At 39.7% G+C, this 144,179-nt stretch overlaps 2 protein-coding genes and 1 long non-coding RNA gene across 6 annotated transcripts in view; all 3 read right to left on the bottom strand.

The window, feature by feature from the left end:
- Positions 1-57,797, bottom strand: part of MTMR12 (myotubularin related protein 12) — a 70,155-nt gene extending 12,358 nt beyond the window's left edge. The window contains exons 1-11 of the mRNA XM_070587085.1: positions 57,487-57,797; positions 27,788-27,848; positions 25,235-25,377; positions 23,798-23,870; positions 22,803-22,933; positions 21,440-21,533; positions 17,585-17,714; positions 10,435-10,510; positions 3,918-4,024; positions 2,765-2,889; positions 1,221-1,299 (exon numbers count right to left, since the gene is read on the bottom strand). Of these exons, the coding sequence (XP_070443186.1) occupies positions 1,221-1,299; positions 2,765-2,889; positions 3,918-4,024; positions 10,435-10,510; positions 17,585-17,714; positions 21,440-21,533; positions 22,803-22,933; positions 23,798-23,870; positions 25,235-25,377; positions 27,788-27,848; positions 57,487-57,774 (1,307 nt within the window). The 5' untranslated portion in view covers positions 57,775-57,797. The remainder of the gene's footprint in view (positions 1-1,220; positions 1,300-2,764; positions 2,890-3,917; positions 4,025-10,434; positions 10,511-17,584; positions 17,715-21,439; positions 21,534-22,802; positions 22,934-23,797; positions 23,871-25,234; positions 25,378-27,787; positions 27,849-57,486) is intronic.
- A 9,548-nt stretch (positions 57,798-67,345) lies between these two features.
- LOC139077850 (uncharacterized) lies at positions 67,346-69,715 on the bottom strand. The gene is made up of 2 exons (XR_011530428.1): positions 69,031-69,715; positions 67,346-67,949 (listed from the first exon to the last, which is right to left on the bottom strand). It is a non-coding gene; the product is annotated as an uncharacterized lncRNA (long non-coding RNA).
- A 5,116-nt stretch (positions 69,716-74,831) lies between these two features.
- On the bottom strand, positions 74,832-142,283 carry ZFR (zinc finger RNA binding protein). Of its 4 annotated transcripts, XM_070587083.1 has the most exons (21): positions 141,907-142,283; positions 141,516-141,615; positions 125,931-125,954; positions 124,162-124,444; positions 122,590-122,734; positions 119,915-120,133; positions 113,771-114,018; positions 110,451-110,642; positions 109,624-109,915; positions 107,523-107,716; positions 105,245-105,364; positions 104,206-104,351; positions 100,299-100,461; positions 99,040-99,245; positions 98,198-98,348; positions 95,798-95,939; positions 91,036-91,133; positions 90,077-90,172; positions 80,305-80,416; positions 80,097-80,194; positions 74,832-76,343 (listed from the first exon to the last, which is right to left on the bottom strand). In XM_070587083.1, exons 1-21 carry the CDS (start codon positions 141,941-141,943, stop codon positions 76,164-76,166), a joined length of 3,246 nt encoding a protein of 1,081 aa, XP_070443184.1. In that variant the 5' UTR covers positions 141,944-142,283; the 3' UTR covers positions 74,832-76,163. The 4 variants fall into 4 exon arrangements, 2 of the variants coding, with proteins under 2 accessions (XP_070443184.1, XP_070443185.1); XR_011530426.1 differs by lacking the exon at positions 91,036-91,133; XM_070587084.1 differs by lacking the exon at positions 125,931-125,954 and having other exon boundaries at positions 141,907-142,081.
- Between the last annotated feature and the right edge of the window lie 1,896 nt (positions 142,284-144,179).

The raw sequence follows: 144,179 nt of genomic DNA, 5'->3' as shown, positions 1-144,179 counted from the left end.
TCATCTGCCTATTGGAAACTTAAAATTTTCAGAAGGGAATCCCAAAACTGATGTAAAAGTGCTCCTAGGTGATTTCTAAACCAGAAATTCTTATTGACAACTCATACCTGAGTCTGCTGGTGAGTCCTAGTAAGACCCTTAAACGCCCATGTCTGGAGACCGTGCTGCATGTCCATACTGTTTAATTCAAGGTCACCTGCCAAACGTGTTGGTGTGGCTGAAAAGGTCCAATATACCTAGAAATCGTTTTTGTCTCTCCCTCAATACAGTATTCCCTTCGAGAATGTTGCCACTATTTGCAGCTTCAACTTTTATTTGTGTGTAACTATGGGCTTCACACCTGCTGTTTCCTGCCTCTAGTGGTGCCCTTCATCTGCTTAGGGACGCTCAACCTTCTCTGCCTGCCCCATATGAAGAAAGGTCCTTTTCTCTTATAACGTGTACCACTGTTCGCAATTATATATTCAAATCACGGGACATGTAGCAGGCTCTTCAAAACAGATTTGTTAATGAGTGTTTGGAGGTCTGAGGCTCCTTTCCACAAAACTCACTGGTGGACCTGAGAGAGAACGCCGTGCTGGCTAAAAGGAAGAATTCTTCTTTTTCTCCAGGTGTTCCCTAGGGCTGGAGCTATTTCTCACCCCTGACCATTTCTGTCTTGTGCCTTCCCTTTGTCCTCTCCTCTGTTTAATGGCAACAGACAGGAGCTAGTCAAACTATGAAGTAGGAAAGGAATAGAATTCTGTTCTCTGGGAATCTCAATCTAATTCCAAAAGCAAAAATGACTAATTGACATTAATCATGATTTTAAAAATCTTTAAATAGGTAATAAACATGTAAGATACAGAATTCTTCTAAAAAGGTATTCAGTAAAAAGCAAGCATCCCTCCCCTTCCCCATCCCCAGGATCCTCCCTGGAGGCCAGCGCTGCGGCCTCAGTTAGAATTTTGGGTTGCCACGCCCCCTTTTTGTGGTCCTTCAATGCCTATAGTCTAGAGATCTCTGTGACCAGAGAGCATGTCTGCAAATTCTGATCAAATGTGCACAGAAACAATAAATAACAAATGCAAAATCCAGCTGAGGCCTGAATAGAACATGTGATCTAAGAATATGTAACTATGAAATATAAAACAGTTAAATCATTTGTCACTTTGCTTTACTACTCTGAATTAGAGAACTATAAAATTCATGAGCAAAACAAAAACAATGGCTTGAAATACCTGATTATGTCAAGCCAGCTGCTACTTTCCAACAGGGAAAACCATTTTATATCTGTGTCCCAAAACTCGGTACTATTATCTGAAAAATGAAAAAAGAGTGAAGAAGTCAGATCATCATTTGCTGATTTGTCTGCCATAAAAAACCTGTGCTACTCAACCGTGCTGTTCAGATGAGCGGTCCTAGGCCGAAACTGCGGATCCAGGAGCAAGTCTCCATTTTAAGTCAGGACATTTCAAAACCTCAGTTGAAATGGCTTTTGAACTGTAAGCCCTTGGAACAGTGGGGTAGTCAAAACTAGACTTTTATTGCTCAAATAAAAAGTGCCCTGTGACATCTATACACAGCCACAGTCTACCCTGTAACTCAAACGGGGAGAATAACATGCTTTAGGCAGAAATAGTCAACAGGCAGGTTGCTGTTCCACAACTGGAAAACCCAACAGGACACACCCCAGTGCCACAGAGGCCTAAGGGGGAGATATGGCTTCCTCTGGAATCCTAAACACACAAACACCTTCACCTTGCACACTGCTACACAATCCCCCAACCCACCTTGCTACAAAGAGCCCTGCATTTTACAGAAATCTAATAAGTTTCAAAGTTGCAAACTCAAGTCAATGAAAAGGCAGCATACTCCTTTAAGTCCTGGATGGTGAAAACAAAAGTGGAGAATCACAGTCCTGTATCAACTAGTACAATTTAGCACTCTCTCTGCCAAGTCCCTGCTGTTCATAAATCTGTTTTATACATGCATCACGTATTCTAGTCAGAGGAGTACGCTTCTGTTTCCCATTGTGTCACATTCATCTTTATCTCCGACGCCTAGTATAGTTAGTGCATATAATGGAAATTCAATAAATACTGGCTGAATGAATGAATGGATCCTAAATTAGTTAGAATTTGCTAGGCTAAAAAGCCCAAGTTAGGAAAAGTTACCTGTAAGTGTGACAAATCTCAGAGGGTAAAGACTCATTCAAAAATGAAGAGAATTAATAGGTGACTGAGCTTGATTAAATATGATTCAAGTTCTAAATTATCCATAGTGGGCAGCCTGGGCAGGCAAGAGGGGGTGGCTGGGATGGGAATATTTCATTTTCTACTTGGTATATTTCTGATTAATTGAAATTTTTTACATTGCTAAAAAATGTATATACTCAATCAGAAAAGTAAAATATTTCCACTTGGGGGAAAAAGTCCATTCAGTAAGCTGCTAAGGAAAACAAACTGATCATTCATTTTATAAATCACTGCAAGCAAGGGAATGATTCTAGGTATTGCATGGCTTCACAATTTTCAAAGGGAGAAGCCCAATGCTCACCACTGGGGAAAGGAGAGGAGAGGCGAGTGGCTTTGTGTTCACGGCTAGAGAAGGGGCAGTGGGGCAAAAGCCTGGAGAAAAAGAGAGGAGGACGGTGGCAATGGCAGCCGGACTCCTGGCTAGCATCCTCCACTCCACGACATGGCCATGAGCCTCTGTGCACCACCCTAAGGAGCCCAGGGAAAAGGCAGCAAATTTCACCCGTGTGGCCCAGCGTTCTCCTCACCTATCAGAAAGAGCTGCTTGAATTTAGAGTGTGCGGTCTGGATGTCCTGCAGGGACAGGAAGCTGCTTGATAGGTCTTCAGTTTTAACAATTTCATAGGGTGGCCTGTGGATGGTCTTGTAAACTCTAGGTATCAAAAAGTAACAAGAGATTAGAAGAGCAGATGTGAATTAAAAACAGCTTCTTTTTCCCCTGAGCACTTACGATGTGCCGAGCTCTGTGTGAAGAGCTCCAGAGGTATCCTCCCATATAATCCTCACCAACAGGGTAACCAGCACAGGACTGACACTCCCAGTTAACGGAAGTGGGCACAGAGGCGTGTGGAGCAGAACTTCCTGGCCCGAGATTATGAAGTTTATAAAGTGATCAAGTCACATGTGAACCAAGGCAATTTAACTCCAAAGTCTACTCCTTTTCTGTTTTTAATGCATCCACTTTGAGTTTCTTTCACTTTTTATTTTGAAAATTTCAAACACGCAGAAAAGTAGAAAAGGACAGTGATATATTCCATGACCTACATTTGACAACTGTTAACATTACAGACCTCATGCCACTTCCCCCTAAATGTTTCTGCGTGCATCTCTTAAAACAATGCAGTTGACATTCTTGATGATTACGTTATACTGACTCCTTTCAAAGTAATTAAAAATGACCACTCTGGGGGCCGGCCCCATGGCGTAGTGGTTAAGTTCGCCAACTCCACTTCAGCAGCCCAGGGTTCGCTGGTTCCGATCCTGGGTGCGGATCTAGCACGGCTCATCAAGCCATGCCGAGGCAGTGTCCCACACAGAAGAACTAGAAGGACCTACAACTAGGATGTACAACTAGGCACTGGCGGGTTTTGAGGAGAAAAAAAGAAAATGGGAAAACAAGGAGGGAGACTGGCAACAGATGTTAGCTCAGGGCCAATCTTCCCCACAGAAAAAAAAAAGCATACCCTTAAAAAAAAAAATGTGAGCAATATGTTCCAGCAGTTGTGTGCATTAAAAAGTAATCAAACACTGAAAATTAAAAAGAAAATGACCACTCTAAGTTGTGTTCCCAACACTAAGCTATCAGCGGGTAAACAGAATCAGATATACTACTAAGAACTGTTTCCTGCTTCTTAGAAAACAACTGATCTAAACAAAAACAAGATGTGGAAGAGTACTGACCCATCCAAGAAGCTCTTCTGGACTTGTAAAACGGCGTCATCCTGTTCTTTGGGCAGAGCTGACATTTTCAAAAGGGCACATCCATTGTGGCAGGACCAACACCACATCTGCAGAGGGAACAGAGGTTTCCAGACACAATATACACAACTCAACAGGGGACACGGAAGCTTTGCATTTAAATTCATACTGGGAAACTTCTAACTCCAGTAAGAAATGGCTGGATATATTCAACTTTGTCAAGCCAAGAAATAGTCACTCACAATGAAACGACTGAGTTAGTCTTAAAAAAACCAAACCAGGTCTAGGCGGTCACACTCAGACTCGCTTACAGTCTAACATACACCTTTTAACTTGGCTTTAGCGCTGGGAACCTGGATGACGGGAACAACAACATTGTTATTATTAGGGTAGTAACTGTCGTGGAGTGCAGCTTATGATGTCAGGCAAGTGACATGAATTAACTCAATTCTCACAGTCACACTCTGAGACAGTAAGATTATTAACCGTATTAAGAGCAAGAGCCTGGGGCTGGCCCCAGGGCTGAGTGGTTGAGTTCGCGCACTACACTGCGGCAGCCCAGGTTTTTCACTGGTTCAGATCTTGGACGCGGACATGGCACCGCTTGTCAGGCCACGTTGAGGCGGCATCCCACATGACACAACTAGAAGGACCCACAACAAAGAATATACAACTATGTACTCGGAGGATTTGGGGATAAAAATCAAGAGCCTGAGGCTTGGAGAGAGAGACTAACTTCCCCATGTTACACAGAAAGCTGCAGCAGCCTGACTTGACTCTGGAGGCCGTGCTCTACCTGGACAGAGCGCAGGGGGAGCTCCCGTTATTAAAGAAAGTTCACACTAGAAAGGATGGGAAGTCGGCTATTCAGTGTACACTGATACCAGACTTGCACACGCAAGCCACTACATTAGGGTGTGAGAGGAGGTAGAGTGTGCTAAGATACAGTGTCTACCTTCTAGGAGCTTCTACTCTCAAAAGGGAAAAACGTTTACAAAGAGAATAGAAGGGAGAATGTGATAAATGACAGAAGAGAATTTCAAGGAACAACAAAGGAGGGCAGAGGAGGAAGAAATCATATGAACAGCTGTTAAGTCAGAGTTTCAGGTGGTCAAGGCGGTTTTCCTGGCTTCAGTGGGAGTTTCCATTTGTTTGCTTGCTTTGCAGAGAGAAAAGGAGATGAGAACTGATCTTGGGGCCAAGTCACCCGCCAGTGGAGCCTGGGATGGAGGAAAGGGAAAGGGTGGTTGGGGCAGGTGAGTAATGTAGTGGACTTTGTGCCCCATAAAGCCCTGGCTAAGGGCTTCACTGGCTCAAGCCCCACCAGTGCCCTGGCTCAAAGGTAAATCGACAGAAGAAAACACCTTTTGTAATTCTGCCGCCCAGAGGGGCACCTTTTTGCCATCCACCTGCAATGTATAAACACGTGCTGGAAATGCCAGCAGCAGCCTGGGCCGGGACATTAGAGATCAACACACAAGCCAGGTGACACTCTCTGCACTACACTTAGAAAGTGTGAAAGGTGGAAAGAGGAAGACGATGAAATCAGTGCAGGAAATGTGGGGCAGCTAATGCCAGTAGGACATCTGTGTGGAGATCTTCATCCATGATGAGGAATATGAGCTTAGGAGAGGCAAGCCTGGAGCCTGGGACATGGGAGCTGACTGTGAGCTGACATGGCAGAGATGATGAGCTTGCCCAGAGAGCGAGGACAGAGGAAAGAGAACTGCTTCAGGAACTGCCAAAATGAGCACTGATTCCCCTCTTGGGACTTGGGGCCACGTCGTACTTTGACTCTTTAAGATTTGTAACGAGGTGGAAGTGTTAGAACACTGAGACAAATCAAAGGGCCCTTTGCTGTCCTCTTACTCGCTTTTCCAATGTCATGCTAAGCAATGTGCAGGAACCACCACACAGTTTTCACTCTGCCACATTTCGCCCAAGCAGTCCTGCCCTCTAGTTGGTGCAGCTCATTTGAATAAAGGGGGAGGCACCTTTGGCCATGACTGGGTAACAGGGTCTAAGAAATTAGGGTTCTTAATCCTTTTTATCTCCTCTCCTGGGGCAGAAAGGGTTGGTTCTTGGTGATATTCAACCCTAACTCATTTTCTATTTGGGGCACAACCGTAACTGTCTCACCTCAACTGAGGCACTCAGGGGTAATTCCCTTACTATTCTCTATTTGAAACAGTCAATAGAAAACAAGCAAAATTCTTGGTCACAGAGAGACTTCTTACAGGAATTTACCAAAAAGTACATCTTCCCCTACTGTAATATGTACAATTTCTATCTGGGTTCTTTTTTTTTTTAGGAAGATTAGCCCTGAGCTAACTACTGCCAGTCCTCCTCTTTTTGCTGAGGAAGACTGGCCCTGAGCTAACATCTGTGCCCATCTTCCTCTACTTTATATGTGGGACACCTGCCACAGCATGGCGTGCCAAGTGGTGCCACGTCCACACCTGGGATCTGAACCAGTGATCCCTGGGCTGCTGAGAAGCGGAATGTGTGAACTTAACTGCTGTGCCATCGGGCCAGCCCAATCTGGGTTCTTAATATGCATGGCTGACAATACACAAAAATAGTGTGTTAATCCCATTTATTTAGAAAAAGGAAGAGGGAACATGTACAACTGGAGACTAGAAAGCAGAGTAAGAAAGAAGGAAAGGAACTATTACAGAGGTGAAAGGACCAAGACAGCACAGTGTTTCCAAAGCAAGAGAGAAATTTAAAAGACAAACAGGGAGGACATAATCACTGTGAAAAACTAGCAATGGTGTGGAGAACTGGGGCCACGCAAGGCTCAATCAGCAGAGTGGGGGGAGCAGAACTCATGTTGCAAGAAGAAAGCAGTAGAGAGGTAAGTAGAGACAAGTAGTACAGACTCTTTCACTATGTTCAGGTGTCCAGGGAAGAGAACATAGCTTGACTCTTAAGGAAGGGATTCTTCAGGTTAAGGGAGAGGTGAGCAGAACTCATGGAAAGATACATGTGGATGAGGAAAGACTGACAGGAGCAAGTTCCAGACAAAGCAAGGGGAGACAAGATGAAGAGCCCAGGCAGAGGTTTAGATTCAGGATGAAGGAAACAGGAGCACAGAGAGAAACAACAGGAGGTAGAAAAGAAGGAAGCTGGGGTAGAAGGAAGCTGAGGAGTTGTCCAAGGTTCCACTGATGCAGGGGAAAGGTCATCTCTCAGTAAGAGGGTTAAGCGTGGAATCACAAACTTAAAAGAGAAGGAGAAAATGTTTACAGCAGCCCCAGAACGATACAGGAACCAAAGGAGTTAAACAACAGACTGCTGAGCAGAACAAGGGCCCAGCGAGGCAAAGTAACACAGAGCTTTCATGTATCCCATTAAGTACACTCTGCTGTTCGGTTTGAATATCTATAGCAATGTTCATTAGCCCTACAGCAAAAAAAGATACATGCTCAGGGCTGGAGAACAGCAGAGGACCCAGGAGGTCAAAGTCCCTAGGACGGCAGCAAGGTAGGACTGAAATGACAAATGATGCAGGTCTTCCCTGAAGAGGAGTAAGTGAAGGCAAGGACGAATGGACTAGGTGAAAAGTCAAGGGTGGCTGCACAACACCGCAAATACACTAAATGTCACTACTGGTCAACTTCACGTGACTCGAGAGCTCTGTGTTCCCTGGGTAAACGTGCAGATTCTATCTGTGCAGTATCTTTCTGCTGTCCATTCATGTAAACTCCACTGACGACTTTCAGGACACACAATTAAGGCTGATCTAATAAAGTGAGAACACCTTCCTACAGTTTCGATCAGTTATGTTGCTGGCTCCTCATCAGAACATTTTCTAACTTCCCAGCCCAAGGCCTGGCTAGAACACAGAGTATGGAAATTTCATACAATGCCGGGTGGAGAAGCAGCCTATTCCCACGTGTGTAAACAATTCATCTTTGTTTCTTCCCACAGAGCACATCCTCTTTTCCTAGATTCATCTATGAAAGGCTGAAGGACGAAGACTCTCATTTTCATTCTTCTGGAACAGAGATTATCAAAATGCAGCCTACAGGTCCAAGGGGTCCCAAGACCCTTTCAGGTGGTCTGAGAATAATACTAAGATATCATTTGTCTTTTTCACTGTGTTGACATTTGTGCTGCTGATGCAAAAGCTCTGGTGGGTAAAAGTGCTGGTGCCTTAGCACCACTCAAGGCCTTGCTGGCAAACAGCACTGGTCCACTGTATTCTTCACTGCCACACACTCACAGAAAAGCAAACTGTTTCACTTGAGAAGGTCCTTAAGGAAGGACTAAAAGTTATTAATTTTATTAATCTTGACCATTACATATTAATATTTAATATTAGTTTTTATATTCTGTGTGATGGCGTGGGAAGTAAGCACTGAAGTAAGTGTTTGTCTCAAGGTAAAGCACTTACAAGACTAAGCTGAGAGCTAAACTAGGGGCTTTTCCCATGGAACTGAAAGAATGAGTGACAGACAAACTACAGGTGTTTGGACTTTGGTATTTGGGAGAAATTTATTCTTAAAAAAATAAAAATGAATGAAGTGAGCCTATCACTTCAAGGAAAACAAGTGACAATTTGTTGCTAAGGATAAAAAGTGAACTTTCAAGCAAAAATTAGAAGTTTGGAAAACTAGCCTCTTTAGCTAGACAGCTTCCCAATATTTACAGACTTCTCTGATGACACAGAGGTGATATTAATGAATGTGATTTTTATATTATACAAGGAAATATGTTAATATTTGAACAATCTATATAACCTAGTGAACCAATATTTCCCAATGACCAATGTACAGTCATGTGCTGCATAACGACGTTTTGGTCACCGATGGGCTACATATACAACGGCGGTCCCATAGCATTAGCACCATACAGCCTAGGTGTGGAATAGGCTATACCACTAGGTTTGTGTAAGTACTCTCTATGATGTTCAGACAACGATGAAATCGCCTAACAATGCATTTCTCAGAACCTATCCCCTTCGTTAAGTGACGCATGACTGTATTATGTTGTAAAATTTTTATACCATGTTTTAAGATCCTTTCAAAGTACAAGACAGACCAACGGATTTTAATTTAGCAGTGAATGAAAAGTTCACTGATTGTTTTCAGATTCCTTATTGCAACTAACCCTTATGAAACCACCTCATCAATTTTTTGGTGTACCATCAAAAAACAATATTCTCAATTACCTGAAAAGGCTATTAAATATTCTTCCCTTTCCCAAATATGTATCTGTGTGAGGCTGGATTTCCTTCAAATACTTTCAACCAAACCCAGACATACCACAACAGACTGAATGAAAGAAGCCACTGTAAGAACATAGCTGTCTTCTATTTTCAAAAATGTAAAACAGTGCTATTCTATTTTTTTGTTTTGGATAATAGTTATTTTTCAAAGAAATATGTTATTTATGTTAACAGGTCATGAGTTTATTACCACAATAAACATTAAAAAACTTCTCAGTTTTAATTTTTAATATGGCAAATCTCAATAGATAAAACCACATAAACAAAAACTCTTTGAGATCCTCAATAATTTTTAAGAGCATAAAGAGTCCTGAGACCGGAAAGTTTGAGAATCATTGCTCTAAATCAAAGGTTGCAAACTTGTGGGACATGAGCCAACTCTGGCCCAAAGACATATTTTTGAAACATTTGAATCAGTTGCATACATTTAGAAATCGGAAAAACTCACATAAAAATCTTCAAAGAAATCAGGACATCTGGCAAGATCAGGCCCATATTTCCATATGGCATGAACCAACTGGTACAGAAGAGCAGCCACCCCCTGGACCAGGCAGAAGGTCTCTGGTTCAGTGCAAGGGCCATGCTCATTACCTGCCTGGCCTGCTCTCATTTCTGGGCATGTGATCCCTGCTTAGACATTTTGCCTCCGACACAAGAGAGATCTTTTTGTTGAACCATTCATGTGCACAGCACAGCATTTATTTGTAATTCTCATTCCTTACTAAATTCCCTGCAGGCTTGGCAACTCCCAACCACCAATTGGAAACTGGGGTAATTGCCAGAGTCTTGCTTTCCTTGATCAGTGACACATTAAATATGGCTCCCATCCCAGTCTATTCTGTGAAAACTAAGTAAGCTCTCCATGTTGTCTCTGGGAGAAAACACTGCCACACCCACACAAAGATGAATGGTGCAGGACAAAAAGAATCTTAAACTCTACTACCATCAGAGTAGTTGGCTCAGCCTCAAAATGACTTAGGTGTTAAATCAGGCTGGCTTTCAACACTAGTCAGATCTGTAATCCTCTTAAAGCTGTTCAAAGATGTCTCTGCTAAGAACTCCAGTGCATCTGTGAAAACTTTAGAAGTCTGTCCCAGGAAGCCTCACGTCCAAGAGACTCCTCTGGGGAGTCCCTAAGATATTTTTGGATCACTCTTGGACTGAGGACAAACTCTTTAGTACCAAAGCCGAGGGCTGTAAGTAGGATAATTTGCCAGCATGGGCTGATGAGTGACCCATGGCAGTTGGGTTTCTAGATGCACTTACTGGTATGCCGTGACCCTGAAAGCGTGGCACATCCTCTTCAGGAAGAGGGGTGGGGACAACAAAGTATTCTGGCAACCTAGAAGAAAGAGATGTCATCAGTTTCAGAACTAGAGGTAACTCACTAAATATGAAAGCTTGACTTCAATGAACACAGGACGCCAAGCAGGGTGGTATGACACGGACCACATTTCCCTGTTAAGAAAAGCCAGTGCAGATGAACTGTTGCTGGTCAAATCAGTTGGGGATCAGAGTTCAAATCCTAGCTCTGCCTCTGGCTATGCGTAACCCTAGGGAAGTTATTCCACCTCTCTGGGTCTGTTTCCTCATGCATAAAATGAGAGGATTGGAATACGTGATATTCCTCATCATATAGTGACAATATAAACACCTGTGTTGCTTTCAGTCAGTCTAACACGAAAATCAGTAATTATGACAACTGCTGCCACGACACTTTATCAAGTGCTCTGACAACAACATATAAGTGCTTACTATATGCCAGACTCTCTCTCGTTCTAATTACTTAACACAAATTATTCATTTAATCCTCCCAACAACCCTGTGAGATATGCATTATTATCATTTCCGTTTTACAGATAAAGAAAGGAGACATAGCACTAAGGCGCTTCCCAGGTTACACAACTAGTCAGCATTAGTGGAGCTGGGACCTGAGTCCAAGCAGTATGACTTTAGTTCTACAGGAGAAAATTTAGGTTCTCACAAGAACAAACCTCCTAAGTAGCAGGACGTGGAAAAGTCAGGTTTTCAGAGTTGCAGTGATCAGAGATATATGGGGACACCATCTCTTCCTCTAATTAGCAGAAGCAGGTTTTATTAATAAGGCCACCTTAGTTCTACCACTGTGGAGCTGTAAACATCTTTCTCTCCAAAAGCTCGAAATAAAGGCTCATGAGAAATAAGAAGGTGCCTATGGTGTAAGAACTATGATGGAAAATAAGCAGATGGTGTTTGTATGCATGCTGCATGTTTGAAGTAAATCTCTTAAGTATTAGCTCATGCATGGGAAAGATGGATTTCCTGAATGGAAGAGATCAGAATTTGACTGTGATCAAGCTGTTAGATCTAATCAATTCAAGGGGGATGAAGCAACATTTTAAACCTCATCATGGAGATGTGATCATCAAAACCCAGACTATGGGAAACTATCAAAAAATGGCCTGGTTTCTTCAAATAAATTGCAAGAAAAAGATGATTCTATGAGAATCTATACATTAAGAGACTTCAGAAACCTATCAACCAATTGCAAGATACCAATCTCACTGAATCTTTATTAATGATAAAACAGATAAAAAGATGAAAGATAAATTAATTAAAAAATTTATAAAACAATGGGGAAAATTTGAACACTCACTGGGGACTGAATGATGTTGTTAATATCATTGATTATGACTCCTAGCAACACTGTGACGGCAGAGCACCTACTCAGTCTTTTTGTGCCACCCTCTCACCTTCCAGTACTGTCTCAGACAATGCTCCGCTGCTATTCACAGGGTTTTCATGGCCATTTTCTATAGCAGTAGGTGGCCAGGTCCTTCCTTCTAGTCTGCCTTAGTCCAGAAGCTCCACTGAAACCTGTCCACCATGGGTGATGCTGCTGGTATTTGAAATACTGGTGGCATAGCTCTCAGCATCACAGCAACACGCAGCCACCACAGTATGACAACCAACAGGTGGTATGGTTTCCTGACCAGGAAATGAATCCGGGCCACAGTGGTGACAGCACCAAATCTTAACCACTAGACCACCATGGTGAGTGATATTAAGGGGTTAATGTTAAATTTGAAAGGCATGATAATGGTTTTATGGCTATATTTACAAAAAGAGTCCTTGGGGCTGGCCCCATGGCTCAGCAGTTAAGTTCACACGCTCTGCTTCAGCAGCCCAGGATTTCACCATTTCAGATCCTGAGTGCAGACCTAGCACTGCTCAGCGAGCCATGCTGAGGCAGCATCCCACATCGCACAACCAGAAAGACCTACAACTAGAATATACAACTACGTACTGGGGCACTATGGGGAGAAGAGGAGGAGGAAGAAAAAAAGATTGGCAAGAGATGTTAGCTCAGGTGCCAATCTTTAAAAAAAGGAGTCCTTAATTCTTAGAGATGGGCACTGAAATATTTATGAATGAAATTTGATGAGCTCTGGGGTTTATTTCAAAATAATCCAGAGGAGTGGGGGAGCAGGTGGAGGCATAGAGAAAACAGGAGTAGCTATGAGTTAATAACTGTTGAAACTGGGTGATAGGTAAAAGGAAATTCATATTCTCTTCTTTTACATTGCTTGAAATTTTCCATTAAAACAACCTAAAAAGTAATTAAGAAAAAAGCCCCCATGATATTGTGATGTAAAACCAGGTTTGGGAACCACTGGTCAAGGCTAAGATACCTCAAACTATCAAACCCTGGAAGAATTACTTGGCTTCTGAGGTTGTGAAGCACTTGGAATATTTTCTTCTACGTCTACTTAAGTGGGTGGGCAGAAAGGCATCCCTTCTTCAGGTGTTGTTGCTGAAGTAAAAACCTCTTCACAGACCCATGGCTCTCAAACTCAGGTGGTCCATTAAAATCATACGGGAAGATTAAAAAACTCCCAATGTCCAGGCTCCAACCCAGAACGATTTAATATCAGAAGCTTAAAAGCTTTCCAGGTGTGCAATCAGGATGAAAGCTGTGGTTCTAAAAGACCCTGCTGGGGGCCAGCCCTGTGGCCGAGTGGTTAAGCGGTTAAGTTCGTGTGCTCCACTTGGGCAGCCCAGGGTCTTGCTGGTTCAGATCCCGGGCATGGACATGGCACTGCTCGTCAGGCCATGTTGAGGCAGTGTCCCACATGCCACAACTGGAAGGACCCACAACTAAAATATACAGGTGCGTACTGGGGGGATTTGGGGAGAAAGAGCAGAAAAAAAAAGAAAGATTGGCAACAGTTGTTAGCTCAGGTGCCAATCTTTAAAAAAAAAATAAAAAAATAAGGGACCCTCCTACTCAAAGTATGCAGCAGTATCACCTGGATGCTTTAAGGAACACAGATTCTCCAGACAGACCCCAGACCTACAGAATCAGAATCTGCATTTTAACAAACCTCCCAGACGACCTAGCTGCACATAGACTGTGAGCAGCACTGTTCCAGATGGCAATTTACAAATAGACCACTGTTTCTCAGACAGTACAGCCGAGTCCCCATGGGGTTGTTTAAACCAGATTCTCAGCTCCTTCCCCAGAGGCTCATTCTACAAGGCTGGGATGGAGCCACATTGGTTTAAAAAATTTGCATGTCTTCCCCTACTGGTGAGATTGAATATTTTACGTTGGTTAACCAATTAATTTTCTCTTATAGTCTTTTACTGAAGGGGAAAAAAAAAATGTCAGAACCAAGTACATTAGCATACGTATCATGCAGTCACTCAGGAAAGGAGGTTGCGCAGAGATGGACAGCTGCACACCAGTGAGGGGAGTCTGAGCTGTCCCTCCCATCTCAATGAACTTGAGGTGGTTCTATGGAGCCTCTGCCATGAGACTCTGGTGTCTACAAGCAACGAACCCTCCCCGCTCCTTGGAAAGCACTCATTTTACTCTTTAGGATGAGTTTCGAATCCAAAGTAAACAGCCTCTCCAAATATGGGACAACTTTACTCAAGAGAAGTTGTATGATCCACTCAGGCACAGCCCTACTTAGGGCGCAGGAACCCCCAGAGTGACAACATTAGAGTAGCAGCGTCTTCCTGTGGCAGCGTCAGCCAGGTCATAGGTTCCCTCTGTGTTACAGACACCCCACAGGGTTCTGGACCTTCTGATACCTTCACAGGGAGGTGGGATGAGAGAAAGGCTTTTCTGAAAGCACAGGCTCTGGGACTGCAAGAGCCAGCTCTGACCTTGGGAGAAGGTGGAGAGGACACTCAGTTTCTTATTCTTATCCAAACTGACTGAAGCCCCGCATAGCTACAGGGGCTTTCATTCATTCAGTCAGTCAGTCTCCTATTTACTGAACACCTCTTACAAACCAGGCACTGTACTTGGCTCTGAGGATATAATGATGAGCAAAACAGTATCCCTGATTCCCCAGAGTTGACAGGTTGCAGAAACAAGCATTAACCAAATGGTGACAGATAAAAATAAACTCACAACCACAGGACGTACTGTCAGGACAGGCCTGCGGTGTGCAATGAAAGCTCTCACAAGGAGACCTGACCTAGTCCTGGGAAGGCTCCCTAAGAAAGTGACACCTGAGTTACGATCTGACAGATGAAGTGGAGGTAACTACACTTGTGTAGCTAGAAGTAAAAGGAGCATTCCAGACAGGAGACAGTACAGGCAAGGTCTATGGTAGGGTGCGGTATGGTGAGAGAGGTATACACAGTCAGAGAATGAGGCAGGAGTCAAACCACAGAGGGCCCTATAGCACTCGTTAAGAGCGTTGCCTATATATAGACCAAGAACAGCGGCGAGCCACTGAAGCAGGGGATAAGATGATCAGATGCACACTGGAGATGCTCGCCCGGCTGGCTACACAGAGTGCAAGCTGGGAGACAGAGAGATAGGAGAGTCCACGCAGGCAGCCACCACAGTGGTCCAGGTGAGAAACAAAGCACGGCTTTTCCCGTATCAGCTCCACGGGACAGAAAGGCAGGAATGGGGAGTGCATGGCTGGGGCAGTCCAAGGGGAGTGCATCTGCACTGAGCACGCTGAGAACCAAAATCTTGCTACAGCTCCATTCTCTCCACTGACCACTAATTAAAAGCTTCCCTCCTGCCTTCTCTACTGGGTTCATTGTTGATGTGCTGACATCTACGCAAATACCAATGAATTCAACTGGTATGTGGCAGGATTTTTTTAAAAGCAATTCTGGGAATGGGAATGCCTTCTATCAGTATCAATATCACATTACAAAATTTTCCCTCCTAGGAGCGGGGGTTTCTAACCTCTTTCTGAGCAAGAGCTAGCTTTTCCTTTTCAAGCTTTGTGGCTCTAAAGAGGGGAGGGGGCGGGGGGGAGTGTCATACAGACACTTGCCCGCAGGCCGCTCCCCAGTCACCCCAGTTTACGCTGTGACAGGAAGGCTAACCTTATAAATGTTTGAGAGTGATCAAAACCAAAATTGATCTGAAGAGGTCCATCAGAATCATGAAAACAAAGTGCTCCATGAAAATACAAGTTTATGAAACTGTTGGTAGGTATTGTGGAGTATGTTCCAAAATGATACGATTCAAGTTTCTAAACGAGGATTATGCAGAGTCATCCTTTAAAAATGTAGGTCAGAGAACATCACGCCTCTGCTCAGACTTCTCCTCACTGCAGTAGAGGTTCTTGGGAAAGCCTCCTGACCTGGCACCCCCAGCGCCCCTCTCTGCCCTGACCTCACTCCTATGGCTCCGTCCCTTGCTGGTTCCTCTCCAGCACCTGGGCTCCTTGCTGTTCCTCATGCAAGCCAGACAAGATTCCACCTCAGGGCCTTTGTTCCTACTGTTCCCTCTGCCCGACCAACCCTCCCACCAACACCTCCAGCACTTCCTAACCCCTTGCCTGATCTGTTTTTCTCCATAGCACTAATTACCTTTTATTTATTTTTCACTTTAAAATTTTTTTTTAAGATTGGCACCTGAGCTAATAACTGTTGCCAAACTTCTTTTTTTTCCTCCTGCTTTTTCTTCCCAAATCCCTCCAGTACATAGTTGTATATTTCAGCTGTGGGTCCTTCCAGTTGTAGCATGTGGGATGCAGCCACAGCATGGCCTGATGAGTGGTGCCATGTACACACCCAGGGTCCGAACCGGTGAAACACTGGGTCACAAGAGCAGAGCACAGGAACTTAACCACTCGGCCATGGGGCAGCCCCGGGGCAGCCCCAGATTACTTTTTAATACACACAATGAGTCATTAGCCTATGTCGTTTTCCTCCCTTGAGAAAGCAGCTCCAGGAGGGCAGGCATTTCCGGGCTCTCTGTTTCTGCTGCATCTCTAGCAGCTGGGATGCTGCCTAGCACACGTGGGCACTCAAAAAATTTTATTGAATGAATAAATGAAGTGCTTGATAAAAGGAAAGCAAATACATAATATAAATTCAGAAATGCCTCTAAGAGTTTTACACTTAGATTACAGATACAATAATGGGGTGAAAAAGACACAAATTCACTTTTGAATGTTTTAAGGAACGCTTCAAGGGTTTCTTTAAAAAGCAGAGTATCGATGTGGAGAAAGTGGAACACTCATACTGCTGATGGGAAAGGAAAATGGTGCAGTTGCTGTGGAAAACAGTCTGGCAGTTCCTTAAAAGGTTAAATGCAGACTTACTATATGACCTATGACCTAGCAATTCCACTCCGAGGTAGAGACCCAAGAGAAACGAAAACATGCATCAGCACAAAACCCTGTACACAGATCTTCATAGTAGCGTCATTCATAACAGCTGAAAAGTGAAAACAACCCAAATGTCCATCAACTGATGAATAAATAAAATCTGGTATATCCATATCATGGAATATTATTCAGTAATAATTAAAAAATGAAATTCTGGGGGCTGGCCTGGTGGCGTAGTGGTTAAGTTCATGTGCTCTGTTTCGGTGGCCCAGGTTTGCCAGTTTGGATCCCAGGCATGGACCTACATCATTCATCAAGCCATGCTTTGGCAGCGACCCACATACAAAAAATAGAGGAAAATGGGCACAGGTATTAGCTCAGGGCTACTCTTCCTCAAGCAAAAAGAGGAAGATTGGTAACAGGTGTTAGCTGAGGGCCAATCTTCCTCACCAAAAGAAAACAAGGAAATTCTGATATATCCTAGAAAATAGATGAGCTTTGATACATTATGCTATGTGAAAGAAGGCTGGCATAAAGACCCCATGTTATATGATTCCATTTATATGAAATGCCTAGAATTAGGCAAATCTATAGAGATAGAAGTAGATTAGAGCTTGCCTAGGGCTGGAGGAGTAGGGGGCACCTGGGGAGTGACTACTAAGGGGGGGTATGGGGTTTCTTCTTGGGATGATGAAAATGTTCTAAAATTGACTGTGGTGATGGGTGCACAACCCTGTGACTATACTAAAAACACTATATTCTTCAAATAGGTGAACTGTATGGCATGTGAATGAAATCTCAATAAAGCTGTTAAGAAAAGCCCAGCCCTGAAGGCTTACCTTTCACTGACTCGATAGCCTTCATTGACCCTCACTGCCTTGTACTTCATGTTGCCCTTGGTCCGCTCCAGTTCCCAGCACCAGTCCTGAAGTGTTTCAAACATCACGGTGTGGTTCTTGGGATCGGTGGCTAACAAAACAAAATTTAAAAAGACAATAAAATCTTGTCCTGAAGCACCGGTATTTTAATGATGTGAGAGTGGATCCTCAGGCCCAAATTTCCTCCACTAAGCCCTTTTTTTTAAAAAAAGATTTTATTTTCCCCTTTTTCTCCCCAAAGCCCCCCGGTACATAGCTGTGTATTTTTAGTTGTGGGTCCTTCTAGTTGTGGCATATGGGATGCCACCTCAGCATGGCTTGATGAGAAGTGCCATGTCCGAGCCCAGGATCTGAACCAGCGAAACCCTGGGCCGCCAAAGCGGAGTGCGTGAACTTAACCACTTGGCCACGGGGCCAGCCCCATACTAAGCCCATTTTTATCCAAGCAGAATGAATTCACTGCTTAGTCCTAACCTTTTTCTTTCTTTATTTTTTGGTCATTAATCCAAAATTACAACCAAAGCTCTGTCTTTTTATACTGGAGAAAAGAAGTTGTTCTTGTTCCATTCCTTGCAAAAGTAATTTATAGCTTCACTTTCAGTCATCTGACCATGAGATAATTTATATAACATAAAAAGATCCTGTGAAGTACTAAAAGACAGGGCTGGTACAAACGCTAAAATAATAAAATATTTTTAGCCTTACCAGTGTGTGCATAGGATGGCAAACGTATTTGAATAGCATGTCAGACTCCTGAATGTAAATCCTCCTTCAATTGGAAGATGCACTGCCAGCAGGAGGACTCTCCAGTGTGACACCTGGTTACTAAAGGCCATGAACAAATCAGACAGCCACAGCGAAGGCCAGGGCCTGCCAACTGATGGCCATGTCACGCTGACAGGTACTATGACCCTAGCCATGCCCTGCTACTACCTGCCAGGAGATGCCCAGGCACACTGCTCTCCAGCCTGGCAGATGTGTCCTTGCTCCTCTCCTGAGCCACAGCATTGCTTGCTGGGGGTGACACGCACCACAATAGTCTTGGAAATTCACACAAATCAGTTAGCTCAAGCCCTTGCATATCTTAAAAACACAAGCCTTCTGGGAAAAATAAAATCTGATAAAACTCCCACCTGCTCCTTTTAATAAAATCAGATCATTGTTAAAAGGATGATAATGAGAATAATGATAAAAACAGTAGTTAAGCTTATGTGTGCCAGGCACTGTTCTGAACATACTACCTTTATTAACTCAATTCTCACTACCGTATCGGGTAGGTAATACTATTTCCTCCATTTTACAGATGTGGCACAGAAAGGTCAAGTAACTTGCCCAAGGTCACAGAGCTAGGCAATGGCAGAGCTTGAATTCAAGGAAATTTCCATAAGGTAATAAATGCAAAAAAAAAAATTCCCCATGGACATAAATAATAATACTCCAATTCAAGCATAGGTCATCTTCCTAGCAATATAGATAGGTCCTTCCCTAAAATCCCATGTTATAAGCATTTAAGACCTTTCATCTAAAGCACATCTGTAAATATTAAGCCTGAGAATAATTAAAGATGTTCAGATTGCAAAGCACCCACCTCTACAAATCCTTACTCAGTGAATAAGCTAATCAGTCAATTCACATCTACCAGTTGTAACGTTTACTTCTAAAAAAAAATGGAGGTTGGAAGGAGGAGAAAAGAAGGATGGACTCATACTAGAATAAAAGAGATGGAACATATCCTGAGCCTTCTGGCACAAAAAGCCACCATAAGGTAATGAAACTGCCAGTGTCGATCAAGGTAAGAGTTTCCGCACAGAGATCAACATATGTTGGCGAGCCGAGAGACTGTCCTACGCTGGGTCCAGACCAAGAATCAGGATATGAGGAAGAGGCAGAACTCCTAAAATTGAGTATGATTTTTCAAACGTAAACCAGTAAAAGTTTATATAAACTATAGTAATCAACAAAGAAGTCATATTTTGTGTATCTTTCATTGCAACAAGCTGTTGTAAGGTAGGACCCAGTTAATTAGCAGTTGGACACACATCGACAGTGAAAAGATCTGTCATTCACAAAGATGAACTTACTGAATTAAGTAACACATTTTACGTTCAGCCTAATAGTCATACTAAGTATATTTACGTCAATCTAATTCTCTGAACATAATCTGTCCTGAATAATACGTAGTTATACTCCCAACCCTCACTTAACAACTGTACCCAACGTGCCATGCATTTAACAATCTACAATCTTTACAACACTTCAAGGGAAGTATGAACACTGCTGTTTTTAAAATGAGACACAGAGGCCCAAGGGTTAAGTGCCATCCCTAGGATCACACAGCTACTAAGCAGCTGAGCAAGGATTTGAACTCAGGTGGGACAGACCTCGAAACTCATACCTTTTCTACTAAACCACCATAGTTCCCAAAACGTAACCTGCTCTCCCAGATATCTACTCTGCACATGCCAATCCTCTACCTAAAATACTCCTCTGGGCATAAGAGACACTCCCACACCCTCCACTACCAGCTCAGGCATAGCCTCGGCCCTCTGACTGCCCTCCCTCCCTCAGTGGGGTTGGAGACTTCCTGCTTCTGTCCTCATGGCCCCTTCCACCAGAGGATACACCGCTCAGCCGCCTGTTGACTTGATGCTCTTAGAGCGCAAGGATTCAGTACTGTTCAGCTCCATATCCCCACACTGCTTGACCCATAGCAACCATTAGATAAACGTTTCCCAAATGAGCAGTTAGTGCACTACAGAAAGTCTGATCTATGACGTTAAAATTAACACGCCGCTTCCCTGACGAAAAGCACATGGCACACAGGATCACAAAACATCAACTTCCTGTGAACAGTAATGGGCAGAGCAAGTGAACAGACGGAGGGGAGCGGTCTAGAGAAGGAAGACGGACATCTGTGGAAACACTGCACAGCGCTACGCATTTTTAACGGCTAATTCAGATGACTGAAGTTTCTTACTTAAAGACTGCTCTCCTTCAGTGAACTAAAGAGAAAACATTTAGAATCTCAAGTTTTCTAACCAAACTGGGTTTTTGATGTGCTCTCTTATGTACAACTGTTTCATTTCCCCCAAAATATCTGTTGTAAAGTACATTCTGGTTTCTTAAAAACTTTCTAGAATGCAAGAGTCTTATTTTCTAGAGTCTTATGAAACGAAATCAAGTATATTAAAGTAGAAAAAGAACCCAGGACAATCAGGTTATTTTATAAAATAACCTGTATATAAAATATATATACAAAAAAGTGTGTGTGTGTGTGTGTGTATATATATATAGATATATATTTTTTTTTTGGTGAGGAAGATTAACCCTGAGCTAACATCCATGCCAATCTTCCTCTATTTTGTATGTGGGATGCTGCTACAGCATGGCTTGAAGAGCAGTGTGTAGGTCCACACCTGGGATCCAAACCTGTGAACCCAGGCTGCCAAAGCCAAGCACACGAACTTAACCACTATGCTACTGGGCCAGCCCCAGTAGGGTTGTTGTAAACTTGTCTCAATTTCGTTTCTTTATAGACTCACATTCCCAGTTACAATATATTGATTTTCTCTTTCATAAAAAACAAATAATCCCTCACAAAAAGTGAACAACCTAAAAGATAAGTTAAAGCAACAAAGATCACAGGAAAAAAAATAGAAACTTTTTTTAAAGGAAACTTGAGTCACCCAAGCAAGAGGTCACCAATTGTTTGAGAAGAGGAAAAACAAAACTCATGGCTGGGTTTTCTTCCACTAGTTTCAGGTAGGAATTGAAAGGGTCCTGCCTCCCCACAAATTAAAACCCAGCGACACTTACCCGTGCTGTTCCGTGCTGCGGCTGCATAGGAAAACAGGAACAGTCGTTTCAGCAGTTTAGGGGCCTGGGTGTGATGAATGATGCCGCTCACAATCTGGAAAAGAACCAAGCAATGTATATAGTCAGGCTTTTGGCAGATAACACTGAGAGAGACAAGAACCAAGGTGTCTAGGTTTTCAGTCATGCTAACTCTCACCAAGGTCTGTATCCATGACTTCATCTCTTGGAATAATGCTAAACAAACAGAATGCTAACTATTTTGTCAGGTTTTCTAAAAGCTTTGAACTTCTAGGGAAATTTTTAAAACACAGTCTAACTTCCTAAAAACGAAGTGCTAAGAAAACTTAGCGCCATATTCAGATACTCTAAAAATCTGACATGTCAAAGACATACAGCTGATGTGAGATAATAACCAAGACTCATTGCTATTCTGATCTACTTGTTGCAGCCTTTAGGATCTTCTAGAAGATAAGGAAAAGAAATCAATCCACCACGCTTTTTGTGCGATGTTTCAAACAAAAGTATGTTTGCAGAGATGACTAAAATCATCATTCAAAATGAAAGTTTCTGGCTTCTCAGGGAATTTTCCATATCTACACTGCTCCTTTTCTGCTCAGAATAGATACTGGAATCGTGTTTATTATTCTAACTGAACGGCCACACCACCTGGAAGAAAATGAAGGGGTTACCTATAAAGTATGCATAACTCACTGCAGCCAAGGACAACAGAGGAACTGGCCTCTCCCTGGCTTTCCCCTGATGTATTCATCACCATGACAGTGGCAACTTTGAGACCTTCAATATCTTCATTAGAGAAACCACTATAACCAGCTCACCCAGTGATATACCTCAATTTGCTGTGGCAACCAGACTAAGTTTACTAAATGTCCAAAAGCACAGGCTCATTTGGTGATTCGGCTTTGCCCACATGACCCACGTACCTCCTCCTCCTTCCACACGCAGCCACTACCTCCCAGAGGGAAACCCATTCATTCCACCAGGGGGTCCCTGCTACTGCCCTTCGAGAAGGCTGTTGCAGGCTGGGGAAGAGGGTGCTTCCAGCTGCTCCGTCCTTCCCTTTCCCGACCACGTCCTGATGCTGGTTTACCACCTCCCACCCTGTAGAGGCTTCAGGAATAAAAATGCTATGAAGTAAAGGGCTGAAGGTAGTATGTGCCAAGATAATGCAGTCATGTTTACCAAATTATCTCTCAATTCTAATCAAAGCATATGAGATTATAGTCAGATTCAACTTTACAGAGTAAAAAGTGCCCCTCAACCTTCATGCAATGTAAGCAAAAACTAGAGTTAGAAGGGAAAATCTGACGGGAAATAAAACCTGAAAACACATGCAACTAGTTACCCTTTTGACTTCCTCTTCTTTTGTGTACCTCAGACAAAAGTGGAATACCCGGAGGTCCTTGCAGTGGATGATGAGTTTCTCAGGGTATTTCTTCAGTTGTCCAAATAGAGTTTTTTTTTTCTCATCAAACACTAGACATCAATGATGAAATCAAGAAGGGAAATCATGTTATAAGGCAACAAGCTAACATTAAAGAAACAAGGTAGACATTAACTTCTTAGACGCCTCTCAGAAGTGAGAGGAAAGGTGCTACCTTCTAGATACTGTCAGCACCAAGTGGTTGAGTCCCACTCAGCAGGGGCCTTGGCTCTCTGAAAACAGTCAGGGTTCTTCATTCCTCCGGGGTAAGCACAAGACCAAAATGGACAGGCCACTGATGGCACAACGGACTCCACTGATGTGCAGAAAACCCAGCTCCGAAAGCTGGGGTTAGAAAGGTGGAAGGGAGATCACCAGTGACGTGCTTTGGGGACAGTCAACTCCTGGGTTTATGGCTAGGGCCCATCCTGACACCTTCCTCCCTGTCCCAGAGTTTGGACCACGCAGCACCTACTGGTGTTGGGAACATCGTAAATGGCTACTGAATGATTTCTGAAAAAGCCCTGACCTCAAAAATGGAGAAGTGGAGCAGAGAGAGGCTTGTTTAGGAAGCAGAAAAGACATCCAAGTGCAGTACAACAGACCCTTTTCAGACTCGCCTTTAAAGTAAAACCCACACAGCTAACACTGACAGCAAAAAGTATGACCAACATCTAGCACATAAAGGCATCGTGGAGCATTAGAAAAAACAGGTTCCAAGTTCAAGTCCAAGCTCCTCCAGCTGAGTGACCTCAAATAAGCCACTTCACATCTCAACTTTATCATCCATAAAACTGATTTAAACAGGATAAATATGTGAAGAAATTTCAGTAAAGTATAAAGGACCAAAAAAACATTATCATTATCAGCTATACTTTCAAAGGCTGGCAACACCCCAGGGAAAAACAGACACTTACCTCCATAAATCTGATCAACACAGTGGAGTGTAATGTCATTTTCTCCTATAACCTTATTCTTAAACTGGGTTTCCTAAAAGATTCAAAAGGAAACAACTGTGACTCATTTCTATGCACTAGACATTTATAGGCAGAGCAAATCATCATTCTCCACTTGCACATTAAGGGAAATGGTGGGGGGATGGAGGGGATGGGTGAAGGGAGTCAGTCAAAGGTACAAACTTCTGGTTATAAGATTAAGTCCTGGGGATGTAATGTACAGCAGGGCGACTACAGTTAACAACATTGTACTGTATATTTGAAAGCTGCTAAGAGAGTAGATCTCAAAAGTTCTCATCAAAGAATAACTTTTCTAACTATGTGGGGTGATGGATGTTAACTAAACTTATTGTGGTAATCATTTCAAAATATGCACACATATCAAATCATTATGTTGTATACCTTAAACTAATGCAATATGTCAATTATATCTCAATAAAACCGGAAAAAAAATAAAGAGTGTACACCTTAAAAACAAAAAAAAAACAAAAAAACCCCAGGGAAATATAGCCACCTCCCTAGGAAAGGGACGATGGAGCGTGTGAGAAATGCTGGTGAGCACTTGTTTTTCAAACATGCCACTCCTGGGCTGCTCCCAGGCAAGCCTGCCATGCCACACACGATCACTTTGAGAGGTGCTGGGAAGTGGCATGCAGGCTAAGATTTCTCCACACACATGCAAACAGGTGAGTGACAGTGAAGCCAGCTTTAGGAGAAAACACCGGGAGGTTCGAGTTTCTGTAAACACTGTCTTTATACAGAACCAAGCCGTTCCAGAGGACAGCGGCACAGGAGACCACCCTGTAAGACAGCAGTGGGGCTGCTGTTTAAGAAGTGAGGGCGGCCAGGACGGCCGGGTTTCCACGAAGGCACAGTGCTCTCCGAGTGGGGTGGGCCGTTCTCTCCTCGCTCCACTGCTCGTTCATCAGAAGCAGGGACAAGTCTCACAGGGACACTGCTACTCCACGCAGAGTCCATAAACATAAAGTAAACCCAAATTCAAGTGCTGCATTCAGCATCGGTTTCATAACTAAATTCACTTCCTGAATTTGAGAAAGAGTTTAGTATAGAGACAACAGGGGGAACTAGTCTATTTGGGGAGATGTAATTCCAAGGAGCGATATACTGTGCTGAAATACAGAAGAAATTAAGAAAAAGTTGGTGTCAACCTATAAAGTCAAACACAAGCCAACCTGACATGAGGCACAGGTGGGAAACTTTAGAACAGTCCTCCCAATGGAGAAACCCCATAGGATAGAGAGAGGCCTAGTGGTGAGGACTTCTGTCCTTTGTGTTTCTGTGTATTGAGGGGGAAGTCATTGAGAAGCTGGGAAAAAGATAAAGGGTCTGCATTTGCACTGCTTCCCCAAAACTCAGCCAAATGCAGCTCATACATACATCATTATCCAAAGCAGATTCGTCATCACCCAAGAAAGCAATCTTGAAGTCTGTGCAGACAAGTTTCCCATAGATGCCACGCTGACAGGAATCTTCCTGGACATACTTTAGTACTGTGCTGGCTTCACAAAGCAGCTGTTCACCTGATCGAAAGCAAAACAAGTCCTCAGGGAACATACAGTGTAAACAGTAAAAGCTTCCCCAGCCCTAATTACGCAAAGACAAACGGACCATACAGTGCAGCACTCCAGAACTTCCCACTATGGCGGGCGTTGAAAAACGTAGAAGATGAAGCAGAGTGGGGACCACTGATAACTGAAATCGAAATGGCTCAGGTACACCTTCACACAGGCATTTCTCTATCTTCTTACTGTGAGTGATGGAAGTTTCCATGTAGGTGGAAATGATCTCAGCTATACTTGCAAGCGAAGATCACAGTGTTTTCATTACTCGGATGCAAACAGATGTTCCACAGAAGCAATACCCTAAATGAGAGAGCCAGAAAGCCTCACTAGTGTGCTTTAGAATGTAGATCTCAAGCACTTTCCTGTGAGAGTGGGCCATTTCTCACTGTGGAATTGCTAGAAGAGAGCGGGGAGTCTCCCTGGCCACAGGGCTTCCAGGCAGCTTCCTCAGATGCAGAGTTGCAGCATGACCACACTCATTCTGGCTCCACAGACATGGATGGGAGGAAAAGGGAGGTCAGAGGTTTGTGGGAAAAGAACTGTTTCCTGTCTTTCTTAGTTGAGAGAATTTCCTCTCAGTGTGCCACCTTTCCTGCTCTATCTGCAGGCCCCCAGCTCACAGGAGAAGCCATATTTCCTGGAGATAGAGTACTTCCCTTTACAGTCAAGAAGATTAGGATGGAGGGGTAGGTAAGCATTCTCTGCTCCCCGGAATCAGAGGGGCTCATGAGGGCTGGAGGTCTGTCGGGGGAGGGCAGGAAAAGAGAAGGATATGGGAGAAATGAAAAACTAAGTGTAAATACTTCACAACGAAAAAGAAAAGGAATTTTCTTCTCCTCCAAAAGACAATCATCTCCCCCTCAGAATTTCCCTCTGGATGTCTCCTTCAATGTCTTTAAATTTACTTTGTGGCTAAAAATTCAATATGAAAACAAAGAAGAGCTTCAGACACTAAGACTATCAAGGAACACATATTATGGTATCTTTTTTCATCTTCCAAGGGGTTAATTACTAAGAAAATATTGGAAGATGGCTCAGTCACTAAGTCAGCCTCTAGAGAGAGCACAGAGCTTGAAGAAAACAATGAAGTCAAGGCCTCATTAGGGTTTAAAATAGTCCCAGAAAAAGTGCCTCAGCTAAGTCCAAGGTGGATGACACATGAGCAAGGCTTCTGTGCTTTCAACTCCCAGCGTGAAAGAACTTCAATAGTGAGTCTCTCCCCACGACCAGGCAAGCTGTCTCAGTCCTTGGCCATGAACTGGAGACTGAAAATTGGCATGCAGTGGCTAATCCAGCACCCAGGTGAGGCTGTGCAAGCATGGCGTGCTGCTCCAGTTATCAACTCATGTGTACAGACAGAATCTTGATCTCAATCCAGTCTAGCAAACTGGGGCTCAGAGAAGTTAACTACGAGCTCACAGCTGCACACCTAGAAGGGACCATCAGGTAATCCAGAGGATGGGAGAATGTACCAAACACTAAGCTAAAAATAAAAGTTGATTTCAGGAACTATAACCCAAGAAAAGGAAAGACAATAGGATGTATGGACTAAGGTTTAGGCCATTATTATAGGAAAAAGCCTTTGAAACTGAAAAACATTTAAAAAAAAGTAAAGGGTTCTGATATATTTACCAAATAATGTGGATCAGTCAGAAACTTGCACATATTCATATCCCCTCAATAAACTAGAATAAAACAAAAAGTACCAGAAGCAGACCATTGTTTTGGGAAAACGTCCCTTAAAAACTTATGAAGAAAAAGCTGTTTGAGATTGGAAATAAGAAAGTGGAAGAAGAATTGAATGCGCAGCTCCCAGGATATCCCATATATGGAGAGGCTACGCCACCAAGTAGTTTCTGTTTCTGAATTCAGACATGATCAAAACTTGACTGAAGTTACAGAGTCCCTGTCCTCCAACTCAAAAATATCCAGCCAATCCAGGCTCTTTGGTGATGACTGCAGAGCAGAGCCTGGCAGCCCCGGGGCTGGTAAACCCCAGCATGTATTGAGTGTAGCGTTCTGAGAGGGACCAGGATTTTTCTGACTGGGGACCAGAATACTGGATGGGGCCAAGAAAGGCAACCTGAAAAAGGCCTCGTTTCTTTGTGAAAGAAGTGAGAATTTCCCAGGTTTATTTTTGTCAGCTTGGGGGAGGGGAAAATAAGAAAAATTCTTTGCAGATGTTGTCATACTCAGACCCAGGTGTGTGGTTACTGAACTAAAGACCTTGCTATTTCTGTCCAACTCATTACTGTCACATGCTGTCTGGAGGAAAACAAAGGAGTTTATATATAGTGATACTAGGGATGACATAATTTATCATTGGCTTTGAGCTGCACATGAGGTAGGATGCTAGCATGACTGTTACCTGGCAACAAGTGAAGAGTTACTTCCTTCTCTGTTACTTCCTTTTCATTTGTGTGAATTTCCTAAAAGAGAAGAGCAAATGGTAAGATTTTTCTTTGTTTAAGGGCTCAAAATGAGTAACATAAAGCCATGCTTTCAGAATATACACTAAGAAAACATTTACCCTCAGGAGTTTTTTGTTTATTTGACAAGCTAGTTACTTTCTTAAAAAGTATTTTTAACTAAAGGAAGACAGAAAATTCCAACAAATTAGTTCAATGTATTAAACTAATTACTTAGGACTGACAACTATTAGTAGTCCCAAGCAAAGGGGCAGGGATGGGCACTCCCTATCTAAAGGAACAAATGTCACATGGCAGCTCAAAGTAAGGCAGCTCAAACACAGAGTCAGAAAGAGAACAGAAGACATTCCACAAAATGATTCCCCTCTTCTTCCAGGGAGAATCAAGAATTGAAAGCAAAAGAAGGGTTTTGAGAGAAAAATGGGCATACGTAAAGGGCTTAAAGGTAAGAATAGGAAAATATGAATGTATCAAGTCAATACTGATCCATCTCGGCTGTGGCATACCATGACTCACTAAAGACAGCTGGGAACACTGCGCATCCTAAACTATCCAAACCCACGAGACAGCGCCACGAGATACAATCACTTCTAACGAGGAATCAAGGCCAGCTTGTGTGTCACTGTCTGTCAGTGAAAATATCTTCAAGTGCCTCCATGTTGGGTCCAGTGTTTATTGGATATTCAGAGATAATCAGCATAATCCTTAATGAATTAATGAACCAAAGCAACAGTCAGAAATGACTGTTAACACAAAAAGAGAGGCATGATGGGCCTCCCAATCTACCACATCATCAATGAGGTTTTCTTGCCAAAATATCTAACCTCAACCTGCTGGAACTTCTATATTAATCTACCAATTTATAACAAACACTGGACAGAGAAACATGTTAAATGACACCACAGGGACGCAAACAGTCAAATCCTGACTGGAAAATTCTACAAGACACAACCAGTTTTGTCAACAAATAAAATAGGAAGGTTCTTGTTTTGTTTTGTTTTTTTTGGCAGAAGGCTCTGGGTGGTATGAGTTTTCTGAAGTTGTTAATCCAGACTAAAATACAGGATGAAAAGAAAGGTGGGAAGAGCTGAGGCAGGGAGAGATTAGACAGCCCATTTTGAGGCTGAAGAAGAAAGTCCAGGCTGTTTCAGAGAACCCATTTTGAGCATGGTCTATTTTAGAGATGGCTACAATTTCCATCCCAGGAGATGCCAATAAACCAAGTCCCTCTGAGGCAGTGCTTCCCAATCTTGGGAGTGTCAGGTCATTTGGGGAGCTTGTTCCCTCTACAGACACTGAGGCCCCACCACATGCCTGAGGAATCAGTGTAGGGGAGGCAGCTGGGCCTCTGGTTTTGCAAAAAGCTCCCCAGATGAATCTCATGCATTGCTCTAGGTGATGCAAGAGGGACTATTCTTGCATACATAAACGATATGAGTATTTGGTAATTTAGAAATTCTCACTGAGAATTTTCATCATCTGTCATTGGCAAAGAACTAAATTGAAGTATAATTATTTTTGACAGGTCTATCATCTTTCTCTGAGGAGAGAGCAAAGCTCTTCATTAAATTCTATTAGCTGTTAGAAAACTCTAGTGATCATCTTGACTAGTGCTTGGAATTCAGTTCAAACATGAAGCCAGAGTGGAGAAGACTACCCTACTGTTACGTCCACAGAAGGATCATCTGATGATGATGAAGAATTCATACTATCCAAAACTTCCTACATCAATTCTTGCAATGGTTAGTGGATTCTTTTTTCACATTCCAAAAACAAAACAATTAGGAGATACCTTTTAGGATTCTGTCCTACTCCAAACTGCCTTTCCCCAGACAACTGGTCCCGGCTGCTCCAGCGTCCTGGAGTGAACCACCTCCTCCCCATCAACCGCACAGGGAAAAGGACAGCAATTCCGCAAAGGGCTAGTCATTTTCTCTCTCCTAATAATTTAGCTGAAGAGCTAAGAGAAGCTAATCAAGCTGGCTGCTTAAACTACAGACTTGTAGATTTGGCCACAAATATGCGGAAGCAGAGAAAGCTGTTCTGCAGAGAGTAAGACACATGAAGAGGATATGTGGAGATGCAAGCCCAACCCTGGACACACACAAACAACCATGGCCCAGACTCCCACGGCTTTCCAGGCTTTAGTGAGGCCCAATCGCACGCCGCACCTTTGAGCCACAGTTCCATGAATCACACCTGTATGTTTATAATAAAGCTCTTTGTTAACACAAATAGCTACAGTGGGTTTCTGCTGATTGCCACCAAGGGTAGTTTTGACTTAGGTCAATGCATTAACAATAAAGAAACCACAAATGACCAGAATCATGTCACGCAACATGTCAAGGTACAGTATATCCAGAGCCATAGGATTAGGAACCAATGTCATAGCCACTACCTCATGAGTAAGATGGGCAAGAAAGAGTAAAATGCCAGAACTAGCATCCACTGCCTCAAGTGTGTGGGTTTTAGACGGAGTGAGGATGTATGAGGCCCCCAAACCATAAAGCCTCATAGGATTTTGCCATTATTCAGCTGATAAAGCCCTCTGAATGGCTTTCCATTGCTGCTACCCACCACAATCCCTGCATGACCTCTCTGCGTGCAGAGGCACATACCCTGCCCCCCACCCCAACTGCCATACACACATCAAAGCAGAAGCTAACTTAAAAAACCAGTATCACTCTTAGCCTTGTCATTTCCAAACTAAGGCATATATATATATTTTAAAGCAGAGGATGATGAAGATAGTTGAGGTTTGCACATGGAAAGGGACAAAGAGATTTATAAGAGACAAAGATAATTTAAATGAATCCATACCAAGCACTAGTAAAGAGGAACTTATGGTCCCGTGGGGAGAAGAGACAATACCAACACGCCTGTCCAACCATAATACAATATGATGGATGCCATAATGAAGGTACTGACATGGGGCAACAGGAGCACAAAAGAGGGGACCTAACTGTGTAGGGGGCCAAGAGAGGGAGGAGAGGGAGACTGGTCAAAGCACGTGCTTCTAGGGAAGCGGCTTGTAAGGAATGTGCAGGAGTTCAACAGATGGACAAGCAGACAAAGAGGAAAGAAAAGAGAAGGTGCAAAGACATGGAAGCAAGCAATTCTGCAAGAGAGGTGAGAAACACGGCTGGGCGAGTGGTGGCTTGTAGGCCGTTTTAAGGAGTGTGGGCTTTACGCTGTGGGCAGTGGGGAGCAAATGAAGGCTTTTAAGCAGGGGAGTGAATAAAGCACATAGTATTCACTTTCTCCAATAAATGTCTTTCAGGAAAAAGCACAGGACTAAATCAGGAACCTGGGTGGGTTCTAGCCTACAAAGATATCAGGAGGATTTTGGCCGAGTGTCCTGACCTCAATGCCCCCATCTAAAAGAATGGAATTAAAAGCTGTATTGCCTGCCTTGTGAGATAATGCGTAAGACACCTATCCAAGATCAAAATTATGATGGTGAAGTGAGCTTGAATATTTGTGTCCAAAAGGAGGCAGGGTGCTAGGCGGCTTTCCCTCACTAGAAACAAAAAAGGAAGACTTCTGTAGACCCGCTGTCTCCATTCCAAAACACTCCATCACACCACGGAACTGCGTTCTCAGAGGAATGAGCATCAATCTACTAGAGCGGTTCCTGGAAGCAAAAAGGACAAGGCTGGAGACCTTTTCCAATTCACCTTCATCTTTGTCAAATGCCCCAAAAGCTTAGTACGCATTTTTTATTTTAAAAGTACTGACTCCTCTTCTTCCCCAGAATAATGTTAAATATATTTTGATGTTGACAACAAGCTGCTGACCAAAAACTGATCTGATAGAGAAACGGGAAAACACACACAAACCAGCTGGCTAAGTCACTGAGGGGCCACATATTTTATGAAGCATGTGGGAATTTCAACATTGGAGGGGGATGACAGAAAAACCACCAAGATTCCTAACAGTGCTCAACTTCCTCCTGAAATTGTGGCTATTCATCAGACTTCCTTCAGCACTGCAGACGGGGAAGGAGAGGTCTGAATAACACAATAAAACATACACTGCCGCTGAGAAGCCAGCATCCAAGAAAAGGCAATCTAATCACCAAATGCATGAGCCACTGCCTCAAATGCCACTAAACAGATTATAACAAGACTTTATTCCAAAACATAGATGATACAGCAACACCAGCCATTTGGAACACTGTCGAAAATCATAAACTCACGACTTCTGAGCAGTAAAAACAGATGCGTCCAAGTTTGTGCAGAGCGATTAAAGCCCTCCACAATCTGTTAGGCTCAGCCGCCACTTCACCTGCATGCTTGTAACTATAATGATAAGAGCCAATATTTATTAAGCTTCTATTATGTGCCAGATAAATACATTTCATGAGTATCTCATTAATCCTCACAAGAACTCTAGAACTGGTATTATCTCCATTTTACAGATGACAAAACTGAGGCTTCAAGAGGTTAAGGAAGTTTCCTTTTATAGGAAATAAGTCACTAACCAAGGGTTCAGCCCAAGCCCTAACTCCAGATCCCATATTCTTTGCCGTGTACCAGTTCTAGAAACACAGTCTCCAGGTTCCTACTACAAAAGAGAAAACAGCTGTAACATCCACTGCCTATAGTAGGGAACCAGTTTCCTATTACAAAAGGGATGAGAACAAATTAGAAAAATTCCCTTAAGAGAACTGTACTTCACTGAACAAGGACCTGCCACAAACAGGACAAAACCACAAGAAAGCTAAAGTCAGCTAACACGCCTGAGAATCTGCTGAGAGGCTGAAAAGCAGCCTGGGTGTTTTCATTCCATTGGTTCTCAGAAAGTAAATTCTCTAGTTTCTTACCAAGTTCACAATCAGGTTGCAGATCTTCTCAAAAGTGTGATAGACCAAGGATATCTCAGGAAAGGCAGAAAAGGGAACGGCCCCATCAGAAGATCACTGATCTTGAAAAGAATGAGTTGGGGTTTCCCGACAACGAAGCTCGCACAGGCCACAGTGCTTACAATGTTCACATCAGCCCTTCACTGCTTATGAGGGCTTTGAGTTGAAACCTGAAGCTGTTAGTCTCAGTTTAATTTCATCCAGCCAGAAGGGCAAATTCCAAGAGGCAACAGCCCTAATGGTTCCAAAACACAATTTCTTTCCATTACATTTGGCACCAAAGTGCTAAAAAGACATAACACAGATATTTCATTTCCTCAAAGTCTCCCTACTGCTCTAAAATGGACAATTAATACTCTTTTTTTTCTCCACTAAAATAGAAAATCTGAGGGGGGGAAGTATTTGCATCCACGTTAGATGGGACTCCATATGTATCTTAGAACAAAATTTACCTTTTTTTAAGGCAGAAAGTTGTATTTTTAAGACAGCATAGTAGTAATAATTTAATTTTTATCTTTCCCCTTGTTTCTACAAACTTGTCTCTGTGCATGTACTAAAAACAGAAATAACACAGACTTGGAGCCATGGTCCAAATCCAGCTCTGGTACCTGCAGATATGACCTTGGGCAAGTCATTTAACCTGAGTGAGCTTCTGTTTCCTCCTGCGTAAATGGAAACAATACTACCCAATATGAAGATGTGAAGAGTGTGTGTACATGCCTGGCACACACATTCAGTAAACAGGATGGCTTATAACTGTTGGACACAGCAGTCTCTGTGCTTCCTCTTGATTTCCTTTCATTTTCTCCTCTTTCCTTTGATGAGTAGACAAAGAATTCAAATATACTACTTCAGAGTTGCAATTATTCAAGATTCTGTCACGAGTAGAATAATTTCTACTTCTCTCTCCCTCCTGTTTCCCACATTAAAGTAAACTGACTCTTCTCAGGAGGCGTCTCAATTTTTTTTCCTGTGGATCAGAAACTCCTGTAATTAGCAACACCCAAGTTGGCCCTAACTCCATAAGACTGTGACTACATAGGACTATCTGAAGCCATGGAGAAAGAAATGTCATTCTTCTATTAATAGGATTTGTTTTCTACGAGCCCACAATAACCTAGGTCTGGTCATTCTGTGCCTTATCCTCTGCAATAGAAAGTACTTCGAACCCACTACAAGACCAAAAAAGTAGACTAATGGCTCTCTTAAGAGAACACCACATTCGAGTAAGGGACTGCTCACGCATGCCCTACAAAACGAAAGCTTTCTCAAAGGCTGAATTTATTGAAAGTAGATTAAGTTGCTGAAAGCTGCTAACAAATTGAGAATAAAAACCTACATAAGCACTTGAGCACTGGAATTTAAGGAGCCACACTGTAGGCAATCATCACTAATAGCTAACCTTTCTCTGGTCAACACTTCAAAAAAATTTCAAACATACACTATCCAATTTTTACAAATAATCAACTCAGGAAAAAAATAAATACCACTACCACTATCATCATTCTCCCCATCCTAAACCAAAGTATATACCAGTCCGGGGGCCAGCCCGGTGTTCGCCGGTTCAGATTCTGGGTGTGGACATGGCATCGCCTGACAAGCCATGCTGTGGCAGGCGTCCCACATATAAAGTAGAGGAAGATGGGCACCGATGTTAGCTAAGGACCAGTCTTTCTCAGCAAAAAGAGGGGGATTGGCAGCAGATGAGAGCTCAGGGCTGAGCTTCCTCAAAAAAAAAAAAAAATATATATATATGTGTATATATATACACACACACACACACACACACACCAGTCTGGAGAAGAGAAATAACCTAGAGGACTTGAATAAATCAGGGTATATAAAGAGGAAGCATAAAGAAACCCTCCCCTCAAAAAACTGAATTTTTCCTCTTAATTTGGGATGCTATCTATTGGGGGTGGGGAGGATGTAGGGAAGACAGAATGGAGAGTACTCAATGGCTATGTCCTATAGTTCCTTCACCTCTGTATTTTTACAATAGTTTTTCAAACTCCATAAGAAAAACAAAGAAAGAACTAATAAATACAGGGATAATGCCTCAATGTTTGTGAGAAAGAGAAAAGAGTTGTAACTTTCGTTGCTTGCTGATCCAGGAGAATGAACACGGTTGAATGGAGGAGGGGCAGCAGTTACCAACAAGGGTACAGGAGTGCCCACGTCTGGATGTGCTGGGTCTGGATATGGATCTTAAAGTGGGTTACAGGACATGATGAAATTCCTACGTGTGCATCCTACTCCTCATTATGCTTCATTCGGAATATGTATAAGGTGGGCAAATTTATTGGATGAGTGATTAAAGGCTGTCCAACTTGACCTTTACAATTGGGCAAGCAACACAATCTCTTCCTTACTGACATGATGAATTACTACATCACGACTACAGAAATCACAAATGTCCAATTTGTGAATGCCAAAGTGGGTACATCAAGGGCCAGCCCTCACTGAGGTTGAGAGGTGAATAATGATAACAAATGTTTCTTGAGCCTATGTGCCAGGCATTATTTAAAGGGCTTTATAGGCTGGCCTGGTGGCGCAGCGGTTAAGTGCGCATGTTCCGCTTCAGCGGCCCAGGGTTCACTGGTTCGGATCCCGGGTGCGGACATGGCACTGCTTGGCAAGCCGTGCTGTGGTAGGCGTCCCATGTATAAAGTAGAGGAAGATAGGCACCAATGTTAGCTCAGGGCCAGGCTTCCTCAGAAAAAGAGGAGGAGCGGCAGATGTTAGCTCAGGACTAACCTTCCTCAAAAAAAATAAATAAATAAAAAATAAAGGGCTTTATACTTATTTACTCATTTAATCTTCACAGCAAGCCTCTGAAGCAGAGTTATTATACTCACTATTATTTCCATTTTGCAGATGAAGACACCCAGCTAGTACATGGTGGAGGTGAAAGTCAAATCCAGTAGCTGGCTCAGCCTGTGTTCTTACATGATGCCATACTACTTTTTATGTGGAATGAAGGAAAAACAGGAGTGAAAGATCAGTGAATGTATCTGCAGACCCACCTGCAACTAGGTAAAAGTAAGCATCACTGGAAGTGCCCAGGGAAAGGCTGAAAGTGTTGTGGAGAGGCAAAAGGAGGCCGAAAGGAAAAGCAAAACACAGAACACCTACCCGCCAGGAGTAATGGCCGGCTGCATGCAGAAGAACTTTGGGGCTTCTTCAACACCAGCTGAAAGAGTTACCTCTTATGACTCACTGTACTGAGTCCTCTAAGGCATAAGTCTCTGATTGTCACCCCAACCAACCCTTGAGAGTTCAATGGGAATCTGTGGATTTACCACACTCCAGGAAAGGCTCTAACCACAAATAACACCCCTATGCGTTGCCTGGACACCTGTGCTTCCTTTAAGAGCATGGAGTCTGTAGATCACTCTAAGAGTCCCCCTTTACACCTCCTTCTCTTTCACCCTCAATATCCAATCTATCACCAAATTCCATCACTATTACCTATTAAATATTTCTAGAATCCATGTTCCTCTCTTATCTCCACCAGCACTACCCTAGTCCAAGCCATAATCATCTCCCACCTGGACCATGGGAGCAGCTTTCCATCTGTCCTTTTTCTAACCCATTCTCCACCCTAAAGCAGCAATGATCCTTTCAGAACACAGTCTGCTTTGGATTATTGGTGGGATGAAGGCAATGCCCTGACATGGCCTATAAGGCCCTGCACAGCCTGGCCCCATACCTACTCGTCCAATCTGGTCTCTTACCATCCTCTTCCTCAGTCTGCATGTTGGCCACCCCAGCCTTCTTTCACCCTCCCATACCTGCCATGCTCCTTCCCATCCTAAGCTGTTACCATCCTCTTCCTCAGTCTGCGTGTTGGCCACCCCAGCCTTCTTTCACCCTCCCATACCTGCCATGCTCCTTCCCATCCTAAGCTGTTACCATCCTCTTCCTCAGTCTGCATGTTGGCCACCCCAGCCTTCTCTCACCCTCCCATACCTGCCATGCTCCTTCCCATCCTAAGCTGCTTCCACAGGAAGTTCATTCTGCTTGGAACACTTCCCCTTTCCCTCTTCGCCCCGTGAATTTTGTGTATCCATCAGATCTGTTACTAGGTTCTTACAGCCCCATGTATTTCTCCCTCCTAGCACTTGTCACAATTGCAATTTCCTATTTGTTTATGTAATTATTTAAGTCTATCTCCCTACCAAACTATAAACTCTTTGACGGCAGGTCCTTTGTCTGGTTTTTGCTCACCATATAACCCTAGACTCCAATACAGGCCTTGCACACACAGCAAGTGCTCAAAAGATTTCACTGAATAATTTAACTAAGAATGACTTTAAATGGTTTAAAGGCTTTAAAAACACTCCAGCAGGAGCCAGAGAAACAAGGGAGATTAAGATCTAGGTTTGGCATTAATAAGGATGGCACCACCAAATGCTCTAGTCATACTGTAAAGACTGGAGAAAGAGTGCATGCCATTGAAGACTGTCATGAATGTGGTATTAATCCAGAAAGACCAGAAGTTGTGAAGCCTGTCCAGTAAAAACCAGGAGTGCAAGAGCCGTGGATGGGCCTGGCATCATCCCAGGATCTTGCAACCCATTTAACCAGCATCCAGCGACTGCTGTCTCTGTCCTATCCCTGTCCTCTGGGCAGTGGGAGCTTCTTAAATTGTGACCTGGGTTCAGTGAGGGGCCCAGAGTCCCCCTTAACCCTTTGCTCCTTCTATCTCACAATTCAATTCTGACACTCCCTGCCCAGCTGCCTACTCAGCAAATGGTGACAAACTTACTTCCAGAGCTATGAAACACGGGATGAAATTCCTTACTGATCCCAATTAACTATCACGTTCCACGTGCAGGAATAAAAGGTAGAAAAGCATGGTTCTTTAATAAACAGCAGAACTGGTTCTACTAGTTACACTGACAGACTTTTCTCTGCAAAACGCCTGAAAACTAACTCAGTTGAAAGTAACGCAAATTTTCAACAAACGCGGCAGCCCATGTGCTGCGTGTGGCACCTCTTGCTACTCCATCTGAGTTGGACAAAGCTTGCTATTATGACACAAAAGAACAGCAAAGACTGCTGGCACTGGTCACAGCATGTCCAGGTTTTCAAAACTAGGGCATCTCAGTGGCCTCAATTAAGTCAGAACAGCGGCACGAACACAAATGGAGAGTAGTTTTGCCAGAGTGGGAGGATCGGGGATGGGGTTTTTGTGTTAACTCTTATTTCAACATTTACCCCAATGTTATGGCCGCTCATTTTGTTTGTTTTAATTTAAAAAGAGGATAAGGGCATGAGTAACAAGTCTTCCGGTTTCTGCATGTTTTACCCCACAGATTGAAAGGAACCTCATCTGTTCCTGCTCCCAGCGTATCAACACTTCCCAGGACCCACAGCTGCCACTGCCCTCACATCATCTCAGAGCCTTGCCAGTGCTGCTCCAGAAGCACTCCCATCCTGGCAATGTCTCTGCCAGAAAAGCTTACGGCTCAAAGTAGACACACTTACTGGAACCCACATCATACAGCTGGCTCAGCATTCCAAAGTTGTTAATCTGATCTCTTCTTAGAACTATGTTTCTGAGGCGTGGCCCAAGGCATGGGCTCCAATGAGCCTGAGGAGCGAAATCTCAGTGAGTGAGTGAGTCAACAGTGAAGTTGCATGTCTGGTTACTCAAAGCTGCAAGACGACCAATCTCTAATATATACCAATTCATTTCAACAAACAGCTCCTGAATATCCTAAATACCAAAAGCTGAGGATAAATGATGAATAAGAATTGACTTCTGCCCTCATGAAGTTCAGACCAACAAATAAAAAATAATAATTGGAACACTGGGTAATCACTGCAATAAATACTAGAAGTATTTATTGCCTGCAAAAGATTCTCTAGCATCATCTCATTTAGTAATCCTCACAACTCAACTGCCATGGCTGTTCTCATTTTAAAGATGAGGAAAATGAGGCTAGACACGGTTAAGCGAAGTGGGACTTGAGCCTCAGTTTACCTGACCAGAGCCATGCTCTTCACTACAATACAACTACCTCTCCCTGCTGTCATGTCCTCGCCCAGGACACTGCCTCCTCCCCCTTGCCTTTCACACACTCTTTCACTGACTGAACTGTCATTTCTTCCACACCTGCTCTATTCCAGCACAGCAAACCAGAAGTGAACACAGAGCTCCACCTTTCCAGAGTGCCCAGGAGTCCAACCACAGCACGAGCAACAACCAAGACATGTGCGACGTGCCACGCTAGGGGAAGGACAGGCTGCGATGGGAACCCAGCAGAAACACCTGACCACATTCAGAGAGGGTCAGAGAAGACTACTACTCTCAGCAAGTGTCATTTATACTGAGACCTGAAAATCAGCGGAAATGAGTTCCAGGCTAAATGACCAACACTCTCTCCAGCTGCTCTTCTCAAGTCTCCTTTCTGGGCAGGGTCCTCTTCTCTCCTCACAAGACCTGTGTTCCCTGCATGAGCTCTCCCACTCACGTCATTGCCAACAATATAGCAATGACCGCCAAATGGCTCTTCCCTCCAGAAATCTCTTCAGAACTCCAGACCTGGACACCCAAACAGCCTACTGGCCACCTGTACTGGAATGCCCCTTGGAGCCTCCAAATTCACACTTCAAAATTAGCTGATCAAATATCATTCTCAATGGAGAAAAACTGAAAGCTATCCCTCTAAGAACAAGAACCAGACAAGGATGACCACTGTCACCACTCTTATTTAACATAGTATTGGAAGTCCTAGCCAGAGCAATCAGGCAAGAAAAAGAAATAAAAGGGATCCACACTGGAAAAGAAGAAGTGAAACTGTCACTCTTTGCAGACGACATGATTTTATATCTAGAAAACTCTAAAGAGTCCACTAAAAAACTTTTAGAAACAATAAAGGAATACAGTCAAGTCTCGGGATACAAAATCAACCTACAAAAATCAGTTGCTTTTCTATACACTAACAACGAAGTAGCAGAAAGATAAATTAAGAATACAATCCCATTTACAATTTCAACAAAAAGAATAAAATACCTAGGAATAAACTTAACCAAAGAGGTGAAAGATCTGTACACCAAAAACTATAAAACACTGTTGATAGAAATCGAAGAAGACACAAAGAAATGGAAAGATACTCTGTGCTCTTGGATTGGAAGAATTAACATCGTTAAAATGTCCATACTTCCTAAAGCAATCTATAGATTCAACTCAATCTCTATCAAAGTTCCAACAACATTTTTCACAGAAATAGAACAAAGAATCCTAAAATTTATATGGAACAACAAAAGACCCTGAATAGCCAAAGGATTCCTGAGAAAAAAGAACGAAGCTGGAGGTATCACACTCCCTGATTTCAAAATACACTACAAAGCCATAGTAACCAAAACAGCATGGTACTGGCACAAAGACAGACACACAGATCAATGGAACAGAATCGAGAGCCCAGAAGTAAACCCACACATTTATGGACAGCTAATATTCGACAAGGGAGCCAAGAGCATATAATGGAGAAAGGAGAGTCTCTTCAATAAATGGTGTTAGGAAAACTGGACAGCCACATGCAAAAGAATGAAAGTAAACCATTACCTTACACCATGCACAAAAATCAACTCAAAATGGATTAAAGACTTGATGTAAGAACTGAAACCATGAAAATTCTAGAAGAAAACATAGGCAGTATGCTCTTTGACATCAGTCTTAGCAGCATATTTTCAAGTACCTTGTCTGACTGGGCAAGGGAAACAAAAGAAAAAATGAACACATGGGACTACATCAAACTAAAAAGCTTCTGCACAGCAAAGGAAACCATCAACAAAACGAAAAGACAACCTAACAATTGGGAGAAGATATTTGCAAACCATATATCAGATAAGGGGTTAATATCCAAAACATACAAAGAACTCATACAGCACAACAACAAAGAAAATCAGTAATCCAATTAAAAAACGGGCAAAGGATCTGAACAGAGATTTCTCCAAAGAAGATATACAGATGGCCAACAGGCATATGAAAAGATGCTCAACATCATTAGTTATCAGGGAAATGCAAATCAAAACTACAATGAGGTATCACCTCACTCTAGTCAGAATGGCTGTAATCAACAAGACAGGAAACAACAAATGTTGGAGAGGATGTGGAGAGAAGGGAATCCTTGTTCACTGCTGGTGGCAGTGCAAACTGGTGCACCCACTATGGAAAGCAGTACGGAGTATCCTCAGAAAATTAAGAATAGATCTACCATATGATCCAGCTATCCCACTGCTGGGTATTTATCCAAAGAACTTGAAAACACAAAGGCATAAAGATACTTGCACCCCTATGTTCATTGCAGCATTAGACACGATAGCCAAGACTTGGAAGCCACCTAGGTGCCCATGAAGGGATGAATGGATAAAGAAGATGTGGTATTTATACACGATGGAATACTACTCAGCCATAAGAAATATGAAATCCGGCCATTTGTGACAACATGGATGGACCTTGCGGGTATTATGCTGAGTGAAATAAGTCAGAGGGAGAAAGTCAAATACCGTATGATCTTACTCATAAGTAGAAGATAAAAACAACGACAAACAAACACATAGCATTGGAGATTGGATTGGTGGTTACCATAGGGGAAGAGGGGAGGGCAAAAGGGGTGATGAGGCTCACACGTGAGGGGATGGACTATAATTAGTTTTTGGGTGGTGAACATGATGTAACCTACACAGAATTCGAAATATATTATGATGTACATCCAAAAGCTATATGATGCTATAATCCAATGTTAGTGCAATTAAAAAAACAAACAAACAAAATTAGTTGATCACTTCCCCTCTGCCCCTCACCAAACCTGCTTGTCCTCCCCCAGGCTTTGGCTCAATGATGGCTCTGCCACGCACCGAGCTAGGCATGCCAAACACCCAGGAGTCATTCTTAACTTCTCCCTGCCCCTCACGTGCTGTCTGCTCTGCTTTCTTAACTAAGGCTCCAGAATCTGTCCATGTCTGTTCATGCCCGTTGCTGCTCTCTTACTTCAGGCCACCATCAGCTCTCACCTTGCCTGCTCGGTGACTGCAGGTGCACTGCTTCCACCCAGCCCCCACTACACCCACTGGGCCCACCCAATCTACTGTCCCCAAGTCCTGTTCATCCAATTCATTGTCCAATCCACTGTCCACACAGTTCAAGTACTCGGCAGTTCTTTCTTTGATCCAGTCTCCCTCCTGTATTGCAATAACCTCTTACCTTGTCTGTTTCCCCAACCAATGATGCCAACTGGGGGCTGAAGCTGTAACTTTATGTATTTTTAGCCTCAACTCCTAGCGTCTAATTCCTGACAAATAATTGTCAAGAAAAGTCTGCTGAAAGGACGCATAGATGAAAACATACAAAGAAACAAATAATTCTTGATCTTGGTAATATTCTTTAATCCTAAGCATTGTTCTTGAGAGATTAAAGAAACAGCTATTAAAAATTACTACATAAGTATATGCTTAGTGCCAGGTATTACTCAACTTTTGTCACACTCTCCCTTAGCTGGCTTTCTGAAATACATTCTAGTCTCACTAATAGGGCAGAGGCATAGCCAGGGCCAGACTTTACATCTGAAGCCTTATCACTGAGGATACAGACTAGAGACTACACGAATCCACTGTCCAGTTATAGGGAGCTAGAAATCAAAATGTGTTTCTTGGAGCTGATTCCCAGGGCTGTTGGTTCCCTGCTCCTGGGCAGAGGGCTTCCCTCCCTCTGAGCCAGCCTGCCTAACAGGCTCATTGCCCTCTGAAAGCATGACCAGGTAACGGCTTTGCTGCTGACCACAGTTCAACTCCACTAACTAGACACTGTCTCTGGCAACTACAAGCAACAATTACTCTGACAAACTAAGAAAACAGTATCTGCAGCCAGGGAAGCAGACATGCAGTAAGAGGCAAAGTGACATCTCTGTCTGGACTCAAGGTAACAGACCACAGATAGAGCCATTCGGGACGTGGTCTTTAAGGACTCTGCTATTTACTCATCATGCAAATCAGTTGTCAGCCATAAGTGTTCATTTCACAGGGCTAGTTGGGAAATCTCAAGAACATTTCAGACTAAGTATTTATTATCCACAAAAATATTACGTCTAACTTAAACACATAAATATATAATTTGCTGGAGGTTTTACTATGTCTACTTTCACATGTCCTATGTCATTTATCTTGACAACAACCCCCTAAGGGATTTTCATCTCCACTTTACAGATAAGGCCATTGAAGCTCCAAGAGATTGAATAATGTGCTGTGTTCACATGGATAAGTAGGTGGTAAAGCCACAACTCAATCTCAGGAGTACTGACACCAAGTTTAGTACTTCTGATTCTTTTTTTTTTTTTTTAAAGATTTTATTTTTCCTTTTTCTCCCCAAAGCCCCCCAGTACATAGTTGTATATTCTTCGTTGTGGGTCCTTCTAGTTGTGGCATGTGGGACGCTGCCTCAGCGTGGTTTGATGAGCAGTGCCATGTCCACGCCCAGGATTTGAACCAACGAAACACTGGGCCGCCTGCAGCAGAGTGCGCGAACTTAACCACTCGGCCACGGGGCCAGCCCCCCCTTTTTTTTTTTTTTAAGATTTTATTTTTTTTTCCTTTTTCTCTCCAAAGCCCCCCGGTACATGGTTGTTTTAGTTGTGGGTCCTTCTAGTTGTGCTATGTGGGATGCCGCCTCAGTGTGGCTTGACGAGCACTGCCAGGTCTGCACCCAGGATCCGAACCGGTGAAACCCTGGGCTGCCGAAGTGGAGTGCACAAACTTAACCACTTGGCCACAGGGCTGGCCCCAGTACTTCTACTTCTTAAACTTCATTTTTGTAAAAGCTTCTTTTTTTTTTTAAGTTGACCCTGAGCTAACAACTGTTGCCAGTCTATTTTTTTCTTCTCCCCAAAGCCCCCCAGTACATAGTTGTATATTCTAGTTGTAGGTCCCTGTAGTTCTGCTATGTGGGACATCGCCTCAGCACAGCTTGATGAGCGGTACTAGGTCCGCATCTAGCATCCAAACTGGCGAAACCTTGGGCTGCTGAAGCGGAGTGCGCGAACTTAACCACTTGGCTGTGTGGCCGGCCCTATAAAAGCTTTAAGACATAATTTACATACCATACAATTCACCCATTTAAAGTGCACGATTCAGGGGTTTTAGTATATGCACAAAGTTTCTACAACCATTACAACAATCAATTTTAGATCACTTTCGTCACCCCCAAAAGAAACCCTGTACCCATCAGTAGTCACCCCCCCATCCTCCCTATCCCCGCCCCCAGGCCTAGATAACCACCAATTTTAATTTTTTTCCTATTACAGAACAATACCATCAAGTTTCTTTCAACTGTAACAAGTCTCCAGGACAGAGAAATAGGCACAGCCTTTTACAGTGCCCCACCCTAACGGCTAAGCAAAACTTTCTCACGTGTCCATTCTAAACTCTTTCACATTTAGACTGCTTTTTTCCCTTAGCTCAGATTTTTTTTTGAAGGAAGGAAGTAATTGCTCACTAAGACACAAAGTAAGTCCCTTGCTGTTTTGACGGCTCATCATTTATTGATCAGCAGTGAAAGTATTATTCACGCTTCTTAGCAAGAATCACTCTTACCAGGCATTCGCTGGGCCTTTAAACAATCCAAACACTTTATGAAACTCTCCCCAGTAAGAAACTCAAGCTAGAGAAGGAATAGTAAGACCCAAACACCAGTGTAAACCTCAACCCAAAGATCTGACCTCACCAAATAGCAGGCTCAATTCCAACCAAGAGGGTCTGCCACTTGATGGAATAAGAAGCTGCCTGAGGAAGCAAAGGGCAGCCAAGACACATCACAAGGAACAACTAGGCTTCAGGCATCCATGCAGGTTACTGGTCTAACAACCTCCGTGCCACAGTGACAGCTAAGAGGAACATTTTAAGGCAAAGCATCTCATGCCAAAGCTGACTCTTGGGGCATAAAGACCAAGAGGAGAGTCAGTGATCATACTAAAGGCCTAACTAGTTTTCAACCTCAACTCTCCAAATCACTCTGCAGGAGAAATTTAAAAAAGACTTCTGAATGATGCTCCCACCAGCCCTCTGAGGCCCTCTCTTGGATGGCTCAGGGCCACAGTCTATTCAGCCCTCTTGGAAGCCACCTTGAGGTCCGCAGGCCACACTGACTGGCAGGCACTACAGCCCTGCCCTCAAGGAGCTTACAGTTCTGGTGGAGAAAAGAGATCCACAGACATAAAGCAATTATACACAAAGGAGTGGAGAATAAATGCTCAACTGCATCACCAAGAATCCAGAGCTACAGCCAGCATGTATCATGGATAAAAAGAAAGGAGAATGCCGGTTATGAGGAAATCCTTGAGAATGCAAAGCGGCTGAAGTGGCAAGGGCCTCTGATACTGCCTGGTCTGGGGCTGTTCAAACTGTGTTCCTAGCACCCTTTCTCTTCTTTTCGTTCTCTATTTTTGGGGTTCCTCTATGATTTCATTTGAAACAGCAGTTCTCAACACGGGATGAGGGAAGAGATCATAGTCACCTGAAAAAAATGTAGCTTCCTACTGCAGGTGTCCCTCCCCCCACACACCCTTCCCTGCACCTGGGGCATATCTGAATCTCTAAAGCAGGACTTGGGAAAGCGTATTTTGAAAAAGTTCCCCAAAGAATCATACTGTTTAAAAAAAGAAGTTCCCTGAGCGGAACATGTTTAAAAACTCTCACCTAATCCAACTCTAACAATCAGGAAATGAGACCCAAAGAGGTAAACGGGCTCTCTCAAAGTCACACAGAAAAGAAATGGCCAGCGCCCAGGGCCTCCCAAATCCAAGCTAATGGTCTTTCAACCAACCAGCAGGGGGCAGAATCTGTGGTGAGCCTGGAAAGCATATTAAGATTTGGACCAGTGGAGACAAAATGCAGTATCCATTTATGATAAAAACTCTCCACAAAGTGGGCACGGAAAGAATGTAGCTCAACATAATAAAGGCCATATATGACAAATCCACAGCTAACATACTCAACAGTAAAAAGCCGAAAGCTTTTCCTCTAAGACTGAGAACAAGACAGGGATGCCCACTCTCTCCACTTTTATTCAACAAAATATTGAAAGTCCTAACCACAGCAATTGGGCAAGAAAAAGAAATAAAAGGCATCCAAACTGGGACAGAAGAACTAAAACTGTCGGTATTTGCAGATAATGATAGTATACATAGAAAACCCTAAAGACTCCACCAAAAAACTATTAAAACTAATAAATGAATTCAGTATTTGCAGGATACAAAATTAATTATACAGAAATCAGTTGTGTTTCTATACACTAATAAGCTATCAGAAAGAGAAATTAAGAAAACAATCCCATTTCCAATTACATCAGAAAGAATACCTAGGAATAAATTTAACCAAGGAGGTGAAAGACATGTACTCTGAAAACTATAAGGCACTGGTGAAAGAAACTGAAAATGATACAATAAATAGAAAGATACACCATGCTCATGGATTGGAAGAATTAACATTGTTAAAATGTCCATACTACCCAAAGCAATCTACAGATTGAATTCAATCCCCATCAAAATACCAATGACATTTCTCAATGAACTAGAACAAAGAATCCTAAAATTTGAATGGAACCACAGAAGAGCTCGAATAGACAACCTTGAGAAAGAAGACAAAGCTCAAAGTATCATGCTCCCTGATTCCAAACTGTACAACAAAGCTACAGTTATCAAAACGGTATGGTACTGGCATGAAAACAGACACATAGAACAATGGAATAGAGAGCCCAGAAAGAAACTCATGCACATATGGTCAATTAATCTACAACAAAGGAAGCAAGCATATTCAATGGAGAAAGACAGTCTTTTCAATAAATGGTGCTGGGAAAACTGGACAGCTACACGCAAAAGAATGAAACTGGACCACTATCTTACATCACATACAAAAATAAACTGAAAATGGATTAAACACTTGAACATAAGACCTGAAACCACAAAATTCCTAGAAGAAATCATAGGCAGTCAGCTTTGACATCAGTCTTAGCAATATTTTTTTAGACCAGTCTCCTCAGACAAGGCAGCAAAAGCAAAAATAAACAAATGGGATTACATCAAACTAAAAAGCTTCTGCACAATGAAGGAAACCATCAACAAAACAAAAAGGGAGAAGATATCTGCAAATTATACATCCAATAAGGAGTTAATATCCAAAATATATAAAGAACTTACACAACTTAATATCAAAAAACCCAAACAACCCAAGTAGAAAATGGGCAGAGGACCAGAATAGATATTTTTCCAAAGATGACACACAGATGGCCAACAGACACATGAAAAGATCCTCCAAATCACTAATCATCAGGGAAATGCAAATCAAAACCACAATGAGATACCACCTCACATCCATCAGAATGGCTATTACCAAAAAGACAAAAGTAACAAGTGTTGGTGAGGATGTGGAGAAAAGGGAACCCTCGTACATTGTTGGTGGGAATCTAAATTGGCGCAGCCACTATGGAAAACAGTGTGAAAGTTCCTCAAAAAATTAACAATAGAACTACCAGAGCCAGCCCTGATGGCCTAGTGGTTAAAGTTTGGCATTCTTACTGCTTTGGCGGCCCAAGTTTGGTTCCTGGTCATGGAACCACACTACTTGTCTGTCAGTAGCCATGCTGTGGCGACGGCTCACACAGAAGAACTAGGAGGACTTAAGGACTTACAACTAGAATATACAACTATGTCCCGGGCTTTGAGGAGAAGAAAAAAAAGAGGAAGAGTGGCAAGAGATGTTAGCTCAGGGTGAATCCTTCCCAGCAAAGGAAAAAAAAAAATAGAACTACCATAGGATCGAGCAATTCCACTTTTGGGTATTTATCTGAATAAAACAGAAACTCTAATCCTCAGAGATATATGCACCCCTATGTTCAAGGCAGCATTATTTACAATAGCCAAGATATGGAAGCAACCCAAATGCTCATCAATAGATGAATGGATAAGGAAGATGTGGTATTTATAAACATACATACATACACACACACCGGAATATTACTCAGCCATAAAAAGAATGAAATTTAGCCATTTGCAACAACATGAATGGACCTAGAGGGTACTATGTTAAGTGAAATAAGTCAGACAGAGAAAGAAACCATACAATTTCACTTACATGTAGAATCTAAAAAACAAAACGAACAAACAAAACAGAAATAAACTCACAGACGAGGAAACAAACTGGTGGTTACCAGAGTGGGGAGAGGTTGGGGGTGGGCAAAATAGGTGAAGGGGATTAAGAGGTAAAAACTCCCAGTTACAAAATAAATAAGTCATGGGGATGTAATGCACAGCATAGGAAATATAGTCAATAATATTATAATAACTTCGGATGGTGAGAGATGGTAACTAAACTTATCATGGTGATCATTTTATAACGTACATAAATATAGAATCACTGTGATGTACACCTGAAACTAATAGGATATGGTATGTCAGTTATACTTCAATTTAAAAAAATAATTAAAAAAAAGATTTGGACCAGTGGAAGTGGCAGAAGGAGCGGAGGACTCTTAAATAGGAAAACGACACTTGAAGGCTGCATCCAGAAGGAGCCTGGCTGTGGTGTGCGGGGTGTCTTGGGGTGGTGCTTCTGAAGGGACAGTGGTAGGTGGAGAGACCAGTTAAGCAGTGGTCAGTGGTCCCAGGCATGAAAGGAGATGCTAGAAAGGGAGAGTGGCAATGGAAATGAAGATAGACCAGCACGGAGGCCCCCTCAAAGGGCACCCTTGGGACACTGACTGGTTTGGAGTACAGGTGACTGGGGAAAGAAGGGCTGTTGGCAGCAGCTGGGAGGCTGACTTACAAAGAGGAAGGCCAAGCTGAACTGGAGGTATAGGCCCCGGGTATAACACGGTCCCCAAACCCCTAGAGACCAGGGAAGATACTGTTAGAGGACAGAAACTGAATCCATGACACAGCTTACTGAAAAAGAAATCTATGCCAGGGTGAGGCCCTCCTGGTAGACGGAAACGGTACCCATTGTGGGTATGGCACAGTCCTACAAAAGGGACCGCCCCCTGGCTTCAGACACAAGCCTGTGGAGAGTGCAAAATGAAGAACAATGATGGAAGGGAATGTAGGACAAGCCCTGCAGGCACATGTGAGCGCGCACGCGCGCACACACACACCCCACCATTCTGGAGTGGTATGGAGTGATAGTGACTTACAGCAATTAACATTTAATAAGCGTTTACTACATGTCACGTATTGTGTTAACAGCTTTCCATGGATTGCCCTACTTAAGACTAACAACAACTTTATGGGCTAGATACTATAACTTTTATTCCCATCTCACAGATCAGGAAACTGAGGCTCAGAGAAGTTAAAAACTCAGCTCAAATCCATGCAGCAAGCAGCAGAGCTCTAATTCCAAAGCCATGCTCTTAACCACCACATTACATTGAAAGCAAAGAGGGTAGCGTTGGAATGCGTACAAGTGCTAGAAGAAAGGTGTCAGGTGGCAGTTATGGGCTGTCAGAGACTTATAATTTAAGCTAACTGATGTGACTAACAGCAGCTGCAGAAACACATGGCATTGCCTTCTGTGCCTCCCCCGGCCCCTCCTCCTCCAGAACTGCTATATAAATACTAGGTCAGCTGACTACCTGGCGAGGAGCTAAAAGCCTTAGAGAAGAAGCTTTTCCATGGTCTTGGAGGGAGAGGGAGCAGGGGCCAATGAGAAGGTGCCTTAGGCTCATGAAGGGCCAGACTGACCTAATGGTAAAGCAGCATGTCACAGAAAGGAGGAAACAATTCTGCACGTCCTAGTGGGGCTCCTTGATTCTATCCTTCAGGATTTCTCTCTCACTTGCACACCCCCGCGCACACGCCTTATGTAAGGGATGAGGACAGATGCTCCAACCACCCAGTCCCAACATGCCGACGAGCCTTTCAAGCTGCCCCTCCTGCCTGTCCGCTACATCACCCCTCTTCCCACACCAGAGCCCACTTTAACGCTGCCCTTTCCAAGTCCTACACAGCCTTCAAATGAGGCCACATGCTGCAGCAGGTTCTGCGGCGAGTCCTCCTCTGCGCTCCGGGAGCATTCTGTGCACTCCTCCCACACAAACAGGCAGCACCTACCTCTGTGTGTCAGAGCCATCTGTTGACCTGCCAACTCCCCAACAGAATGTGACCCTCCTGAGTGCACAGACTATTTCTTTGTACTCCTAATTCTAACACAGCACTTAGCAAATGGCATTACACAATACTTCTCCCAGTCCCAGTGAATTTGAATGATAGCAGCATCTAGCAGTTGTTGAGGATCTGCCATGTGTCAGACCCTGGGCTGGCTGTGCGTGGTATTTCTTCTCACGCTCAAAAAAGCCTGCGGGGAAGGTGGTTATCCAGTGTTACAGGTGAGCAAAGGAAGTCTCAGAGAGCTGAAGCTGCACTGGGAAGTGGACCTCAGGGATTGAAGCAAAACAGGAATTTCATGTCTGGAGAAACGGTGGGAACAGTAAGGCTTTTTTTTTTCTTTCAACAAGTTTTTATTGAGCACCTCACAGTGAGATTTCTGATTCAAAAACCTGGGCTCATTCCCTTCAGGGTATTCTCAGGAATTTTAAAACTCTTTTAGCAGAAACAAAAAACTTAGCAGCTCAGGACCATTGTCTAAAACAGGAGGTGGCAAGCTGTCACAAGGGAAAGGCAGACTTCAAAGTATCTCCCCATTGTGACCAGGACTTCCATACACCAGCCTCGCTGCTTCTTAGAGCTGAAACCGCCCCCCCCAACCCCCTCCACCCCGTGCCCAAAAGCAAACAACTGAAGGCTTAAATGCCAACTCTGAAAGGCCCACTAGTCAGGTCAATAAGGAATGATGAAGGACAGGGGCACAGGAGGAAAACGTATTTACAGATGAAATCAAAGCAGCATGGTCTTGCCAACGCCTTTGAAACAGATACAGTTATTACTCCCAGAGGTAATCTGATTCTACTTACTCATATCTTAAGTAAATCATTGAACAGATGTGATAAACGCACAAAATTTGACCTTTGATATAGAAAATTGTTAGAAATGAGGGAAGAGGAAAGATAAGTTCACAGAATGAAACTAGCAAAATGTCAAAGGCGAGATGTTAGCAAGGGAAAAGTCAACTACTAAGTGTTCTCATTAGGTTGGAATTTTACATATAATCAAATCATTCTCAAAAGTATAAAGGAACAAAGAAAAGAGGAAAAGAAAGTTTTAGATATGGTGAAAAATACTGTAAGAGAGTTACCACACAGTGAACTTTCCTAGTATGATACCACGGCAACAAAGACAACAGCTAAATATTCTGCTTTCATGAATACCTTAGCTGGCAAAGATTTCTGTATCCCAAGATTAAGGATCAAGCATTTTCTGAAAGCATCCAAGTGGCTCTGACCAACAACTTCTGAATAATAATAACAACGACAGCCCACAACTACTGAGAGCCAAGTATGTGCCAAGTGTTCTGCTAAGGACATCACGTGCATAATCACAGTTAATACTCATAAATACTCACATATACCTACGAGATAAGATTGGCATTATTATTATTCCCATTTTTCGGGTAGAAACACAACCAAGCCTTAAAGGACTGGCCTTCCTCACAGCTAGCAAGGGAGAGCAACTGGCAAGGGTTTGCCATCCCTCGAGCTGAGCTGTGACACTTGATGTACATAGAGGGGACAGGGGACTAAAGGAAAAGCGAGGCCCTGGGGTCGTTCCGCTCTCACCCTCCCTCCTAGAGTCCCTCTCCATTTTTCCTCCCCTCTTCTTCCTCCCCAAAGCAACAGAAGATTAGAGGTTATAAGAATTATTCCATTTCAATGCTGCCTCCCAATCTATCTCAAGAGGTTTCTTTTCTTTTTTTTAAAGATTTTATTTCTCCTTTTTCTCCCCAAAGTCCCCTGGTATATAGCTGTATATTCTTAGTTGTGGGTCCTTCTAGTTGTGGCATGTGGGACGCTGCCTCAGCATGGCTTGCCGAGGGGTGCCACGTCCGCACCCAGGATGTGAACTGGCAAAACCCTGGGCCACCGAAGCAGAGCATGCGAACTTAACCACTCGGCCACTGGGCCGGGCCCTCTAGAGGTTTATTTTAAATGATTCATTAAACTGCAAACCTACTGTTCTCCTTGTTGTCTCAAAAAAGCACATCAGAAGGCATAAGCGTAACTTGAGGAGAAACTGAGGGTGGTTCCCTACTGGGAAAACAACTCAAAGTATATGCTCTACTGACACGTATCAGTAGCACCATCTTCAAACATGACAGCTACACGCAGGTTATAAATTTTTACACGTACAATTATTGCAACCATTTAAGATACACATACATGGACAAAGCCTGGAAATAACTGCTTTGGTTAGGGTAGCATAATTAAGGGTGACTTTATTTTTCTAACTTTCAAACTCTGCAACTTTATTACATTGTCTTTATCATAAAAATAAGATATGTATCTTTTATAGTGATAAAAAAAAAATCTGGCCCTTAAAAATCTAGTTCTTTCTAAAGCACACTGTCACACAGGATGGTTGTAATGTGGAAGTATCCAAGAATATCATACATTCTGGTGAGGATGTTCAGAGAAGGATTTAGAACTTTAAATTTCTAAGCACAGGTTCCCCAGAGCCTACGATTTTGACAGAAGCCCTAGTTTTGACATTAGAGACGGAAGTGGAGTGCAGAAGAGCGTCCGGCTCTGAGATGGTGGCTGTCCATGTGGCAGCTGTTTGACCAGGCTACAGGAAGTGTTGCTTGACACAGCCTCATGACATCTTCTGATGCTCCATCTGCAGAAGTGGTGTGGTGTTGGATATGACCCAGGGACACGCTACAGGAAGCACATGCAGGAGAGAAAAAGCAGAAGCTTCGGACAGATCATCGGGCTAAAGCCACAGCTAAGAAAGTGATCATTTTGGGAAGAACTTTTATGCCTTTCAATGGCCTGTTAAATCACTAACAATGACCTCTAAGCTCAAAGAGCCAATTCTGCCATTAAAAAATTAATTTGGAATGGAGAAAAAGTTATAGAGTATTTAAAAAAAGATAATGGATCTAAATTTTGCTTTCAAAGGAATTTTTATTGACAGAACTGAGGCAAGAGGTCTGTTTTAGGATAAGGCAATCTTTTTTTGTCATCGATCCGTCAGTCATCAAAGTTAGTAATCCAATACAGCAGTGTTCCACCAAAAAACAATCTCAATCATTCCATCTGTTTTGTATCCCCAACATTTCGAACAGTGCTTGGTACTGGCAAGTGTTGAGCAAATATCTGCTGAATGAATTAACGCTTTCCAAAGGGTCCAGTATCCATTCACCGTCACCTGGTAGATAACCTAAAAGTCAAGAAAGAAACTACTAGAGAACACGAATGAGAAAGCACTCTAGTGTGCAAAAGCCAATCACGACTATCAGCAGGTTTCACTAGTAATATTCCCTGCACCCACAAATATAAGGATATGAGGATGGCCCTGGAGTCAGACTGCCCTAGTTTAAATCCTGGCACCACTTCTGCAGTTGTGACCCTGAGCGGGGCACTCAGCTTCATTGGGTTTCGCTTTCCACATCTAAACACAAAAAATGGAGGTAACAGTACTACCCACTGCATAAGATAGTTGAAAGGATGAAATGAGATAAGCGCAGTTCCTGGGACACAGAAATGCCTACTAAATATCAGTAATTAATCATCTTTAAATTTTCATATATACCCACAGTCACTTCTCTGGGAAGAATACAGGCTCACAGGTTCACTTCTCCCCACCGAAAGAAACAGTCTTAAATGAAGACTAGGCAATTGAATGCATTCTTTTCCCTGAGGGAAAAGTGAAAAGGAAAAAAATCAGCTCTTAAGTCTGGATTTTTTTTGACCCTTCTCAATCTTCATCTCTCACGCCTTTTCTTTCCACGTCTACATCAAACTTTTCCTGAGCTCCTGTGGGCCTGGCTAGCCACTGGCACTGCTAATCTTAGGAGAGACTTAACTCTGTTCTGCGATGCTGCTGTGCCCCTGGGCAGGACATTTAACCTCGGGGTGGGGGTGGGGGGACACCTCATTTCCACATCTGTATAACAGAGGGTACCGTGGTGGAGGAGATTATCTTTAAACTCTCTTCCAAATCTAGAAATCCATAAATAAGTAATTGATAGCCATTATCAGTACATTCAAGTCAAGCACTGACCTAATTAAATTCTACTAGAAAGTACATTTTAACCATATTTGGAATACCACACAAATATGGGCACAAGTACAGCAGACTCTAAAAACAGATTTTTCCTGGTCTCAGTGTTAGAGAACAACATATGAGCACTCTGCAGCTTTTATTCAACTTCCTTATCACACTGGAATGAGCTCTTATTAAATCAGAACCACTCTCTCTTTCTCTTAGAGCCACCTAATGGTCCTTTCAAGCTTCTGGGTACAGACACTAAGCATTTCTACCAAACCAGTGCTTACAATTTCAAGGTAACCGAGCAGAGAACTAACAGCCTTGAAGCATCAGAATTGTCATTCAGCATCAGAGAAGGTGACTAATTAGAAAACCATTTAAAAATCACAATACTTTGTTTGGATCTTTGCGCTACCAAGCATCTCCCCATCACATTGTGTGTTTGTTGAAGAAAATATGTCTTAGGTAAAATGACGTTATAGGTTAACAACTGACATGGAAAGACATTTACAATATACATCACTAGTGAAAAAGGCAGATTACAAAATAATATGATCAGCAATATTAATCTCATTTTGGTAAAAACATACACTGACACACATATCTAACAGGGTGCACTTCAAGCTGTTAATAAGTTTATAATTTTTCTTTAAAAAATTTGTTAGCATATCTGTGTTTTCTTATTTTTCTACAATGAACACTTACAGCTTCTGAAATAATGATAATTCAAACAAGTGCTTTAACAAGAAAAATGGATCTGGCAACCAAACCATAACCAAACGCCTCCCTAAAGTGGATCTGATCAGGGTTCCCCTACACGGAGGTGCGACATCTTTTGCACCTTGTGCCAAGGGCTAAACTAGGGTAGAGGTGCTGAGATGTTTCTAGGTACCAGCCATGAGGAGGTACCAAGACAGGCCCAGATCTCTCCCTCCTGTTTACCTCAACTTCTAGAGCCAAGCTTCCCACTTACTAGCATTACCAATTAGTAACCCTCTGAGCAGAGTTTACAAAATATAACGAAAAGTCCTAAATTACAGTTCAGGATTTTAACTTTCACATTCACTGATTTAGGAGAATCACTGACAGAAGGGCCTTCAGTTACTCTGGCAGAGACCCACTTTTAAAAGTGGAGTTAACTACTACTACTCCTTTTAGGCTGTCCAGTGCCAGTTGCTTATGATCACAAGAAAAAAAAATAAGCCATCATGTTTAAAAGCATCATCTTCAAATACTTTATCCAGTTAAGCCCTCCTGTTTTTAACACAAAGTGCTAACTTTTGATAGACTCTTTGGCATAGTGAAGGCAGCCGCTGTTGAACCTTCCAGGATCTGATCAGCCAAGAGCAAGCTCATCACCAGGCACAGGGACCGTAAGGAACATGACATCGTAAAGCGTGAAGGTTGTTCTTGCAGCTCAGTGATCTACCAGCAAAAAGGTGGACATCTTCTATTTCCCGGTTAACAAAAGAAAAGTACATCCAAAGAAGTAAGTGATAGGAAGACATACATGAAAGGCAGTAAAGATGAAGGCAATATGAGGGAAAGGAGTAGAACGACAGTCTTCAGAAAAGTGTTCTGAGGGACTCCTCCTGAGTGAGCCAAGGGAAAGTCACCAGACCCAGTGCTCTCAGAGACATAGAAGCTACGCCTCACAGCTGCTCACACGCATGTTCAATAATGGGATAACCAGCAGAAGCTACATATTTAAAAACAGATTTTCTTACCCCCTCAGTCCCTTACCTTTTAAAAACCATTCACAATTAAGGTCAGAGCCTTATCCTCTGTTAGAAAATATTTGTAGAGACAGATTATAACAAAGAAGTATAGTGTCTACACAGCATTATTTTACTGCAAGAAAACAAAACTGCCAACTACAAGGATCTGAAAAATGTGACCATTTTGAGCTTATTTTGGGGCTGAACCACTCCCCTTCCCTAATTATCCCTCAAAGGAAATACATCAGGCACTGTGGGCAAAGAGAGAAAACATGTTTAATTATAACACGAGCATTTGGTGGATGAAAAATATGAACATTCTTGAACTCTGGCCACGTTTCAAGAGGACTTTCCACTTGTAGCTTAATCTCACCGAAGAGGAAAGTTTAAAGTTCAGTTATACCTCAACCAGGGCTCAATTAAAAAAAAAAATATGAAGAGAAACTGACCACATTACTTACCAGTGATACTACAAGGGAAGTCTGCTAAAAATTCAAGATGACCCTGACTCCTTATCAAGCATTTACAGAGGAAGTGTTTTTTTTATTTTAAAATTAAGACCCATTTCAAGAGTACTCTGCACTGGAGAAAACACACACATCTTGAATTTGGAAATACATGTGCGAAGGCTCAGGCTCCAGGTGGTCTTACAGAAACAGGTCCTCACCAGGACCTCTCATCTACGGCCCACCTGCCTTTGCTTTACAGAGATGGGAAGACACCCTAAGTGCAGTTTGGTAGCACTTCTGCACATTGCTGATTAAAGTGCTGGAGAGAGGACCAGAAAAAAACCTTCAGGAACCGAAAATGAGAACGCTCTAATTAGGCATCTGGATTGGGAGCAGCTGCTCAAGAAGCCCTCAGCACGACCTACAGGTTGTAATCTCTCCGACCTCTTCTCCTGTGACTCTCCCCCTCACCCACAGGGCTTCTGCAGGGCTGGCTTCCTTGATGCTCCTCCGGCACTCCAGATTCTTCCCTCTACCTGCCCTGCTCTTCCCTCAGGTCCCAAGCATCCTTCAAGTCTTTGCTTAAATGCCACCGTTGCAAGGAGGAAAAAGGTGCCTTTTCTTTTCCCATGATACTCATCACCTAATACACCATATAATTTACTTATATCTGTTACTTTCCCCTCTCTCCCTCAAACAAGCTCCAGGAGAGCGGGGATCTTTGCTCACTGATGTATACCCTAAGCGTTTAGAACAGTGCCTGGCACAGAGTAGAAGCTCAAAAGATTTCCTGAATGAATGAATGAACTTGACAGTAAAACTCCAGGAGGAAAGCAAGAGGGGGTGGAAAGGGTGATGTGAGGGGGTGAAATGAAAGGGGGAAGAAGCGACACAGGCGAATCACCAGGGAGAGGTAGACACTGGGGCCGAGCCACAGTTTCTCCCTGCAGTGCTGAAGGGAGGCGGGAGGCGGTATCCCGCCGGCGGCATCGAGTAGCACTGAGAAGCAGGCAGCAGAGACCGCCGAGCTCTGAAGACTCCCCAAGAAATTCCAGGGGCAGGACAGACCCAGCCGGGCGGTGGGCTCTGAGCAGGCACCCACGGGGGTCCGGACCCCCAGCCCTCCCCTCCCGCGGCGCCCAGAACCCCAGCTCCATTCAAATGTGGTCAGGGGCGTCCCTGGCCGCAGTACCCTCCCGGTTCGGGCCCCCTCACCTGGTCGCCAGCGAGCCGGGCCCTGCACTCCGGCACCTGCCTGCCCGCGCCGGGGGCCCCCACCCCGGCCCGCGGGGAGGCCCAGAGCGCCCCTGCGGGCCCCACCCCGCCGGCCCCCCTCCCGCACACGGGCAGGAAGCACCCGCGGCCCTCCCTGCGGCGGGGAAGGGGCAACCGGTGCCCCTAGCCCGGGCCGCCCCAGCCCGACGCCCCGCCCGCGCGGCGCCCCCTCACCTCGGGGCGCACGTACGACACGAAGGAGGGCTTGGGCGCCTTGGTGCCGCCGCCACCGCCGACTACCCCTTTCCCCAGCATACCGCCGCCCTGGGAAGCAGCGACGCGCGGGAGGAGAGGCGGCCGCTCGGGCTCCGGCAGCGGCGGCGGCCACCAGCACTGGCGGCTGGGGCTCCGCCCATCCCCAGGGCAGCGGCGGCCGCGGCACCGCCCGCATCCGGCTCCGCCGCTGACACCGCTCGCCCCGCCCAGGCCCGCGGGCCCCACCCACTCCGCGCGCTGGCCCATGGAGTCGGACGCCGGAGACTGGAGGCCACGCCCCCTCCGTTCGCGACCGGCCGGTTTGTAGGGTGGAGACTCGCCTTCCGAGATAGGCTCCGCGCCACCCTCTTGCGGCAAAGCCCGCCCCTATGCGTTCTCTGATTGGCCAGAATGCGCTGCCGGCCGAGCCCCGCGCCAAACCCCTTCTTGAACGAACGTGGAGAGATGGTTCTTCTGACCAATCCAGAGAGCGTTCTTTCCGGACTCCCCGGCGATTGGATAGCAAGAATGTCACCGTCGTCCAATGATCCTGCGGTCACTAAGTTGTGAGCAGTGTTCCTTGTCGTTTTGTAATAAAACTTCCAAAAGTGTGGTGTAGCGAATCTCGCTATAGGAGTTACAAAAACACATCAATGACGTTCACGTTTATTGTATCATGTGGCGAGAAAAATGAGACAAACCAAGTGTTAACAGGCACTTAGGAATAGGTTTGAATGTTTGATCATAAAAGGTCTTGTGCACTTCATTTTCCCAAACTGTTTTTTCTTTGTTTCTAACAGAATATCAAAACCCCTTAAGAGATTTTTTATCCACCCTCCCAAGTTATTGATAAAATCCTCACTTTTAGTGAAGATTGCAAAGAAAATAAAGAATTTAAGTTATTTAAACATTTGGCGCCAAGCACTGTATTAGACACAGATGAATAAGACAGGACCCCGCCCTGAAGAAATGCAGTCTAGTGGAAAAAAACTAAGTATTTGCAGTTAATTTTTTCGGTGTCAGACACTGTGCTAAGCATTAGAATCATTAGTGACAAACGCTCTTTACTGTCTTCATCTCCATGAACCCCGCCCCCAAGCCACTCCAGATAAACATCAAATCTAGGAGAAAACGAATGTGCTTACTTTTGCAAACATAGCTCCAGGACAAGTCCTGTGGCTTCATTTCCAACTAGACTGCCATCGTTAAGCCTATCTAGTATAGCAGCGCTTGGGCCACCACTGAGTGCATTATCCCTTTTTTCAGATGAGAACAGAGACACAAGTAATTTGCCCAGGTCTCACAACTAGTTGCTGACAGACCTGGTATTCAAAGTCAGGTTTGTCTGATTCCAAAGCCAAAGTTTTAACATTACAAATATACAAATTAGGAAGGAGCACAATGAAAGAGTGGTCAGTTTTACTTGGGAAGGCCAAGTCAGGCTTTGTAAAGAAAGACACTCCTTACAGAGGTGTTGAAGAATGAAGTTATTTGTCCTGACTAATATCACCTTATCCTTCACAGTAGCTTTTACTTTGCAAAGTGAAACAGCAGGGCAGATTTTTACAGTCTGAGCAAATTTTTGCTTTCTTAGTTTTCAAAGGACTTTGAATTTCCATGATCTTTCACATAGTCAGTATGTTAGAGTGGGTACTATGGCCAGGGCTGGCTTCTTGGACGTGCAGCTAGTGCAGCCACACAGGGTCCGCACTGAGAACGGCTTGGGTTTAATGCTCTGCTCTTGTACCCTTCAAAATCTTAATCTCATTGTCTTTGAATTTGTGTGTGTGTGTGTGTTTTTTCTTCTCCTCAAAGCCCCCCAGTGCATAGTTGTATGTTCTAGTTGTAGGTCCTTCTGGTTGTGCTACGTGGGATGCTGCCTCAGCATGGCTTGATGAGCAGTGCTAGGTCTGTGCCCAGGATCCAAATTGGCCAAACCTGGCCACCGAAGTGGAGTGTGCAAACTTAACCACTCGGCCACGGGGCCTGAATTTGTGTTTTTTAAGTGAAATTTGATAGAATGATGGAGCAAGCCCAGGGGTTTTGGAGCCTCAGCTTCTGAGCAGTCTCAACTCCCATCCTCTCCCTACCTCCTCTCAGGTGCCCACTCTGCTGGCACCCATCCTTTCCCCAGCCAATCCTACCACTGCTGCTCACCTCTGTTGGAGCAGCAACTGCACCACATTGCCGGGAGGGGTGAGGGGGAAATCTCATGTTCTGCCATTGCCCTCCACCCCTAGCCCCCATGGGTGCCTGGGCACTGACCAGGAGATGATCAGGGTCAGGCACTGCTTCCCAACCCCTTCCTGTGTCTCTGAGTTGGGTAAGCTGCCATCCCTGCCCTAGGCTGGCAGCACCACGGCAACTGGCCGGGGCCTCTCATCCACCCCTGTGCAAATACCGAATGTGGCCAGGTGCAGAGGCACCAATCCCTTAGGGCTTGCCCATACCCTGTGGGAAGGGGTCTTGACATCCCTGCCTCCAGCCAGGACCCCACATTTTCACTTTTCACTGGGCCCTGCAAATTAAGTAGCTGGCCCTGCCTATGCCCTTTATTATCTCTGTGTCCTTGAGCAAATTACTTCATCACTCTGTGCCTCCGCTTCTATCTAGGATGATAGTAACAGCAATAATAATTATCTCAAGGTGGTTGGAGATTGTTGTGAAGATTAAAGGTGATCCAGATGATGCCCTGGAAGCAGCAAGAACTAAAGAGGTGATGGCTGTCCTTAGTACAATCCCACAAAGCAGGACATAATTTACTCCTTTCCAGGGACTGTAGAAAGAGAAGCAAAGTGACTTCTCCCCGTAACCAGCTGAGGGACTTTGTTTGACAAAGAGATTTTGTTTGTTTGCTTATTTGTTTTTAACTTTTGGCCCAGTCCTTGGACTAAAGCTAATGGCTTTTATTTCTAATCCACCACAACCAACTGTCCCTCTCTTCAAGCCATGCTGCATTATAATAATTACTTTATTCTGCTCTTCAGCGTCCATTTGTGGTCAGGTTGGTTTGCAATGTGATGATTCTGGAAACTTGACACAACCACTGCATCCATACACTCTCAGAAAGCTATAGCCAGGAAGTGAGGAAAGTTTTTAAAGACTGGAAAGGTTGGCTGCTTCCAGGGGCAGTTTTGACTCAGTGATGAAACCCCACATTTTCCTTAAGAAGCATTTAGGAATGAGGACAGAGGATAAGCTAACATCTGTTTCCATCTTGCTCTTAAGATTCTCCAGCTATCATCATATTTTCACTTGATCTTCAGGGTGTGGGTCAAATCTCTGTGGGAGAGACTCTCTCAACTGATTGAAAAATTCCTGTCATGCTGAGGGCAAATAATTCTCCATCTATTAATAAACACAGATGGTAGCCCTTAGACTTTGAAATATTTTAATTTACACATAATAGTTTTAAGGTCACTCCTTTCTCCTAATGTTGCCCTAGGCTTTCTTGGAGAATTATAAATAGGAACAAATCTTAGCTCACATAGAAACGAGTGCCAGACCAAAGCCAGTGCTCTTTCCTCCCACAGACGCTGAAACCCACAGCACACTCCCAGATGGGGGAAGTATTGTCCTCTGGCAGATAGTCAAGCCTAGCTATTTGCATTTCCTCCTTTTTGGAGTCACTTGAAGCAGCCTACTTGTCTGTGTTGCTCATCTTTATCTAACAGGTGCCAGGCACCTAATAGGAATTCAATAAATATTTGCCCCTGAGTGAGTGAATGAATGGGGATTAAATGAAAAGCAGCCTGGGCATCAATTGATTAGTAAGGAGGGAAACAAGGGTTCAAATTCCAGCATCCAAGTTAGACCCTGCACTTCACTCGGATCACTCGGATACAAACCAGGACCTGATTTGAAAATAAATAAATAATATGTACAATATATTATGTTGTTATAATAAACAAATTACTAAACAAACAATATTCAAGGACTAAAATGCGAGTGTTATTTAATGGCCACCTGCCAAACTTCAATTTTAGCAAATGGTCCAGATCTGAAGACTTGCCCTCTTCTTTCACTAGAAACAGAAAATTCCTTAGCCTCTTGCTGCTACCATGGGTCTTTCAACTCTCCTCTCAAGATGGTGAGGACTAGACCTGGATTAAGAAGCATTTGGATTGTTCTCAATCTGGCGGTGCCACAATATGAGGGCCTGCTGGGAAGACTCAGCCATTGTAAACAAGGACTTACCAGTGGGTTTTGTTTTTTTTTAAAGATTGCCACCTGAGCTAACAACTGTTGCCAATCTTTTCTTTTTTTCTTTTGTTGTCTCCCCAAAGCCCCCCGGTACATAGTTGTGTATTTTCAGTTGTGGGTCCTTCTAGTTGTGGCATGTGGGACGCTGCCTCAGTGTGGCTTGATGAGTGGCGCCACGTCCGCGCCCAGGATCCGAACCAGCGAAACCCTGGGCTGCCAAAGCAGAGCTCACGAACTTAACCACTCGGCCACAGGGCCGGGCCTTTGTTTTCGTTTTTACAAAACGCATAACCTAAGCTGGTCACATGGTGGGGGGCTTGAAGAGCCTACTCTGTGATCTGTAGTCTGTCTTCAAAACACAGGTTAATGGCTTGATTGATTTATTCATTAAATAAAGGTTTACCGATGTTCTGCGGCGACTCCTCTCTTAGCTTCTCCCAGTGAGACTAGAAGTTCTCGAGAGGAGGGATGGTCTCCTTTATAACTAGCACCGAAATACCCAATTGGCTCACTTAATTAGCTCACTTAATATTGTAGCATTGGGCACTACAACATTAAGTGAGCCCTTAGAACAGGAGAAACAGAGATTCTCATCCATTATGGGGGGTTGGGAGGGGTAAATTAATGGGGCCAGAGGGAGGGCAACTTTGCAATATGCGTCAAAAACTGTATCCGGAATTTCACTTCTCAAACTTCTCCTACAGATATATTCTTACTGGTATAAAATGCCTTATGTCCAAGCTTACTCACTGTAGCAATTTTTGCAACAGCAGGAGATTGGAAAAGACCTAAATGTTCATCAATAGGAATGGGTTGAATAAATTATGGTACAGCCCTAGAATGGGATACTATGCATCTGTAAAAAAAGAATAAGAAAGTTCTTTAGGTAGAGGCTGTAAATTTAGTGGTTAAAAGCAAATATTCTGGGCTGGCCCTGTGGCCAAGTGGTTAAGTTTGTGCGCTCTGCTTTGGCGGCCCGGATCCTGGGGTGGACCTAGAACTGCTCATCAGGCCATGCTGAGGCGGGGGTCCCACATGATAGAGCCAGAAGTACTTACAACTGGAATATACAACTATGTACTGGGGTCGGGGGGGCTTTGGGGAGAAGAAGAAGAAGAAGCCAAAAAAAAAAAAAGGAAGATTGGCAACAGTTGTTAGCTCAGGTGCCAATCTTTAAAAAAACTTAAAAAAAGCAAATGTTCTGGAGTCAGACTGCCTCGGTTCGAGTCCTGGCTCCACCACTAATTAGATGTGTTACGTTTAAGTAGGCATTCATCTTCCTGGACCTCAATTTTCTCACCTATAAAAATGACGGTTATGAGGATTCTCTTTTTTTCGTTTGTGAGGAAGATTGTCCTTGAGCTAACACCTGTGCCAGTCTTCCTCTATTTTGTGTGGGGGACAGTATGGCTTGATGAGCGGTATGCAAGTCTGCACCTGGGATCAGAACCTGTGAACCCTGGGCCAGCAAAGTGGAACTCACAAACTTAACCCCTGCACCACCAGGCTGGCCCTGGGCTATGGGGATTCTAATGGCATCTACTTCATAGGATTGTGGTGAGGATTAAATAAGTTAATAAATAAGTGTTTAGAGTGTTGGCACATAAAATGTGTGAGCCAAGATACATTCAGTGATTAGCGCAAGGCACAGAACAGTATGCGGAGTAGGCTACCATTTGTGTAAAAAAGGATGGAAATAAAGACTAAATATACCTATCTCTTTATATATGCATAGGACATCTTTGGACACATACAAAGGGAACTATGGCATTAGTTGCTTTTAGAAGAGGAAGCTGGGTGGAAGAAAGATTGAAAGAAGAGTTTTTACTATGCACTCTTTTTTCCCTTTGGATTGTGAACCATGAGACTTATTACCTATTCCAACAATAAATAAATTGAAAATTTAATATATATACACACACACATATATAGCTATCTCATGTAGTTTTTAATTGAGGCAAAAGTCACATAATAAAAATTAGCCATTTAAAAGTAAACAATTCAAATATGTTGAATTTTAATTTTAATTTAAAAACAAGAGGCTTTAACAAGACCTTGCCATCTTCTGCATCTGCTTGTCTTGGCGTTAGTCCCCAAATCATCTCATCCATTAAGGTCTGCTCCCAATGCCATCACCTCTTTGACACCTTCCTTAGAGACTGTTGGGACCAGTCCAGACCCCTTCTGAATTCCTAAGCATCCAGAATCTGCAGGCTGCCTTGGCCGTGAACTTGAATATGTCTTGGAACCACTGCAACAGGTCCATGTCTTTGTCTTCTTCCCTAGAACTATGCCCGGAGTTTCTCACAGTCCGAGGAGGCCCTCCTGTGCTTCTTGATACTCCCCACGGTGCTTCCTCAGTGCTTCGAAGAGATTATCAGACGGATGGAAAAGCCTTCAGAGCCCGCCTGAACCCTGGAAGCCTCTGGGACGAGGAAACCGCGCCCTCTACAGGGCTGTTTGAAAAGTGGTCCTCGAGGAACGTATTCTCGGCACAGGCTGGGGAGTTCCTCAGCTGGGGCACAGGATCAAGGAAAATGATAAAGGTGCAGGCTGGCCCGTTCCTTCCCCGTCCTCCTTCTCCAGGCCCCACCTGGGCACACTGACTGGGTCTGCAATCACATGAAGCATGCAGTAGAAACTCGGCTTGACTCAGCTGCGGGCTACCCCTGGAGACTAAACAACTACTCCCAGAGCTGGAAAAAGAATTCATTTTGAACAGCCAGGAGATCATAAGGACCAGAGAAACCAGTAAAACAACTTGCCCAAGATCACACTGCTGGTCAGTGCCACCCTGAGACTTATTTCTTTAATGCAATCTGATTTCTGAACATGAATTTTAAGCCACCCTGGCCTGACGCAGGCCACTTAATCTGGTTCTCTCTGAGCTTTACCTTTGTCACTTCAGGTCTAAGCCAGTCACAGTCCATTTCAGAGCTCCGTTGCATGTTTCTGCCCCTAGTCTCTGGGCTGAATTGAAGGCCCTAGGATGCACAAAGCCCCAGTCAGGCCTGAGGCAGGCTGGGGCAGGTTGCCCATCTCTCTGACCTGGTCCCATTGCTTATCCTGTGTGTTCCTGGGCAGGGAAGATGCCTCTTTCAGAGGGTGCTAACTTGGGCCTGCAGTCACTCTGTCTTGCCCCTGTGCAGCTGGCTGGCATGGCAATTCCTCCGATATGCGGCTAAATCCTGATCCCTGGCGTGGTTTGTGCCCTATCCTTGAATGGGTGTGCCCATTTCCTCTGCCAGGCAACCTCCCAGTAGCACCTTGGCCCTCTCTCCTAATTACTGTCTGGGTCTCACTTGGGGGCCATGGAAAACTGTGGATCATTTCTCGACCTCATGAGAGACGGAAGAATCAAGGGTTTTTGCAAGCTCTTTAGCATCTAGAAAGGCCATGTGCTATTTCGACTACTCTATGCCTGGGGGAAGGAGAGCTTTCACATGGCTGCCACACTCCAAAAGTCTCATACTGGGGTGCCAGCCTCAAGCCCACTCTTCTCTCAGTTCCCTAAAACGATGAGGTAACTGTGGGGCACAGGATAAGTTCAGGGACACTCCCTGCTTTGCACTCTGCTCTCTCTCCCCCAAGCTAGCTCTCTCCCCAGCTCACAGCCTGGGGTGTGTGTATGTGTGTGTGTGTGTGTGTGTAACTCTCTCTCCAGCTCACAGCCTGGGGTTTGTGTGTGTGTGTGTGTAACTCTCTCCCCAGCTCACAGCTTGGGGGGTATGTGTGTGTGTGTGTGTGTGTAACTCTCTCCCCAGCTCAGAGTCCTGGGGGTGTGTGTGTGTGTGTGTGTGTGTGTGTGTGTGTGTTTGTGGTGGGAGGGAGGAAGCAGCAGACAGAAAAACCTGTTATTTTGGTCTCCTCTCCATTTCAAATTTCTTTTGACTCACTCCAGGATAACAGAAGTCAAGATCTAGCATCTGATCCAGAGATAATCTCCAGGAGAGAGGCATGAAAAATCTTGCTGATGTCTCAAATTATTACAATTGACACAACTTAATGCTTTACATGTCATCCAATCATATGAAAGCTGTGTATCACAAAATAAAAAGAATATGTTATTCCTTCTTGATTTTTAACTGAGATCAAAGCTTTAAGTTTAGGGGCTGGCCTGGTGGTGCAGTGGTTAAGTTCGCACGTTCCACTTCATGGCAGCCCGGGGTTCACAGGTTCGGATCCTGGGTGCGGACATGGCCCCACTTGGCAAAAAGCCATGCTGTAGTAGGAATCCCATGTATAAAATAGAGGAAGATGGGCATGGATGTTAGCTCAGGGCCAGTCTTCCTCAACAAAAAGAGAAGGATTGGCAGATGTTAGCTCAGGGCTGATCTTCCTCAAAAAAAAAAAAAGCATTAAGTTTAGATCTTAGAATTTCTGGTACTACAGAGCTGGTTGGGGAAAAATGAGGGACCTGGTATCCAGGCTGTTTATTCTCTAATTTGAAGGAAGATGGCACTGAGAGGATCTTTTCTTCTTTTCGAGTTTTGCTCAGGGCTGAATGTTTTGAAAATCTAGCAGAACAGTAGGAGGACACAGTTATCCTCAGAGGAGGGCCACTCGTGTCAGGAGCCTATGATCTTAGCGAAGAAGGAATCTGTTGCTGTCATGAGGGCCGAGAGAACCTTCTCAAATAAAAACATGCCTCCCCACTGGGATATTTGATCTTTGCTCAAAGTGCAGTCAGGCCTGTTTTGAGCTTGGCTAACCCATTCCCACCCACTGAAAACCTGAAAGGCTTATTGTTCAGGTGGCTGTAAAAGAACACAGAGGCTGTGAAAGGCCCACTGTTTTATGTTTGAAATAGTCGTCTGTCCCAGGGTTTAAATGTAATCAAAATTGTTTTTTAAAAATCTTTTTTGTCCAAAGGCAAAAAGAGATTGTAAGGAAAGAAATGGCTGAGCTGCAAAGAAACATAGCACTATTTCTTACAGCATAACTTTTCTGCTTGAGCACCGTTAATGCTCAGCCATTTCCCTGCTTCCCTATTTCCCTCCAGAACACTGGAGTCCATTCACCATTCATTCACCTGGTCTCTGGAACGGATTCTGAGGGCAGCCAAATACTAAGCAAGGCAGTCTCAGACTTTGCAAACATCTTTCATGGGTTCAAGAAATCTGAGACGAAGTTTTACGGCTCAGCTGAACTGGAGGCCCAGAAAGAGAAGGGAAAAAATTCATTCATTCTCTCGCCTCATGTGAGACAACATCAACTGAAGAGAAAACACTAAGAGAAACTTAATTTGGAACCCAGTAAGGTCAGAGAAGTAATCAATTCACTTTTAGGAGGAAGTCTCTCTGCTCTACTTTTTTCCTGGTCTCCGCATGGGCCAGGGTGACTGACACCTTCCCCAACCCCAAAGGCTCGGCTCTTTCTCTCTGTCAGAAAAGGAGCGCCCTGCATGGGCTGATGATACCAGCTGACCTCTGAGGCAGCAGGATGTGCACCGTGTGGAGAGAGAGGGTGAGGGCTTTGCTCTGGGGGTTATACTGCATGTTCTAGAACAGGCAGTGGCAGGAGATGAGGCTGGAAGGACAGGTTGGAGCTACAGTGTTTGGGGTCCTGAATGTCCTGCTAAGGATTTTGGAATTTATCCTTAGGCAAGTGGAGCTATTGGAGGCTTTTTATACCATTTTCTTCTTTTTGGAGAATTATTATGTAGTAATTACTTAAGAATTATTAAGTACTCATTTATTATTATGTAGTAAAATTTATTATAGAAGCCTAATCAAATAGAAATAAAAGTCCCAAACTGAACAAGCCATAATCATACTACAAAGGGGTAACCAGTGGAAACATTTTGGGGAAGAATGGTTATCTATTAAAACAAAAAGGGATAATATTTTACAAATGGTTTTATAATCTGATGTTTTTCATTAAACATTATAAAGTAAATTTCTCGTCTTATTCTCTTACATAGTTACTTTCAACTTTTTTCCTGACCTAACATCCCTGCGAAAGCTGACACCCTCTCAGGAGTACCAGGCGTTGAACAAGAGTGGTTTTTAAGGAGGGGGCACTCTCCTTAGAATCACTGCTCTCTAACATCATTTAGACGGCTGAGCTGTATTTCATTAAAATGCTTATTGAACATTTCAGTTATTTCTAATCTTACACACTTGCCAATAATGCTTTAGTAAATATATTTAAATTTGTAGTTTTGTATACTTATCTGATTAGATTTAATTCTTTAAAATAAATTCTTTGAAGTTCAGTTGCTGGGTCAAAGGTACTATCTGTATATTTGCAGTAAAAAAAAAGAAAGAAAGAAAGAAAGAAAAATAAATCAGATGTCGACTGAGCTAGCATCTCTTGCTTTTGCGTTTGAGATCCTGGTATTACTAGCTCAGACCTTAATATTTTCAATCTTTATAATCTTTGTCAATCTGGTTGACAAAAAGGCTATTATCTTTTTTTAAATTTGTATTTATTAGATTACTAGTAAGGTTGAAAATTTGTTTTCATATGGCTATTAGCCATTTATATGTCTTTTGAGAATTGTCCACCCATGTACATTACCCACTTACCTTTTAAAGAAAGAAGCCTGTATCTTCCTATTACTTATTACCAAAATATTCTGTGTTCATTGTCAAATCATCTGAATCAGATAAAAAAGTCATCCAGGATCTTATAATCCAGAGATAGCCAAAGTTAATAGGTTTGAATTAGGACTTTTTCTATGTGTGTGTGCATATGTGGATCTATGTACTGCAAAAGTGGACCCTTACACAGATACTGGTTTTACATACATTATTTGTGAACATTTCAGCATGCCAATAAATACATAGCTACATCATTATTTGTAATGATCCACTACATGGATGTCCCATTTTTCCAATTCTTGACCATTTAGGTGGTAAATCTATACCTGTGTCCAATTCTTTTCTTAGTGGAATTAGATTCAAAGGATTTGAACATCTCTATTACTATCAACTCTTTGATATATTATGTTGTAATGGTTTCCCCCAGTTGTCTTTAAATTTTATTTATTCCAGGATACAGTAGTTTTATATTCTCAGTAATAAAATTCATGTCGATTGATTTTCACATATTGAGCCAGCCTTGCATCCCCAAGATAAACTCCACTTTGTTGTGGTATATTATTCTTTATATACATTGCTGGATATGATTTGATAAATCTTCTATTAAGCATTCTTCAATCTAATTTCATCGGGTATATTGGTTTGAGCTTTCTTTGAACTTTTTTACTTTGTTTTGGTATCAGGGTAATGTTGGCCTCATAAAATAAATTGGGGTAGAGCCCTGGAAAAAAGTTATTATAAAATTACTCATAACTAACTTTATAGGGTCACTTACCCTGGCTCCTCCTTCTCCCCAATCCGCTCAGTATGTTCCTTGGGACTCCCCTTTTCAATCCTCTATTTCTGGGCCTTTAGTTACTGCAGCTTGCCACACACTTCTGTGGCTATACTCCTGTCCAAGGCTAAGCAGTGTTTACCTCTGGAGGGTGAAACATAGCAAACTGTCAGACTGATGATATTTCAGTTCTGGTCATCTCCAATCTGCTTGCCACCAATTACATTTCCGAGTCATCAAATTGCTGTTCTATGCATTTAATCCAGATTTCACAGCTGTATTCAGAGGGAGAACCTGGGAGAAGGGTACCTACTTCATCTTATTGGGAACTAGAACTTTTTCTTTTTCTGGGAGATTAGTCCTGAGCTAACATCTGCTGCCAATCCCGCCCCGCCCCCCCCTTTTGTTTTTGCTGAGCAAGACTGGTCCTGAGCTAACATCCATGCCCATCTCCTTCTACTTTATATGGGGGATGCCTGCCATAGCATGGCTTGACAAGCGATGCATAGGTCCATACCTGGGATCCGAACTGGCGAACCCCAGGCTGCCAAAGTGGAACATGCAAACTTAACCGCTGCGCCACTGGGCCAACTCCGGAACTAGAACTCTTAAGTTTGGTTTCAATTACTAATTTAGTTGTAGCTCCCCTTCCACTTTACTAAATACTAAGCCCTCTCCTTTCATCTCTTTTGATATACACTGAGATTTCATAAAAAGAAAAAAATTTAAGAACTCATACAATTAAGAATTTTGCCATCTAGAAAAGCCTACTTATCTTTTAGCCCATTTTTGATCTCAACTCCCACAGCCTTTTCTTCCACCTCTTTCTCTTAGTCCAAAGAGCAGAAAAGAAGACCCGCAGGCTGCTCCAATGTTACTAGGAGGTTTCCAGGAAATATGAGTTTGGTCTCTGCTCTGAAATAAAGGATTCCCTTAAGGCTGTAGCTTGCTTAAATTTCAGGCCTCCTTCCTGACATTTCTCTTGAAAGAATGAATGAAGGAAGCGCATCAAGTGTTTCTTTTGACTGTCCTTTACATTAAGTGTGGGAGACAAGTATCTTCGTGTATAGCGGAGAAACACATGATCACACGACCAAAGAGTTTGGAATAGAGAGTAATTTTAGAGATCGGGCCTCAGTCTTAACAGATGTCGTTGCACATTAAAATTGGGAGAGTCCATAGGTGAAACGGCCAGGGTCTGAGATGCAATAAAACCAAATGCCCACAGGACCAGCCTGGAAGACAAAACAGGGAATGGTAGAGGCTGTGGTAAACTGTCCAGAACAGACATTGTCTTAAATTTATCCTCTGGCGGGAGCAGCCATCACTCTCAGTTTTAGCTAACTGTTACCACATAAAAAGGCATGACCTCCGTCATTGGGTCTCCCAATTTTTCAAAAGAAGTCAAATTGGGATTTCCATATGAAATCTTTAATATTGGCTCAGAGTTTCTAACAGTATTAGGGCCAAATAAGCCAGCTATAACCTGGATATAGTGCATAAGGTATCATTCCCGACTTCTGGCTCAGGTAAAAGATAAAAATGCAGAATAAAGAAGATGGAATTCTCTTTTTTTTCCATCCTTACTTAACCACTGATCTTTGAAAGAGATATAGCGTTTTAAGTTCCTTAGAATGAAGAAGGGAAAAAAAAGCTGATGGTTAGGCCTTAGTAGACCAAAATTGGGATACTTAAAATCTATTTGTACACCATGTCTTAAGTATTAAAATTCTACAAAAAGAGGCTTGGCTAAAAGACACATCTATAGGAGGTACACGGCATAAAGGTTAAAAGTTCAGGTTTTGACGTCAACAGTACTCTGTAAGTATGTAGCTTTCTGACGATCTGACCCAATTCAAGACTGTGTCATCCAAATAATCTTTTATTGCAGCAACAGCAAGTTGCTTAACCTCAAACCCTAGTTTGCTCATGTGTAATGATCACCTCCCATGTAGCAATGTTGTGAGGATGAAATAACGTATACTGTTTAGCACAGTGACGTGGAGTCACTTAAAGGTCTTTTGAGTAGCAGTGACATGATCAGATAGATACTTTAGGAGGAATAACCTAGGGGTTGTAGGCTGAATAAATAGTATAGAGATTGGAGGCAGAAAGAAAAAAAGCAAGACTGGACTTTGGATATAGACAGATTTGGAAACAATTTTAACAAAGGGAGTATCTGAAACTTGGAGGATGAGGAGATCATCAATAGCATATACACATACAGAAGATGCTGATGACAGAACCATGGGAAGTTCTACTTAGAAGCAGAGAAGGAATGTTCAGAGACGTAGGGGGAAAACCCTCTATCTGTAAGTTGAAATCAATTTAGTTGTCTTTTCATTCAACAGTTCTTTTTTTTTTTTTGAGGAAGATTAGTCCTGAGCTAACATCCGTGTCCGTCTTCCTCTACTTTATATGTAGGACACCTGCCACAGCATGGCTTGACAAGTGATGTGTAGGTCTGCACCTGGGATCCAAACTGGTGAACCCCAGGCCGCTGAAGTGGAATGTGCAAACTTAACCGCTGCGCCACCAGGCCTGCCCCAGATTGCCTTTTTTTTTTTGAAGATTTTATTTTTTTTCCTTTTTCTCCCCAAAGCCCCCCAGTACACAGCTGTATATTCTTCGTTGTGGATCCTTCTAGTTGTGGCATGTGGGATGCTGCCTCAGCGTGGTTTGATGAGCAGTGCCATGTCCGCGCCCAGGATTCGAACCACCGAAACACTGGGCCGCCTGCAGCGGAGCGCGCAAACTTAACCACTCAGCCACGGGGCCAGCCCCTCAGATTGCCTGCTTTTTAACAAAGCATTTCAGATTAGGTTAGATTAGTTACTAAACTGATTAAATAGTCCTCTCCAAACTGAAGACCCTATTTCTCTAAGTACCATGTCTTACTTGGGACTGTATTAGGATAAAGTGAATATAGTAGCTTTGTATTTAAGACAGAACCAGTTTAAGTATTCTTCAAAAATAGTATTCAGGCTTTAAGTTAGTCATACAACTGCTTCCTATTTTCAGATTTTATTTTACATCTAGTATTATTACACTAAGCAAGATAAAGGAAGACTAAAATTACCCATACACTACAGTTAATCAATAAAATTACTTAGAGAATGGGAATATTATGATTTGCTGAATATCCCAATTAACTTATTGCTATGTATCTGTGGCTGCTAACAAAATACCTTTAACACTAAATTAAAAATTTAGTTTTGGACTCTAGAGTACATTATGGTTGCTGCTTTAAAGGATGTTTATTAAAGCATGATTCATGTACCACTTGCAAGGGAACCACCTATAATTAAAGAAAAAACCTAATTTGGAATGACTCCATAGTGATTGTTAAAAACACAGTTTTCCTATGTGATTCATATGGAACAATCTCCAAGATTCCAAGATAAATTAAGTGAAAAAAAGGCAAGGTGCAGTACAGTACTCACGGTATGCAGCCATTTGAATAAAGAACAAAGGGGTGCCCACATTCATGCTAATATGTGCACAGACCGTGTGTGCAAGGATGTACAAATGGGTAACACTTCCTGCTTCTGGGAAGGGGCAAGGCAAGGCAGAACACATTTTATGCCATATACTCCTTTACACTTTTTGACTTCTACAACATGTGTACGAACCATCCACTCAAAACGTAAGAGAAAGCCATCTTAAAATGCACATTCTCAGGCTTATCCTGGCCCTCCTTAGTCAGAATCCTTGGAATAAGGGCTTAGAAATCTTAATTTTTAGAATGTTCCCAAATGACTGTCATGACAAACCATTGCTATCAACATTATCTTTCTATGACACTACAAAATTTGCCCTCTATTAGGTAAAACGAAAAATTTGATAACTGTCAAATTCAGTATAAAAAACGGTGGCTCCACTAAAGCAACTGTTTATAACTTAAATTCATAACATATTGACAACATAATAGCACAACCAAGCAAAACCAAGACTTATCCTTTTTGTCAATAAACAGGAAGAATGATTTAAAATACTCGACTTAAAAAAATCTTTTGCTATGCTGTTCATGCAACTTTGCATTTTAAATTCTAGCTTAGGGGCTGGCCCCGTGGCTGACTGGTTGAGTTCGCGAGCTCGGCTTCAGCAGCCCAGGGTTTGGATCCTGGGGGCGGACATGGCACCGCTCAGTAGGCCACGCTGAGGCGGTGTCCCACGTGCCACAAATAGAAGGACCCACAACTAAAATATACAACTATGTACTAAGGGGATACGGGGAGAAAAAAGCAGGAAAAAAAAAAAAAGATTGGCAACAGTTGTTAGCTCAGGTGCCAATCTTTAAAAAAATAAAAATAAAAAAAATAAAAAGAAGTACCAATTCAGTTTACCTTAAAAAAAAAATTCTAGCTTATTCAAAGAAATAGAAAAAACAATAGGGAAGACAAGGAAAATTCTAATTGGAATGCATTATGTAATTGGGGGTGGGTGAGAGGAATCAATTTATTTTATTTGGGATATCATTAAATTACTGCAACATAAGTATGATTAATAACAGGGAAAGCCAGCCTGAGATGCAAAGAACTAATAAGTAAATTAGTTGCCGAAACAACTGGTTCAAGAATGCATTAACAGGGTGATAACCAATGCTTCTTTTGACCAGAGAGTCCTGTTTAAAAAATTGTCAAAGCAGAAGAAAAGATACTAACAAATATTCAATCCAAGTTATTTCATCCATGAGTTAATGTGGGTCTAGCACCAGCTATGAAAACAATTAAGCCATGCAAAAAATAACTAATACTGAAATAATTTCAGTACAAAATTTAAATGGCACCAGTTGTATATCCCGATGAAGACACCCAAACCAAAAGCAAAATTTTGAAACGTGGGCTGATAACATTTTGAGAACATAACCACAAGATGAAGGGAGCTGCCTGGCAAAGTGCTGAGCATAAACTTTGAAACCTGGCTCTCAATTTCAATTCTGTCACTTAAATTGACACGTGATATTTAATAGCCAATCTGGGCTTCGACTCTCTCATTTGAAAAATAAGAAATATAGTGCCTTCACTTATTCTTATTGTTATGATAGTTTTAAAATGGGAAAAGGGGGGCCAGCCCGGTGGCACAGCGGTTAAGTTCGCATGTTCCGCTTCGGTGGCCTGGGCTTCGCTGATTCGGATCCCGGGTGCGGACATGGCACCGCTTCGCACGCCATGCTGTGGCAGGCGTCCCACATATAAAGCAGATGATGGGCATGGATGTTAGCTCAGGGCCAGTCTTCCTCAAAAAAAAAAAACAAACAAAAAAAAAACAAAGGGCGAGGAAAGGTATGAAAAGCATGATGTCTAGCATAATGTCTGTTACTAGTGTGTGATGTCAGTTCTTTCCTCTCTTAAGAGAACCTTGAGAAGTTTGTGAGAAGCAAAATTCCAAAATTTTACTGGGTGATTAGTTATTCAAAAGAGTAATATGAGACCCAGAAAGACTAAAATTACAATTAAAGAAAAAAAAAAAGGCTTTCCCAAGTTACATAGCTAGGATGTGAAAACTTGAGAGGAAAGCCTGAGCCTCCTGTTCTGTCTCCCCAGTGGTTGTCCCTTACCATCTCCTGGTCCTCTAGGATTCCAGGGGAAGATTCTGACCCAAGAAAGAAACTGAACCAATATGATATTGAATTATAAAAGTTTTTGGAAATTATGTGCTCAGGCAACAAACATTTGCCAGGAATAACAAGATGTGAGTACCCAATAAATTTGAATATGGTTTTACTGAAACATAAGTCATTTCAAAGCAAAAGTAGTTTATGATGTCAATTCTAACATAATACATTTAAAGTCATTATATGAATTTAAGTTTTTATTTGTATATTTCACTGTAGTGCTGTGACAACAAAATGACATCTGTGTACCAGAGCATACATACATCACAGTAAGATGTAACTTTTCATTACATCACTGCTAGAATATTTAGCTTTTGTAGGACATATAAGCATGTAAGATGGCCACACCAAATAATTTTCTGTTTTTTTTCCTTAGATAATCTTAATTTTTTATCAGTAATACTTTATCAACCTCACTGTTAATAGAGCTGTAAATTATCTGGGTGATGGGGTGTGGGGTCAGGGGGGAATCATTCAACTGTGTTATACTGTAATAGTCGCTAGGGTAATCTCACACACACCAATAAGGAACTGTCATCATAATTAAGGGCTAGTCACTGTTGTTAGTTGCACAATGATAAAGTTCTTTTGAAAATATTGGTTAGCCCACTTATATACGAAAAATGCCCTTTCCACTTATGCAGAAGAAAAAAATATTCAGAAAGTTATTTTTGGCCTTGCTATGTCAAAAAGTCAACTGTACAAAGATCTACGTGTCAAACCTAAAATTATAATTTTAAAAGTCTATTAAAAACAAAAATGTCATGCATTTTTATTATCATTTATGCAGAGGCTTTAAAACTGTTGCAAGACCATATAGTATATATTAGCTTTTATACTGCTAATGCACAACTAACAGCAAACTTGATTAGATTAACAGAAATCTGTCTTAATTACACCTTTATATAGCACACTAGAGACAAATGCCACAAGATCTGCAGAAACATTCAGTTCTGAGCACTTAAATGGCAGGATAACTTTTTGTGTTGTAATCCATCACAGACAGAATAACAAAACAAAAGGAAAAAATTCTGCAGTCTCACGTTACCAAAAAAACGTACTGCTGTAAAATATTAAGGGGTAAAGGATATCATCTATAACACAAAGTAACAACTAGTGTCAAAGAGCAAACAAAACCGCTAAATAAAAATATCAAAATACACATAGCAACTGAAGCACAAATACTGCAATAAATACAGTAAAGATTTAATAAGACTAGTTAATAAAAGACACAAAAATAGGGGGAGCTAGGGCAACCACTAAATAAAATCAAAATAATGGGAAAAAATTCTGAATCGTTTTTCCCCTAGTTGGAGCACAATTTTTTTGAGCATCTTTCCATTCATATAATACCTAACACTGTACATTAAGATTTTAGTGTCATAGAAAAACTTGGTTCTTCCATGAAATTCTTTAAATTCTTGATACATTTTTCAAAGTAGACATTATTATGAATGAAAAACAGCCAACAAATGGGCACCTGTTGTTTTTAACACTGCAGATTTACAGAAACTTTTTAAAAGTTATCATAATCTTTTTTGTCTTTTTTCCCCTCAGCTTCAAATCCATCAACTCCATCGCTATCCCTTCTTCGTTTCCTGTTGTTGTGGATGTTAAAACGCTGGCTCATTTGGGGTAATGGATCCATGCCTAGAACTTTGTGTATCTGGCGGAATGCAAGGAGCCTCAATGCAAACTGCAACAAAGAGAGTCATAATTTGGAGTTAATTCAAAAAACCAAAATATTAATTCTTACTAGGTTTACATCCCCATATAATAATATAAAAAAAACAAGTTTAATGAAACAAACACCTTGAACTATATTCGTTTCACAACTGAAATACTCCATATGTTTTGCTGTTTTTATTATCAGGCTTTCCTGTGTGCATGCTATTTTGTTTTTTAAAACAATTTAAAAAATAAATCTTAAAAAAATTTAGCATTATGTTCGCTAAAAAAAAAAAAAAAAAAAAATCCTGGAACAATATACAGTAAAAGAAAAAGTGTCTCACTTTGAGTGAACCCCTCTTTGGTTGATATTCACCTATTTCCCCACTTTTTCTGTGGATGTCCACATGTGCAGGCTTAGTATGGATTGCGTGCATGCACACACACTTCCCCAGGTTTACAAAAATGTGATCACACTTTTTCAACTTTTTACTTCATGAAGTAAAACACGATTTTCACTACAATGGCTAAGTATACACAGGAATATGTTAGGCATCAGTGTCACAAGATTTCATAAAGTCTTGAAACTAGAGGGACTTTTGAGACAATTTAATCTATTCCTCAAATTTCTGGGAATATATACCCATTGTCATGTGATTAAATGGCAACTTTGACGATTTAGTTATAACCTTCATAACTGTTTAGATTATTTTTTGAGATATAATTCACATTATCCTAAGATTCAACCCTTTAAAGTATACAATTTAGTGTTTTTTAATATACTTACAAAATTGTTCAACCATAACCACTCTCTAATTCCAGAGCATTTTCATCACTCCACAAAGAAACCTCATGGCTCAGTAGCAGTCATTCCTCAACCCCTCAATGACCCCTAGGCCCTGACAACCACTAATCTACTTTTCTTTCTCTATAGATTTGCCTACTCTGGACACTTCATATAAATGGAATCATATGACATATGCTTTTTGTGTCTAGCTTCTTTCACTGAGCGTAAGGTTTTCAAGGTTCATCCATGTTGTAGCATGTATCAGTACTTCATCCCCCTCTCTCTTTTTTTCTGGTGAGGAAGACTGGCCCTGAGCTAATATCTGTTGCCAGTCTTCCCCTATTTTGTATGTGGGATGCCTCCATAGCATGGTTTGATGAGCAGCGTGCAGGCCTGTGCCCAGGATCTGAACTGGTGAACCCTATGCTGCCAAAGCAGTGTGCAAACCAACCACCATGCTACCGGGCCAGCCACAATACTTTGTTCCTTTTAATGGCTGAATAATATTCTACTGCATGGATATACCATATTTGTTTATCCATGCATTCATCAACTGATGGACATTTTGGATGTTTCCACTTTTTGGCAATTATGCATAATGCTGCTATGAACATCTGAGTACAAGTTTTTGCATTGAGATAGGTTTTCAATTTTTTTAGGTGTATACCTAGAAGTCAAACTGTTTTCCAAAGTGGCTGCTGTTTAGACTATTTTTAATCCCTTTTATTTTCTTTGGCTGAGATTAGTTATTGGTTACAATCATCTACGTGAGAATTCCCTGTTCTAAAACTTTTTTCTAGATTAGGTGACTCCAGTTCCATAGAATTTTGCCTAATACACAGGTTTTTCAAATCTTGAAAGTCCCAAAATCATCTGTATTCATAACTTGATGTAATATTCTATTTAGTCTGTAATTCTGAATTTTCGCCAGTACTGAGTGCTTCTTTATCTCATTTATGCTATAAGGCTATTAACTTTCTGAAGTGAGAGCTAGGAATATTTATCATAATAGAATACTAATTCTTCATTGAGAGAGACTTAGAAAAGGTCCTTCCCAAAGATAAGCAGAATAATGTTTTCTGCATTAACAGAAAATATCCAAATAAGTCTGGTATATAATAATGACTATTAATACATTCTCACCACAGGGATATTGCTACTAATCACCAGCCTATTCTAATACTAGGAGTTTCTAAATAGAGGAATACTCCAATGAGTAAAACTAAGATAGCTTCTGAGGCTAGAGTGGGCACTCCAATACCTCCTGTTCTGTATGTGGTTTTGTATGTATTTCTAACATCTGACAAGAAGAGAAAATCTACCATATAGTTGGGCAATTATTTAACAGCAAATGAAATTTGAGGAATAACACTAAAATAATTCCCAAAGATAGCATGAAATTTTTAAACAACATCAAAGAGGTCTTAGGTTTACCTTACAGTTCCTTTTTTGAGGGGAAGGACTAATTTTATAAACGTACCTTTTTAAAGGTACACTGCTCTACTGTACACGTATAGGAAGGGATCTGAATAAATGACAAAGGTTCTATCTTACAGAATCAACTGGAGAATAAGACATACAGAGGCATATAAACATAAACATTATGGAAGGAAAAGAGGAAGAGTCCCAGACAGAGATAAAGGAATGAAGAGAAAATAATTCTCTTAATTGTGATGGTGGTTATGCAAGGCTACACATATGATAAAACTGTATAGAGCTCTACACACATATACACAGCAACGCCTGTATAACTGGTAAAATCTGAATAAATTTTATGGATTGTACCTATCTCAATTTCAGTTTGTCTTATGCTGGCCTGTGGTGCCCACTTCTGTAATTACCTAAAACCAGACCATTTTCTTGTGTCACATTAAAAAAAAAATTGCCTTCCTTTATAATTGTGAATTCTATTAGTTTTTGAATGCCCTGCTCCTAATCCTAAAATTCTTTTCTCTTAAATTTATAAATAATTCCTTTTTTAAGTACCAAGGAAGAAAGAAAATCCACTTAGGGTAAACTATCTTCTTCCCTAGAAAATTAAACGCAAAGAAATAAAAACAAAACTTGTCTGATATACACAACTGGTAATCTCGTGAGTCTGTAACATATTCATAATGTTTTATTACTACCGACTGTCCCTTAAGAAACTTTTGGAATAACAATTTAATCTTGAAATCTTTCAAATTATCCTTGTCAGAAGAGACAACAAATCAAGATCTTGAGGACGACAACGTCAAGTGCCCTAGAGTGGATTATTATTGTTCATAGCTAGTAGTCTTCTCCTTGTAGTACATTTTTGGAATCAAAAAAGGAAAGCTTCAGCAATTTTAGATTGTTTGATTTTTTTTCATTCATTCATTAGATTCACATATTTTTTCTTTTCCTTAATTATTCTTCCTATAGGACTGATTACTGATAATGACTGACATTTATTAAGATCCTTCCATATACCAGGTACTGTTGTATTTATACGTATTAACTCATTTAATCCTCCCAACAATCCTGCTTGAGACAGATCTTGTTTTTATTCCCATTTTATAGATGACTTGGCAGAGCTAGTATTCAAGAGCCAGGGAGTCTTGACTCCAAAGTCCACGCTTGTCATTTCTACATTAGATGGCCTTTCTAGTGGTGGGAGAGGATAAATTATAACAATTACCATAAACCACACAGTACTTCATTTCTGTACAATCAGAGCACGTAAATAGTTTCTCTATGATCTTGATATATAACCTAATACCCAGATGTAATGAGACAATGAAAATACTGCTATTTTTATATTTACAAAATACATTTGAAAACACACATAGTTAAAATAATAAAATTTAAGATCAGTGAAATCTTTTAAATTCTATCTCCTCTAAGGGCACACCTACTAAAGAAGCAGAAGAATAAATACTATACAGTGATTTCTTCTAAAGGACAATTATAAAAAAAACAAAACCATAAGGGCAGTGACCGCAAAAAGTTTTGGCATTAGGAACACATTGGTACCTGTGCACTGGATGTGATGTCTTCACGTTGCTGGTCAGTCATTGTTGCCAAGGTATCAAAGGGATCCTTCTCACAAGGATCCAGAAGTCCAGGACTACCTATAGCAATCACCATAGGAAGGAAAAAGCATTCATATTATCCATTTGGAAAAGAAAGAAGAGTTCTTATTCAACTATCAAACAAACATTAAAAATAAAGTAAGACTTACCTTTAAGAATAATCCCTGAAGAAATGCACTCAAAAACTCTTCTCAGTGCATCTCCAGGACTCTGAGGACTAGAAGCACTACTGATTGCTTTCTCTACTAGTAACTCCATAGCCTAAAGATAAAAACATAAAAAATGTGTTTAAAGCTTACAGACCAAAGGAATTACTCATTTGCGAAGACTAGAATGACAAACTACTTACGATGTTGTCACGAAAAATTTTAAGGATTGAAAAAGTTACATAGAACAAATCACAAAAACAGAAAATAACATATAAAAACATTCAAAATTAAATAATAAAACAAGTAATGAAAATAAAACTCACAAGGCAAAATATAATTTACATTTTTAAAAGATTTTGCAATTTATGCTTAATGAAGAAAAATGTAAAATACATTAACAGTTTTTTAAAAAAACAATTTTTAGTTTTAATTATTGCTATCCTTTCCTATTAAAATATGACAGTGCTCAAAATTCTTTAGCTATTTAGGGCTTGCATACATTTATTCTTTAATATCTACAGACTGATGATACTAGGGAGCTACAGCAGGTCAATATTCTATGATTCTGAAGCTGAAAATACCTTAAATCCACTTTAGCTGTGTGCTCCTAGATTTAACCAGAGGTAAAAACTATGTCTGCCTATTCACTCCAAGGCCATTATTCAGATCTTTTAAGTAAGAATAATTCTAAAAAGCTTGGACACATGGAGATGGTAGTCTCAAACAAATTAGGAATAAATTATAAGAGTGATGAGAATTTAAAGAGACAGGGCACATTAACAGACATAAAAAAGTGATAGCTGGAAGCAAATAAATCAGACGGAGAATGAAAAATACTATAAGATTTCACTCGTGTGGAAAATAAACGCACACATAGATACAGAGAACAGACTGGTGGTTACCAGAGGGGAAGGAGGTGGGGGGAGGGTAAAAGGGGTAAAGGGCACATACGTACGCTGATGGATGGCAACGGTAGCAACTAAAAACAAGGTAGTCTACACAGAAGTTGAAATACAATGATGTACACCTGAAATTTATATATAATGTTATATATAAATCAGTTGCCTCAAAAAAAAAAGATAGCTGGTAGCATGAGAAATTGAAAAGTCTGAAAATAATGGATGTTCATAATGATATATATAAATCAGAACAAAAAAAATTAAGACAGTTTAGTTTATTCAGCTGAAGAATGTAGGAAGAGGCTCGTGACTTTTTTAAGGATTTTCATTTAAAAATTTTTAAGATTTTAAGGAATCAGCTTCAGTTATCCAAACAATTCTATGAATATATAATAAATATCTCTCCTTTCCAGACAAATCAAGTATTATTTTAAGATGTTCAACAGACTGTGAAATCCTTAAGGATAAGGTCAATGTCATTTATTTTTTTTTTTTTTTTTTTTTTTTTTTTTTTTTAAAGATTTTATTTTTTCCTTTTTCTCCCCAAAGCCCCCCGGTACATAGTTGTATATTCTTCGATGTGGGTCCTTCTAGTTGTGGCATGTGGGATGCTGCCTCAGCGTGGTTTGATGAGCAGTGTCATGTCCGCGCCCAGGATTCGAACCAACGAAACACTGGGCCGCCTGCAGCGAAGCGCGCGAACTTAACCGCTCGGCCACGGGGCCAGCCCCTCAATGTCATTTATTTTGAACTGCTTTGCCTAGTGTGAGTGGCCAGCATATAGAAAATATTCAATAAATGTTTTTGAAACTGAATACTTTTGGAAAAGAATGTGAAAATAATCTGCTGATAAAAGAAATCAAGGTAAAATTAGCAAATTACTGATGCTGTGCTTAAAATATAAAATTGAAGTCATAAAATATGCAACTTTCCATAAATACCTCAAAATTTTCCCAAGTATTTTTAGAGAATGTCAAGAGAAAAATAAGTAATAATTAGCTATAATCTAGGTATGTCAAGATATAGAATGTGTTTCAAGTAATTTCAAAGTTTTTTCAAGATCCGCTTATTGACTGACCTTAAGAAGTGGGAATTTGTGATTTATACTTGCATTTAAAAACAGAAAACTAATTAAAAATAAAGAAAGAAATGAATTATTTATGGAACACAAAAAGTCAATATATTTAAACACACACAATAAAACTAAGTCAACTATTTGCCTTCTGAGATCACTTACTGTGAAGCAAGCAATTAAAAAAAATTAAATTTTCTACACAACATGGTTGTTCTCCAAGCAGATCTTGTTGCTAGTAAAGCAACAAAAGCAGAATACACGTGGTTTATAAAATCTGAAATTATGCATTCGAAGGTAAAAGGAAAACAACAAAGATGAACAAAATCAAATTAAGGAAATGATATTTATGCTGTAATGTACAGCATCTTGGTGGCTCAAGTTATTTAAAGAGAAAACCTCCCTGTATGAAATGATTTGCACTCTAGGATTGTAATATTTGCTTTTTTTTTTTTTTTTTTTTTGAGGAAGATTAGCCCTGAGCTAACTACTGCCAATCCTCCTTTTTTTGCTGAGGAAGACTGGCCCTGAGCTAACATCCATGCCCATCTTCCTCTACTTTATATGTGGGATGCCTACCACAGCATGGCTTTTGCCAAGGTGGTGCCATGTCCACCCCTGGGACCCGAACCAGTGAACTCTGGGCTGCCGTGCGAACTTAATCACTGTGCCACAGGGCCAGTCCCTAATATTTGCTTTAAAAAACACTCATGAAGCATATTCTTCCTTTCCGTCTCAGGCAGTAACAATATTGCTTACTAAGTGGCAGGCACCATGCTAAGTACTTTAAATGTATGATTTCATTTAATTCTCATAACTAGATGCCTTTATACCACAATTCTTTTTATTTGGAAGATTAGCCCTGAGCTAACAGACGCTGCCAATCCTCCTCTTTTTGCTGAGGAAGGCTGGCCCTGAGCTCACATCCATGCCCATCTTCCTCTACTTTATATGTGGGATGCCCACCACAGCATGGCTTGCCACGCGGTGCTATGTCCACACCCAGGATCTGAACTGGCGAACCCTGGGCCACCGAAGTGGAACGTGAGTGCTTAAGCGCTGCGCCACCGGGCTGGGCCCCCTCGCCAATTTTAAAGATTAAAAAAATAATCTTAAAGAGGTTAAGTAGTTTGTCTAATGTCATACATCCAGAAAGTAAAAAGACTGGGATTTGAACCCAGGTCTATCTGACTCAAAAAACTGTTGGTTTCTTTTTTTTAAAATTACAATTATATTTCAATAAATATCCTTTATCACTGGGTCATCCAGATAGATAACATTAATGCATTTCCTTGGATATTAGTTTCTAGCTCTGGTAGAGGTCACAGGCCATATAAAAAAACACCTTATGAGATTGTCCTAACACAGGTACTTTCATTTGATGGGAGACTAAACTGGTAATACCTTTCTTAGCACTCAATTGGCAAGCTCAAAGGCACATACTAATGAACCCAGCAATGTCAGTACTAAAGATTTACAATAGGGCTATTATACTTAAAGCAGACAAAACACTCAGTGCAGCTGCTTATCTGTAATGAACTGAAAACAATCTAAATATCTAACATTAGAAAGTCCGGTCAAGTAATAGTAATAGTAATAGTAGCAGTTATCCTCTTCATTAACTAACAGCTGAGTGCTTATTATATAATAAGTACTGTTCTAAGCCTTTACATACATTAACCAATTTTAGTCATCAAAATCACCTTTTGGAGACAGACATGACTATTATTCCCACTTTACAGATAAAGACGCTTACGTTATTAAAGTAAGATTTATAAATACCATTGCAACAAGCATTTGTATAGACAAAAGCCATTTCTATATTCCAGTTAACATAATATTGATACATGCATGACAGACTTCCATTTCTAAGCCCATTTTCAGGATGTTATATTTTTGCGTTATATTTATGCATAGTACCTTATTTCACACTCAGTAACTCTTAATAAAAATTGTCAAGTCTTATGGAAAAAAGTTTACTCTCAGCTTTTGGTGATTCAGGGGTGTGTGTGCACTCAAGTAGATGCTTTTTGTTAGGGAGTAGTTATGTGCTGAATGTTTATTTTTAAGCTAAAGCAAATGAGATGATACAGTCCACATATAATTTTCTGATTCTTTTGCAAGCTAAGAGAATGATAGTTCTTTGCCCTGAGATGTTAGTATCCCACCATTTAAAAACTCTTCATTGGTTCTAAAAGTGACAGACATGAACTCTATTACTACAAGCTGCCGCTACCACTAAATTCTAAGTTGCTTATATTCTTGAAAAACCAATAAAATATGTGGAAAGAAATGTTGAATCACATATTTCAACTGCCATTTGAGCAGAAAGTATAATTACGGCAGTCCTCTCAGCCTCTTCTTGGGAACTGTCGTTTTACATTCTTTTTAAAAAAATAAGTGAGGTAAAATTCACATAACATAAAATTAACTATTTAAAATAAATAATCCAGTGGCATTTAGTACATTCACTATGTTGCGCACCCACCTCCTCTATCTAGTTCAAAACATTTCCATCACTCCAAAGTAAAACTCCTTACCCAGTAAGCAGTTTCCCCCCTTTACTCCTTTCCTCAAGCCTCTGGCAACCACCAATCTGCATTCTGTCTCTATGGATTTGTCTATTCTGGATATTTCATACAAGTACAATCACATAATGTGTCATCTTTTCTGCCTGGCTTCCTTCACTAAGTGTAATGTTTTGGAAGTTCATCTTGTGACAGATCATTCTTTTTTGTAAAATATTCCTCATCTTAACACATACTGTTTAGAAATAAAATATACAACAAAAATTTAAAAATCAACTAGATGCCTTTTTAAAATTACAGCAGATATACCATTCTAAAGGAAGTTTAAATACTACACAGCAGTTCTGATGTCAGACCAGCCTTACAAGAGAACTCTACCTATATTTTCTTTACTTCATCACCATGGATTCAGGACAACAGAACTAATTTAAAGGCAGAGTACCATTTTCAGTACTCATCACAGTGGTAGAGGAAAAGCCTAAAAGCAGGCATTGTTAGTTCATAAGAATTTCAAATTTCCTTATGAAAATTAAGAAGAAAAGTTATTCTCTGCTCAAGGTGATAGTAGAGAGCCAAATCTCAATATCTCTTGACCTGACAACATGATTATGATTAAGAAATACGTTACCAAGGCAAACTACTGCCACCCAAGCAAAAATATAACAGTTTCAACCAAACAGAGGAAATGGCCAGTGAAAGACTATTTCCAAGAGACCGAGTGGCTTTGGGAACTCTCCGTGTAGCTCCTAACTTGGTTCTCTAGAATGAAGATGGAGTGCGGTTGGCAGTTGAGCGAAAAAAATTTCACCAATAACATCCCAACTCAGAGAGGTAGAACAAGTCATGTTGCAAGTAGCCCCAGGAGAAGAAATTTTCCTAAACATAAATATTCTTCCTGACCACCTTTTATCTCACCAGAGAAAGGAAAAGCAAGAGAATTCATCATCCTGAAGACTCTTTGTGGAAGTGAGAAAGAGGAGAAGAATTCTAATTATCCACATCTACTTATCTCTAATAACAAATAGACATTTGGCTAACATGTAGATAAAAGAAAAATAAATAAGGTAAGATCTTCCAAAGGAATAAAAAGTAGGGAAAAAGCACTATCAAAGATGGCTGTGAACTCTCAACACAAGTGTCCCAAAGTGGCTTCATACACTCAAAACCTTCTCTTGGTTCAGGCAAACAGAAGTCGTTCCTGAAAGGAGATGGTGAATAGGTTCAGGAAACAAACAGAGCAGACACTGCATAGGCAAAGGCTCTAGGGAGCCCAACCTGGGTTGGAAACCTGAGGCTGAAGGTGTACCAATGGATTCCACCTCATAGAATATGACAGCACACTCGATGAAGATACAGGAGAGAGCACAGCCCATGTTTTAACAAAGTTTCATGCAGTCAAACCCTACTCTTTCCCATAAGCAATCCTCAAAGCAGAGCTCATGAGGAAAGAAAAAGGAGGAGAGGTATTTAAAAAAGTGTGAACAGATTCAAAGACAATTCTTGTTCGGATGTCTCAGCACAAAAAGATGATTTTGTAATGGAACTGACGATGCTAAGCACTAACGAGATGAAAACACAAAAACAAACAAGGCCTGACATCTTTGTATTTGGGTGGAACATAGCATGAAAGATAGAGATGAAAAATGTATTCTCTATGGACTTTGAATGATAAGGAAGTGTCAACACAGGTTCACTGCTTGTAACAAATCTATCGCTCTGGTGTAGAATATTGATAGGGAGGCTGTGCATGTGTGTGTCTGTTGGGGCAATGGGTCTGTGGGAACTCTCTACATTCTGCTCAGTTTTGTTGTGAACCAAAAACTGCTCTAAAAAAGAATATCCATTTAAAAAACAAATAAAAAATCTATTCCAGAAGAATCTTAAGGGAATAAAGATACAATGTGCTAATGTTTTGAATTAGAAGAGAACTTGATAGATACAAAAAGCCAATAAAATCAAGAGCTCAAAGTTGAGATGAAAAGGAAGATTGCAGAGCTAATAAAGCAAACTGAAATGCAAAATAACATTATTAGAGAACTTATAAACAAATTATAACTAGCACAGAAGATTGGGTTACAGCTGAAAATCAAGTCACTGCCAAAGAGACAATCACTAGGGGACAAAAGAGGAAAGAGAACAAAGATTAAAACAATTACAGAGAAGATAACAGATATGCAGGACAAAGGCAATCCAACATAAGGATAATTGGTGTCCCTAAAAGAGCGATTGTATTAATCAGACATAATAGAAGACTGTTTTTCCTTCTAACTGAAGGAAAACTCCAATCCATATGATATAACGACATAAAGATTTCAATGAAATGCTGATATTGAACAACAGATTCCAAGACAATTTGGTTAAGTTACTCAAATCAAGGATAAAGAAAGAATTTCTTCAGCAGTCTGTAGAAAAACAAGGGCAAAAAAATTAGGCTGGACTTAGCAATACTCAATGCCCAAAGATATTGGAGAGATAACTAAAAATGGAGAGGGAAAAAGTGTGACCTAATAACGTATTTTTCATTAAAGTTTAAATGCCAATAAGTAGAGATTCTCAAACATGAAAGAAATTCAAAAGAACAAACACTGTTTGCTAAAAACTATTTGATAATAAAATGCAGTCAATCAAGAAATGAAAAGAAGCCTGAGTAGAAGATCTAGTGTTTGGCACTGAACCATTTAAATACAGAACATTAAACAATCACAGGGAATATTACTACAGAAGGTAAATGTAGTTATTTTTACACTTTCAAGGTTTAAAAAAAAAGCATAAAAGGGTAAATTTTCTCATTTTCTAAAGTGGAATCAGCACATAGTCAGTAAGATTAATAAATCAAGAAACAGGTTTAAATACATTACTTAAAGAAATGAACGCAACAAATGAAAGAAGAAAATACAACAAAAAATCCAGAGGAGGATGAGGGGTGGGTAGGAAGAAATGTAAGTGGTAATTTTCTCAGTTTTATAGATGAGAGGTTGACAGACATTATCTAAAATTGTTAAATAGACGAATGAGAATACCACATAAAATTAGAAGGGCAACAACGAATTGTCTAATCAGAAGGAAACACACACACAGTGTTTGTTTTTTGAATTTCTTTCACACATAAAAAGAACAAGAGAAGGAAAAGATAAGAATTACGGCAAAGGACAGAAGGAAACAAAGGAAACATGAACAGAATCATACTAGACAAATGCTAACAAAAAGAAAGCTAGAGTTTCGATATTCAGTGGACAAGCCTTCTTAATTCATGGCAGAAAGTCTTAAATGAGGGGCCCTTTATAATGGCAATAGGTTCAAATTCACAATGAAGACATAACGGTCTTAAGCGTTAATGTCCAAAAATATCACTGCAACAAAACAATAAAGCACAAACTGTAGGAAATACAACAGAAATTAAGAGAAACATAAGAGAAGTAGGAGATTTTAATTCATTTTCGTCAGTCCCTGGACAGATAAATAGACAAAAAATATGCAAGGAAAGAATATAGAAGATATGAACATAATTACTGATGAAGTTGAACTAAGAGGTACATATTGTATCCTATACTTCGTTGAGAACACATCTTTTAAGTGCCCATAGTTTACAAAAATTGTACATATTATTAGACCACAAAGAAAAACTTTAAATTCCAAAAATTACAAATAGGAGAACACATTTATAGAATTACAATGTTATAAAAACTAGAAATTATTTACAAAAACAAAAGCAACCCTCTTTCAATCATGTAGAACTAAAAAATTCCCTCAAAACTACTCTTGGCCTAAAGACAATATTAAAACAAATTTCAAATTGCATAGGAAAAAAAGACAAGATATTATATATACAGCCAAAAATCTGTGCTCAGCCTTAAATTAGCTTTAAAACCTCTACATAATTTAAGACTGAGTGAATGAAACAAGAAAACAACTCAAAGAAGTTTGTAAAAGAACAATAAAAATAAACCCAAAGAAAACAGAAAATTAGAGATGAAATCCAGAAATCAATGAATTTAAGAGGAAAATGGTAGACGTGGCAGATAAATTTAAGGAGCTAATTCTTTGGGGAGAGGAAAATATAATAAACCACTGCCTAAAGAGTACAATACTAGGAGCAAGTTTTAAAAGTCAAAATACTGACATCTTAGTGTGTTTTAAAGTACCAAAATACTGGTGTACTTTTTCATTATGTGTGTGTGATTTCAGGATCAGCCAGCAGCCGCTGTTTGCTCTCTCTGATTCTCCCATCATTACCCTGCCATGGCCTATGCTCCCTCAATTCCTTTTACTTATGCATCCTCTCTTTTCCACTCAGTTCTTACAGCTCTGCAGGCTCAAAGAGTGAGCACCCTCTGAGGTCGATGGCGCTCTCTGATAAAGAGAAAAAAGGTGTAACGCAGAGCAGGGCTACCAACAGTGTTGAACCTCTGAACTCCAAGAGTGACCCAGAAGGAGTGGCCTCAGAGTCCATTCTCACAAGTATTGAAGCTTGGACTTACTACAAGAGAAACAGCCTCAAGGGCATCTGGGTTGAGGGGACTGAAGGTGAAGGAGCCAGGAAGTAGGATGATGATGTATAATGCTCATATTTTTAGTCATTTTAAAAATCTGAAGTTATTTAATGCTTATAAATTTTTTATATTTAAAATATAATAAGAATTCAGTGAATTCTGATGACATATAAATACTGAAACATCCATTTGTCATTTTGCTCCTATATGGCAACGGCTATTACTGGCTAATCAGTCAAACAAGACAGAATTAGAAGCAAAAGAAAGCAGTAATAAAGACGCTCCAGGTATTTACAAAACCCTAAGAGAGTAAAACTCTTATTATATAAAAATCTGACTATGTAGCTGAATTGGCTGATTTTTTTAGGAAAAGAAGTTGCCAAAATTAGCCCCAGGAGAGAGAAAAATTAAATGGATTAATTAATCATAATAGAAGAAACTGAGAAAATGCTACCCTGTTAAAAGGTATTGGGAACTGATGATGTCACATGAATTCTACAAACTGTCAAGGAACAGATAGTTAAAAAATTAATAAATACTGTGAGATGACTAAAAAAGGAGAGGAAAATACAGAAAGAAACAGCAAGCGCAATTCTGTAAATAGTAAATTCTCAGAAAATTAAACACTATAAGACCCCCAGGATTTCTCACTAGAAGAGGAAAAAAGCTATATTTAGGAAATGAAAATAAAGTTGATCCTTAAATGTAAGATGAGACTACAAAAACTGCAGAAATATTTCCTAAATATTTATTTTCCACACCATACAGTTACATACTACTCACCCAGCTTGGAAAATCAGACCAAGTTGGAACTCGCTGACAGAGGTCCCGGAGAATACGTATGATAATCACACAGGACTGCAGACCATTAGCTCTAGCCTTGAGAGCAACACAAAAACCAAGTGAATTAATCTTAGAAATATTGAAAATATCCCTTGATGAAAAAAAGTTAAAATACCACTGTTTAATGGAAGCTCAGATAAAAATAAAACAAAAATAACCACACTTAAAATTGGACTCAATGAGCTGCCATTTACAGCAATATTTTATGCCAGGGTTAGTATTTAAAAGCTGGTATTTAGGTCAAAGTAAACAGATTATACAAGAATAATATTTCTTGATCCCCTGTGAACCTTGACCTGTGTTCATTTAAAACAGTAAACTTAAAAAATATCTGCCTACATTAGAAATAAAAGAAAAAGTAAAGAGCTAAAAAGTTTGTCTAGGGACTGAAAGGTTAAGGAAATCTGTTTGGTTTCCCTGCTGTGCCTTTGCATGACTGCAAAGTCACTAAACCAAACAGCTGCTTCCTCTCCTTTCACTCCCTACACTTAATAACTTAGAGAAAGAAGGGAAAAAAATCTTAAAACTATACACAAAGCTTTAAACACATATTCCATTATTTAAAGCAAAGTTAATCTGCAGCCTTATGGAATATAATATATATACACAAACATGTGATGTTCCTAAACAAGTCAACTTTAAATATAGTCACTAAAAATAAAAATAAAAAACCCAAACTACAAAACACCCCCAAAACCTAAGTTTATTGTCAAATTAATAGTAACTGCAATACGCAGATCTTCATACCCAGCTTTCTATGTTAACATATTTTCTGAGATTTAATTCAAAATAGTATTGCTTGGGCAATCTTTTGAAATGTTTAAACACAGTTAAACATGTTGAACTGAACTACTCTCTCTCATAAGGCTACAAGAAAAAAGTAAAATGATGTTCCGAACCTGGAACCACTTAGCGTGGCGTAGAGCAGCCAGAGCGTCAAGGCATTTTTGCCTGTCCAAGACGTCCGGTGGGTCTTTCACCATACCCGAGGTTACATCTAAAATGGATTGAATTGGCAAAATGCAGTGAGGAATGGGTGTTTGACCAGGTGAGCAAGACACTTCCTTAAAGTTGCATCAGTGTCACACAAGCCATTTGAGAGTTTATCAACACTTTGATGTACCAAGGGAGTTATTTTCAACAAATTTACATAATCCAATATGAAGACCAAAAGGAGAATTAATTTAAACTCTTAATTTAGAAATATAATAATTTCTGCAAATATTAACTCTACCCACCAAAATAAAATCAAAAGGAAGGATTACTGGACACAGCGCTCCAGCACAAGGATGACAAGACAAGAGGGAACACAAAAATCCACCTTAATAAATGAGAATGTACAATAAACTACTGAGTTTGTTCAGTATTCTAAATGGTCACTGGTTTTTCTGAGGCTGACACAGCAAAAAACTAATGATAAATATGGAATGACCAATACAGTAATAATCATAGAAAAAAAATGAAGAGCACAAAATAGGCATCTCTAAGAGCTCAATGCTTTCTCTTCCATGAGGGAGTTTTAGCTGTTAGGGAATATAAAATGCCCTTTGAAATTCAAAGTTCCTGTAAAGAATTCCAAAGAATGACTAGAGAGAAACAATGGGTAAAGTAGAAAAGGGCAACCGGAACTAGCATGGTTAAATAGAAGAAGTATAGAAATAGAAAAGATGCAGTAAGCAGAATGCTTTGATGATAAATAGTATATAGGCTCTAAGGTTATAACAACTGATTTTAATCAGATTATTGTACTAAAACACAAATGAACCTCATAAAACTTGTGAAGAAAATGTGACCCTAAACCAAGACAAGAAGTTAAACCTCACACTCATAAAAGCATTTGGAGGACCAGCTTTATATTCACCTAAACATATCTGGAAAAAGTGTATTAAAAAAACAGGAAATTTGCTAATCAAACTATTCACAAGTGAATAGCAATTAAGTCAATCTAATTCACAGCTCTTGGTGATTTTACTAGTATAAATATTTTTTAAATATAGGAAAATTATATACCTGGTAAGTAACCTATTGAATTAACAGTCAGTCCTGTGGCTACAGAGTACGAGCATTATGGGGCATTTAGGATATAATTTACAAAACCATTGAGGGCACCAAATGAATATGAGGGACAAAAGAAGAAATATATGATAAAAGAAAAAGTTAAAGATGATTTTATTTTAAGAGTATACTGCAACTCTGGGCAAGGTACTTGATTGTATATTTTATATGAGCATTCAGAAATCTTAAAAGATACTTGTCCTTATTTTGAGCAGATAACATATAAAAAGTGATAAAGAACTCTAACCCCTGTCTAGGCCTTCCATTCTTAGTTCTTCCTCCTCAAATAATCAGATGGCATAGATTTTCCCCAAGACATATCAGAAGGGAGATTTACAGATAATCAAAGAACACTATGTGGCATTTTGAGAATAAACACTGAATGAGGAAATCTGGGTACTAAAAAGAAATTATCAAGACAAAACATTAGTAATTTTTTTAAAGTAGTAAACAATCTCGAAATCTGCCAGACCAATTACTAAATCCAGAAGTATATTGAACATAAGAAATGGGCTATTCTGAGATATGGAAAAGGAACACAGGAAAGCACAGCTAACTAAGGAAGTAAAAAAAAGAAAGGAAAAAGAAACAACAACAAAAAAACCCATTCCCCAAAGCAGGGTTACAGAACATGCTGAAGGACCCTCTTCTCATACCCCTTATTTATTTCCATTATATGCTAAGGCTAGAATGCAAATAGGTGACAATGTGCAATCTCTTTCCAAAAAAGTTTCTGAATTTCTAATGTTAATTCACGATGTTATAATTTCCTCCAATAAGAAAGAAAATTTTTATTTTTGCACACAAGCATTCATAACTTTGCAAATTTTAATTAATGATACAATTTCAAAGATGCCAAGACACCTATTGCAATTTAAAAACAAATGAAGAGCTGTAAGTAGAAAATTTCTGTTAAATTTAGAGTGTGGATTTTTGCACCCATTTTATATTTCAAGTGGATTAACCCCTTAGATATAATGTACCAAAATTATACTTGTTGCCTAATACCCAGTTAACAAAAACAAAATAATCAGTTAATTTATTTAAAAAAATTCAAATTCTTACCCTACATGAACATGTTTCATAAATTTTAAGGGGTTAATCACCAGTTAGAAGACATGCTGTGTCCACACTATTTTATGATTAAAAGTTAATGGGAATATATTAATTTAAATTAACATGGTTATATAAAATATATAATCCACCCAACCATTTAAAAACTAGTGTGAACACTGCTCAATTCTAGAAGAGACAAAGACAAAACAAACAAAACAGCCACACAAGGACAATAAATGCCAGACTCTGCATCCAAAATCCCTCCTTAATCAAATGGCAGGTGTGACACTGAGCTTTTGAAAACCTTGGTCAAAAATCCTTCCGATGTCTTGGCAGCAACCCCTGACAGGAATCAATCCCCTCTGCTAGAAGGCTTTGGACCGGGCCTGATAAGCTACAGGTAGAAAAAAACACACACAATACTTGACTTGCTGCAGAAAAGACTCTGCAGCAAGGGTTAGAGCATTTCGAACATTTCAAGCTTCAAGTCAATTAAATGTTTACTTAACATTTAACTGTCAAACACAGTACCATAAAATAGATCTGTCATGCGTTTAACAGTTATTTGGGCAATTTAATCATTTCCTTTAAATAATTTTTGGTATTAAACAGGACCATTACGCATTAAAGAGGGTACCACACTATGCGCAAGTCACAAGTCTCATGATTACAATTGCTCTTCCGGCAAAGCCTTCCTTACCCCCTGTACTAACTCCCCAAAGCAAGCTACAGGCTTTAAATGATTTTAAGACACAGAGCATTGGGAGCTGCAGTGAGAGAGAATACATACCGTTATTCTGCAGCAAGAAAGAAGCAATCTTCGTAATGAAGCTAAAGACATGATTTACTGCAGTAATCTGCAGCAAGGAACACTCTATCAATGTTTCTATACTTTTTGCACATCCAACTTTTCAGCTCAGTGTCTTGAAGTAAAATCTTTCAATTTTGAACTGATCATTTCTCTCACCATAGTATTTATGAAATACAGAACAATAATTCTAACTCAAGTCTGGGTCAGACAAAAATATAATTTTGTTTCCTTTAGAAGGGATAGGTTATCAAAGACTACTACAAACATGATACTATTAGCTTTAGACTTTTGCAACATTATAAAATGACTTCATACTGCACAAATTTAACTAAGCCTAAATTGGACAAAATGTGCTCTGAAATAAAGTTAAATGGTTATATGAGTATAATTTCATCCTACATATAGCAACTTTTATTTATATCATATTAGAAGACTTCTTTTTCAAATCCTAAGAGTCACATGCTGCATATGAATTGACCAGATTGACTCAGGAACTGTTTTTCCAGTAATATCCACGGCCAGACCTTGAGTGGAAATTCATGTCCATATAAAAGATCCTTTACACAAAATCCACTTCTTTTTATGATGTAGAGCTTATACAACATACAAGTCCCGACATGCTGTATATACAAAGTATGCAAGATTAGACACGTTTCCCAATGACCACATTTTAATAAAATGTTCTTTTCCTGGGTTGTGGAAAGCCCAGTGCCTTAAAAAGAGTGCTTTGCTGTAAGAAAATAAATTTAAAGGGACAGTAATTGAGAGCCTAGTGATGCTATTTTAGACTAAATAATTTTATATTCAATATATAGTATTCTATCTTATCACAAAGAAATATTAGTAGATTATAACTCCATACTTAACAAGTTAAGATGTACAAAAATTACATGAAAGGAAACAAAGTAAATTTTATCTGACCCATAAAACAACAGAACCAACATACCGCAGACACTGACCATGCTTTTTGGCTTAAAAGCTTTTGAAGCTTTGAAAATGTTACAGAATAGTCCCTAAAGCAACATTGCTGGCACCAGCAGGATTTCATAATCTACAATTGTAAAGTAAGTTTAAAAACCCTAAACTGTACTACAACTCACTAACTACACCTACACCGTTTATTTTTTCATTATCTCTAATACTGGGGTCAAATGCCCAAATCTATGTGCATTAGGATGCTCTGGATTTATGAAAGTGCTCCAAACCAAAGAGCAACCTCAGAGAACTAGAAATATATACCTCAGGACAAGCCAAATCCATGATCACATACGTAACAATGCCTCTTAAAATATAAGTATTATGAGTATTTAACCAATTTATTTCTAAAACTCTCTTGTCTTTTTTGTAAGACAAGGCAAGGACAAGAACGTTTTAATAGAAATTAAATTTGTGGCCCCTTACTAGCAACATTTCTTTAATTTTTTCATGTGTTGACTATGCCGGTAAGAACAATTTTGAAGTTTTTTTTTTTTTTTCCAGAAATCTGAGGTTAGCAAGAAAAGAAAAAAATCAAGAAAATCAGTAATACCATGAGAGTTTTATATATAAGTACACTACTAAAAAGAGCATTTACTTTCTGAGAAATGATCTTAAGTAAAACTGGTTGCTATATAAGTCAAATCTATCCAATTCATATGTAATGCCAGCATGTTGCCTTCTAGGGCTTAATGCCATCTTAAAGAGTAGGTAAATGAAAAAAAAAGTTAATAGAAAAGTAGAATGTTTAATGGCTTTCCAACCTCCTTCCCTCATGTTCTCTTCTCGAATAATTGGAGATGTCAGGGTGATAGTGACTTGCATTTTGGGTTCCACACATGAATTCAAAATTATTGCCGCTTCAGACACAGCACATTTTATGTCATACTTCTCAGGACTTATAACCTATGTAATGAAGAGTACAAGAAATTAGTTGGACCTTTTTACATACGGCTCTTTCATTTTTCTCACCACCATAACCATTTCAAAAGAACTAGATCATATACTACTCTCTCCAAGAAGCCTTGCAATGAATGCAAATATCACTAATCTCTTGCCCTACTTTCCTTTTAGGATTCTTTGTTGAGCTAATATTTACCATTATTTATATCATGAGTTTTATTTGTCTATATGTATGTCCCTCTTAGATGATGAATTCTTGGATAAAATAAATACCGCCGTATTTATTACTGTATTTTCCTAATAGCATCTGGCTAGTTAAGTACTCATGTATTTGCAGAAATGGAATGAGACTAAAACAGATACTCAAAACTACAGGAGCCATAATTCAACCATTCCCATTGCACTGTGAAATCAACAGATCTACATTTTATCAGAGAGCAGAACATCCTGGTTAACATCAAGAAAAACAAGGATTCACTGCAATTTGGGAGACATGTGGGAAGCCACAGTTTATATGATCAAATGAAGATCCACAGAAATTAACACTGAGTGTTTATAGTATAGTATCTAGGTTCAAATCTTAGTTCTGCTACTTTGTGATGTGAAGATGGGTAAATTACTCACTCCTCTACCTGTTTCTGTAAAATGGGGACAATAATTTTATCTAACCTAGAGAACTGTCAGAAGTTTAAATGAATTAACTATATAAAACACTTAAAACAGTACCTGATACATAGTAAATACTATATAATTGTTAACTATGACAATGGTGATGATGAAGAATTAGTTCCATTTCTCTTGCTTATCCACTAGTACAGTAAGTACAGACTAACTTGGAAAGAGTATTCTGCTTTTGGCTCAATTGCTTAACTGTTATTTAGGAAGGATGTAATATTTCCTGCTTTGTAGTTTTACTAAGCACCATAGCTAGGATCAAAATGTTTCTTGAAAATTAATGTAATTCTTTCAAGGTCCTCGAATCTCCTCTTCTCCCCCTTCATCGCCCTAGCAGCCTCAACAGAGGGGTAAGAAGCAGACACACAATGCCAACTCTGCTGGCTCCTAATACTTACAAGGACTCATCCACAATAAGAAATTCCGTATCTGGAACAACAGTAGTATAAGGCAAACAAGAGTAAGTGCCAGAATTGTCAGAGCTTAAGTTCAATAGTGTGCTTCACTATCCCTTGTGTTATCAGTTGCTCTGCTGTGGTCAGGTATTACTTATTTTGACTCATTACTGTAGAATACACATTACCAAAGAAATGTCAAACCCTGGATTTAGAATGTTTAGTTAAATTGCAAGGTTTTGAAAGAAGTTTTATACATTAAATTCTTCAAAGAATCTTTACTTATTTATTTTTTGCTAGTAAGATTCACCCTGAGCTAACATCTGCTGCCAATCTTCCTCTATTTTGCTTGAGGAAGACTAGCCCTGAGCTAACATCTGTGCCAATCTTCCTCTATTTTGTTTGTGGGATGCCACCACAGCATGACGGACCAGTGGTGCAGGTCTGTGCCCAGGATCCAAACGTGCGAACCCAGGCTGCTGAAGTGGAGCACGTGAACTTAACCACTACACCATGGGGTTGGTCCTAAAGAATCTTTATTTTAAGTCTCAGCCTGAGGTTCTTTCAATATGAGCTAATGTATTAAAATTTTCAAAAATTCAAACAAAGAAAAGGTTTGCTTTTGTAGCACCAAAAGGGGATATTCTATTAATTGTGCATTGCCATGATGTGTTGGATGAAGACAGAAGTAATTCCTACTATTATAACATGTAGAAAACCAAAAATAGTAACAATAAAACTGGGGAAATTAAAAATGAGAAAGACTACCTTAATTACTACATTTTATTGAAAACGTATTCAACTAAATAGGCAAGATACTTATGACTTTTAAAAATTTAAGCTTGCTATACAGAGGCTTTGTTTGGAAAAAATATCACTTTCTGTTCTGACTGCCTTCTCTCTTATGATTCAAATCTTGGAAAAAGAATAGGAAGAGGACATGTGCTGCAATTTTACATTTTTAAATAAATTAGCAAGATGGCTTCATGCCAAATATAAGCACTGTAAAACCCAAAAAGACAAAGTAGAAAATAGTTCTACCAATTTGCACAATCAAGCAAAAAACTCAATATGGAAAGCCAGGCCAAAATTTTAAAGGGCAGCTTAAGTTTAAGCTTGAAGCACAGTGAGTCCTGCCAAAAACTTTTGAACCAGACAAGGGGTAAAAATGAACATTTCCATAATACTTACAGCAAGCTGTTTGGGTAGGTTTTCTGCGATACGGCTTAATAATGTCTTTGAAGGTTTCTCTGAGCACAGCAAAACAAGGTTGACATTTCTATCTCCTCGGAGAAGTAATCCTTTTGCCAATACTCCCACTCGCAAAACTCCTTTTAAAGCTCTGCAGTGAAATCAAATTATGTTATGACATTTCTCTTTTCAACCAGAACCATGATAATCTCTAAACACACAATAGTAAATTAATTTTTATACTATTAAAATTTTCAACTACAATATAAAAACATTTAATATTTTTAGAATTATCCTTCATTTAGATAAGAAATATGGATAAATAAATCAAGACCTAAGTTCTCACAAGGACAACTACAAGGCAAAGAACATTAATGCTTCTGTGTCTCATTTTACAAGTTAAAATTGTGTAATATGAAATATGGAATATGAAAATATTTTCAAATGGTAAAGGGAGAACGAAGTTATAGATCACAATGTAAAACCTGATATGAAAGATGTTGCTAAAACAAAGACTGAACGTGGGGCAGATGCACAAAAAAATAAAAATTGAATAGCAGCTGACTGTAATTGGAAAACTACAAAGGCTGCTTTGAAAAGGGATTCAAAATAGTTTTATATAAGTTCAAATAAAATGAGTAAAATTACAAGGTTGGAGATTGTACGGAATTGTGTATTTCTCATTTTAGCAAAAAGCAGCTGAATTCATTAAATATCCAACACAAGCACAAGACATGCAAATTCACACCAAAGAGTTTTCAGTCTTTGTAAACTCTTATTTCAAGTGTAAGAAGTCTATGTAAAGAAAAACAAAAATATACAAAGGAAGTCTGAAAACACACCTGTCTTTACCTCCCTCTTTCTTATCATCTCCCTCTTTGCTCTTGCTCTTCTCATGTTCAGACAAACTATCTGAAACAAGTTTTAAAGCACGTTCAGTGATAGAAACAATTTTCTGAACTGCCTGTAATTCCTCTTCAGTTGGATAAATGGTTGCATGTTTTGTCATTACGTAACGGTCATCAGAGGAGTCAGGGCGACGTAAAGGCTAGAGAGAAAAAAAAAGTTACTTCATTTTAAAAAATGTTTCCTGAGCAAAAGTAAACCAATATTTTTCAACTATATAAATGTGTCATATTTTTTAAAAAAGAAAGTCAATTATGCAAAATGTCCATTTTTAACCGTCTTCCCCTTTTTTCCATTTTAGTAGAAACAAAAATGCAAACCATGGAAAGTTATACCAGCGAGAGTATGTATATATGTATGTATACATGTTTTGCCTGAAAACAAGACAAAACTATAACACATGGCATTTAAGCTTATGAAAATACATTTTACTCCACTTTAAGAACCAGTGATTCTGAAATTTTTTTTGCTTTTAATAAAACAAGTTTTACCAGTGCTGCTTCTGTGTGATGAGAAAGAGAACAGGTTAAAGAGGACAAATTTGTTCTAAATGGTTTTTCTTCTAAATGCTTTCTAGAAAACAAAGCAGTCCTCATGTTTTCCATAGTCTGAACGTCTATGAAATGTTCCTCATAACCCAGGTGTCTCTCCTCCTACCTAGCTTCCACAGAGCACAAACTCTCAAGATGCAGATCTTTCCTGTAGTTTTCCTAACACATCAACTGTGGTACTCCTGTTAAACCATTTAGCCCATCCTGCACTTAATTCAGAAGTAGTAGTAGGTTTTAGATAGGATTTGAAGGAGGAAAAAAGATTCTAAACCACTGGTGATGGGAAGATAAGAATAATTTTGAAGGCAAAGGAGCTGCTTTCAAAATTAGTTGTTCCTGCTAATCTAAAGAACAACAAAGGCAAGAAAATCTCCTATGTGAAAGAACAGCTGGCAAAAGAAGCTCTGCTCCCATTTAGCTTATATTGCAAGTAAGAAAGATTCATGGAAATTGTAAATTCCTTATACATAAAGACATGAATTGAGAACCTGTAATAAAAGGAGGGAAAATTCTAAATCAGGTGAAAAACTTACATCAAGATTAAGAGACTACTAAGTCTAAGAATTAGTCCCCCAAACTGTTATCTTCCAATGCTGAACCAGTCTTATACTTTCACCCCCTACATAAACAAAGTGGACACTCACTGCAGGCCCTTGTGGCTGAGGAGGCATCCCTGGTCGGACTCCCAGAAGGCCTAATGGGCCTGGGGGACCATGAGGATAGCCTCCATCAGGCATTCGGCGGCGATCATCCCAATGATGCTGTTCTTCCTCCATTCTTCTCCAGTACATGTCCTCTTCATAACGTCTGAAACATAGAGAATATTATAAGCCTATAAGAAAAACACAACCCAAGAACTTACATCAATAATGACATAAAAAGCAGTTTAAAAAACCAAAAACCAAATCAGTCTAGCTAATACCTTTCTTTTTCCCAACTGTATCTGATTTCCCTTACGTGCTTTCATCCAGAAGTAAATCGAAGTGAATGGAAGCGAAAAGAGAAGGTGAGAAAACAAAGAGAAAAGGAAAACAACATTTCGCAGCCTCAGGTCAAAGTTGAAAGCACCAGAAACCTCAGAGTTCCTTTCAACCTCTCCCTCTTTAAGGGAGAGTCTGTGAACTTAAATGCCTACCTAAAGCGGCCAGACCAATAATATGTGCGAGTCAAAGACCCAAAGCACACTTTTAGGAATTTTATTCACGTCTCCAAATTAATGTGCTCTCTCCTATTGTTTCCTTAGAGACAACCTCTTAAGACTACCATTAATTTCCCCATTTATGATACAGGCAGAGACAAGGACATTTCTCTACCATGAGGAAAATAACAGTAAAAGACAGTGAGAAGTGGCAACTCATATTCTGTCTCACTCTTGGGGACATATGAAGGGTGATGGGGACTGTGGTAAAGTAGAAAGTGCACCTTCTCGCTGGAGACAACAGCTGCAATTCAGCTTCTATTAATGACTGCCAGAAGGGAATATAGGTTGTAATCCCAAGTTCATCAGGATTTTAATGCTTATAAATGCCCTCAACGTTGGTCTTTAAATGTTGGTTCAGATTTAAAAATACCACATAGACCAAATAAAATACCCATGGGCTGATCTTGGCCTGTGGGCAGCTAGTGCGTAGCCTCTGTTTTAATGGTCAACATTTTCAGAATCGGATTTCTTTTGCACCATCTCACTCTCTCTCTCTCTCTCAGTTCTATCCTCACTTTCAGCTTCAAACTAAGATATCAGTAATTCCCAAGGGAAATCATGTCTCTAAAGCAAATTTTGGTAGACATAAGGTTTTACTAGACAAGATATAAGAAAGAAGTATGCTTCTCAAGTAGCACTATAGAAACTACCAATTTCCTCAGAGACTGGGAAAAAGAAGTGCTTTTCAGGTCATCCAACTTAGGACCTGAAGTGAAACACACTTCTATTTTATGTCTACGCCTTGAGCGAAAACGAATAAAAACAGCATGAAGGCTCTGGAAAAACAAGTTAATTCCATTAAACATCAAAAAAAGTTTAAGTTAAATAAGGGCAGGGAACCTTATCCATTGTTTACCAATTCATACTCAGCACCTAACATACTATGTGCTACTTCCTGGCACACAGTAGGTATTCAATAAATATTTAATATATCAGAGGAAATAACTGCATAATCTAGGTATAGAGAATTTCCAATGCATTACAAAGGCAGAAACTCCATAAAGAATGAGACAGATTTCAATGCATAAAAAATAAAATGATACATAAATAACATCAAAAACAATGTAAAGGTAACACATTAATAAGGGTTAACAGCTACAATATAAGAAATGTCTGTACGAGAATCAACAAAAGTAAAAAAATGAATAGGCAATTTACCACAGAAGAACTCTATGTGGTCAAACGTAAAATAAAAATTCAATCTGCCAGTAATATAAACAATTCAAAGTGAAACGAAAATGGCTCATGTTTCACACTCTCACTGGCAGAGATTTTAGTAAGTTACAGCAGTGGTTCCCAAATTGTGGTTCAGAGACCCCAGATGGTCCCTGGGACCCCTTCAGGGAATCCATGACATCAAAATTACTTTCAAAATCCTAAGACATTATTCGCCTTTTCCACTGTTATTCTCTTAAGAGTGTACAGTGGAGTTATCCAGAGGCAAAATGTGGTATCACAACATACTGAACACAGCAGATGGAGAATCACGCTGCCTTCTCTTAAACTGGACTTTTTTTTTTTAAAGAGTTTATTTTTTCCTTTTTCTCCCCAAAGCCCCCCAGTACGTAGTTGTATATTCTTCGTTGTGGGTCCTTCTAGTTGTGGCATGTGGGACGCTGCCTCAGCGTGGTTTGATGAGCAGTGCCATGTCCGCGCCCAGGATTCGAACTAACGAAACACTGGGCTGCCTGCAGTGGAGCACGCGAACTTAACCACTCGGCCACGGGGCCAGCCCCTAAACTGGACTTTTAAGTTGCAAAAATTTACAACAATGTCATTCTCACTATTCTGGGGAAGAAACATAGTTATGTTATAGTCAATTTTTCACCATATTGTATTTATTAAGTGTATTTAATCTAATTATTAACTATATTTTAACAAACATAGTTAAAATGTCATTTTTAAATGAATTCTATAAATATTTAAACTTGTCAATTTTCATTTCTAATACAGTAAATCTTGACAGCTATAACCCACATAAGCAAAAGCTCTTTGGAGTCTTCAATAATTATTGAGCATACAGAGTCCTGAGACCAAAAAGTCTGAGAACCAGTAAGTTATACTACCCAGTATCAGCTGAAGTATGGGTATCCTTCAATCAAACATTTCTATTTCTGGGATTTTATTATTAGCAATTAATCATGACTTATGCAATAATATAGGCTCAAGTATGACCAACGTAATAATTATAGGGAAATACTGGAAACAAACTAGATATCTAACAATATGGAACTGGTTATAAAGAAAATTTTACATCTGCAAAGAGAATACTATGCCATGAAAAACAAAACAATTCTAGCTTAATTTTTAGAAAAGTTGCTATGTAAATGAAAAAAGTGGGTTATAAAATGTGTACATTATGCTTCTGTTCATATTTTTTCAATTAAATTTTAAAACTTTTACAAAAATACTCATGGCAGTAGTATTCATGATAGCCCCAAAGTGGAAACAACAGAAATGTCCATCAATTGATGAATGGATAAACAAAATGTGGTACTTCCATATAATGTAATATCATTCAGCCATAAAAAGGAACAAAGTACTGACATATGCTATAACATGCACGAATCTTGAAAACATTATGACAAGTGCAAGTAGCCATACACAAAAGATCAGGTATTGTATGATTCCTTTTATATGAAATCTCCAGAACAGGTAAATCTATAGAGACAGAAAGTATATTAGTCGTTGCCTAGGGATAGGGGGAGGGGTTGGGGGAAAAATAGGGAGTGATTGCTAATGGGTTTGTGGTTTCTTTTGGGGGTTATGAAAATACTTATTCTAAAATTGATTGTGGTGATGGTTGTACAACTCTGTGAGTACATTAAAAACCACTGAATTGTACCATTTAAAGATATGTCAGTTCTAGCAATAAAACTGAACACTTAAATATCTCTGGAAGATATGTTTTCTCATTTCTCCTTCTCTACAGCCTCTAAAGTTTCTCTAATAGAAGTTTCTTTTAAAGACACACATTATTAACGCCTAGAACCTACCAAATCTATTAATACTCAGGATATTTTTATCATGTAACCAAATGTTCTATTTTGCTTGTGTAAACCGAGGCATTAACTTATAATATTAAGCCATTTCCTCATATATTTAATATATATAAGATACCCCTTCCACATACTTCTTAATATCAAGGCCATGGTCAAACACTAAAATAGCCAATAACTTAATTCTAACGCATGTCTTTCCTAGACCTAGGATCTTCCTGAAAAGTGAAAATAAAAAGTACATTAAACAAATCTGGATTGCTTTGAATGGGAGTCACATACTCAGAATAGCTAATTTTTTAAGAAAGGCTGAACCACATACTGTCATGCTATTAAAAGTTAAGACATTACCTCATTTCCATTCTCCAGCGTTCTTCTTCTTCTCGTCTTCGCCAATACTCCTCTTTCTGCATTTGCTTCCTCATTTTCTCTTCTTGAATCTTTCTTGCTCGAATACTGGGCTTTACTTCTACTTGCAAATCTGGATTTACTTTTTTCTGTTAATAAACACAAGACATTTTAAAAACTAGCAGCCCCTCCAACAATCAAACACATTTTTATATCATAAAATGGCACATATTCTTTCTCATAGAGGCTTTCAGTTGCAAATTTCTTATTATAAGAGTAAAATCAGTAAACAAGTTGAATCACGGGAAAGAATTAGAATACATTAATAAACATTCTTTTTTCCCCTCCCATCCCAAAATTTCTTAATTGTCCAAGTTTAAAATTATATACTTAGTCTGAAAAAAGTGCTTAACTTAGTGCTGACCAATACAAGAAATCCTTAGGGGACTAACGGATATTTAATTTTCCTTTACTTCTTTGTAAACACATGATTCTTATTGTCTAAGCATGGGATTAAAAAGTTTCTTTTCATATAAAAGTACTGCCCTTTAACAGACTTTTATTTTCACCACCTCTATTTTTAGAAGAGAAAACATGAATCTAGTGCATTAGTCCAGCTTAATTCAAAATTTTAAATACAATATTTAGATTTAACTTAACACGAAGTGTTTTCAATGAAGAATTCCTCATCTCAAAACTCATTTTAGTGGGAATTCTGCCAGGATAAAGGATGTGAATGAAGACCTGACACTTCTTTCAAAACACTTTACGTGAAACAACTATCTTTACATGATTACTTGATCAAAGCAATGTTAGTTTTATTTTGTCAGTCACTAAAAATGATGAAATATGGTTATATTGTTCTTACCTAAGTATAACAAACTAATTAGTAGAAACATCTTAATCTAAGTGAGACATGACTTGTTAATCTTAGAGTGGAAATTCATAGACTGAGTTATGTTTAGATGCTTTGTTTTGCATCTAGAATGTTCTGAGCCATTAAAAAAAAGAGGAGGAGGAAGAAAGTTAAAATTTTACTCACTTTATATTGAAGTCTATGTCTTCGCCCTTTTAAGTGCATCTCCTTAGCATTGGGATCATTAAAGCTGCACTCACATAATTTACAATGGAATCGAATTACTTTTCCTTCATCATTTCGTACCTTGATATGGGAAAAAAATTGATGAATCGTAACAGTAATGTTACTGTTGAAGATTTCATTCATAAACCGTCAGATTCTCTGATAAAGAAATGTAGTACAACAATTACAGTTTCAAGTGAGAAAAAAAATGAGGCAATGTCTATAATTTTTTTAAAAGGATAGTCTATAGAAACAAATTAAATGTTAGAATTTTTTGTGTGTGTGTGAGGAAGACTGGCCCTGAGCTAACACCTGTTGCCAATCTTTCTCTTTTTCCTTGAGGAAGATTATCTCTGAGCTAACATCCGTGCCAATCTTCCCCTATTTTATGTGAAATGTCACACAGCATGGCTTGATGAGCAGTGGCTAGGTCTGTGCCCAGGATTCAAACCTGCAAACCCCAGGCCGCCGAAGCAGAATATGCAAACTTAACCACTACCCCACCAAGCTGGCCCCTAAATGTTAGAATTTTTAACTGTAGTGTAGCACGCAAGATGTGTTAGCAAGTAATTGCTTTTATAATTAACTTTAATACTCCAGTCTATATGTGAACATTTAGATTTAAAAGCAATGAGAGATCTTAAATTCTCTAACAGTTACTGAATACCTGCTACTGGCCAGTTACTTTCAGAGATGGAGATAAAGATGATTAAAGACATTACTTTGGTATACAAATTTCTATAAAGCTCCAGATTTTATACACGTAAGTTTATGGAAAACCAATGTCAATTTTTTTGAACTGTACAACCAGTTAGGAAGACAAGCAGACTAGAATGTTTTTAAGAAGTCTATAATAGATATTAAGTTTAAATTGTTTGTGCAAGCTTTAAAGACTGGCTATGAATGCAATTCTCTAAAGTTAAGGAGTACTAAATTAACCAGTATCACTGGAGATTAAGGTGTTCTAGGTGTGTACGTTTTTTAAGATAACCAAGTCTCACACTCTTTTAAAAGCTGTGATTTTAAATTAAAATTATATGTGAATTACTTATAAGCTACGTAACCCAGTTTTCCACCTTGTAAACAAAGAACTCAACACAATATGTAATTTTTCTTGATGGGGAAAAGGATGAAGGAACAAATATTTACCAAAAATCTACATGCTACACACTGTGCCAAGTACTTTATTTCATCTAATCTTAACAGCTTCACTGGGAAATATCCAAATTTTATAGATGTGAACACTAACGCTCAGAGAACTTAGATTATGTCCTACAGTACAGTGAAAGCAGAGCAGTGCTACACCACTCTATGCTAGCCTTTTTGCTAACAGCAAATATGCTGCTCATAATTTTTTTTTGCTTTTTATGTTCCAGATAGTTGAGGGCTACATGTCAAGAATGACTACCAAATAAAAGGAAAGTTACTTTACATCATCATGATGGTGTTAGCAGGGAAAGAGAAAAATTAACAAAAAAAATTGTGATGTCACTTAGGCAAGCTTGAAAGGCATGCTTTTTAAAAACCTTTAACAAAGATTCCTTTGATTTTCCTTCGTAAGTAACCTAAATCTAAAATACAATTGAGGGGCCGGCCCGGTGCCACAGCGGTTAAGTTCACACGTTCCACTTCTCGGCGGCCCGGGGTTTGCCAGTTCCGATCCCTGGTGTGCAGACATGGCACCGCTTGGCAAAAGCCATGCTGTGGTAGGCGTCCCACATATAAAGCAGAAGATGGGCAGGGATGTTAGCTTAGGACCAGGCTTCCTCAGCAAAAAAGAGGAGGACTGGCAGTAGTTAGCTCAGGACTAATCTTCCTAAAAAAAAAAAAAAAAATTGAATATCATTTGGCATACCTTGGAGATATCATAGGTTTAGTTTCAGACCACTGCAATGGAGCGAATGTTGCAATGAAGTGAGTCACACCGATTTTTTGGTTTCCCAATGCATATAAAAGTTAGGTTTACACTATTCTATAGTCTATTAAGCGTGCAAGAGTGTTATGTCTAAAATTACAATGTATACCTTAATTAAGAAAACACTTTATTGCTAAAAAATGCTAACCATCACCTGGGCCTTCAGCAAGACATAATGTTTCTGCTGGTAGAGGGTCTTAAGAAAAAAGACAATATCTGCGAAGGGCAATAAAACAAGGTATGCCTGAAATCTAATTTTACATATAAAGCAAGCCTGCAACAAAGTGACACACTTCTTCCTTTTATCTAGTCTCAGATCAATACCTCCTCCACGTAATCATGGCCCACTGGCTGCACATCACTCTGCAAAGCAGCAAGAGATGCAGGTGTGACTGGTTCTGACACTGTGTCTGGCTTTACTTCTGGAATCTGTACAGAAGTGACAGGAGTGCTTTTAACACATTCAGTTCCTTTTAAGTCTTCTGTTTTATTTCCTGCTGATTGCAGCTTATTACCACCTAGAAGAGCATAAAAGAATTACTGTAATTCTAGTTTCCTTTTTGTACAAATGTTTAACTTGATACAACAAAAACTTCAGATAAAGTTATCTTTTCTACCAATAGTCAAACTTCTGCTTGACATACAATAGATCATAATTTTGAAGAAGCACATAAACCACTTGGCTTTTTCATACTATTAATGAAACACATATCTGGATTTTTTTTCCCTTCCCCACCACCCAATGATCCTCTCTCTCCACCATGGCTCTTATAATGTCAAGTACCTAAAAATGAACAGCAAGTACCTGAAAAGGCAGGGTCTAAGCCTAATTCATGTTTGTATCCCTAGTTCATTGCCAAGGAAATGGGTACTGTCCTACTAAGGTCTGTAATATAGTAAGAATAAGACAATGTGGCTGCCTTTGAGGTGACAACAATTTAAGGAAAGATACAGTAATTATAATACAATGTGCTAAGTGCTATAATTAAGTATGAATAGAGTGTTGTGGGAATGTAAAGGAAAGGAGCCACTAACTTTTAACCTGATCCAGGTGGGAAAGGCTTCAGCAAGGGTGTGACATTTGAGCTGGGCTTCCAAAGAAGAGTAACAAGTATGAACTGCCCAGGCAGAAAGAAGAGAATGATGTCTAAACAGAAAGAATAGCATGTACAAAAAAACGCAACAACATGGGAGTTAAAAAGAGTAAATCCAAGGAAGACTCATTCATTCAGTATGAATTGTAGAGGTGATGACACATAAGGCAAGGGTCAGACGGTGAAGGGCCTTGGATGACATAATTAAGGAATATAGTTTTTTCATAAGCAAGAGGAAGGTCACTGAAAATTTTTAAGCAGGAGACTAACACAATTTGATGCATATATTAACAAAATGACTTTCACAAGTTTTGGAGAGACTGGATGCAATAACAGACAAAGCTCTGAGGACGAGACTCTGAAGGCCTAAAAATAAGACGGTGGCTATGAAGAAGACATTTTTTGTAGAAATATTGTAGTGATAGAAACAAAAGGACTAGATAAAAACTGGAGGAGGCAATAAATAATTAGACGTGCCAGTGAAGTTTCCCATGCGAAAAAGCAGCAATTTTATGAGATTATTTCATGGTACTTTTGTAATGAGATAGAGAATGGGTTAGAAGGACACTGGTAGGCTTCTGTAGAGCCGTTCTGATATCTACCAGGGAATACCTAAAATATGGCTCTAGAACTTAGGTGGAGGTTTTGAGTTTGCCCAAAAGATTTTTAAAGTTACTGCACACATTGGAATGGATGAGACCAGTCATGAATACTGGGTGAGGAGAGTGAGATGACAGCCAGAATCAGAATCTTAGAAACACCACCATTTAATGAACATGAAGGCAGGAGAATCAATAAAGATACCAGAGAAAGTGATGAGTGGACCTTAGAGAGACGGAGACATATCTTAAGCTTTAAGGTACAGCAGTCAACTGTATCAAATGTTAGAGAGATCAACAGAATGAAACTGAAAACTGGCCACTGGATTTGGCATTTAGGTCTTTGGTGACTCCTGAGAGCAGTTTCAGAAAAGGGTACAGTAGAAACATTATGACAGACTGAAGACACAGGAAACATAGAAGTAGAGAAAGTAAAAGTTAGGTTAGAAGCTTCAGAGGATTATAGGAATGGGAAAATGTCTGTTTTCTTTTCTTTTCAAGACTATGAAAGACACAGGTATACTTGTATGGCTGAAGGGAGGAGAGAAAAATACCTATAGAGGACTGACTAAAAATTCAGAAAAAAATTCAGATATGGAATTTAACAAGGTCACAGAGAAGAAGGGAGGAGATGGTGACAAGAGCATAAACAGAAGGGTTAGGTCGTCCTGGAACAGAGGAGAAATATCACTTTGACAGAGTTAGGAGAAACAGAGACTCTTCAGTACTTGCCAACAAAATTTATTTTGGGTGTGGATGTCTTCTTGGCAGCCATATTTGTAGGCACTGCTGATACTTTAGTGTTTGATGTACTATTAAGAGATGAGTTTCCTGTAGTTGTAAGACCTTTCACAGAAGAAGTTGCAATTGATGAAGTATTCATTGTACAATTGCTTGCTGCAATGCTCGAAGGAGAGGCAGTTGGTTTTGAAGCAGACACAGCTGTTGAAGAAGTAGCTTGACTAACAACGTTTGGTTCTGTTGAAGGAATGGGTTTACCAAGTTTTGTGTGTAATTTAACCACCTACAAAATAAAAGCATATTTATTTGTCAGGAAACTCAGAATGTAGATTTTTAAGTTTGTCTAAAAAACACTATAAAATGAAAATACGAACTATATTTTTCTTTGTTGCATTTTTTATTATATATATTTATATGTAAAACTCATTACTTTCAGAATCTTCTCTGCAAAGCAGATAGGGATATATATTCCATCTATCACCAGGTGAGGAAACTAAGGCAGAGAAAGATGAAATGACTCGGCCACATGCTTACCAATCTAGACTTAAACGTGACAAAAGGAGGAAAATCACCATACGACAAATTTCCAATTGGTGATATAAATGATCTAGCTCAATTTAAAGAAGAAAGTTTTCTAGTCTTTCCCTCTTTAAGCAATGACTATTTGATGTCACCTTTATGTATTTTAGCATATAAGCAAGGCTTATAATAAATTCACTCAAAGTTTTCAAATTTTGAAGCCACCTTTACTTCAACCCCCCACTGAAAAAGTAAAAGAAAGAGTAAGACATAAGGGTGTGTGGGGAAGAAACACCTACTTTCTGATGCTTAGCACCACGAATGTGGGCAGCATATGCATCTGCTCCTGTACAAGACACATCGCAGAGCTCACAACGAAGCTGATTTTGAGTCCCACGAGCAGAGTTGCTGCTGCTGCTGGTATTTTGTGAGGCTTTCAATGCGGCTTCTTTTTTTTTATGTTTCTGTCCTTCTAAATGTTCTTTGTAAGTCTGTTTCAAATGAAAAGGATAAATTTTGCTTCATTAATTTTCTATCTAAATCATTTGAAATTATTCAACTGCAATCTCTAATAATCATTTAAAAATGAGTACTGAATTTTAAAAATAATTGAACAAGAGTATGTGGGATTCTCTACATATGTGATGTATCTGTGATTCTGTGTACCTTGTTTACCAAGATACATTTATCTAACACTGATTTACAAAGCACTTTCACACATAGCCGTAATATCAATATAAGGCAACCACTTTCAGTTTCAAGAATTTGCACCTTTTACTGTTTATGTATAATGTTGGATAAAGAAAAAGAGACAGTGAGTCATTCCACAAAGAAATTATTTAATTATGGGATTAGGATGAGGAGGGAAAAATGTACATACATCATGAGAAGAAGAAAAAAGCTACTGTATGGTAAAAAAGACTCTTTATAACCAGGTATTTTATTCGTAAAACTGACTTTCCTAAATCAGTATGCATTTTCACACAGAATTCATGCCACCATGAACAAAAACCAATTTAAAATATTTAAAAGCCAAAACTGTATGTATTTACAAGGAAAAACAATATTTTAATATTAGACAACAAAATAGTGAAATTATATATTAAAAATTGTCTTGAATGCAGATGACTGAAGAAGGCAGATTTATTAAAATGAGAGGTTAATAAGGACTGTTGGGTAGTTTCTTCATGTTTGAGTGAGACCAAATAGTTCCTCTTTCATATTTTATTTTTTAAATTGTTTTTAAAACAGACATATGATTAGCATAAAATGGTATGTTCATCATGGAATTTCAGAGCTGGGAAATGACTTAGGACAAGACCTCAGGGTCACCTAAAACAACAATTTTCTAATTTTTAAACAAGAGAAATCCTGTCTCCAAATGAAATTTTATGCACAAGTAAGGAAAGTTGCTCTGTTTTTGAAACAAAAGAGGCAGATCTGGCCATTTGATTCTCCTCTCATCTGCGGTGGTCTGAGGTAATTCTATGAAGCAGTTTGAGCCTTAATTATTTAGGACAAGTTCTTATTATAGAGGTGAGGAAACAAAAGCCCAAAGAAGTTAAGGTCTCCAACTTGCCCAAAGCCACATATTAGTGGCAGAGCTAGGACTGGGGCCCCTTAAATCTGAACCAACTTACTCTCCCCTCCTTATGCTCACACCTAGACACCAATTAACAATCTCAACGGTATTTTTCTCTAAGGCTCATTAATCCCTAAAAGGACTACCTCTGACTTGCAAAAGTACTGCTGTCCGGTTCTCATGTAACCATCCAGACACCCCAAATCAATGGTCAGCCTTATAAACACTCATTCTAAATGGTGCTGTTAACCTATCACCCTAGAACCATGTTCTATCCTTTTATGTGTGTACCACATGTTCAAGAAACCTCCTAGGTCTGCATTTGCCATTCATAGCATTATCCCCTCTAAAGAGTCATCATAGAGTAGGATACACTCCTCAAACACTAAGACCAAATATCCTTGTTCCGTTTCCTGTTTAAGCCCGGGTCGATGCAAACATTCTCATCTGCCCCCCTTCTCCCCCAACCATCTAATCACAATGAAACCATTTCCTATTACACTCAAAATAGTGAGAAGGAAGATTTTATGTAACTAGCCACATAAATTAAAATATTCCCTAATTTGGTGTCAGTAACTCAGAGAATGCTGGTAATTGAAAATATCCCAAAAATTCAGTATTAAAAAGTAGACAGAACTAATCTAGTAAATTAAAGAATGTATACAGGTGGAGCAGGGAGGAGACAGATAAAAGTGGAAGAAACTACCAGTATCAGAGAGTCAAAACCTGATCTTTTCAAATAATATGCTTTTTATTTGTCAAACTGCTTATCAAATTTTTATATAAAAACTAGACACTATTAAAGTATCAATAAAGTTGGGAAGTGAGTTGAATTCATTAGATTTTATAAACAGACTAATGCCTAAATCACCTATTTTAAGGTGTAGCAAGCAGGAAAAAACCAAAACCAAAAAAAGGAATGAAGATTCTACATGTGGGGGGCCAGTCTGGTGGCCAAGTGGTTAAGTTTGCATGCTCGGCTTTGGCGGCCTGGGGTTCGCTGGTTTGGATCCTGGGAGCGGACCTATACATTGCTCATCAAGCTATATGCTGTGGTGGCATCCCACAGAGAAGAAGTAGCATGACCTACAACTAGGATATACAACTATGGTACTCGGGCTTTGGGGAGAAAAAAAAAAAAAAAGAGGAAGACTGGCAACAGACGTTAGCTCAGAGCCAATCTTCCTTACCAAAAAGAGACATATTAAGCTTAAAAAAAAAAAAACAAAGATTTTGAATGCTTCATTAGTTGGTATTTTTGAAAAAGACACTTCCTTACACCTTTCTTGTTCCAAAGTTCCTATTCCCTCATGGAGGAGATTACACAGAAATAAGCAACATTCTATAAAGCATATACAAAGGCAATCTCATTAGAAATGTTATCCTGAAAACTATGAATTATTAAAAGAACTTATTTTAAGGATTTTTAATATTCCAGAAAGAAAATTTTCTTGTGATATTTATATGCTGTAAAAAATAATACATTTGACAAAATCTTCCTATCTTTAATGTAAGTGTGCAAAACTGAATTATCTCTATGGTCATCCTTTTTGGGCTGTAAAGTTCTATTTATACACTCAAAATGGACCTCGAAGAAGAGCTAAGGAAATCAATAACCAATTGTTTTAAGTTGAAGAATTTTATATAAAGGCTTTACGAAGCAACCTGTTGGATCTCAAAAAAGAAATAAAAATTCAATCTTGCCCCCAAATCCCAATTAATTTGAATATAAAACTTTTAAGCAAAACTTAAGTTTTATTTAAAGAGCAAAGTATCCTTCCTGGAAAAAAAACTCAACTTGCCCATTTTTCATCTACATTCATAATCATTTTTACAGTTTTCTTCTTAAGAGAGTTCTTACATCTCAATACAAATACCTTTAAAAAAATGACGGTTTAGCAAAATATGTGTTAGTTAAAAGCTAACAGGAAATAAAATGTAAACTTTCTTTGTAGGCAAAAGAGGTATATTATCAACCATACTTAACCATCAAAAATAACCATTGAAGACTCATGGTAAAACACACAACATAAGTACCTGTGGTCCAGCACAGCTGATCTTACAAACATCACAATAGTGAATCTGGGGTGGTTTGGGAGGCTGTTTTGGTTTCAGTTGTTTATTTTGGAATGGTGCTTTTTTAGTAAAGGTGGTCCCTGTCCAGGCAGCTGTTGCAGCAGCAGCAGCTGCTGCTGCTGCTGCCTGTTTCTGTTGCTGCTGCTGCTGTTGGTAGTAGGAGGATGCAGCTGAATACACTGCTGCTTCATAACCTGAATAAGATGTACCTTACAAATGAAAATGAAACAAAGATTATGTTACATTATTATAAAAGGTCAAGTTAAATGTTATGAATTTAAATTCAATCAATTCTGCTAATAAAGGTAGTTTACACGTGCATATTTACAAATAATTATATCTCACAAAACAGAAAAAATTATTATTCATCTTCCTTTTACATAAGTCAATCAACAAGTATTTACTCAACACAGACGAGTGTTATGGAGGGATAAAGAAAGCGTAAAATTTGGTCTTTGACTTTAAGAGGTTTGCAGTTCAGGTGGAGGGATGTGACAGAGTGTTTGATAAACTTAGGTGGTTACAGAACCTCTTAGTGTTTCCGCAAACAGAATTCCTCTGAATACAATTTGGGAAGTGTTGGATTTGAGGAAGTCTGAACTAAGATATTAGATATGAAAAAAAGAAACTTATGAAAGTAAGGTTTGATATGCTTGGCGGCTAAGAAGGTAAAAGATATGAAAGACAAGGAAAACCACAAAGACGACACCAAGATTATGAGCCATAGTGATTGACTGATGGGTTGTGCCACTGTCAAAATCAAGGAGCTGACAGAAGCTGGTTTGGAGAGGCAAGGTGAACAAAGCTTAGCAGAAGTCTGTGATATGGAGTTGAAGTTCGGATGAATTTATAGGACACCAGATAAAAGATTTGGGGATTAAGGATGAAATACATTGGTTTTCATTTTCCAAAAGATGAAAAAGCAGAATATTTTCTGGTTAAATGTATGGATTCTATCCATTCCATTGTTTATCTATTTCCATTTAAAAATCTATGGAAGTTTTAAATTTGACAGTCACTGATTTTATTTATAAAATCAAAACCTGAAAACTCTAATAAGACCTCTGGAAATTTGATGGATGCCCTATTTATCATATTCCACTAAGACTTCTTTTTTCCCTGAAGTGGAAATGAGTGAGCAGAGTCACGTGAGGCTCAAGAGACAGATTCCTAGTTGCCAGGATGGCAGAGAAGAACTAAAGCAAAATTGTAAGGAAAACTGAACTTTTTGGTCTCTTGAACGCAGATTGCTATACTAAAAAGTAAAGACTTATGACCCCAATATATCTACACACACACAGAAGAAAACATCAATTGGAAAGGTGAGAGTTAAGATGCATGCAAAATCAGAGTCACAGGAATCTGAAACCAGACATTTCCAGGAGAGAGGAGTCAGGTAACTTTCATGCAAAGTCCTCCTAGACTTTTATGTCAGGTTATGAAACTACACAAATGCTTGTTATGACGATATAAAGACAGAAAGTGTGGTAAGAGAACAAAAGATCTATAAATCAAAGTAGAAACAAATAGGTAAACATATGAATAATAAGTACATTATATTAAAAACAATTAGAAAACAACTGCATAATCAGTTAAAAGAAAAACTCTAAAAAGAGTTTTGATCTCTTAAAAGAGATCAATAAACTCTGTACTGGTCAGTCCTACCAACGTGCTACAGTACTTAAGAATGCGATAAAAGAACATAATCAAGCTTACAGCCAATTGCTTTCAAATTCATGGGCAGAAACATGTACAGTTTAAATTTTGCTCTTAAAACACCATAAAATTGTCCAATTTTTAGATTATTACTGGTTAGAACCATGATTTTTATATGAAATCATTATGATATATATTTTCCAAATGACTAGTAGTTGTGTACAGAAAATGCCAATTAAATATAATTTTATAAATTAAGTATCAGGGAAAAAAAGCAAAATAAGGCTAACAGCATCCTACAATGCTACAGATCTAGCAGGCAAGCATTACTATCCTCATTTTACAGATGAGGCTAAGAGACTGTGAGGTCCTTTAAACACTGAGTTACTTAAAGCACAAAATCACCAGGTTAAGCTTAATATCAAAATAATCTTCATTTGCACACATGTAGTCTAAAGGTAATAAAAGGCAAGTTTAGTTATAGCTCACTACTTAGTTTTTAAATATCAAAGCATGCACTGAAATGTGGGCTGAAGATTCTGGAGCACTGTTAAAGAAGTGCCTTTAAATTTCCTATGACTACTAGCAAATAAATGTACATTTCTTGTAATAGCATTGTGGGAAAACAAATATAAGGCTGTGTCTCCAAATTAAGTAAAAGCTCAATTCTTGAACACTAAAACTTTTAAAAAGTGCTTTTATTAGAAATGCTGGGGCCGGGGGCTGGCCCCGTGGCTGAGTGGTTAAGTTCACGCGCTCTGCTGCAGGCGGCCCAGTGTTTCGTTGGTTCGAATCCTGGGCACGGACATGGCACCGGTCGTCAGGCCACGTTGAGGCGGCATCCCACATGCCACAACTAAAAGGACCTGCAACTAAGATGTACAACTATGTACTGGGGAGATTTGGGGCGATAAAGCAGGAGGCAAAAAAAAAAAAAAAAAAAGATTGGCAACACTTGTTAGCTCAGGTGCCAATCTTAAAAAAAAAAAAGAAATGCTTATCAACTAGTAAGTTACATAATTATAAACAGTTGAAATATAATTTTCAAACATAGAATATTAGAAACAAAAACACACCATTTCAGTAGTAAATCTATCATGCTACAAGTCACCATTTAGTGGGTACCAAAATTCTAGAACTCATTTTAATGAGATAAAAATAATAGCTGACAACCTAAGTTGTAGCTAACATAAAATTGAAGACCTAGAACTCAGAAGCCCTAATAACGATCTCTCTGGACAGTAATTTCACACTGCGTGTCAGATATTCTTTAAAAAGTGCATACCTTTTAAGGTAACAGTTCCAAACCTAGGAATTTATCCTAGGGAAAAAACTGACAAATACACAAATCTTTACATAGAAGGTTTACTTTATCCACTGTTGATTCTAGTTGTTCCCTAATACGAAACTAATGTCCCAAAATAGAAACGTTTAAATATAGTACATCCATACAATAAAATATTATGCAGCCAATAAAAACTATCTATCTCTAAATGTAAATATCACTGCCATATAAGAAATCATGGCTTCTTTGTGAAATAGTGGATGAGGAGTTGAGGGCAAAAGCTAGAAAAAAAAGCTTTTCTAGGGAAAAGCTCGAAGTGTATCTGCAACATCTTACTGTGCCAGAAGGGAAAGAAGTGCTCAAAGACTAATGATGCCAAATCCAGAAGACTGAGGAGCTGGTTTGAAAAGGATCCCACTGGCCAATTTGGGACAATCTGAACAGTCCCAAATTTGGGACAATGTGTGCCTCAAACAGAAAAATGAGAGCAATGGATTATACTACGTTGAATAAAAAAGAATGAGTTCACAGTAATAGTAAAAAAGAAGGGAGGAAGGGACTCTTCTTTAGAGAAGAATGCCAAGAATCAATGTACAAGGATTTTGCAAACAGCATGGTAGAACTTGATTCAGTAAGAGATTTTCAAAGGATCGAATACCATAGAGTGAAAGGTAGTTAGGTAACAGGTCCAACAGATTACTTGGTTAATTACAAAGGGAAAAAAGTATCTTTACAATGGAGAGATCTAGTAGTCACCACTTTAACCAGTGATTATACTGGGCATCATCAATAAGGAATAAATTGACATTATTTATTACATGCTCCTGATGTTATAAAATGTAAAGTTCACTTAGGAGTTTTATTGACCAAACAGCTGCCAGAATCTAAGCATAAAGAAATCAGACAAAAACAGATTGTGGAATATTCTACAAGACAACTCGCCTGAACTATCAAGGTCATGAGAGACAAGACAAAAATAGGGGATTATTTTACATTAAAGGAAACTGAAACTAAGACATGACAACCAAATACAATCCATGATTCTTGATTGAACTCTGAATTTAAAACAAAGTACAAACACATAGAAAGCCCAGCCATAAAAGACACTGTGTGGACAACTAGACAAATTAGATAATATCCATGTTCAATTCCTTTATATGATATCTGCATTGTGGGTATGTAAAAGAATGCCTTATTCTTAGGAAATAAAGGCTGAAGAATTCTGGGCAAAGTAACCATGTCACCTGCAACTTATAAATATATTGCTGAACCATTTGAAAATATGTTTTTGGAGGAGAGATAAAAGAAATGTGACGAAATATTAATAATCGCAGAATCTAAGTAAATGGTACATGGGCATTTGGTGTACTCTGTTTTCAACTTTACTGCAGAATTAAGCTTTTCTAAAATAAGAAGTCAGGGAAAAGCATTAATTGAAGGAATGATGTATCTCTATACTTAGTCACATGAAGGACATTCACAATGAGAAGCAGTTAACACAATAGTGTATATAAGATAAATTCATTTTCATAAACAAACCATGTTTATACATGTCTATTCCCATGCAAGAAAAGTATAAAAACACGTACTAAAATGTTAATGGCAGTTAGTGTCTAGGGGTAGATGTCCAGTGATTTAAATTTTTTGTCCTTTTTCAAGCTATAGTTTCTAGTTTTAAAATAATGATGTATTACTTATGTAATAAAGCAGTAAATAAAAATAATTATCTCCATTCTGTGTAAGGTATATTTAAGCAACTGAGAAAGAGGGACAAATGTAGTGAGACAGAGACAGAAAAGGAGGGAGAAGGAGCATATGTAAGGGAGAAAGAAAGAACAGGGAAGGATATTATCATACTCCTTTGTTGAAGCTCATGTGGACATTTAAAAAAATGTATCCAATCAGATTTCACTGAAATAATTCCATTTACAGTTATAACTGGTTAATGAGATACACAGAGGCAGAAAAGTTGTACTTAGACAATCCTAAATATAGCTCTAAGAACAATACCATCTCCCTACCCCAATTCATTTCCATGAGGTTACCACAGTTGACTTACAAGTCTGCTCCTTTTCTTAAGATCTCTTCTTTGGCACCCTTTCTGCCCACAAGATAAAGACAGACACCATACTAGAGCCTACAAGGCTTTCCCCACTGACATTTCCAGCCTCATTTCCTGATATTTACCCTATATATCCTGTACTCCAGTCACAGTGAACTGTTGTCCCCAAATACTCCATGCCTGCCTAATTCACCGTTGTATCCCTGGCACCCAGCATAACGTGGCACATAGGGTAAGCGATAAAAAAATTTGAGAAATAAAATATTTTAATTCAATAGCTAGGCTTCTAACATCCAACATATGACAAAGTTATCAAGAGGTAAGAACAGAAATTGCCTTTGCCACCTTAAATCCTCCATGGAACAAGATAGGGTATTAATAAATAAAATGTAAAACAACAACAAACCATGCATGAGTACAAGGCTAAGTGTCTACAAAAAAGCAACACGTGATTTTAATCGCTGAATACTACAAAGCACCTCAGCTGGAAGTGAGCAAGAGCAGTGGAAATATTAAGAAGGTTTTAGTGATTATACTTCTCCAGGGAAAATATACGATTATTTAAGGAAAATAAAGCTACTCTGTCCTTTCAAGAGACGTGTGTTATATAATCATCATCCTATGAATGTTTACAAAGGCTACCTAATATTTTCAAGATTACTTATTCCTGATAATAAATATGAAGAAATAGTTCCTCAAGGGCTGAAATAAACAACATAAATAATTTGTCAGTGGTATTCCCTGAATGTTAACCTTGAGTTTTCAAATTCATATGGAAAAGTCAGAAAGGAAATGATCCTGTAGAATACTAGATGTTATTTTCTCTAATGGCAGCACTAGGCCCAAGACTCATGATTAGCTTTCAAATGCCCAAAGATCATTTTTACGTTCTGCTAAAATCTCCTGGCTTAAAAAAAAAAAAAGCACACAACTTAGAGTATGGTCCATTGTCACATTATGCACATGTATTTATATTAACACCTATCAATTAATTCAATTCTTGTTATTGGGAGTAAGATCATTCCACAGAAAAATCAAGACAGTTTCTAGTAAGTCGCTTTCTAATTTGTTTACTCACTTAAACACAGTTTATCAGTCTTACCAGAATAAGTAACTGCCGTGGTACTATAAGTAGCACTCTGGGTATAGGATGGCACCACAGTAGCTGCAGCTGCTACTGGCTGTACGGTGGAAGATACAGGATAAATGGAGAAAGTAGTGGTAGCTGGACTTGGTGTGGCTGGTTTTATGGCTGTCACTTGTCGAGTTTGCTGGGCTTGTGTATACTGAGTTGCACCTTGGCTATAACCTGCTTTGGGGGCTAAATTGGGAAAGAGACATCAGAAAATTAGGAGGGTGAACCCCTTCTACAACATAGTTACTGTACTAATATCCCAGAAAACTAGGAAAAAACAGGTATAAACACCATTAACTATGAATTTGATGCTAGCAATGTCTTCTTGGCAAAAGGAGTAAAATTATTACCAATTGAATAAAATGTAGCATCTATATAAATTAATTTACTATTCCTTCCCAGATGCTTTCTACATGTTTCCAAAATGGCATTTTGTCAAAATTTACAACTAACTGAAATATCAGTACTACTTAAAACAGGTATTAATAAACAAAGTTTTCACAAAAGCATTGTTTTTTTTGGGGGGGGCTGTATTTAGGCTAGTCAGTCTATTCGAGAGTTATGGGGACAGAACAGAGAGAGAGTCTCAAAGTATGTGCGTCAAGTCACAGTAAAAATTTCCGTATCTAATTATATGGAACTTGTGCATAAACCATCTACCACATTTTAATGATTTATCCATAGTAAACTTCAATCTAATTCCAACTCAAAAGGCGCTGCTGACTTAATTCTTCAAATGTCAATAGTTTGAGTGCAGCTGTTCTTAAATGATTACTATTAATGTCTCTGCTAACTTTTCCGCTGCCTGTGACCATATTCAAAACAAATATATACTTTAAGAATCTTATGAGACTTATTAGCAATCATTAAATTAATAATCACTTATTAATCATCACTAAAGTATATAAATGTAATTTCTGAGAAAGGCCCAAATATCAGTGGGCCAAATTCATTTTATGCGAAGTAAAGGTACCTTAAACAAACAGCACTTAAGAGTTTATTCAATTTTTTTCTATATATAGTATGAAATTTGATCCACACAACACAGAGATGAAGACAACATTTTACAAAAGGAAACTAACGTCCAAGAACTAAATGACTTACAAAAGTCACACAGTCAATGCCAGAGCTTAGACTAAATCAAGGTCTTCTGACTCTTAGATTAATTCAGTACTCAAAAGCACAATCTAACCATGACAATTGACCAGGAAGTTCACTGTAGATTACCATACCCACAAATCATTAGAGAAGAGACTATAAGACAAGTCATGGTGATTATAATTCAAAATATTTTTAAACCACTTTTAAGGGACTCATAAAAAAACTTAAACTAGGAGCTGGGCTGGTGGCCCAGCAGTTAAGTTCAGCACACTTTGCTCCAGCAGCCCAGGGTTCATAGGTTCGGATCCCAGACACAGACCTATACCACTCATCAAGCCATGCTGTAGTGGCATCCCACACACAAAACAGAGGAAGACAGGCACAGATGTTAGCTCAGGGTCACTCTTCCTCAAGCAAAAAGAGGAAGATTGACAACATGTGTCTTAGCTGAGGGCCAATCTTCCTCACCCAAAAAAGTCCAAAACAAAACAAACAAAAACATCCTTAGAACTGGAAGTACCCTAGAAAGATCTGAGTCAACTACTTTATTTACAAATAAGAGAACAGAGATGAAAAGAGGTAAAAATCACATGCCTGCATTAGTGGTAAAGCCAGTACTAGAAGCCAATTCTACTCTTTCCTAATCCAAGACTCTACCCACACTCTCATGGTCCTTCAAAAATAATTAAAATAGGGGGGTGGCCCGATGGTGCAGTGGTTAAGTGTGCACGTTCCGCTTCGGCGGCCCAGGGCCGGTTCGGATCCCGGGTGCAGACATGGCACCGCTTGGCAAAAGCCATGCTGTGGTAGGCGTCCCATGTATAAAGTAGAGGAAGATGGGCATGGATGTTAGCTCAGGGTCAGTCTTCCTCAGCAAAAAGAGGAGGACTGGCAGTAGTTAGCTCAGGGCTAACCTTCCTCAAAAAAAGGAAAAAAAATTAAAATAAAGGAGTTGCTGTCTTTTCAGAACTCAGAGAGCTTTGTTATTAAAAGTTCTATGAAAAGTCCATCTTTTAAAAAACCTACAAATATGTAGGCTTCTTTGCAAACAAAACACTTCCTGCATTTGTACCATTATGTATACTGTAATATCAGTGTCTGGTAACAGAACCAACTGTCATTACAGATGAGAGAAAGATGAATTAAAAATACAGGCCAACAAAAGGTCTCCACTCGTTACAAAGGTAGTCAGCAATATGTTCTGAGCATTTCTGACAAAGGTAAGAAGGCAGCCAGAGTTATCACCACAACTTCTTTCACAGAGCTTACTTCAGTAGGAAGAGAAGTGTAAGCTGAAACTCAGAAATGAAATATACTTCCAGGAGAGAAGGGCATGATTATGAATTGCCTCCATGGCATTCTCTCTAATTGGGACTCAAAGGCATTCCAACAGAGGAAGAGAAGGACATGGCGAGAATCTGCCTCTCAAGGTAATATAACACAAGTTTAAACGGACTCAAAAGCGTATCTTCGTTAAAAAAGCACCTTGAACAATATATTTTAACAGTTTACCATCAAACTGTGTATGTCAATAAACCCACCTGTCTGATAGTAGGTTTCAGCAACAGAAGGCTGAGGCTGGGCAGCGGCAGCTACAGCAGCAGCAGTTGCTGTTGGCTGTTGGTAGTACTGCTTACTGTCATAAGCTACAGCAGGAGCTGTGGATCTTACATATGAGTACGAGTCCTAAAGAAAGGAAATCAAAGAAATTGATTCCACTTGCTATGAGTGACGTGGCAGGAAAAAAAGCCCCATCAAGACCTAAGGGTCAAATTCAGTACAAAGGGGGTTCATTTTGGACGTCATCAAATAAAGACAAACCACTTCAAGCAGCATGTTTAACTTTTACAATCAGAAAAATCACTGAAACATTTTTAAATGCTTATTTTTTTTAAAAATTAATTTTATTAAAAAAATTCATGGCAGTTATGCTTAAAGCTGGATCTCACAGTAATGAACATCTGTGCATTCTAAGCTTTATGATTGCTCCAGCTTTCTTTTCATTCTTCCTATTTACTACCATGATTAACATAATGTTGAGTAGGAGCTTCCAGGTGGAGGAGAGGAAAGGGAAACAGAGGTTCTAGGGAGAAGGAACACTATATATAAATCTCCAAGGCAGTGAAGATCAAGCTGAGCTGGGTGAGTTCTGGCGCAGCATAAAGCGAGGAGGAATGGGGAGGTAAGCAGGTGGAAAGGCGGAAGAAGTAGGTAGGGCCCAGAAAATGATGGGTTTTATATACCCTATTAAAAACAGTGGAATTTATTATATTCCGTCTCTGGACACAATGAAAACAATCACATGTCAAAAGGAATCTGGAGTTTATAACGTGCCAAATATTAATAGCAAATACTAATATTGTTGAGTCATATGTCAATTTCTTAACAAAATAAATTCCTATACTTTAGAAAGAACAGAGAAAACTAGGCAAAGTCCAGAAGGATCAAAGTTTAAAAAACAGATCCTAAATGCAAGGAAACAAAAAATGGGTTAAAGGAATTAGGACCAAATTTAATTAAATAAGCAGTAATTTAGTACCATAATAAACATGATGCTATAAATAGAATTAGATCTTTATGTCCGCATAAGACTGAACAAAAAGTCACTAGATGAATAAGAGCAGGATCAATTTCTGTTACATAAGCAGAAAGAACAACCGAGGGGAAAAAATTTACAGGCAAGAGAATTTCGACCCTTGATAAGTTTCAAGAAGACATTATGTAATTTGTCCTATATCTTAGGCTTGTGGTTCTTAAAATAGGAGACATAGCTGTGTTCCAAGTAGACAAATAATACCAAGTAGACAAATAATCTTCCTATGTCTTAATTTTTCTCAAAAACTTGGGATAAAATTATTTAACCAGTAATTAATGTAAAAATTTTAAAATTAAAGCAAACATAAAATGGAGTGGAATGAACTGAAGGGGATTATTAATGTAAAACTCAATGCTGGGACTATGCCCCTATATCACCTAGGAATACACTTTTCTCTATCATTAGAGGTATACTTTGGAAGACACAAGTCTGAGAAGCACTGGATTGGACATTATGTCATATACTGAGGCCACTGAAGCCTGTATGTTAAGGCTATTGAAACTAGTAGTTTTCTTACCTGGTAGTTTTGTGTAGTAGCCGGGGGTGGTGGTGGTGGTGCTTCTTGTTGCCTCTGGGTATAACCATAGTCAGTAGCTGTGTGTGCAGTGGGGTAGCCTCCATAAGCAGCAGCTGTTGCAGCAGCTGCAACAGCTACTGGAGCAGGCCTGGCAACTGCAACTGTGGCCGCTGCTGGTGCATAGGCAGCAGTAACTGTGTGAGCAGCTACTGGAGCCTGATGGACAGTGTAGCTAGCAACTGTAGTTGGATGAGAGTAGGCTACACCCGAAGCTGGCTGCTGGCTATATTGCAGAGCAGAAAAATAAACATAATACAATTTAATTTTAAAATCTAGGAGTTTAACCAACTTAAATAAAAAGCATATTTTCAAGTAATTAAATCATGGACTACAAAAGACCAAGTATTTGAACTTAATAAACCTCCTAATCAATACCATATTTGTTATTGTATAATTTTCATTCCTTAATCTCAATACATTAGACAGTCACGCATATATGTTTCAGATCATAGATCATAACACAAAGCAGGGATGACAAACTAGGATAAGTAGTAGTATAAGGAGGAAAAGAAAAACCTGATCAAACTAGGAATTTAAAAGTGTTTGTTGTATGTAAAGTTCTTTATTATGTTTTACAGTTTAACAAAATCTCTACAAAGAAATTATGGTAAGAAAAATATTGTATTCCAATTCCAATTATGGAAAACATTTAAAGTAGAAATTATTACCCAGTCGACTTATATACTTCTAATGCTCTAGGACAGTGGTTCCCAACTGGAGGAGATTTTGCCCCCCAGGGGACATTTGGCCATGTCTGGAGATATTTCTGATGGTGAAACTGCAGAGGAGGTGGTAGTGATGTGTGCTACTGGTATCTAGTGGGTAGAAGCCAGTGACGCTGTTACATATTCTACAATGCACAGGATGGCTACCCACAAAAAAGAATTATCCAAAGAATGTCAACGGTGCTGAGACTGAGAAATTCTGCTCTAGGGTACAAAACCTACAACGGAATATTTATTATTTTAGATAAATTTTCCAGGTTATGGGCATTTCATTATACACATTTATTTTTTCTTTAAAGTGTAGCGCATGTTGCAAAAGGAGACCAAAGTCAGATACTCTGCAATCCTAACCACTTAAACCTCAAACAGACAAAAACACTTTCCAAAACCATAAATCAAATGAATTTAAATTCCTTTAGTAATGTTTATTTTTAAGTTTTACATTGAGAGCCTATGTCACGTCAAAGCATGGCCTACAGATGTTAGCATATGAAAGTGTATTTGTTGTTCTAGATTCTCTGAGTAATACCATCACAATTAGACTTGCTAAAGCTATATTACCAAGGCAGAAATGCCTTCTAAAAAAGGGAGAGCTCCAAAAATTAATTTAGCTGACAGGTTTTAGCTGCCCCTTAAGTTTTAATATGAGCCAACAGTTAAGAATAACTAAGAAAAAAATACCTGACATAAGCTGAAGCTGCACTAGTAAACTAGAGTGTTTGATTCATGCGTTATGGTACAGGGCATTCTTCACTGGTGTGCACTATACCATAGAAATACGGCATAGAAATAAAACTTGAGGCCATCATATTTTAACTGTATTATGGAAAACACTGATAATTAGGATGTGTTCAAAGGGAACCAATATGAAGCTTATAAGTATGGGTATTATTCCATATAAAAAGTGGAGGACCTGGGAACATTCAGCCTAGAAAAGGTGACTCGGGAAGATATGATAGCTGCCTTCTAATAGAAGAGACTTACTCCATGCTGCTCCAGAGAACAGAACTAGAACCAATGGATGGAAGGGTGGCAGATTTCAGCCCAATATGAAAAAGAAAAAAAAACAAAAACTTAGAACAGAGTCCAAAGAAACTCTTATAATTTTTATTTGGATGAGGTTTTCCATATTTTGATATTAAAATTAGCTAACATTTTCTACATATATGCCAATTATAAGACAGGAAAACGGAAGTTTAAATTGTATTAGTGGCAAATTGGTTTGGGATTGACATCTTCTATGGATAATTCCGCATTCTTAAGAAAAAGTGCCAATAACATATTATACTTCTTCAAAATTCTTAGAACGTAGAAAAAGAATTATATTTAAAATATAAGTACATCAGTTCTGTGAAACTTGCATTTAAAATTTACTGAAAAGATTTCACACAACCAGACAACCGCATAAGAAAGAGTTTCAGTTACATAAAAATTCAGATAATCTTGGATTCCTATACTCTTCCCATTCATCTTTACTGACTATCTGTTCACATTTTTTGGTCTCCAAAACATGGGACACAAAACAGAGTGAGAACAGAATGAGAATGTCAAATCAACTAGGCAAGCGATTTGACCTATCCTGCCTTTGATCCTTAAAAGTCCATGAGACTCAGGAAGGGATGACCATATTATATTCTGGTTTATGTCTACTGTCCCAGCATAATTATTTCAAATATCCTTAGAAAAATTGCCTTTTTTGGGGACTATATCAATTCAATTAAATATCCAGTGGCTAAGTCTAAATAGGTTAATTTTTTAAAACTCAGGTCAAATCAAGTTCAATTTAATGTAAATAAAATTAGTCTTAAGTCAAAACAGTTCAAATCAAGGTTTTTGCCTAGTTTGGAGTGTGAGAATAAAAGACATTAAATTACATCCCTACATAACATGTCATACTTAACTGTCTTTAAATTATTTCTTAAATAAAATAGGACATAAAGTAAGTAACAACCCAAATCTTGTGCCATAAAAATACATTTGTGAAATTTGAGACTTTCATTTACTAAGTACCCAGTAGAGCGGAAGCTTCTATTTAGATAATAACATCGTCTGTGAACAAATTAAATCTAATCAGCTTCGGTGAGTTTTAAATCAGGACAAACTAAATAATAAATCATGAAACAAACAAAAAAACAATATGAGTAGGAAAGATTAAGATATAGTTGAAGAATCAGACATAAACTGGAAGGGTATTTCTCTTGGGGGAACAAAAGACAAAGAAAATACTTAGGAATTATTAAAGAGTAAAAATATCCTTTATATTCTTGTACTTAACCTAGAGGTTAATGGCCGGCTCCCCACCTACTTACCAAAAAGTGAAGCCAGCCAGAGGCCTTATCAAAATAGTCAAAGAAAATCACTAGATACTTAAAGAAAGCCCACTATAAACTGCAAAAGACACAAGAATGACTCCGTGCGAAATGGGTATCTCAAGGCAACAGACAAAAATTTTCAAAAGCTCTAATTTGTATCCATAAAAAGAGAACTTTACACTAGTTAGAAAATAAAGTTGAGGGATATAGACAAGATAAGATATGAAAACTAAAAAAGAAGAGAAGACAAATCTAGGAGGTCCAATATCCAACGAGAAGGAATTCTAGAGAAAAGAAACACACAGATGAAACAAATTAAGAAACAGAATTTCCCACTCTTGAAGGGAGGTACATATTTTCAAAGTCAAAGGGCCCACAGAGTGCAAAACAGAATGAAAGAACCACACCTAGAGACATATAACATTTCACAGTAACTCATGACAAAAAAAATATCCAAGTCTCCAGAGAGAAGAAATAACAGATTGCCTACTAACAACTAAATGAAAATCAGACATCTTATTGTTAACTTTAGCAGCTAGAAGACGATAGAGTAATGTTTTCAAAACTCAAAGGAAAACGATTATTAATCTAGTATTCTGTACCCAGTTAAACTATTACGGCAGAATAAAGACTTTTTTTGACATTCAAGGACTGAAGTTTACCTCAGACAGGGAGCCTGAAAAAATCTTAAGATATAATCAAGGGACCAACAAGATTTAGGAAAAAAAAAAAGGTAATGAAAGACTTCAGGAAATACGAAACTGCTCAAGGCACAATCCTGGTAAAAGACATTACAGCTGAGCAACTGGTAGGGTGTAAAAAAGGAAAATCTATTTGAACTTGAGCCTAGGAAGATTCTTCTATTAAGTGGTACAGGGTCGTAGAAATGGAACACATTAGGAATTACAATCATAGAACAGTACTTGGCTCCACAATAAATACTATTTAAACATTCACAATAATGTAATACTTTTTGTTTTAAAGTTTTAGAATCAACTTAAATTACAAAAGATAAGCTATGATTACAGAACATAATGTAAATGTTATTACAAGTAAAATAATAGCTAACTTGATGGGGAAAGAGAAAGCAAAGTACAGCAGTTTCAATATTCTTTTCCTAAAGTAGAGAGTACTAAGATACTATCTACCTTTGATGGAACTAGAAATGGAAGGTATTGTTTGAAGTAACAGAAATAGCCCTATCACTGAATTTGAGAGTAGAAATGAGAAGCATGAAAAGATATGTACTAAATCCTAACTATGATTGTAGGAAATCAAAATATAATGCATAAAGCTGATAAGACACAGAAATGAAGCATATTATTTAGTGATTCAGAGGTTAGAAATAAAACCAGAATGAAATAAAGTCGGGAGTCCCTAGGAAGTGGAATCAGGAGGTAGGGAAAAGGAAAATAACAGAATGTTGTTTTCATTATAAGCCCTTCTACACTATTTAATTAAATTAATTAATTAATTTAATTTTTTGGTGAGGAAGATTGGCCATGAGCTAACATCTGTGCCAATCTCCCTCTATTTTGTATGTGGGACACGGCCACAGCAGGGCTTGATGAGTGGTGTGCAGGTCTGCATCCAAGATCCAAACCCGTGAACCCCATATTGCCGAAGCGAGGATGCAAACTTAACTGCTGCACCACCAGACCAGTGCCTATGCTATTTTATTTTTAATTACTTCATGTATTACTGTGCGGAAAAAAAGCATAAAGGTATTGGAATAGAATTCTCAAACTGGCAACCCGAAAGACCAACCAACCCCAAATTTAAATACTTCTTTCTAGTTACTCCAACTCGACTCTAATTTCTACATTTCTACATTTAACCCTAAGCTATACTCAACTCTAGACCATTTTTAGTGCTTTCAAATGCCATTAATATGACCTGGCTTTATGTTATACCAAATTTATAGTCACTACTGAAATTAAGATAACTTACGTGTACAAATGGCTTGTCCTTATAAGTGGCATCTAGTAACAGGGAAAACATTTCTATACCTCTTTTAGTTTCTATACAACAGTGGTTCTCAAAATGTGATCCAAGGACTGGTAAGGGTCCCTAAGATCCTTTCAGAGGCTCCAGTAGGTTGTCCCTTTTCCAGTTAGATTGCCTTCATATATTTTAACCCAAACAATTTACTGCAACAGAATGAATGCAGAAGCAGATTTGAGACTCCAACCATCTTAACTGAGATATTAAGATTTGTAAAAATGTAAAATAATGCCTCTTGTTTCACTATTTCTTAGGGGGTAGGAAAGTAGTTATTTTTCATAAAGGTATTTTTGATTAGCATGTGGTGGTTTTATTCTTATTTTAAAGTAAGTTAATAGGTATTTTTAAAAATTTTAATATAGGGGCCGGCCCAGTGGCACAGCAGTGAAGTGCACATATTCTGTTTCGGCAGCCTGGGGTTTGCTGGTTCTGATCCCGGGTGTAGACATGGCATCACTCATCAAGCCATGCTGTCGTAGGCGTCCCACATATAAAGTAAAGCAAGATGGGCATGGATGTTAGCTCAGGGCCAGTCTCCCTCAGCAAAAAGAGGATTGGCAGCAGATGTTAGCTCAGGGCTGATCTTCCTCAAAAAAAAAATACCAAAAAAACAACCCCACAACAAAACCCATAAGGAAACAAGTTATTATAAGAAAGAGTTTGCAGAATAAAAAAAAAATTCCAAAAGACCACAATTATTAGAATTATTGGATACAAAATATAAAATAAGTACACTTAAAGAAGTAAAAGAGATTAACAAAACTAAGACTAAGGACCAAAAGACTGATCAAACACAACCAGATGAATTTTTAAAAGAACCAAACAGAACTTCCAGAAATGAAATATAGAATATAAAAATTATAATCAGAAACTTAGAAAGGCATTACACAACTGATTAGACACAGCTGGGACAAAATTAGTGAACTACAAAGTATCTATAAAAATTACCCAAAATGCACACAGAGATGAAAAATAGTAAAGAACTTAAAAGACCTGGAGGACAGAATAAAAAGTGGTAACTTACATCAAACAGGAGTTTCAAATGGAGGAAAAGAATGGGAGAGAGGAAACATCTAAAAAGAATGTATGCGTGTTCCCAGAATTAACGAAAGATAACAATCATCAGATTCAGGAGCCCCAACAAACTTCTCAAGAATGAGGGTGAATTAAAAACATTTTGAGAAAAAACAAAAAACAAAAAAAACCCTTACTAATAGACCCACATTTAAAGACATTCTCAAAGATTTACTTTAGGAAGAATGAAAATGATCTGAGAATGAATGAATGTTAAGTCAAAAAAATGTGGTAAATATGAAGGTAAACTTAAATAATCACTGACTATATAAAACAACAATTGTTCAACAATGGCTGCAGGGTTAAAGAAAAATCTAAAATACTGTACAACAGCACAAAAATCAGGAGGGGATTGATCAAGGCTAAAGCCTTTTAAGTCCTTGTAATTTTTCGGAGAGTAAAGATACTGATTAACTTTAGACTAAGTGAAATACTCATGATAAATTTCTAGAGGAATCACTACAGGACAGAAGTAGAATGTTTAATTTCTAACCTTGTAAAAGGAATGAGGGAAAAGCATCAATCAAGAAACTGCAGACAGCTTCTGTCACATAAACTATTAGATACGCTTTTCTCCTCTGGAAATAGACTGTGTATATGTGCATTTGTTTCAATTTTGGATAAAATGGCAAAGTAACTGACAGATAAAACATTTTTTTCACCCCTTTTCACAGAACACAAAACACAATTTAACCTTTCCATTAGTCCAAATTTAATGCTCGATATTGCTGATCTTTTCTTTTACAGTATTTTATGTATCTACAAAATTAGTGACAGATTTAACTTCGAGTTTAATATTTTACAATGTGGAAAAAGATGCAAAAATAACCTTCCTCATAGAATCACTCCAAAGACAAACCACCTTTAACTATCTTTATACTTGATATTATAATGTCATGCTCCCAGTAACTTTACAATGCTATTAAAACAATAACTCTATCAACATAGAATTTTATAAGAAATTTAAATTCAGGCTCCATTTCTTCCAAAAAACTAGAAAAAATAAAACAACCAATACTATGATTTTCACTAACTCATTAGAGTGGCAGACTACAGAGGAGTGGGTTGATTAAATGTCATATGAAAACTGTTAATAGTTTTCTTAGGATCTTTAACTCTCAACATACCAGGAAAAATAGCCATTACCATTCACCATCTGGGTCCATTGGATCATTTACATTTTTTCTATTTTTGAAGTCATTTGACAAATAATTTACATAATAAAGGATAATGAAAAACTATTAGGAATTTTAACATAAGAAGTACCTTAAACCCAAATTTTTTTTTCATATTGTCCTGGTTTTAAAGATATATACACACAAAATGGACCATGTTCTCTGAACATAATCTTTCATCAACTTTCATGCATGAACCCAGAACATGTCCATCTCATAAATGCTGATTCCAGATTTCAAATATATCTCTAATGAGTTCTAACTCATCACTACTTCTGGTTCTTCTTCCTGCACTTGAATTGTCAAAGTGCAATGTTTAAACAATTTTTGAAACATCTGATGGCTCATATTTTGTTGAAGAGAGATGGTCATCTTCTTTGCTTCAAAATTGTAAAACATTTTCAATTTTAGGTTTGGAATGATCAATCTAACGAATCTTTTCATTTCTCCACCATCTATTTCCTTCCAATTACCTTTGTATATTCACCTGCCTTCAGCATTTGTCCACCAGTTGAATCATATCAAGTAAATTCTTCTGGTGCACAAACATCACAAAAAAATCAAAGAATTCTGCCACATACACTTTTAGCAAAATGGGATGTCCTGGATCTTATCACAGAACATTATATAATGAAGTCATTTCTATTGACTAGATGAGAATACCACATTTCCTTTCTTATCCTTAGAAATATAATGTCTACTCACTGATTCTTGAGTTTGAAAAAATTCATCAAGGAGATTGTATCTGAAGACTCAGTCTGAGATTTTGCTTACACAATCAATTTCGCTATCACCATTACTCTAGAGTGGTGCTATTTTTTGCATTCATCTTATTTATCTAACAATTGTCAAACATCTGCCTCTGTTAACTTTCTTCTCTTTGCCAGTATGGACATGGAATAAATAATTCTGATTCCTCAACTGTGTTGAAGGAAAATTAAAAGCAAACTTTAAAGGTCGTTTCTCTATTTTCTTTCATCTTTCTTGAAGGGTTATGCAGCACTTTGGGCAATGCAATATCCTCCAATTATTTCACTACTGTTATCTTCCTTCTAGTGATTCCAACATCTTCTGTTTTCCTATTTTATTAGTCTTCTTTAGCCTAGTTGGGAATAAGTGACAAGTAAAGAGGAAATAATTCCTAGGATGATGAAACAGCAAAATGTTTCAAGATACAGAAAAATAAGACCACTAGGATGTCATACTGTAACTCTTAGAGTTAGAAAAAGGATCCAATGGTAATTGCAAGATAAAATCAATTTTATTCCATTTTAAAAAATAAGCAAATTAAAAAAAAATAAGCAAACTGTATTCTCTGGAAGATCTCTAAGAAAGAAAAAGTCATGAAACGTCAATCCTGGTAACTATTTGTATATAGAACTGCTCAAAGATACTCTCAAACTACTGATAAATGCTGATAGATACTGTAAGTTAGTTAAACCAAAATGCCCTATAATTTTCTATACTCAAGAAAACCACATCCTTCATCATTTCTCAAACATATTAACGTTTCTTCAGGGAAAGGTATGAATATTTACAGTGAGATGGAAAAAAGAAGTGAAAACAGCCTCCTGACACTTCAGGTTGGTTTTTACTGTGAAATTGTTTTTACAAACTTACTAGGAGTATTTTCAGAAGTTTTTGGATTTCATAAATGTGGATAAGGAATCATAAACCTGTAAAAACATCCTGAAGTCCTCTAAATATAAAGCTAAGATAACCAGATATTCTCAAAGTAATGGGTAGCCAATGAAAGATTTTAACAGAAGAATGCTGTAATTAAATCTACATTTTATAATGACCATCCTGCTTATAGTAAAAAATAGTTTGGGATGGGCAGGACTGGGAGAGTGAGAAAAGTTATAAAGCCATCTTCATAATCATAGCATTCCCTGACCACATCTATACGGTTATTGTTTAAAAAGGCTTTCTTACTGTTTTTCCTATCAAAAAGTGTCAGATTTCTTCAAATCTCTTTTCAAGGACATTCTCTGCTCATTTAACGCTGACTACTATACCAATGTAATGTATTTTATACAATATATATTTTCTCCCAGAAATAAAAAATGAGTTAAAAAATTATTTTCACTTAACTGATCTTCAAACATAGTGCTTCCAATACTTTAAGCCCATCTGACCTCTAGGACCCTCAAGAACTTATCTGTATACTAATTTAGACTACAAAACTTTTAGAGGCCAGTCCCCCCGCCAAGTAGTTAAGTTTGCGCACTCCACTTCAGCGATCCAGGTTTTGACTGGTTTGGATCCTGGGAGCAGACAGGCCACCAATCATCAGGCCATGCTGAGGCAGCGTCCCACATAGCACAACTAGAAGGATCTGCAACTAGAATATACAACTATGTACCGGGGGGCTTTGGGGAGAAGAAGAAGAAAAAAAAGAAGACTGGCAGCAGACGTTAGCTCAGGTGCCAATCTTTAAAAAAAAAACTTCTAAAAATTTGGTGCTAGTCTTTTAGCTCCAAATGATCAGATTCTAGTTTTCCCATAGTGGCTATCCATTAAAATTATACCAATAACTTGATAACTGTCAAATCTTTAATCCAGCCTCTCTAAGGCCCTACCATTGCTGACTATCTCTCTATCTTCTTTTGGTTTTTATGACAGTACGTTCTCCCAGCTTTCTGTCCACCAGTATTTGTTTCTTTCTCTGGTCTTGCCTTAAACTTAGATGTTTGTAACTGTAGCTCTATTTTTTCTATTTTCTTTCATTCATTCAAAATGAACGAAAAGGTCAAAAGGAATGAATGAAAGAAAAATGAATTTACTAAATGTTTGATGTATGCCAGGCACTGTACTTTCTCTGCAGCTATAATGGTAAATCACCATCATGTGGATGACATCCAGATTTACACTAGCAACCTTCATCCCTTTTCTGAGCTCCACTTCCAAATGTCTACTGAAGACAACAGCTAACTTTGATGGAGATGTAATATATGATAGGAACTGTTCTGAGCACTTTACAAACATTACCTCATTGAATTCTCAAACACCACAATGGAGAATGTAGAGGACTTCCGGATGCTGACAATGTTCTGTTTTTTTGATCTCAGTGCTGGTTACACAGGTGTGTTCAGTATACGACATTTCATCAAGCTATGCTCTTACTATAGGTGCAGTTCTTTGTGTATATTACACGTCAACAAAGAATTTTTGAAAAATCTCAATCCTATGAGGTACAGATTAATATTACCTCCAGTTTGTAGATGAAGAAACTGAAGTAGCAAGAAACTGCCCAAGGTCACATGGCAGGTAGCAGAGGTAACCAGGATTCAGCTCAGGTAGTCTGACTTCAGGGCCCATCCACTCTCAATCACATCAAGCAATTAAGACATTCCTGTCTTGGCTCAACACGTTTCCTTTGTCTAAAATGACCATCCCTCAATTTTCAGAATGAAAGACCATGAAGTCTACCTCAAACTCCACAGTCAGAATCCTCCAATTCTCTATTTTAGTATTTCCTTAAAACTCAGTTATGATCATTATCAAGGCATAGTTATCTGAGGGTATACCTGTCCCTACTCTCATCTGAGTGTAAATTCCTTGAGAGCAGGGACATATTGTAGATGTTCACTAAATATCATGTGAGTTACTCTCTACAAATATATTTTAATTTGCATATTTTACAAAACTAATACTAAAACAAAAAAAGTCCAATATTCTTTATTTCATTAATTTGTCCTCTGTAAGTATGAATTAAGAGGTGCACTGTACGTGGCTTTCACAAAATGCTTAGAAATGCCATACTCAGAACAATGATCCTAATTCTGATAGAATAGTGCTAAGGACAATTTACGGACAAGCACAGGAGGTACACACTCCTCACCTTTAATCACGTATCTAAGTAATTTTAACATACTTTGTCAATTACTACATTGATAAGCCTAAGGACTGTCTTCTGATTAACCTGATGGTATGTTTCTGAATAATAATCTGGCTGATTTGTTTTTTTCCACAAATACCTCTACTTAAACAGCTATACATTCTAATCCAACTAGCCCATAAGCATAAGTCTATCTCTGGGATCTCTAATTTAATCCAGTAACGTATTTGTCTATCCCTGTACCAATACTACATTTTCCTGTTTAATATAAAGTTTGGGTGTCTGATAATACAAGACCTTCCTTATCACATCTTACAAGATTCTCAGGACTACTTTTGGACAAATACTCTCTTCACTATCTGCATTAGAATCCCTTTGTCCAGTTACCCCAAAAATCCTGTTGATATTTTTATTGGAATTACATTAAATATATAGACTACTTAGGAGAAAACTGATAACTTGATTGTATTGATTTTTTTCACTCCATGAACAGAGCCCATCCTCATTTGTCTTTTTTTCTTTCTTTTTTTTTGAGGAAGATTAGCCCTGAGCTAATTCCTGCCAATCCTCCTCTTTTTGCTGAGGAAGGTTGGCCCTGAGCTAACATCCAGGCCCATCTTCCTCTGCTTTATATGTGGGATGCCTACCACAGCATGGCTTGCCATGTGATGCCATGTCCATACCTGGGATCTGAACTGGTGAACTCCGGGCCACCAAAGCAGAAGGTGCGCACTTAACTGCTGCGCAACCGGGCTGGCCCCAATTTATATCTTCTTTTATGGCCTTTATATCCTAATGTATTTTTTCCTTAAAGTATTTCGCATATCTCATTCATTTTACTCCTACTTACTAGGTTTTGGAGCTAAACATAAACAGGATTTATTTGAAATTTCATAATCTAATTCAATATTGCTGAAAAAAGAATGCTACTGATTTTTGCCTGATCTTAGATCCAGAAAATCTGCTGAACTCATCATTTCTCATATTTTTGTCTGTTGATTATAACCATCATGTTGCTTGCAAACAAAAAATTTCCTTCCTTCTCTATTAAACTGACATTGAAACTGGGGCCTACCAATTGATACTCAAGCACCTACTTTTAAAACATTTTACTTTGAGATTATGAAGCTCTACATATTAAGTATACGATGGACACCAACTAAGCAGTTCTTTTAAAACTCTTACAGGGGCTGGCCCGGTGGCACATGGTTAAGTGTGCACGTTCCACTTTGGTGGCCTGGGGTTCGCCGGTTCGGATCCCAGGTGCGGACATGGCACCGTTTGGCAAGCCATGCTGTGGTAGGTGTTCCACATATAAAAAGTAGAAGAAGATGGAAACGGATGTTAGCTCAGGGCCAGTCTCCCTCAGCAAAAAGAGGACTGGCAGCAGATGTTAGCTCAGGGCTCATCTTCCTCAAAAACAACCCCCCTCCCCCAAAACTCATACAGTATTCAAATCTCTATAGAAAACAAACACTGATAAAATGCCCACTGAAAATCAGGCACTAGGCCAGGAAGTTTTATATTTAAATCTTCACCTCAAGGCAAGTTAGATGAGGGAACTGAGTCTCAGAAAGATTTGGTTTAGGGATTTGGCTAAGTGACCAAAGAGCAGAGATAGGATTCAAATCCCAAGTCTGACTAGTGCCAAATTCATCTTCTTTTCATTAGAGTATATTGTAAGGCAGTTTACAAAAGCACAGACAAGCATATACTTTAAACATCCTATACAGGGATATTCTGGCTCACCCTACTCTTAAAGCTATTAATAACATACACAGGAAATGTCATCAATGTAACAGCAGCAATCTTTTTGGAAAGAAAATTTCATTATATCAAACTCATTCATGCAACATGAATACTAAGATCTCTGATTCAACAATGAAAGAGATGATATAATTAGCAGTTGCAGTAATTTTTTTTTTTGTACGGCCAGTATATTTCCATCACTGTGATTGGTTTCAGAAACCTGTTCACCTGGTTTTTTCATGTTCTCAGTGATTACTCCTTTTCTACCCTACTACTGTTACTTATATTCTTTCCTTCAAGACACAATATTCTTAACACCATATTCAAATAAAAAGTAAAAAAGAAAGAGAAAGGAAAAAAGAGGAAAACTGACCAGCTAATCAGCATAACCAAGTTATCTTAGTGATGTGAAGAGATACTTAATCTTTAGGAACAGATGTCCTGAAGACATCTCAAGAATCATTAGATGAAATGCCTCTTTTGACTAGCAGATGCTTAATTTAAACCAATGTCCAGACAACAGTCAAAATCCATTTAAACATTTATCATGTAACAACATCTGCTAAGACTCTAAAAATATGAAGGTAATTATTTTGCACCTTTATACTATCTCTAAAGTCTTTGAATTCAATAAACACTACATATAAAATGGGTTAAAAAAAAAAAAAAAACAGTTGCCAAATGACTATTTAAAATAGTTAACTTTAGGGGCCAGCCTGATGGCATAGTGGTGAAGCTCGCACGTTCTGCTTCAGTGGCCCAGGGTTTGCTGGTTCAGATCCCGGGTACAGACCTACACACTGCTCATCAAGCCATGCTGTGGCAGCAACCTACATACAAAATAGAGGAAGATGGGCATAGATGTTAGCTCAGTGAATCTTCCTCAAGCACAAAGAGGAAGACTGGCAACAGATGTTAGCTCAGGGCCAATCTTCCTCACCAAAAAAACCACGAAGCGCTAACTTTATTGAAGGGAGAATAACATTCAGGCATCACTGATACACTAAAACATATGTATATCACAACGAAAATTAGTTTACGCACAAGCTAAAGATTTAGGTTATCCAGGTTATGGAAAAGTATTGTGATTAGACAGATTAGATGGAAAGATGACAAGGAAGTGATACGTCCAAGGCTTTTCTAAAGAGTAAGTAAAGGGAAACGGGCTGTTTAAAACTCTGAAGGAAATGGCTATGTTCTTTTAATAGTGCAATATAACAAAGGATTACTTTATTTTATACTACATATACATATATTTGTATATGTCACAACCCCCCTTCAAAAACTGAACTCTTATGAGAACTTCTGTATCACTGCCAATGAAGGAGGGGAAAAAAATGATTTTGATCCAAAGAAACTATTAATTAGAAAGTTTTTTCCATTGAGAATTATCTTTCCTCACATTGTTTGCTACCTTATGTCCTTATAATTGTTAAAATAATTGTTTCCAAGATTATAAAATTAGATTTGTCTGTCTAAAAGTTAATTCTATCTCCTCAAACAAAAAAGGTACTCTACTGAAGTACGCTGCCTACCCAGCCAAGTTCCCTTCCTGCCATAAAGCCATCCCTATTTTTCCAGCATGCTTGAGATATACTTCATCCTGCACACCCCAAATTAACATCCTACCAGAAATACACATACATAAACTCATACAAATTAATACTTAAAGTTTTTTCTGATTTCTTCATTTCTAAGGGAAAAACACATGAAAAGTCAGAAAATGAAAACATTACATTTGCAAGAGTGGCAAATGGTATAATGGAGTTATTTACTTGACTTAAAAAATACACAAAGTGGGAAGAAAAACATTCAGTAACTAATGGAACATGTAGCACAAGGATTAAGTAAATGCTTACCACAAAAGTGTTTAATATGCATTATACAAATGAAAAACTTGGTTTATCTAGAAGTTATCAGTAGCAGAACTTAGAAGAGATCTTTATAACATCTCTTAAAGAAGCTTGATCTTTAGAATGCCATTATGAATCTCAAATATTAACAAGCAATAAAATCTGAATTTAAAATAAATTTAATCAAATACCATACATAGCTGTAACCAAGAAAGCTAAGAACCAGAATTAAATCTAGACTTAGGATAGATACTTTCACTTATCTGTATTTAATGATAGGTGAATGAACTACATATTCACATCATCCACATGCAAACACTTAAGATTTCCGAGTTTGCATCCTTCAAATTAAAAAAAAATTGCAAAGTAAGCCTTGGTCTTCCATGTCTAAAAATTATGACAATTTCTAGACATGAAGAAAAATGAGCATCGTCACTGCATTCTTTGCATATGCTTTTATTATTAATGCTGTTTGTTCATCCTCCTTGAGCCTAAGTACTAGCACTACCAGGCCTGATTTCTTTCCATTAAAAGCAAACAATTTCCATGTACTACATTTATATACAAGGACAGAGTATCTTAATTAGTTTTGCTACTACATGTAGAAATAATGTCAAAAGACTAGTCTTTTCTTATTAGACATACACATAACAAGCAATTTAATAATTTGCATTGTTGTTACAGTTTACTGAAACTTTATGAGATTCAAGGCCAAAGAAAAGTTAGGTACAGAAATTCTGTAATAGTTTCCTATATTGGGATAAAACACATACATGCAACTATTTTATCAAAAAACGATTAACTATCCTTAAATTGGCATTTCCTGCCCTCACTTCAATCTGTAGGCTCACATTAGAAAAAATATTTCAATACTGCCACAAAGAACCAGACCCAATACATTTTCAGTAAGTGAACAGTTAATAATCCAAAAACCTATTACTCTGCCTATGGTAACAGAAAAATATTATGTGAAACAAGTAAAATTTGTAACGGTTAAATACATCCTTGTGGAGAACACAAAGTACCTGGTAGCACTGGAATTATGGCACGGATGCTGATTAGCTATTTCTTGTTTCCCAGAAAAAGAAAATGGCTTGATGTTTTTCTCTTTCCACAAACATTATTAGCCCTAAAGCGTTTCATCAAAGTAGCTCAGACTTTGTTAGCTGTTTAATTATCACGACTTGCAAGCAAAGGGTTTAATATTTGAAAAACCCCAATCTTTTTTAGTGATACAAAAAATAACGATATCCCTTACAATAAACAGCATCTTAGAATACTATGAAACACGGCAACTTTTTTCTCACAATTACGAGTTTTAACCCCAAAAGATAGCCCAGGATCTCATTTTACAGATGAGGAAAATGAAGCCCAAATTAAGTGACGTCCCCACCGCCATAAAATCAAGAGGAAAAAGAGCCCAGAACCCAGGCCTTCTGGTTCCCGATGATGCCCTTTCCATTACACAACCCGCCGCCGGAAACAAATAAACCACCTGGGTTTAACCAATAGCTAACGTACCTAATACACTCAGATATCTAATACAATCTCTCTCCAGAAAAAGCGTATCTAATACTTAAGAGCCCTGTATGCTTACGGTCTGAATCTGAAGGGTCTCAGACTGACTCAAAAGTAACAACGACAACAAAAAAAATCTAGGGTTCTTGTTTTGTCCTTTGATAAGCTGTATAACGAACTACAGCCACCCCAGAAATTAGAGCTCCCCTTACGGGAGCGACTTCAGATGGCGCAGTACAGCAACTCAGGACCCTCTCCCCGCACTTTCCTTCCCCCAGGGGAGACCCGCCGGAGGAACTACGGGCCCACCCGGAGCCTCAACTCCAGGGCTAGAACAAGGCTGTGGGCTCATTTATCGGCATCAGAAACTTCGAACATCTTTTCCAGTCTACCGACTACACAATTCACAGGTGGTTGGTATCTTTCCATCCCTCCTTGGAGGGAAAACGAAAGGGGCCCAGTGAAGGTAGTGACAGTCGCAGTGTGTTTGCGGGGCTCGGGTGAGGGGTCGGGGGAAGCCACAGGACGGAGAAGATCATCCCCGAGAAAAGGAAACGTCCTCGAGAAAAGGAAACGTGATCCGGGCGCCGGGGGCCGGGGGCTGGGGGCCGGGGCGAGGCCGGTGGGCCGTGCGCCGCCGCGCTCCCCTTCGCCCACCCTCTCCGTCCCCGAGCGGGCGGGGGCCGGCGGAGGGGGCTGGCCGGGGGGGAGGGGGGGGCGGGGACTGGGGGAGTCGGAGCCTCGGCCTCGCTCCCTCCCTCCGCCCGCCGGGCTCCGAGGCCGCGGGAGGCCATTTTAGCTGCGGGGCGGCCCAGAGCCCCGGCGGCCTCCACGTCCCCACACCCCGGCCGTCCCTCGCCCCCGCCCCCCGGGGGCCGCTCCCCGCCGCGGGCCGGGCGGGGCGGGAGAGGCCGCGGGGCCGGGCCTGCCGCTGGCCGGGGCTCGGGGCGGCCGGGCGGGGGCCGGCGCGGGGGCGTCGTGCCGGCGGGAGCGGGGCGGAGGGGCGGGCAGGGGCGAGGAGGGAGGGGGCGGGGAGCCGTTACCTATACTGGGCCGCAGCCGCCGCCGCCGCCGCCCCGCTGTGGGTGAATCCAAAGTAGTTGCCGGTCGCCATTTTGGCATCTTCCCCCAGCCGGCTGGGCACTGCGGCGGGCACGGAGAGTCGGGTCCCATGGCGGGAGGAGAGGCGCCGAGGGGCAGAGACGCCGAGGGAGGGAAAGGGAGAGAGAGAGGCGCTGTGAGAAGCCGCCCTCGCCGGCCCGGGGCCGGGCCGCGCCGCCTCCCCCTCCCGCCTCGCACTCCCTCACTCACTCGCACGCCCCGGTGGCGGCCGCCGCCTCCTCCCCGGAGCCAGCCCCAACCCCCGCGCCTCCCCGCGGCCCCGGGCCGGGGAAAGGGCCAGGCGGGGGCCTCGGTGGGGCACATTATACTCACCATAGGTGAAAGAAACTACAGGGCATATGGGAATCATGGGCTCGGGCTGCTGCTGCTGAACTCTGAACTCTCACCCGCTGCCTCCCTCCTCTGCCCCGCTCCTCCTCAGCGGAGAACAGACCTCCGCCTCCCGCCGCACTGCGCAGGCGCCCCCGCGCGCGGCACCCTGGGAGCTGTAGTCCCCGCCGCCCTCGCGGCTCCAGAGAGCGCGTGCCGGGGCCTCGGCCCAGGCGGGCCTGGCGGGGGAGTTGGGGGGTGCCGCCCGCGGGGGTGAGCAGGCCTGGCCTTCTCCAAGGCCGTGGTGGCGGCTGGCCGCGACCCGGGCGGTAGAGGAGCGTGCGAGGGGCTCCTCGCCCGGCCGTGAGGGAATCGGGGAGAGTGATCCGGGAGAGTGACGTCTGTTGGCCTTTTCCTGTTACTTTTCTCTCTTTTCTTTCACTTTGGCGTGTGCATTTGTTCTCTACCTTCCAGTCTTTCTGGCCTGTGCACTTTTCATCAGAATTTGAGCCGGACTAATTTGGATTCTTCCTTATTTCCCGCATTCCTGCTTCTGGTCCTAGCCTTTATATTGGGGAGGGAAAGACGAGGAGGAGAGAAAGAGAAAAAGAATGGCAAGTGTGCTCTTCTGTTGGATTGGAAGCACACTTCCAAACACCCCTCCGGAACTCGCCTTTTCCCGTACCCTCTCCCCGACCTGCACCCACTCCTTGAGTCATTCAGCGTATATCGAGCCCCCATAAAGTGTCAGGCCAGGTCCTGGAGATACAGCGGTGAACAAAATGAAGTCCCTGCTCACTTGGAATTTACCTCCTGGGAAGCCCTGGAGGTGTCAAACAATAGCCGCATAAACAATACGTTGGATGGTGATTGCAGCTTTAAGAGTAAAGCAGGGTAAAGAGAGTGGAGGGAGGTGCTGTAGCATGTAGGGTGTGGATAGGGCCACCACTTGAGTAGAGTCCTGAGGGAAGTGAGGGACAAGCACGTAGATGCCTGGGGGAAGGACAGTTAGTGGAGGGTCCTGAAGGCGGGGTGCTAAGGAGCTGCAAGGAAGTTAGTCTGGCTGGAGTTGAGTGATAGGGAGACCGGATCAGAAAGTCTCTTGGCCCCGTGGTTAAATTCAGCAAGCTCTGCTTCTGTGGCCAAGGTTCACTTCCCAGGCACTGACCTACACTACTTGTGGGGGCCATGCTGTGGCAGCAACCCACATACAAAATAGAGGAGCATTGGCACAGATGTTAGCTTAAGGCGAATCCTCCTCAAGCAAACAAAATGAGGAAGATTGACAACAGATGTTAGCTCAGGGCGAATCTTCCTCAGCAAGAAAAAAAAGGAAAAGAAAAGAAAGAAAGAACAAAGAAAGAAAGAAAGAAAGAAAAAGAAATAAAGAAATGTCTTTGGTAAGGGTGCCAGATCTTTCATAGTAAGGCCAGAATAATACTCTTCCCCCATGCAAGCATTTCTTTCTTCCCTCTGCTTTCTCACTCTTTTCTCTTTACTTGCCTAGTTAATTTCCAACCATTCTCTTTCCTCTTGCAGTCCCTTTTCTGATTGACTATCTTCTCCTACCTTATATCTTTCCTGTCTTCTATCAATGCCTAAGTGCTCCATTTCACCTCTTCCTCACCTTCTCCATGCCCATCCCCCAGGCCCTCTGCTCCTTGCCTCTCCTCAATGTTGGATATGAGCCTTAAGAAGAAATGCAAAGGGTGAATCAGAACTCACTCATGACGTTTAGGACTTTATCCCACCTTCTTATACCAGAGCAGAAACAATACCTCAATTCTTATTTGTGCCAACCCTGCTCCCCCTCACCTCCTACAAAGTTACAGCTTCTAAGAACCTCTCTGATTTATCCTCTTATTCATTTCAAAAAATAGAAAATGTTCAATATCATTGCTTTTGAGAATACTGATGTTTACCCAGGCAAAAGTTGTTTGTGCTCCAAGAAAAAAATATCTCCTACACGTAGGACATTAGAACTGCATTTTAAAAGTAATTTGCCTTGAACTTCATGGAACAATCAAGCCTTCAAGGCACTGACTGTAACTGCTTTGATAAACTTGTATTGTTAGTTACTAGGCTATTTGAATAAAATTGGAGGAGAAAAGACAGGTGTTTAACCACCTGCCTAAGAAGATTCTTTTTAGGCCAATTTTATGCTTGGTTGCTTGGCAGGCCTCTAGAGGATGGAAGAGGGCTGCTGGCACACCCCAGTGAGCAAGCAGGTAACTAGAAAGAGGGAGGCGGGCCTCTTCTCTTTGGTAACTGTTCTT

The sequence above is a fragment of the Equus przewalskii genome, chromosome 20, assembly GCF_037783145.1.
Source record: "Equus przewalskii isolate Varuska chromosome 20, EquPr2, whole genome shotgun sequence".
In the NCBI taxonomy this organism is placed as follows: Eukaryota; Metazoa; Chordata; class Mammalia; order Perissodactyla; family Equidae; genus Equus; species Equus przewalskii.
Note: the sequence above shows the minus strand (reverse complement) of the source record. Positions and strands in the feature narration are given on the sequence as shown.

What these genes read in the sequence shown, in the direction of transcription:
- ZFR (XM_070587083.1), bottom strand. Translation starts at nt 141,943, where the DNA reads ATGATTCCCATATGCCCTGTAGTTTCTTTCACCTATG. An exon ending in CTCAGCCACAAGGGCCTGCA is followed by an intron (nt 99,246 to 100,298) that starts GTGAGTGTCCAC and finishes TTTTCTCTCTAG; the next exon opens with CCTTTACGTCGCCCTGACTC. An exon ending in AGAGAACATGAGGGAAGGAG is followed by an intron (nt 91,134 to 95,797) that starts GTTGGAAAGCCA and finishes AATCCATTTTAG; the next exon opens with ATGTAACCTCGGGTATGGTG.